The sequence below is a fragment of the Protomyctophum bolini genome, assembly GCF_963924005.1.
Source record: "Protomyctophum bolini genome assembly, chromosome: 14".
In the NCBI taxonomy this organism is placed as follows: Eukaryota; Metazoa; Chordata; class Actinopteri; order Myctophiformes; family Myctophidae; genus Protomyctophum; species Protomyctophum bolini.
Genome location: NC_137875.1, coordinates 13,935,863 through 14,043,057, shown reverse-complemented (window position 1 = coordinate 14,043,057; position 107,195 = coordinate 13,935,863). Strand labels below are relative to the sequence as shown.

Sequence of the window (107,195 nt, the reverse complement as noted above, 5' to 3'; positions counted from 1 at the left end):
ATTGATTCTTTTAGTTCTTAATTACATTTTCAGAAGTAGCCAATCTACTGCAAGCTCCCGATGTGTTGTGATGCAACGCATTGTGAGCTTGTATTATGGCTATTTTCGCGTATAGTACACATCATACTTAGTTATACTACAAAGTATACAGAACTTAAGTGATTAATTTCCAAAAAACGTGTGATTTCATGTTTTAGAACAAAGCGTACGCAGAGCCTTGCTTCAGAGCTTATTTTCGTCATTTATCCCAAGCACAATGCAAAAACAAATATGCTCTATGTATGCACATACACCATTTGGGAAATAACTCTTCCTACTTCTGGGCCTCTTCCAGCTTCCTTCACAGGTGTTACCTATGATACTAATTAAGGCTCTGTTCCATTTACTGTACAGTGGTTCTCAAACCTTTTAATTTCAAGGACCCCCACAACTCTGAGAGTGTACAAATGGAACCAAATTTATTTCCATTTGTACACTAGAGTTAGTAGTTACACACCCGTACGGGACCATTTGGAACCCATTCAAGGACACTTTGAGACCCACTGGTGTAGCAGAGTGTTTCCACTTCCAGTGAGCCAACATGTACAATAGGTACAGAGCCTTCATTAGTATCATCATCGGTAACACCTGTGAAGGAAGTCAGAATAGGCCCGGAAGTATAAGAAGAGTTATTTCCAAAATGGCGTGTGTGCATACAGCCTATTCATTTGTCAATGTGCGGTAGGAGCCCATGGTGTAGATAACGTCTGCGTTGGAAGACGCCATCTCTGACGTGGCATTCTACTTGGGTGGCAATACTGTCAGCGACAACGATAAAACGTGCCTATTGCTAGTATTTCATTGCAGTGATCAGTTGTCGGTACACATACTTAAATAAATGGTTAATGTGGTTTCTGGTACATCAGGACCTGCGTTAGCATTGAGAATATTTACACTCCTTGATTTTGGCAAGCTTCTTCTTTTTTGTTTTCTCCTTCACTTTTCACAAAAGAGCACTTTGCGGCTACGAATCACACGGGATAGTGATTGATCCCAAGTCTATATAGGGCCTACCCTGTAATGTTTCATTCCTGATCCTAATCTTGGGGGATGGGGGGCACCAATCACGGGGTAGGAGGGGAGGGCTGTTGAACTGCTGAAACCCTGCGTTTGTGTTTTTTTTGGGGGGGTTGTGGGGCTTCCTGGTGCTTTCTGCTGAGGATTGGGGAGGGGGCAGGTTGTACCAAGGGGGGGTGCTACTGCGTACTGATTTAGGTTCTGGAACATGAGAGCGAAGGAGAGGAGGAAGAGGAGGTACACTTATAGGACACTGGTTCTCAACGTGGGGTCCTTGATGGGGGGGGCGTTGGTTCCAGGGGGTCCCCGCTGGGTAAAGTTAGGAACCTAAAAGAGACTCTCTTATAGGTCCCTAACTCAGACAGTGCACAGAGGAGTGACAAAGAATGCACCACTCCCTGAATTAATTGAATACTGAGGCATTTTGCAGTGTATAGATGCGCTGCTTGGGGATCCCAGAGGAAAAGAGAAACAGTTTGATACTGGGGGGGGTTCATTGACATACGGTGCGAAGGATGTCCGCAGGCGTGGGGGGGACGGGGACGTTGTGAGAGGCGTTGCGGGGGACAGAAGGGGTTGCTCATGAGCGGAGGGAGCGCAGGGTGATGATGGGGTCATTATTGTACGCGGCGGCAGTAGTAGCCCAGCACTTTGCATTTCTCACACAGGTGTTGGGGATGCTCCTTGCTCTGGTCAGACACGTCCAGACCGTCCGGCTTCTCTAAAGGCCGCTGAGAGAGAGAGAGAGAGAGAGAGAGAGAGAGAGCGAAACAGAAAAAATGTCAAAAATTTCAGAGAAAACATACCCTATATGTGCTTTTTACCCAACACCTGCACACACGCACACGCACACGCACACGCACGCACACACACGCACACGCACACGCACACGCACACACACACACACACACACACACACACACACACACACACACACACACACACACACACACACACACACACACACACACACAGCCTACTTTATTTATTAATAACCAGACTCCACTGAGCTGTATACGCAGCTGCTTCTTTGACCACAATTCTTTACTCTCAAACAGACCAGACCCCACACTTTCTTCTTCTTCTTTCTTTACAATTGCTTGCAGAGATATGGCAAAGTGCCGTCACCATATCAATCATTCCTGTTTAACGGCTTGGTATTAAAGAAACAGCTCCAGCAGACATTTGACAATAAAGGCCTGCGATGATAATACCAGCAAACTACACTTGGAAAGGTTTTTCTTGGACGCAGCGTGAAGGACAGAGTACATTTCTGAGCCAAAAAACCTGGATGTTGTTTTAACAATGCCTCTACAGGATTTTCTTTCCCATCTATTGTTTTTCCTTTTCCCCCCAACATGGCTATTCCTTCCAAGCAGACCAACTGAAGGAAAGCAGGTTACCCTGGGTCATCGCAAGGAATTATTTCTGTCCTCAGTTTGTCTGCCAGCTAGGAACTGTGAGGACTTCACCGATAGAAGTTCCACGCACTTCCAAGTTCCTGTGGAAACTTCGTTAAAGACATCAAATGTATCTGCCGTGGGTGGGTGTTGTTGGCAAGCAAAGGATCACGTGATAAAAATCTAAATGTTATATTATGCTGTATATAATCTGGATTTATGGAAGAGCAAAGGCTATGGTGCTTTTCATTGATTTAATAAAGGTTTGGGGAGCGCCCAGATTATCATTTAGTTTACATCATGTTGACTCTTCATGTGACCAACGGTGCTCTGACTTAAGGTGTGTTACCCGTTCAAATCATATCATATAAATAACGGTAATGGGTCGCACACACCAAGACTGCATTTCAGTCATTTATTCCTGCATTTTGGACAGGAGACAAACGTTTTGGCTATCCAGCCTTCACACTGATGAAGGCTGGATAGCGAAATGTTTGTCTCCTGTCCAAAAATGCAAGAATAAATTACTGAAATGCAGTGGTGTGTGCGACCCATTACCGTTTACATCGCCTTCGTTAAGACCTCCATATTATTATGGTCAATGCCTGTGTGACAAGTGGGAGCGATTGGTGCAGGCGGTGAGGAGATAGGGCGGTGTTTCTGACACACAGACAGACACACATTCAGACAGACATTGACTAGTATGATGATGATGATGATGATGATGATGACCGCTAGAGTCCCTGTTCTGGGAATGTCATTCTCGGCGAATATACTGTACCCTGAAGAAGGCAGCGCGTTATCCCAGTTTTTAACTTCTATTATGAACTGGCCACTTCAATAAATGCCCTTTAACTTTTTTTTCACCAGAAGAGCTGTGCCTTCATGGGGTTCTGCTTCCTTAGCTGAACATTCCAGGTGATTCTTTTTCAAAGTGTCAAGAGTTTGGAAGCGCTCGTTTTTCAATAAGGCAACGTCCTACAGCCTCCTGCATTATGTGTAATTTAGAAACCGGTGGTACACGGGGCCGCTGAGTGATTTATAACGAGTGCTTTCAAACTCCAACGCTTCGCTGCTCAATCTTTTGCCACTCAGTCTAGATGAGGGAGGCAGGTTCCGGTGGAAAAGTATGTGATGCATGTGCATATACTCTATAGTGGACATACAGTACGTTGCACATCTAAGCTTGTGTGTAATGACGCGCTGTGTGTGTGTGTGTGTGTGTGTGTGTGTGTGTGTGTGTGTGCGTGTGCGTGTGCGTGTGTGTGTGTGCGTGTGTGTGTGTGTGTGCGTGCGTGTGTGAAAGAGAGAGATTGGCAGTGGTGTGGCTGCACCTGGACTTCATTGGTAATCAGTGAGTCTAGGAGAAACTCCACTCCAGGTCTTTTAAGTGTTTGCCATCCTGTACTGAATGTTTGCTATGTGTCTGTTAACAGGTTAAATGCCGACAATTTTACGGCCTGTCTTTCAGGCTAGACTGCCTATGTTTAGAGTTACCTTTGAACAGCCAGTGCACCGACCGCTGAGTTGCTTAAAAAATCCATTTTAAAACGGTGTAATCGCTTGTTGTAGTGTAGAAAAGTATTCCATAGTGGCGATCACAACAAAAGGCCGGGCAGCGCACGGCTTCTTCCTCCGGCAGATTCGCCATTGTAAACAATAGGGACTCAATTTCCCATAACCCTTTTGTAACTGTTGCCACTATAAGTAATATAATTTGTTTATTTCTCTAAGACAAAGTTCATAAGAAGGCTAAACTAAGTTCATGATTGTTTAATGTTTATATTTCTAAAAGGTCTAAGTTCATAATTAAGAAGTTTATAGTTAAGTCACATTCATGTTAAAGCAAAGCAAAGCAAAGTTCTTTGTTTACCCAGGGAAGTGGACTAAGCTTGAGATGCTTGTTTACAACCACACCCTGCTCATAGAACATTTCATGGTAGGGGTTCAATGCCTTAAAACATTATTTCATTTATTTTGTGTCAAGTTGTTGTAATGCTTTTATTTTGAAGGGTCAAAGCCACATTCTGTGTCTCGTTTGGTCTGCTCTCATGTCAATTGGTACACAGAAGTTTTGTGTATGCAATCAAGCCACAAGCAGCTAGAAGCAGCAAGGTGCAGCAGCTCCGGTTTACACTGGCCACACAAAGAGACTTTAAAGTTATAAGAAAGGTCACAAGAGACTGTCTAACTGTCATAAGAAAGGTTATAAGGACCTGAAGACTCAAGAGATGCCCTTTGTTTTACACGCAGCCAACAAGGTATTTGTTGGTTTTTTTATGTCTGTATTTACTATTTTACTTGTGTAAAACTGTTTGCATCTACATGCTGTGCATGTCATTTTATGTTAATTGTAACGTGCATTGTATTGTTTATAGTTTTCACAGTGAATTTGGAGGATGCACAAGCCTTCAAAAAGTAGAGGAAACCACTTGTGTCTGTCTGTGCTTGGAGGAAGTTACACCTTTGCACGCCGGAGCGACGGACCTTTTTGCGGTAAGCGTTAAGACGAAGAACCATTTAAGTCCATCATTTATTCTGATCCCTCTCCAAAAGCCCCATCTGTCCTGACCCCTTATCAGACATTTATAAATGATGAAAAATGTTTAAGAAAAACATTCAAAACTAGAAAGATTTTGTGCAAACGCTGCGTTCTTCATTTGCGGCTTGTTGTTGAAAAGGGACCACTCCTGCAAACTTTAGATGTCAATCTTAGCCAATCAGGACCCCCTGCGTGTCATAGAATAGATGACTGACGTCACAGCTGGCCACAGGGAGGCCACATTGCCATTGGTGCCAGGTCCCAAAGATCCACATGATGCCCTTTTTGCCAGGTGCTTGAAAAGCACCTGGACTACATTTGCTTCTCTACTAGCGACCGTAAAGATGACCTTAGTAGACACTTTTTCATGACTGTCTGCCTCTAAGCCAATGGGAGACTAAAACTAAAACTCATGGGCTGAACGGCATAAAAAGCCATACTCTGAACGCCACAACGTGAAGTCCTATTGGCTGGTGTAGTCAAGTGTAAGGGGTTAACATCAGAACAAAAGAATGTCAGAAACAAATGAAAACAACGATCGGGAAGGTTGTGACAGAGAGTTTTTTGGAAAAAATTGTAAAATGGTAAAAAAAAAAGAAAATATGCACAACGGAGACGGCCAAGGAGCAGCGCTTGCTGCACCTGGCAGTTATGACTTGAGACATTCTTATTATTGTCACACAGTTAAGAAGGTTTTCCAGAAACAAGTATTTCATTGCCTGCAATGTTGCCACAGCTGTACTAAGTGCACAGGACACTTGAGCCTATTTTATCAAGTCATAAGATTGATAACGCAACTTGTATTTTTTTAATACCATTTACAATATTACATTAATGCAACTGCAGTGCTTTATAATCCAGCGATGGAGCCAAATGTCTCTCGGTTTGATTTTCTCTTTTAATTTTAACGAGACGAGCTGGATCTCCCCCAAAACCATAAGCAACCACACACACCACTAATGTGACCGCATTCCCCTCACAGGGTCTGGGCTCAACTCAATGTTGGCTGAAGGCTCTTTTTCATAGTTTACCATTTAAACGTTTTAAAGTAAAAGACTTGAGCAACCTCAGGTCTTAGAATGTTACAAACATTTAACATGTGAATATAGGTATGCAACACTTTTTCTGTATGTACGATCTTACTTTCAATGCATTATAATGTATGACTATAGACAGTTAAAAGTACTCGTATATATTAAGTACTGTCATTAATATATATGAGTACGGTCATCATTAATATATATGAGTAATGTCATTACTTTAATTAAAGTAATGACATTCCTGGAGGTGTAGGAGTAAATGTTTTGTGCATGGTGTTCTTGCATATAGAGTTCATATTTAAATTGTCACTTTATTGAAAGCACCCAGTGATACCCAGTGCATTATAACAGTGATTATAAGGCATTATACTGTATAATTACAATATGAGACGATTTGAGAAACACTGTGCATATACATATACACATCGGGATCCAATATACCTGCTTGTGCGGGTACACGTTGATGTGGCACTTGATACATTCTTGTCCCATGTTGGCCCAGGAGTTTCCACTCATCCACTTCCTCTTGCACTTGGGGCACTTGTACTCGCCGAAGCATCTCTTCTTCCCTTGGTACGGAGTCAGCCCTTCTCCTTTGGGCCGGGCCTGTGAACGACAACACACACACACATTGGTACGGAGTCAGCCCTTCTCCTTTGGGCCGGGCCTGTGAACGACAACACACACACATTGGTACGGAGTCAGCCCTTAATTCTCCCTTGGGCCGGGCCTGTGAACGACAACACACATTTAAAACAAAGCCAACGACGGTTTATATTAAAGGATTTATAAAAAATACATTTTTCTTTGCTTTCTGTTCCCAGACAACGCTTTCGGTGAGAACAAACTATATATTCAACTGCCAAAAACTAAATGACGGAACATTGCGGTAACACACTTTTTCCCCCTCCCCCCTAAATGAAAGTACAGTACAGACGCTCTTCTTTCTTTTGAGATATTTGGTGTTTATGTAGTCATACAAGAGAATATTCTGTGGGTCTTGAAAGATTAGCGAAAAGCAAACGCTCCAAAACGCTGGCAGCGGTGTGTTCTAGTGGAAACTGTGGCGGTAAACAAGTTAAGATAGCAGTGATGTATTGCAGAACGTACTGTGTACTGTGCTACCGGTGTTTAAGGTAGCTGTGAGTGATATCATCGCCTTCTTTAGTGCTATTCTCGCCTCATTTTTGAACTCTCCTTCAGGAATTACAGCGCAGTATATTCCTTCAGCGTGGTGAAATAAAAAACACATGATAATAATGGACGGTGCATGCAGGGTTTTCTAACAGGGCGTTGTGTGAGCTGTAGAACCCAACCTTTGTCATGCCAAGCATACACATCCAGTTTCATCATCACAGGGCCACTCCCTACCAGCGCTGGAAAGTGACTAAGTACATTTAGGCCTATACTTAAGTCTACTTCATTACAATTTTGAGATATTTGTACCTTACTTTAATTAACAACATTTGGATCCGAGATGTAGTCGAATAGAATTATTATTATTGTTATGTATTGGACTTTTAATTCTATTCGACTACATCTCGGATCCAAATGTTGTATACTTTTATACTTTTATACATTAACCACTTCGACCCTAGATACACTTCCGCTATTTGAAAATAGCCGATTGTGAGCTTGTAGATCTGCTATTTTTATATTATTTATGGGCTTTTATATTTTTAATACACATCTACAGTTGAAAACGTCTGCATAATGACTACTTTTACTTCATAGGTATATTTTTGTACATATTGAATTCCGGACTTTTACTCGTAACGGAGTATTTCTATATCGCGATATTGATACTTTTAAGTAAAACATTTCAGTACTTTTTCGCACCACTGGCCACTACCTATAGCCATTTAGGACAATATATACTGTAATATACAATATAGGATTGCGTCATTGAACATTTTACTTCCATTACAGCTGTGTGAAATTATTCCTGTTGATTCTCAGGAGAGAGATGATTACAACAAGCCAGTCAGCCATGAAAATAAAGCACTCTGGCTCGCACGTGCGTGCGTGCATGCGCACACACACACACACACACACACACACACACACACACACACAGCCATGAAAAAGCACTCTGGCAAGAGCAGCGTGTTATTGGGAGGGAGGGGTCGCATCACATCACATCTCTAAGTGACGTCAGGCTGGCAGCTGCACGCAGGCGGGCCAATCAGCAACATGTTGCTGTCGGGCCGCCAGGCAGTGGTGGAAAAAGTATACTCACATTCTAAACTTAATGAGTAGGGATGTCCCGATCACGTTTCTTTGCTCCCGATCCGGCCCTGATCAGAGTCCTCTTATATTCGGGCACAATACGGTAATATACGTATGGTTTAAAGGGCTGATGTAGCCTATAGACGAATCCACAGAGGGGTGTCCTGGCTGGGCGCAAGCCATTACTGAGGTGTACCTGATTAGCTCTGGGCTTACAGGGCACTGGATTCATGAACCATTAAGCTAATCAGCTTAATGGTATACACCTCAGTATACACCCCTCTGTGAATTTGTCTATAGTCACTTCTTTTGGGCGTTGTTCTTAAACCTGGCTGCTTATTTCTCTCACAAAATCTGGCAAATACGTGACGAATATTTTTATTATTCGAGCGAGGAGGAAAAAATTAGGTGGGGAGCAGCAGAGAATGATCTATTTCATATACAAAGTATTTATGTTCTGGTGGCAGCTCTCCAATGAGCTGGGAGGAACGTGTGCACGCCGCACGCCGCACGCACGCACCCACACACACACACACACACACACACACACACACACACACACACACACACACGCGCACACCTCTGCCCAAATGAAAGCACATCTGCCCAAATGAAAGCACATCTGCCCCATTCCCCATTTCGCTGCAGGACAGGTGATTGTTTTCCTAATCGCCTTAACATCGGCTATAGATTTTTAGGGTGAATGTAAGGGGCCACAGGTTAGAATAGGAGGGAGGGGGTACAATCTTTTAGAGTCAGAAGACATCGAGTCAAACACGCACACACTATATACACACCCTGGGAGAAAATGGAGAAAATGATTATGGATTCAAAAGATTTGAGGAGTTACATGCTTACAATTAGGAAAAGGAGAGACAGAGAGAGAGAGAGAGAGACCGACTTAAATCAGCAGCATCTGGCGCTCTCCAAACGCACGCCAGCGCTTTGCCTCAGCGACAGTGAACCCACACTAACTAAGTAGGACGGGCTGCGACCCAGCCGCCGCCCAGCGCTACGCAGCCATGACCTCAACCCCCAAAAAGTTTTCAAATGTATATATATTTTGAAAGATGCTATCGCGATGCATTGTGAGCTGAAGTGGTTAATGTATGTTTTGTAATAATAATCAAAAATCTACAAAGTAACTACTAAAATAAATGTAGTGGAGTAAAAGTAGCCTACAATATCCGAGATGTAGTGGAGCAGAAGTAAAAGTATTGGAATTTGGAAATAGTACAGTACTTGTGACTTGTGAGTAAATGTATTACCGGTAGTTACTTTACTTTACCGTCACTATAGCCCCTCCCCAGGGGAAGGAACTGGCTGGAATAACGTGTTCCTTGCACGTGCCATACGTCCAGCCAGGGAAACTCCCCCCTGTCAGGTGAAAAGAAGCAGCTTGGACTCCTCATGCATAAAAGGAAGCATGAGGTCAGTCCACTTTTTAAGCCATATTTTACTTTCGAACATGTTTGGGGTCATTTTATCGTCTACTCAGGCTTTTGTTGTGAGCATCCCAGACATTTGTTTAAGTTGCTTGACCAAAAACATGAACTATGTGAAATATGTACGTATGCTGCTGCAATGTCTGAAGACGCCAAACAAATCTATGTTTTATGTGCCTGTATACAGACAGACACACGATGGAACGGTAAAGAGCCTTGTGTGAGGCCGGTGCAACATGCTGCTGCCCTGAGACGACGAGAGAGAGAGAGAGAGAGAGAGAGACAGAGAGAGAGAGAGAGAGAGGGGGATTGCGGCCCTCGAGGGTGACGACGATGCACAACGTTCACAACGTTGCCGGTAAGTCAGCGCTTTAATATGGGATGTGTCTGCAGGAGGACCACAGCCTCACAGGGCTGTGAGCCAGTGCTGACAGAAGTACTTGATTCTTTTTTTAAGTACAGTGCCATTGTATTTTTGTTATTACCACTGCAGAAACCTCTAATCCATTTAGGTATAACCTTGTCGATCTGCCATTTTCTGTCAAAGATTTCCCCACAATGGGAATTCAAGTGGTTAACCTCTTAAGCCCTATTTTAAGGGGTTCACGCCAAGCACTGCAGCTACAACTGTATCGTTCACCATATTGTGTTTTTTGCGACCGAAGGTCGCAGTTAACTATGGAATCGTGCATCATCAGGGATGGAGATCCCTGATGATCCCTTTTGATTGATACCTGTCCAAATAAACTCTAGACGGGCCTGCCCCAAAGTTATTAGTCCAGCCACGCCCGGCTGCCGGCGAAAACTAGAGTTCTCAACAGGCCCGACAATTAAGCTCTTACCCCCCATGCCAAAGCCCAGCAGTCTGCTGTCACCCAGGCAGATATGTTGATCTGACCCCCCCTTCCAAAGCGCCAGCGCTCGCCCAGCAGTCTTCTGTCACCCAGGCGGATGCGTGCACGTGACCTCGCCCTTTTGGGGGAAGTCGCTTCTCGCCCTTTTGGGCGAAGTCGCTTCTCGCCATCAGGCATGTTACTGGTTGTAGGCTACTTGTGGTGAACGCTGCCATCCACTTGTGTTAGAACCACTTTTAAAACTACGTCTTTGTATGGTCATATCTGCCCTTTATAGTATAAAGGGCAGATATGACCATACAAAGATCTCGCTGCAAAGCGGGGTGCTATGGCTTTGAACTATCCAGATTGGAACTATCAAAACATTGGAACTATCCCATTGAGATAGAATGAGCACTTCCGCATTCCATTGTTACAATGGGAGTCAACACTAGTACACATTTTCGATGACCTTCAACATCGAGTATTGCGTAACAGGCACTCCTAGGCTGTGGAGCGATGCGATCGGTTTTCATATCAATAAACTAGTCTTTTGGATAAAACTTCGTCCTGGGCGCTGTGTGTTAATAAGGGGGTGCTGAGCGACGTAACATTTCCATAGTAAATCTGTGTCATACATATTCTGAAGAAAACTTGACATTCAGTAATGGTGGTCTATGATCAAAATAAGAGCTTTCTAATGGTGTGTAAAGCTGTTTCATTAAGCATAAAACTTTCTCTTGTTAGGACCAGGAAAACTGTCCTCAAAATGCTCTCTAATTCTGCTATAGGCCTACTTGTGGGGGGCTTTTTTATTTGGACCACAGAAATATAGTACACATATATATACACAGACTGCACGCACGCACGCACACACACATGCACTCTCAAAGCGGGTCAGTGCAAACTATCAAAGAACACCCAGTGCACACATGCAGGAGTACAAACACATTGTCACAGTGTACTGTCTGTCTGTCTGTCTCTCTCTCTCTCCGTACCTCTCTCTCTCTCTCTCTCTCTCTCCACAACACACATATGGATAAATGCGCAGATACACTCCCACACACACGCACACACACACGCAGACGCACACACACACACACACACGCACACACACGCCCACAAGTAAATGCATACACATAAATACAGTAAATTCCATAGCCACTGGTTTTTACGCGGCCCCGGAGACCTAGCCGGAAACGTCTCAACGTTTTTCCTGCACAGACCTCTCCCACTTCCACGTCCACATCTAGACAGTAGACACCATACTGTATGTCCACATGTGGACATAAAGAACATGTCTCCATACTGTACCCCTGTGGCTCAGCGGTAGAGTGGCTGGATGGTAACCGCAAGGTTGCCAGTTCGAACCCGGACTCCCCCAGAGTTAGTGTAGAAGTGTCCCTGAGCAAGACACTGAACCTCTAATTGCTCCTGATGTGCTGGTTGGTGCCACCGCCATCGGTGTATGAATGTGTGTGTGTGAATGGGTGAATGTAATGCACAATCTATATGAATGCACCATTTAACATTTAGAGTCTGCTCTATGAATGCTGGGCCCTGCAGTAGTCTCTAGACGGGTGCTACACCAGAATGTTGTTCTATACTTCGTACAGTACAGTACATGTTGCCAACAAGACCCTGTATGGGGGAATACCAAGGGTGAGCCAGAAAATAGCAGCCAGGAGAATCAGACTAGCTGGACACACACACACTGTGTGTGTGTGTGTGTGTGTGTGTGTGTGTGTGTGTGTGTGTGTGTGTGTGTGTGTGTGTCCACACCTGGGGGTCTATTATAACCACACCTGGGGGTCTCTTAGAGTAATGTTAACTGCACAGACACATACAAAACAGAAAAAGTACAAAAATCCACAGCACTCCATCTTAAACCTATAACCTCCGACGATGCCTAATAATCCTAAACCCCAAAACAGAATCTTTTCCCTAACTGTAAACCATAAAACATTTAAACAACCATTTGTCTTGTGAGAACCATGGGGGATGGGGGGGGGGGGGGGGGGGACTGTCCAACCACCACCCAACATCTATTTTACCCAAATTCTACTATATTTGTGAGCCCCCTCACACACACACACACACACACACACACACACACACACACACACACACACACACACACACACACACACACACACACACACACACAAAAGTGGACAAATACCACAGGCCTACAGTCATCAGAGCCAGCTGAGGGAGAGACCCTCCAATCAGACCCTCCCGGGCCAAGGTGGGGGAGTGTGTGTGTGTGTGTGTGTGTGTGTGTGTGTGTGTAAATCCAAAGCAGATGGCCTCCATAGGGGCAGAGCACAAGAGAAACACTGAGGAGAACCGTTTAAAAAAAATCACTGCTCTGCTTTCAATTAAGACAGCCGTGCTGGTAAAGTAACTAAGTATATTTACTCGAGTATATAGTGCTTATACTGTACACTTTTAAGGTACGTATCATATACTTGAGTGTATATGAGCATACTTTCAGTGCTTTATATGTCATCGTTGTCGGGGGCAGAAACCTCTTGTCTCCATATTTTGTTTCGTTTTTTCTCGTAGATTAACAGTCCTACTTGATCATACTACGGCAGATCTACAAGCTGGAAACGCTGCACGAAGTGACGTGTTTCCAGGTTGTAGATCTGATACTTTTTGATGCTTTTGAATCAGAAATCCTGAAAAGCAAGCAGTTTTGCACGGTACAAGGTTTCCACTCCGACAGAGACCACTTTAAACACAAAGTCCGCCAGAACCGAAGAAACCGGTACCCTATAGCCTGCCAGAACCGGAACCTATACGTTTTCCAGGGTTTATATTCTTTAATCCATGTTTTTATCCGATCGAATCGTTAGCTACCGTTCATTAGCATAACAGTCCAAGTGGGCCATTTTGAAGATGCGCGCGCAACCGCGCATCCACTGGGGAAGACAAGGTTTTTCAACGGCCTGTAACAACCGGTCATGACACCATTTCGTAATTGTCACATACCAAAAAGGAACGCTATACATTAGCCACTTAAGCCCCATTTTATACTTTGTGATGCATGGTGTCTGGTGAGCTTATACACCAGACACTTATACATCAGCTGTTTCAACGATTTCTGACACATTGTCAGAAAAACCTTTGAAACAACTCGTATGTGAAATAAATGATGGGACATTCTGCTTTGTGTGTGTGTGTATACAGTATAGTCAATCACTACTTTACATACTCGAGTAAAAGTATCTTAGTACTTTACTTTGAGAGAGAGAGAGTGAGTGAGAGAGTGTGTGGGGGGTTGTAGAGGACTGTAGCTATGGCCACAACAAACGCATTGGACTCATTATCGTGAGAAGGAATGTGGAGACATTTCTCTCCTTGAGTTTTGAGACTTGAGATTTGCAAGAACCCTCGCATCCTAAGATTTCAGCAAAGAGATTTGGTGTAGAGAGGGTGGGGTTTGGGGGGGGGATGACCAAGCAAGATCCCTGTGGTACTCCGGTATAAAGATGTATACCGTGTCAGGTTTTGCTGTGAGGGGTTATTGGTTAAACATACATGCATGTGTTGTGTTGTAAAAGCACAATGAGATTGACTTCCCTGTTATTAGCAGCACGGTGCATGCAGGCCTTTTGACCAGACAGTGGCCTTGTGGTTAGAGTGTCCGCCCTGAAACTGGGAGGTCGGGGGTTAATCCCCGGCCGGGTCATACCAAAGACTGTAAAAATGGGACCCAATGCCTCCCTGCTTCGTTACTCAGCATCAATGGGTTGGATTGGGGGGGGGGGTCAAATCAACTAATCAAATGATTCCCGAGCGCGGCACGGCTGCAGCTCACCGCTCCAAGAGATATAGAGTACCTGGATTGTATCCTATATATAGTATATAGGAGTAAAAGTAGAACAGATCTACAAGCTCATATAGCGCGGCACAGAGTGCTCGTAGGTCTGCTATTTTTTTTTAATCGTGAAAATATTTGTATATATATTATTTCAGAGCAAACGTTTTTAACTCAAATCTTTGCTTCTGGAACAACGTACAGTATTTTTAAATGGGGGTCGGTGGCCAATTAAATATAATGGGGTCCTTGACATAAAATATTGAGGACCACTGATCAAGAAGACATTTGTAGAACCGTCCTCGGGTCTAAATGGGTTAACGACATAGTTTAATGTTGAAAATGAGTGGTTATTCAGTAAATGTACTTAGTTACTTTCCACCACTGATGCAAATAACATCAGCGTGACACATTAGCTCGTGTCATAATAATAACAACAGCACTTCTTCTAATTCCATCTTCTCATCATAAATCCGGATCCAGTGTAAATCATACAGAAGACGCCTATTAGCAGAATTACTGCTTTTGGCGGAGTACTCCGCCATAACGAATGCAATATACCTTCCGCTCCTGGCGGAGTACTCCATCAGATAAGCTTTATTATTGATATCAAACCGGATCGCTGATTACTATTTCTTCATTAATATTTTGGCTCGGCCTTTCCTTCTTTAGCGATCCTAGACCAGATTGCGCAAGCGTGCTGCCGTCCACCTCCCATTATAAAGGCTGACTAAAAGCTGAATAACTCCTAATCTACGGAGCTCTTTGTGGTTTGGATAAAACGCGTGATGTTCGGAGGTCTTTGCCAATTATCCGGTGGTCTAGATGGAAACATTGGCAAGTACCGCACTTAACCCATTTAGGACTGAGACCAGATTCTACAAATGTCATTCTAAATCATGACACTGTTTTGAAAAACCTCATGTTTCTATGTCAGTGGTTCATGTCAAGGACCCCCAGATATCTGTATTTGGCCAGACAGACTATACACTGAACACCCTCAGACTCTCCATTCCTAAACCCTGAACCGTAATATCCCCATCACACAGTCTCCAGGATGAGGTTAAGACAGCCTTGGTCTCAGCATTAGATCTCCCTTCCAATCCAAACCCAAATAAATAAATAAAAAGCATAATTTTAGAGACCGCTGTTTCAAGGTTGGAGGCTAGATAGATATCGTTGCTGTCGGTGGACAGAAACCTCATATCTCCCTTTTATAACTTTTTGAGTGTTTTTTCTCTTGTAAATCAACGCCCTACTTGATCACACTAAAGCGTCACACAAAAAAAAGCATCAAAAGTATTGCAGGTCCGCAAGCTGGAAACGCTGACGGCGCTAAAATGGATGCGCTTCGTCGTGCTCAAGGATCTGGATGCTTTTGACATGTGAGGTTTCCACCGATATGGAATTTCATACATTTCTGGCGGGGCGGGGGGACAATTTGTGTATTATGCGAACCCTCTAGTCTACTGTCCAACAACCATTGATTTGGGGCCTCCAGACCAGACCACAGATGTACTGTACTGTGTATAGGAATACAAAGGAGACATATATCGCTCACACGTTTGCAAAGCTTTGCAACTTATAAGCTCACTGTGGTTTGCCTGATTCGAGGAGAAAACAAGATATTTGGTTTGGTAAAAACAACTGTGAGGCTTTTTTTTTTTTTTTTTACTGGTCGGGTCGGTAGTAATTGCGTGTAACCACTTCTCTGGTCTCAATTTTGGAAGTGGGGTTTTTGCCCAGAAATGATGGGCAACTCAGTCATTCATAAATAAATAACACAGAACAGGCCAGCTAATGTTTGCATTGAACAAAAATGGGAGAGGAATAATGATTTGGGAGGTTTCTTGGGAAAGACAACATCCTGAACCGCAACTAATGGGAAATGAATGTGATATTGTGAGGGGGGGGGGGGGGGGGGGGTGGAGAGCTGCCGGATGGTAACCACAAGGTTTCTAGTTCGAACCCGGGCTCCACCAGTGTTGAAGTGTCCTTGAACAAGACACTGAACCCGTAATTGCTCCGTTTCAAATGGCTCAGGAGGCAGAGCAGCCGGTGGTAGCCATAATGTTCCTGGTTCCATCCCCAGTTGGATCGTCCTTGAGCAAGGCACTGAACCAGGCCCCCCGCATAGCGGCTGTCTGGCTGGCTGGAAGGCGCGCTATCCTACTCGCCAAAACTGGAACTGCAGGATGTTCATGGAGGGGCGTTCATCACGTCATGACGCAAAACGATGACCTCAAAGTTGAGACCCATGCAGTGCGAGACAACCGTAGACAACAGTGCTACTGCCGGCAGACTTCCGGCCGGGTGCTTCAAATGCCACTGAACAACTTACATTGAAATTAATAACTGCCTGGGGGCGGGCCACCACCTCAGCTTAAGTAAAAAAAAACTCAACTATCCCTTTAATGCAGCCCTTTTTTATGCCCAATGCATTTGTATTTAAGTGTAACTAAATAGATTTGATATTAAATAAAAGTGTTACTTTTCAGGATTCCAATTCAAAAATAGAAAAGAATAGCAGATCTACAAGCTCAAAACGCATCGCACTATTTTTGCTACTTTTGTGTGACATTGTTTTAATAAAAAGTGAGTGAGTATTATAATGGCCCTCTCCATCATCAAAGCTGCCCAGGCCTGCCCTAACCGTTTCCAGGTATTTAAATATGTGGCCTGAATACCGCTAGGTTGAACTCTGCTAATAAACAAACCACAATGATTTACGTTCAGACACAGATATGTCATGTGATTGTCTGTCTACAGACTCTAGTCTACACGATTGTCACATATTTCGGCAGGTCGCCAATTTCACCGTAACACCACCATGCTGGAGTGATCTATAGTCTGAACTCTGAACCACCTGTGTGATGTCATGATGGGCAGGAGAACTCCTAATGACTGATGAGTTTCACCTGAGAGACACACATGGGAGGTGATCAGCAGTGCCAAGTGGAACAACAAAGCAGGGCAGTTCAGTGACTTCAAAGTGACAGAAAGCTCATAACATGTTTGTTTTTTTATGACACAAAAGCTCGGCAGATTGAAAGAGGATAATTCAGGCTTGCACTACAGCTGCATATGTTGGTGAGTTTAACGTTGTTTAATACAAGCAGATCTTGATCGCAAAAGAAAATTGGATGAGTGTGAGTGCATGGGGAGTCAATGGAGGGTATTGCAACTCTAGATTCATCCCATTATAAAAAAAAATCTAGAGTTGCAAATTGTGGCTAGATGTTGAAATGCAGAGTCAAAATGAGGTTGTGTTAATATAGGAATGAGCTGTTCATCGCTAGCTGTTTATAGCCAAGGTAGCAATAGCACATGCACTGGGTTGGGTTGGCTCGCTTGTGGCTCACCTATAGTAGACTCCTAGACCAGGGGTTCTCAAAGTGGGGTCTGGGGACCCTGAGGGGTTCCAGGGGGTCCCCAGCAGAATGGGGAACAGTTTAAGCACTATTTAAAAATAACAAAGTAACGACCTCACAACATTTTGAGCTGGTAGATCTGCCATTTTGTTTAATGTTTTGCCTGTAACATACCCCAAATAGGGACACCAGGTTGAAAGTGGTTAATTTCACCAATAAGTTCACCAGCCTGAAGGAAATCAAATGAGAGAATGGATTGTATAAGAATGACAGATCGGTGCCGTGGCATATATTGTACTCATTATTGTGGGCCTTGAAATGAATATGTTTGAGAATACCAACCACTGACCTATAGACAAGAAGTGGGATCGTATTAAATGATATCTGAGTGTTGCCGTTACGTTACGTAAACCCAGGCAGGTAGTGTTTCATTGCACTGGAATTCACTGCTTTCTGAGGCGTGTGACAACAAACCAAGCCTAGTGTAAAGTGTAAACTTAAGTGTAGTAGTGTAAAGTCTACAGTCTGGTGTTATAATGTCTATAAACATTGGCTAACAGGAACCAAAGAAGTTTGAATTGAGCAAATGCTATATCTGATCTGCTTCATTGGACAACTTAATCCCTGGTGCTCCTCAAAGTTGGGTCCGGGGACCCACCATGGGTCTTCAGGGAGCTCCAGAGGTTTCCGTAGTAAAAATGACTTTTTAGCAATCAAAAAGTTTAACCACTTCAATTATACATGTTGGCGATCTACAAGGCAAGCTCTGTGAAATTGTAGATCTGCTATTTTTAAACCCTCTCAAAGAATGGGAAGAATTTGTAATATTTTTGGGGAAATGGCTGTAGATCTGATATTTTAGAAAAATCGTGAAAACGTGTGCAAATCTTTGAATATTATATTCTTTCACAGCAAACATTTTTAACTCATATCGTTCGTTGCTTCATGCATGGAACAACATATTTACATATCATTTTTGGGGTGCTTGACATGACATAGTTGGAGCACCACTGATATAGAAACATGCAGGTCTTAATGGGATGAATGCACGTGGTGGCCTAAAGTTGCATGACATCACAACACCCACAGAATCACAGATCTGTCCTCCTCAACCAGCCACTCAGGACTGGATCGGATCGGGGGCCAAGTCGGGGCATGCAGATGGCCTCTGCTTTAAGTCCCCCCCCCCCCCCCCCCCCCTTCACAAGAATCATCCTGTCAGCCCCTCTCAGCTGGAGTCCCACGTACTGCCCACCAACCAAACAAGCATTTTTTTATTTGCCCCGTTTCCGCTGTTGGACCGAGCGACACGATCCCACGCCAGATCCTCGTGCATGAGCCAGGTGCATTATGGGCCGGGGGGGGGGGGGGTTATCAATCCCCACCATGCAACGCAAGATTTAAATAAGTCCACTGTTTCCTGCAGAGCCCCCCTCTCTTTTTCTTACCCTGTGATCTCCCCCCCTCTCTCACTCTCTGTCTCTCTCTCTCTCTGGACGGCTCTCTCGGTTGCAGCTGTCTCCTTCTAGTGCCTGACTGTGAAGAGAAGTGTCTGCATGGTGCTGAAAAAGTGACGGGGAGCAACAGGTGTGCAGTTAAAGTGATAAATATGCCCTGCTCTCTCCAGCACAATGTACCTCTGTCTGTCTAGAGAAACAGTCCTGTACCTCTGTCTGTCTAGAGAAACAGTCCTGTACCTCTGTCTGTCTAGAGAAACAGTCCTGTACCTATGTCTGTCTAGAGAAACAGTCCTGTACCTCTGTCTATCTAGAGAAACAGTCCTGTACCTCTGTCTGTCTAGAGAAACAGTCCTGTACCTCTGTCTGTCTATAGAAAGTCCTGTACCTCTGTCTGTCTAGAGAAACAGTCCTGTACCTCTGTCTGTCTAGAGAAACAGTCCTGTACCTCTGTCTGTCTAGAGAAACAGTCCTGTACCTCTGTCTGTCTAGAGAAACAGTCCTGTACCTCTGTCTGTCTAGAGAAAGATGCCCAGAACATCGGGATGAACCTGTGTAGTTTATGGCTGCTCCAACAGTAGTGGCAACATAAAAAAAGAGAGAAAAAACGGAATGTCAAAATATTTACCGTGGTGGCTGAGACCAGAGCCATTGAGTAATGGTTGATACAAAGCAGTGAAAGGTTCTGAAAGATACATAACGTCAGTCTTACCCAATACCCAATCTTTCTGTTTTAGGAACACGAGGCTGCTGTACTTTATACTTTGGTTGAAAGATCGAATAAAATAAATCCCAAATAGTAAATAAATCCCAAATAGTAAAAACAGTTGTACAAATGTACAATTTAATCAAATCCATGTGATATAGATAAAATTAATCGAAAAACGCACGCTTTGCGATTTATTTGGTAAATCACGAAAGTATTCAATAGAATAATCGCTAAGAAAATAAATGACAGTTGCAGCCCTAATTCAAAGCAGATCAAATTAGCAAAGCACATTAATTACAATCAGAGGCAATCCATAAACGTCATGGACTTTTCTATAATGTGACACCTCGGTGAACAGTTTTATCGTTTTTGTGTGCAGTCACTGGAGTGGTGTAAAGTAAAGTAACATTTACTTTACTAAGTACATTTACTTCACCCATTCAGGATGGAAACCACCATGGTGTTCGTGAACCGTTTTTTTAACTAAAATCTTTGCTTCTGGGGGTGTCCCTTGGAACTACATATTTTCAGATGGGGGTCGGCAGCCAAATACAGATAATTCTGGGGGTTCTTGACATGAAAAAGGTTGAGCACCACTGACAGACACATAGGTTTTTCACAAAACGAAGTAATGCCAATTTCCAATACTTTTACTTCTACTCCACTACATCTCGGATCCAAATATTGTACTATTACTCCACTACATTTATTTGAAAACTTTATTTACTAGTTACTTTGTGGATCTTGGTATATCATTACAAAATATACATTAACGACTTCAGCCCTGCACATACATTTCGGCCATTTGAAAATAGCTGATCTACAAACTTGTATAGATCTGCTATTAGAACATGCTAGCTGATCACTCATAATCACTGTCTGAAAAACACAGCTCTTTTGGCTCCTGCATCCTCTTCTCAGAGTTATTACAAAGCCCATGTTTTCCATTAAGCATCCCAGATAGATAGCGAAGCAGCTTATCATCCTGATTTGCTGCATGGCACCGGGCCCCGATCAGCTAGCTGGTGGAAGTACATTCACTTCAATTCTGTACTTAAGTACAATTCTGAGGTATTTGTACTATTTTCAATATTTTTCACTTCTACTATACTATACTACATCTCAGTGACAAATGTTGTACTTTTACTCCACTACATTTATTTGAAGGATTGATTTACTATAGTTACTTTGTAGATTTAGATTTCAACACGTACCTTAACCACTTATACATTTATATACATTTTGGCCATTTGAAAATAGCCGATCTACAAGCATGGTGAGCGTGTAGTTCTGCTATTTTCCAAAGATTTGTATACATTTTGAAAACTGGAAATGGGACGTTCTGAATACTTTTTTTAAAGTACATTTTGATACCAATACTTTTGTACTTTTACTTCAAGTACATTTTTGAATTCCGGACTTTCCCTAGTTGTAATGGAGCATTTCTACATTGCAGTATTGATACTTTTATTTATAAAGTAAAGAATGTGAGTATAGTTTGGTCCGCTCCACAGCGTTCCATATGGCTGCATGGACGTAGCATCTGGAAACCATCAGTGTAAACAAAGGAGTAACGGAGGAGCTCAGGCCCCTCTCTGCCTCTCCGCATCCCCCAGGACATCACTCACATAACAGAGCAGCGCAAGAACACCAAACCAGCCCTCTGGGCCCACAGCTCTCTCTCTCTCTCTCTCTCTCTCTCTCTCTGTGTGTGTGTGTGTGTGTGTGTTTGTGTGTGTGTGTGTGTGTGTGTGTGTGTGTGTGTGTGTGTGTGTGTGTGTGCGCGTGCGCCATGTTGTACCCTCATCTCCCTAGATCTGTATTTAGTTTGGCCGTGGTCCAGAAAAGGATAGATTTTCAGACACACACACACACACTGATGTCCCCTCGTGTTTGGTTTGCTCATTAGCTGTGGCACTTCTGATAAGGCGCCCTAATGACTTGAATGCTTTTATTATTATTTCTTTTTTCTCAGCTAGCCAGCGTGCTAGCCTTAGCGGCGTGCATGGTCGCGGCGGGCCGGTGCCGGCGCTATACAAACGAACGAGTCAGGAATCTGGATGTGGTTTGAACCGGAGAAGAATTAACCTCATGGCTCTGCTCAGCCTTAACATCAGACGGTTTGAACCTGAGAAACTGCATGGCTCTGGCTGCTCAGTCAAAACATGAAAAAAGATCAAAGCATCAATCAATGCTTGATCCTCTTCTCAAGTACGGGACGACAGACACAAATATTTCCTGCACTTTTCATAATAGCGCTTTAGTAACCATATATCTATTAATCATGTGGAGACGTCTCTCCTGTTTCAGCGATGAAAGCTGTTAGACGTGGTTTTGAGGGAATGCTTCGTAGCGCGGTATTGACTGTGAATCTCACACTCGTGGGGGGGGGGGGGGAGAAAGGCCCTTAGCATAGCTTAAGCGACAGCTGTAAACGTATTAGTCCTGAGGACAGCCAGCTCTTGTTTATGTCGGTTTTTCCACCTGCAACCTGTTAACTCCGGCACAGAGCGATGTCGAGCTCGATATAACACGAACAAACGGGTTTCAAGATAAACGCACGTTTATTTACTCATTTTCACAGCACCGTGTTTAGCACGTTGTGTTTGGCTAAGTGTGACACTCACTGGGCATGTTCTGTCCAACGTTAGGCTAACAAATCAAGGGTTTGTTGTCAAACAAAGAGAAGGAAAGGAAAAATAACAAGTACAGTAGCCTTAGGAATAAAATATGCTTATGGTGCCTACAGATGCAGCCATTAAAAACACATACAATACAATTACGGTATTAGTTGCAAGACATGCAAGACAAGACAAGGCAATGTGTCGCAACGTGAGTTTGTAGATCGGCTATTTTAAAATGGCTGATTTCCCAGAACTCCGGCGTCAGTGCACTGCACACCTCCTGTCTGAGCAGGGCCTAAAATGTACGTGAAAACGGTCCGTGTTCTCTTTATTCAGACCGCAGCCATCTTGCCAGCAAGGTGCTACCTAGGTGACACTTCCCATAGACAGCCCATTCATCCAAACAGAAAAGTCCTCTCTAATTATATTAAACAACGTCAAAATCACCAACATTGCAGCTGTAGGGAAAGCTTGAATTATCCTCTTTCAATCTGTAAAGTGTTTGTTTCATAAAAATCCACCGTAGACATTTTATGAGCTACTTCCTGTCCAGGAGGTGTACTGTACATCAAGATGATCAGTAGTACTCTTAACCCATTTTGGGAGGGAACCCCTTTTGGTGTTTCAAGCATTCTGTTATACTTTAGCTATTGAAAAATAGCAGATCTACTATCTCATAGCGTGCCACTGAGTGGTGCGCTATGAACTTGTAGGTCTGCTATCTTTGAAAATGTGTTAAAATGTGCCTCAAATCTTTCAGAAAAATGTCATTTAGAAAACTTTTTTAAATTTCGACTGAATGGGAATGGGTTAACATGTGCACTAAATCGTTGAACCTTCTCCTCTCCGCAGGTGTTTACATCATCAACCTGAGGAAGACGTGGGAGAAGTTGCTGTTGGCTGCTAGGGCCATTGTGGCCATTGAGAACCCAGCTGATGTCTGTGTCATCTCCTCTAGGAGCACTGGCCAGGTCAGCCTACTAAGGAGCATAATAAACTCATGCAACCCATGAGTTCCATTCCGCAGTGAGGCATCATCCATTTGGAGGTTTAAAAAAAATCCTTTTTATTTTGTGGCTTTGACTTTTTCTTTACTCATACCTATGCTTTGTTCCCATCATAATGCGGCTGCTGCTATGAATGATACTTTAATTTCTCTCTGGGCAGCAATAGAGATTTATAATCTTATAAAAGCTATGCATTTGCTTAACTGTACTAATCGCTTGTTTCTTGGGGTTGGAGTCATGTTTTTTTAACATAGTGTATGTCTTGAGCTGACACTTTGGATTCTATTTGCACACCATTAAAGCCTTGCACTCACATGTGAGTGTGGAGGTGTCGGAAGTGTGCTAAAGTAAAACGGAAGGGTTTTCGCTGACACCATGAGGGCTGACGCCCGATGACTAGGGTTAGATAGCAACCTAAGCCACAAGCCATCATTTGGTGGCTAATGTCAATTACAAGCTCACCTTGGACAAAAACACACTTGATTGTCATTGCATGTATATGCATTACTTTTTTTTGCATGTGAATCGCAATTATTTTAGATGATTGCAATTATTTTGTCATCGTTTCCATGTTGAGAAATGTTGTTCATACATAAAGAGCTGAAATGGCAGAACTACAAGCTTATGATGTGTTCTAAGCTTGATCCTGTTTTGATTACCAGCCAAATTTAAATGTATTTTTATGTTCATGTCAAAACGTCATTTAATCATGACTGTCCTAATCTCATGTATTCTTGTTCCTTCAGAGGGCTGTGCTGAAGTTTGCCTCAGCTACCGGTGCCACCACCTTTCACGGTCGCTTCACTCCCGGAACCTTCACCAATCAGATCCAGGCGGCCTTCAGGGAGCCCCGCCTACTGATTGTGACCGACCCCCGTCTCGACCACCAGCCCCTGACCGAGGCGTCCTACGTCAACATCCCGACCATCGCTCTGTGCAACACGGACTCCCCACTGAGATACGTGGACGTAGCAATCCCTTGCAACAATAAGGTAAGGATTGACACGCATAAGTTTAGCTTGACATGACTTATTGATTCATGCCCATGTGTCTGAAATTGACTGGAGTAGCTGGAGTTTGGAAGTGCTCGTTGACTATCACTCACCCATGCGTACCAACTGTTTTGAATGTGCACATAATGCAGGTTGCTTTACTGATAACGAGCGCTTCCATTAAACAAAAACTTTACAGATTGAAAGAGGATAAAATAAAGAGGTATAACAGGTATACCTCGTGCCATGCAGGTCTGGTCTGGGAAAGACTGCATGCTTTTAGTATTTGTGCAGCAGGTAACTGGAGTCCCAATTAGCATGACGTACTGAACACCCTTATACCTCCTGGACCATTTAGGTCTCTAAAGGTCCCTGCACACTGAGCACGTTTTTATCATTTTTAGCAGCGTTTCTCCATCGGTTTTCCGAAAAACGTGTCCAGGGTGTCCACCTTAACTGTTTTAACTTAACTCTGTTACTTCAAACCCCTCCTGAGACACGGACCGAGTAGACAAAAATGGTACCATGGTATCATGAACATTAGTGAGGACCTATTACATGAAGATAGGATGAGAATGTGTGAAGTGGTCATTTAACTATAGAATGAATTAATTAATTGAATTAATTAATTGAATTAATTCAATGAATGAACCCTAATGAACGAACAAACGAATGGCTGCGTCTGTACTAGGTCCACTTGTTTGGCCAATGTTTTTAAACCCTAATTGTGCTGCTAGTATTTATGACACACACACACACACACACACACACACACACACACACACACACACACACACCGAGAGAGAGAGACACAGTGGTTGCTGTTATGAGCTCTGTGGTTTACCGTACTGTATGTCCAATCATTGCACTGCTCCACACAGCCACTATACTGCTGAGATAAGCATTCTTATCTGGTACACTTTGTGTCTAAATATAAACTTAACATCACACAATACTGCAAAACAGCCTTAATGCACACTCTCACGCACTTCTCAGGTTTGTGCATATACACACACTGATGCAGCTGCTCCCATCTACACAAAGCCTACAGGCGTAGAAATTAAAACAGTTTTTTTATTTCAAGGACGCCTGGTTTGGCGTGCATTAGCCCACGGAACCTTTGTGGGTCCATTTGGTTCATTTATCCACTGTCAGAGTTACATTTCTATACGAGTCCACCATGGTTTCTAAGTATCAATCTCACTTCGACCCACACCGTTATACACTTGCAAATGCACTATACGTGTGCGTGCGTGCGTGCGTGCAAGGTCGGACAGACAGCCCACGCGGTCATCGAGTAAAAAAAATCAGATTTCCAGAAACTGAACTCCATCTACCCGAAAAGGGTGTAACTTTTGGGTTCATGACTCTTCTCCAAACCCATGCTCACTCTCATAGCGTTTAAAGTAATGATCCTATAAAGCAGAGCATGTCTGAATAACAATGGCTTGTGGTGCCATCGCCACAGACCTCAATATTTCTTTACGCGGTGTGCAGCGGAACCGCGCAGGAGGGGAGATGGCCGCAATTGGAACCAATTGGAACATACTGTGTTGTGTATCGGCCGCACAGTGACAGCGACACTTGGGGAAGGTTATTTAGATGCGACGAGAAAGTCATTAAAATACTTCCTACGTACGAGCAGCCCAGTGCTGCAGGGGCAATAGATTCACGTTGTTATAGTCCAATCAACCAGTGGTGGACAAAGAGTCGATCCCAGTACTTGAGTCATACTAGTCAAATATTGCTGCAACTACAAGTAAAAAGTTGCCCAGTCACATTTGCATATGAGTTAAAGATGCAAAGTACATTTTATTTCATTTCATTTCAACAAAATGCGTCGCAGTGCAAGGCGTTGTGAGCTTGCAGATCTGCTATTTGAGCACCGAAGGGTGCGAGCTGGGCGAGAGGACCCCTTCTCCAAGTATAACCATATGCAGTTTAGTCCTAAAGCAGTAACTGAGGTGCCAGTAAAGTCACTGATGAGCTGGTGATACAGAAGGTATACAGTACTCCATAACGTTTAGATCTACATACAGTATGTGTTGGGAAATGCCAAGCTATTGTGTTTGTGTGCAGCTGGATGCAAGAGTAGGAGTGACGTTATAATATGAATCAGTTATACATGCTATTTCCATCAATACCAGCAGTGGTGTAAACTAAGCTTAAATTAAAGAGCTGTTCTCCCATAACATACGGTCAATTAAAATCTTTGATTGCAGACTTTAAGTGTCTGCAACTGTATTTAAACTAAACACCTACGTGCTATGTCACGCGATGCGGAAATGTTACTGTTCTGTTTTGTTTTTGTTTATTGCTTTGAATTATTGTATTGTGTATCTCGACGACACATGCAAATGAGGATGGCCTTGATGTCTTTCGAGAATAAATAAATAAAGGTTTGAATGAATGAAAAAAGAACATTAACCCATTTTGGGGCGGGAACCCCTTTTGGTGTTTTAAGCATTGTTATACTTTAGCCATTGAAAAACAGCACATCTACGAGAGGTCTGCATGCTATTTTTGAAAAATCGTGAAAATGTGGCACAAATCTTTGAATATATATTCTTTCAGTGCCAAAGTTTTTAACTGAAATCTTTGCTTCTGGGGGGGGTCCCTGGAACAACGATTTAGAAGACATTTGTAGAATCGTTCCCAGGTCAAAATAGGTTAACTTAAAGTACTGTACCCTGCAGGCCAGCTGACCTCATGGGTATACAGTACTGCTTCTGATTGGTCAGTTAGTGAGCCTCATGGCTTCCATCATCACTCAACTGAACCTGGGCCCATCTGGGTCAGAGAAGTGCTATTCTTAAAGAGGTTTCACGTTCTAAAGAAGCTTTTTATTTCGGCTATTGATATTTGCCCCTGCATTTCTTCCCACTATAAAAAGCTGTTAACTCACAATAGCACATATCCCAGTTGCTTTCCACTCTAAATATTGCCAAGAGGTATTTGTGTGCTCATGCGTTGCCATGTCTAGACATGGGTTGTTTTTCTGTAACGTGGCTTGTAAATATTGGTAGTAGCGGTAAAAATAGAAAAAAATCAATTATTGTTAAACCAGTGGTTCTCAAAAATGTAGAACTCCCAAATACATTATTATGTATTTGCCCACGAAGCTTCTTCTGAAAATATTTCGGGCCAGGGACCCCCAAACAAGATTTGTGTAGTTAAAATGTTTTTAAAAAGTGCAGGGTATAGATAATCTATTTTCAAAAATCCGATGCATATAGGTTTATAAAGTGCTCATGTGGCCCATATGTCACTCCTTTTGGGCTTGTGTTCATAGACCTGGTTGCTTGTTTCTCTTGCAGAATCTGGCAAGCACTGTTTGTGCCTGTCACAGGGTCATTTCTGCAGTGCACCATGCACTGTTTGTGCCTGTCACAGGGTCATTTCTGCAGTGCACCATGCAGGCAGAAGCGTTTCCACTGGAGTCGACAGGACGAGACTCAGGCAGGATTAGATATGTGAAAATGTGATATTTAAGAAAGCTTTCGAACCCACAGAGGCTGCCACATTATATAGCACGGCACAATCGCATCCAAAGAGCTATTTAAAAATAACTTCAGCCGTAACAACGAAAAGTCAACAGAAGGCACATAAATCCAAGTGGAGTTGCAACGGTTTAACCACTTAAAACCCCCATATGGTTGAGTGCCGGAGTCTCTCAGGGATCTATACTAGAGTATTTTTTAGTTTTCTGTTAAATAGCTACTATTTTCAGTGAAAGCTTTCCCCACAATACAGATGCTGGGGTTTAAGTGGCTATAGGTCAGTGGTTCCCAAAGTGGGGTCCGGGGACCCCCAGGGGTCCTTGAGGGAGTTCCAGGGGGTCCCTAGCTAAATGATAGTTAGGAACCAAATGGACCCTTATGGGTCAAACTCAGAGCGTACAAATGAGCATACCCTAACGGGTCAATTTGGTTCTATTTGTACACTCTCAGAGTTAAATTAACATTGATTTTACAATATAAATTGAGGTCCCAGAGATAAAATGCCATTAAATGGGGCTCCGTAGACTAATGCATGTCCAACTGGGGGTCCTTAAAATGGTTGAGAATCACTGCTAGAGCCGTAATAAAAATATTCTCTTATGGGGGTTCCTGGCACATCTTTTCAAACGGGGGTCCGCAGGCTAATAAATGTTGATTAAGGGCCAATTCATACTCTTATTTTACCGCTGTACTGCCGAAATGATTTCGGCTCGTCAGAAATGTTCACAGGTAGTTGACGCAATGGTCACTGAGCCACTCTCACATGTCCCAGGAATTGGTGGACCAAAGGAGAAGTTCTATAATACCTAAAATTGTCACAGACATTACCACCAAATGTGTCCAAACTTGACTAAGGGACTGCAATTTGATTGTCATGTCATATTAAAGCAGGGAATCATAGCTTCAAATAGAGATATTGGTTGTTCAGTTTGACCCACCAGTTTTGGAGATATGGCTTATGGAGTAATGTCTTGCAGAAAACAGCGAGTTGAGAAAACATTACACCTATAGCTACTGTACATGTTTAAGCATTTATTTCATATTTACATGTCGATTTCAGCTCTGACACTTATTTCAGACATGCTGTGAAGAGTCTGCCTGTGCTATTAACCCATTACAAAAACAAAAAAAGCTGGAATTTGCGCGATGGCAGGCTCTCAGTCAAATCTGGTCACAAATTGCCATGTATTGTGCAAGGGATAATGCATGACGCGGCGGTAGTTGTTGAGAAATAATGATGTTTAAACAGTGAGACGAGGTGTTTAATCATCCTGAAGGCCATTATTCAGGCCTAGTACACAGCCCTGGGGGACACCGGTCAACAAAGCGTACAGGGTTTACAGTAAGTGGTTAATCTGATGTGAGATTGCATTTGCGTCTTACGGCTGGGTCTATGCGGCCATGCTGCTCAGGGAACGACCGACTTGTGTTCCCCGCTGTGGGTTTGAGGGTTCGACCACTGAGGTCACAAAGTCTCTGCAAATGGCTTTGTTATCTCACTGTGACACAGGGGACGGATTCTCAGAACGGATGAAAACCATCGGTTTGCCGGTCTTTCAAAAGCACAACCACAAGACCCATTTCCACCCTCACAGGACACCAGAATAGTTCATTCTAGGAGACGGTCCTTAGTCGGGTCCCGTGTGTGAGTTGTGTGTGTGTGTGCAGTGGTGTAGAGTATAACTAAAAGTACATGTTTGAGGATTTTTGCCAGGTGCTTTAAAGCGCCTGGACTACATTTGCACGCACCACTACTGACGACCGCAATGGGTGCTTTTTCATGATTGGCTGCCTCTAAGCCAATGGGAGACTTACCCAGAATTTGTGCGGCATAAAAACCCATACTCTGAAATCCGCAACGTTGAGCGAGTGGCAACTAGAAATGCCGAGGTGCAAACTTGCGTCTTGCACACAAGTAGGCCATACATGGCTAATGTCTATTACAACTGCTGTTCTAAATACTTTAGACCCGTTATTGACCTTATACCAACGTTGAATATAGCCGATTTACAAGCTCACAACACCGGCTATCTTCACTAGTTTGGTTCCCGAAGAGACATCAGCTGTCTGTCACTTTTGGTGGCGGAGCTAAAACGTTTGGGAACCAACCTGTTTCAACCTGGAGGGAGGCGTGGCCTTATGTCAGGTGGTCTATATATAGCACCGTTTTTCAAACAGTGGGTCGGGACCCATTTGTGGGCCACGACTTAAGTAAAAATACTACTTTTTTTTCCTACATCATCCATCCATTCATCTTCAACCGCTTATCCGTAGTCTGGTCGTGGGGGGAACAGGTCCACCAGAGAGCTCCAGACTCCCCTAGCCTGTAACTATAAGAGTTACAGGCATGTACGATTGTACGTTCAAAACCACTAAAATCACTTTCTACTGCAGAAGATCATCTTGACCATAATGGCTACAGGCCTAGATGCATAAGAGTTGATTGGCTGATTAGAAAATGTGCGTTTCGTTTAGAGGCGTGCCTAATTTAGAATTGTTCTTTTGTTGCATCAGCGATGATGAAATGAGAAACAACTGTTTTCCAGGCCTGACATGTCTACGTCACACGTATAGGCCCACTAAAAGTGCTGACCCACACAGTAGCACTGCATTCCTTCAAGTCATTGATTTGAGGTATTCAGGAGTGCATTCTTTTACAGGGAGAAACCTATAAACTACTGTGTGAAATGCTTTGTTGGACGGTGCACCTAAAAGGGCTTCCAGAAGCATTGTAGGATGCGGCTGTAGCAGTGGACCACAAAGTGTACTGCTTTAGAGGAGACTTTATCGAGTCAGAGCGTAGGACTGAAGTGCATGTCTTCGACACACTGTCTTTATGCTGGATCAAGTTGCCCCCAGAGGCACCTGGAAGAGGACAACACCCCCTTGAGGTTCGCCCCATGTGCACCAGCCGCACAGCTGTGCTGATCGACACTTCCATCTACATCTGGGGGGGAGTTACAGGGACAAAGAACTACAGCAAGGTGCTTTATTCATTTGACGACGACTACTGAATGCTTACTGAAACAAGGAACTACAGCACAGTGCTTTATGCATTTGATGTCGACGACCCCAGAATGGTTTCTGGGACTGTTCCAAAGGGGAGGTTTGGCCACTCAGCCTGTGTCTCTGGGAAGGTCATGTTTATCTATGGAGGATGGCCCGAACTGACTACAAACTACATGTACAAGACTACTATCTACAAGTTGGACACGACCACAATGGTCTGGTCTTTAATTAACACCAGAGGAACTCCACCGCCTGCCTCAGCATGGCACTTTGCCACCATCATCGGGACGAAGATGTTTGTATTTGGAGGCCTCTGCAGGGATGACTACCATCACAACAACAACAACAACATCAGAGTGTTTGACACAGTGACCAACCGATGGAAGAACCCACCAGATGATGCACATCTTCTTCCAAAAGCACGCTGGCGTCATTCAGCCTTTTCCTACAACGGAGAACTGTACATATTTGGTGGCAAGAAAAATGGACTGGACTTCAATGATCTGTGGAAATTCAGTCCAGCGACCTTCACCTGGAAGAAGGTTGGGTCCAAAGGGAATGTTCCATGTATAAGAAAATGTGTGTCTGACACAATGTGGAGCCACACATTATGCTGCTGCATTGTGGGAGATCGTATCATCCTCTTTGGAGGATGTAGATCATACAACACAGCCAATGATGACCTGCATGTCTTAGACTTGAGTCCTAGTCTGAAGACATTATGCAAGCTGGCAGTTATTCAGTACGATCTGGCTGAGTCTGAACTCCCACACAACATCAGGTGGGAACTGGCAGCCATGACAACCAACAGCCAATAGAAAAATTAAAATCACACCCGTGTGAAGCGAGGGGCCCTCTTATCATCTTACAACATCGAGGAGGGAAAACAAAACGGTGTCAAAACAAATAATAATAAAAATCTGCAAAGTAACTAGTAACTAAAGTTTTCAAATAAATGTCTAGTGGAATATTTTGATCCAAGATGTAGTGGAGTAGAACTAAAAGTATTGGAAATTTGAATCACTCAAGTAAAGTACAAATACCTCAAAATCGTACTTAAGTACAGTACTTAAGTAAATGTACTTAATTACTTTGGACCACTACACCACAGCAGCACAGGACAGAAGAAGCCTTGCTTCGTGCGATGCCCTCAGAACAGCACGGGTGTCTAGAATAAACACCAGCCCAGGATCCTAGAGAGAAACTATGTACATAACAGTCTGAGTTACAGACATGAATTCTGTTTAGTCTGCCCTTTGACGTGCTGAGATATCGCTGCAAAACAGCGCTGGTCCCTTTGCTTTAGTGTAGGGGTTTTTCCAACTGATTCTGAGCCAGGGACCACCATCCTGACTAAGAGCAACCCGGGGACCACCATCCTGACTAAGAGCAACCTGGGGACCACCATCCTGACTAAGAGCAACCTGGGGACCACCATCCTGACTAAGGGCAACCTGGGGACCACCATCCTGACTAAGGGCAACCTGGGGACCACCATCCTGACTAAGAGCAACCTGGGGACCACCATCCTGAGTCCTGACTAAGGGCAACCTGGGGACCACCATCCTGAGTCCTGACTAAGGGCAACCTGGGGACCACCATCCTGAGTCCTGACTAAGGGCAACCTGGGGACCACCATCCTGACTAAGAGCAACCTGGGGACCACCATCCTGACTAAGAGCAACCTGGGGACCACCATCCTGAGTCCTGACTAAGGGCAACCTGGGGACCACCATCCTGAGTCCTGACTAAGGGCAACCTGGGGACCACCATCCTGACTAAGAGCAACCTGGGGACCACCATCCTGACTAAGAGCAACCTGGGGACCACCAGCTATTGTGTCGGGTGGGTCCATCATAGAACCGGTGGGGGTTCATGCACCATTCCATGGGTTAAGATTAGGTTATTTTTCTTCCTTTTCTGCATGTAGAAGTGAAATGCATCAAGTAGGCTACAGTAATCACTATTAGTATTAGCGTAGAACCTGAAATATAACCCCATTAAAGTAAAGATACACAACACACAGCTGCAGGATTCACAATTATTCCAGAACTCATAATGGACAAGGGGGGGAACATGATGTCAATAGGAAACTATTCATTTGTTCTCTTGGCGTCCATCATGGATCTTAGTTATCGTACAGTACAACATATCAGGGTCTTGGCGTGACCTCAGTGGTCCCCGAAAGGTCAGTGGTGTAAAGTAACGAAGTACATTTACTTAGTACTGTACTCAACTACAATTTTGAGGTAGTTATACTTTACTTGAGTATTTCCAATTTCCAATACGTTCACTTCTACTCCACTACATCTCAGAGGCAAATCTTGTACATTTACTCCACTACATCTATTTGGAACAATAAGCTGCGATGCATTGTGAGCTTGTAGTGACTACTTTTCCCACCACTGCATATTAATATTATTATTGCAATATATCGTCTCTTCGGGGGGGAAAACCTCATATCTCCAAAACTGTTACTTTTCACGATTCAAATGCAAAAATGGCAAAAGTAGCAGATGGACACGCTCAAAACGTTTGTGGATCTGCTACTTTTGATGCTTCTGTACGACATTGTACTATGATGAACACACACACACACACACACACACACACACACACACACACACACACACACACACACACACACACACACAGTTAGAATCTGGAGAGAAGTGGTTTCTGCCCGACAGCAACGATATACAAATATACAACAAATGTATGTATTTACTGTCCCAGGCAGACGAATGGCCACTAGAGGTGCTACATCTTCCTCCCGGTGGAGGCTGACACGCACGCACACACACTCGTCCGGTTTGGTTCAAATGGGGTTTGTTGTTGTTGCTTGGATGCAATTGTTCAAGGTTTCAATATTCAAATCAAATATTGAATGATTTTGTTAATTTGATATTTGTTGTTCAAATGTTATTTGGCCTTAGTAAATAACAGTATTCACAGAGTGATAGACAGCAATGTGTGTCCCTGGCAGTGTTGGGCAGTAGCTAGCTACAAGTAGCGAAGCTACATAGCTTACTACATTTATCAGTAGCTTGATGGTAGCTTCACTCCTTTTGAACCAAGTAGCGTTTTTTGTAGTGTAGCTATTTTTAGACCCAAGTAGTGACGTAGCTTTCAACAAAAGCTACAAAGTTACAAATTTACTGTTAAATAAAGTTTTGTGGGGGGAAAAAATCCCTGGAAAGAAATCCATGATTGGTTGGTTTAGATAAGAGTCTGACACAAACAAACAGACCACCCGCATTCTCTAGTCCAGTGGTTCCCAAAGTGGGGTCCGGGGACCCCCAGGGGTACCTGAGGGAGTTCCAGGGGGGACCCATCTATTTTGTTCATGTTCATGAAGTGCTAAAGTGTTTAAAGCAGTGGTTCCCAAACTTTTTCATGTCAAGGACCCCCAAATTGACACTACTTAGCCTGTGGACCCCCATTTGAAAAGATATGCCAGGGACCCCCATAAGAGAAGACGTACACATTTAGACGTCTACATTTAGACGTATACATTTAGACAGTGTCCCCCCGAGTGCCTCCCCAGTGTCCCCCCGAGTGCCTCCCCAGTGTGCCCCCCGAGTGCCTTCCCAGTGCCTCCCCAGTGTGCCCCTGAGTGTCTCCCCAGTGCCTGCCCAGTGTCCCCCCAGTGTCTCCAATAGCAATACAAGAGCAATAATACAATTTAATCTTAATGTATTAATCTTATTAATTAATGAATCAAATTAATTAATTAATCAAAATTGCGGCCTGTGCCCAGCACCATGCCAAAGCTTTTTCCTGCAGGAAACACTGCTTGTGGTTGTAAATATATTGTTATCCGTGTTGCGAGGATGAGGGGGTACCTGGAAAAATATCTATCCCAAATGGGGTACCTGGTCCAAAAAAGTTTGGGAACACCTGCTCTAGTCTATATCCCTGTCTCTCAGCTGGTGCGCAAATGGCTAGGCTGTGGCAATAATAATAATTTAAAAAAAGAACTAAAATCGTTCATTTTTTGGAACCATGAACTTTAGTTCAAAATGTTGAATTATGAACTGAATTAGTTCCTTTAAAAAAAATTAACTGTGAACTGAACTATAGTTAATAAAAAAAAGAACTTTCCCAACACTGAACACATGAATCAGCCACACCGCAAGGTACATTAATACAAGTAAATGTGAAAAAGTTGACACCAAAAGCCAGACAGAGGGCTTGTTTCCAGTTTGTTTTTTAATAAACAACCAAACTCAGCATTTTTGCCTGCCTATTAGGCTATTTGTTCGGTGGAAACTTGATCATGAAGTTGATAAAAAATATTTAAAAAAAAAGTAGTGTCCATGTAGCTAGCTACTTTTGCCATGTAGCTTATAGTGTAGCTTGCTATAATTATCTGGGGATAGCTTTGTTGTAGTTGAGCTATATTTAATAGAGAGTAACTGGTAGTGTAGCTTACTACATTTTCCAAGTAGCTTGCCCATCACTGGTCCCTGGCTGGGTCTGTCCGTCCGAGTATAGCCATATAGACGGGTGTGATTATTTTTTTGTTTGTTTTTTGCACAGGCGTGAGACGTACATGTACCTTCTTGTGATTTTGTGACTTTCATATCGGATGTGCTTTGGGCACAAAAAACACCGACCTATCCTAAAACACTTCTAGACATCAAGGGAAAGGTCCACTCTCTGTTATAGAAAAAATAGGCAAAATATGACTTCAAAGTTTTCCGAGGAACGCTCACATGTGTACAGTATCTGTTGATGTAGGTTTAAACTAATCCCATCTAAGTCCTGTTTAATAAGGTTATTGTTTCCCCAATGAAACTCTGTGACCTGTAATTTCTGGTTGTTTTGATAAGCTGGGAGGCCGGGGTCTCATATTACGTGCTTCATAAGCAGCTGATTTCCTGTTATGATAATTAATACGCTTGTTTGCATATCTTCTCAAACAAAATGGCTCCTTGCGTTTTGCACGAGGAAAGTCTAGGACAACGCGATAATGAACCCACTCCCAACAGATAAAGTGTACTCCGACTCAATTATTATCCCAGTTCTTCAAACTAATCACTTCTGCAGTAGCCAATAAAATGCATGCCGCCATGCATGCGCATATACATTCACATCGGTTTTCGTGCACACGCGTGCACATGTGTGTAGGTGTGTGTGTGTGTGTTTGTGAGACGTTTTCCTCAGTAACAGGCCTGTGCGTCGTTCTTCTCGTCCAAGACAGCTGCAGAGCCCCCAGTCTCTTTGCCAGATCCCAGGTTGCCAAAACCTTCTTCCCAGATTCCTAGATTTCCACTAACCAGCTTCCCTAATCGGCCATGGATCTCCATGTCATGTCGTTGGACGAGTGATTTATGCCCCTGAGAGATGTACGAAGCGGTTCGGGTGTTTTGGATTCACACTCGTCGTAACACTCCCCTCTCGATTTTTTTATGCGCTAATATTTCTGACAGAATCTCTCTCCCTCTTCATTCCTCATTTACTGTTGACTATATTGGAGGCCAGCTGCAGACATTTAGATGTACTTAAGTACAATTTCGAGGTATTTGTACTTTACTGGAGTATTTCCAATTTTCAGTACTTGTTTTACTTCTACTCCACTTCAACTCTAGCCTGGTTCCAGCCCTGAATCGCTAGCCACACCCATTAAAAAATGTTTTGGGAAATTCAGGTCTGGTGACTCTTTGGCAGCCTCGGTTGAAAATCTGATACCGTGGCTATGGCCAATAAGAACGGCCAGTTTCAACTTGATGACGTCAAACAACAAACATGGCTGCCCCCACTGTGGTAATTTGCGTCTGTATCAATCTGACTAGTAAATCGCTCTGTGATAAATAGTTTCTTTACAACATCATCCGACATATTTTACTGTGTTTGTTTACATTATAGTAGCGCTCGTTGACTGGTTTGTTTGGTTAGCAACCGGGTTAGTCACATTGACAACGACGTCATCTGCTTTGCTACTACTATTTTGATTGGTTGGTCTGAACCAATCGCTGAAGACTGCCGCTTTGGCAACGCCCATCCCAGATACTGCTGCTGAGGGAAGGTACTTCAGCATTGTACTTTAGCATTGTTGCGTAGAAGTAATACAAAAGTGTCGTCGTCGTCCCCCCCGTCCCCCCATTCAATTTAGCCTAGAACTGGAGATCTAGAACTTGGGGTCATGTGATCAGCAATCTGAGAATCCCATCGTCAAATATTCGGGAAAACAGCGCCTCCGCTGTTGTTCCTCGAAATTAGACTCTGGGGGCAACGTCTGTTTAGAATTTCGATCAACCGGAAAAGGCCCTTGCTTTTCCGCCGAGTTCCACTACTACCGCTGTGTCGCACAGTTTTCATTCCTACTTTCAACCATTCCTTTGCGGAACAAAACATGGATGTAACGGAGGAGGAAAATTTTGCTAGTGTGCTAAGGAGAGTTGCTGTTCTACACAATGTTGAACATATCAAACCGCTTCAGCACATTTGTTTGAAATATTTAATCGATCGACGAGATGTTTTATTATGTTTACCTACTGGTTTTGGAAAAAGCCTCGTATATCAAGCTTGGCCAACGGTGTGTTCCCTACTTTCCGAAGCCTTTCCAGAGAGATGGCTAAAGGACGCTATCCTTTTAGTTATATGCCCACTCATTTCTATAATGGAAGAGCAAGTGAAAATGTTGACGGAGCGAGGCATTTCTGCAGCATATGCTGGGCAGAATGCATCTACAGACTCTGAAAACATGCCGTTTATTAACATTTAATCATAATAATGCTAGAAAATAAAATTTAACCATGTGTACTACTACTTATGCATGTTGCATCATGGCATGCAGAAAAACAGCCAGCTTTAAACTCACGAGTCACAATGCATCTCAGTGCTATAGTATTGTGACCTTATAGATCACCCATTTTGATCAAGTGCTGAGTATTTAAGGGATTAGTGTCTAAAATAAAATACACTGAATGTACTTTTAGTACTGTCAAACGATCATATGGACCCAACCATCCATTAAATCAGGTTTATTATAAATATGCAACACAATTTGAAATTTAGACAATAAATGTAGCTAAATGTAAGAGGATTTATATTCATTGATTACACTAGATAATGGGTCCTTGTTGACCTGTAAAACGTAATGGACCCCTTCTCAAAGTTTAAAGCAAAAATATAGATAATACCACGTCTGAAAGGCTTTGTATCCTAATGTGATTTGTGAAACAGTGTGAAAAGGAGCCCCCGCGGTTTCCAAATCAATTCACTTTCAGATTGAACACTAAACCAAAGCTTTTATAACTTTAATTTGTACTGCAAAATACATTTGTTTTACGTCCGTTATATTTGTACGTCACGGACTGTTCTGAAGTTGCTTAAATAAAGGGGTCATTTGTTGGGAAACGTAAATATTAGCACACAACACAATTAACGCATTTGATTGAAGTTACACTTAATCATAACCAACGCTTTTATTCATACTTTGTACTGTACACAGTTTACATTACATTTAGTTTGACGGAGTTTACACTTATTTGTTCAACAGTGGATCGTCTGCAACAACAGGTTCTTCGGTTCACAAATCAGGGATTGGAGACTATAGTCTCCAATCCCTGATTTGTGAATAAATTAAATACTTGTCCTTTTACTCCATACTTTAAATAATCTCCACAAACTCTACATACATTCGTAATAGGTTTCTTAATCTTTGGTGTTGTTTGTTGACCAGAGGAAGCCATGTTCAATAATAATGGAAGCGTGTAGGTTTGCTTCCAGTGGGACAAAATTTCCTCGCTGCACACACATGTAAATCCCGCCCACTAAATGTGATTGGGTGATTGCGCGGCTGACTTCCTGAACTACAGCGTCCATACTTGTAGGCCAGTGATACGTTTCTTTCTACTGCTTGCCGACAGACTAGTTGACGCGAGGCAACAGTCTGTCTTGAGAGACTATGTGATCAGTGACATCACGAACAGAGCATTTCTACATTGCGGTATTGATACTTTTACTGAAGTCAAAAACATGTGAGTACTTATTCCACTCCCCCCCCCCCCCATGCAGGCTGTAGCCTTGGTCCCAGTAGCCTCAATGAGCTGTGCAGCTGTGGGCCAGCGTTGGATTACCATGCCATGTGAATGACAACGGCAGGTTGGGGAGGTGGCGCAGTGGTGGCGCGAGAGGGACAGAGGTTGATGGAATGAAACACTACTGTTGGTCTGTATGTGTCTCTGTTTTTGCACAAACAAACACACAGTAGGTACATGATGTTAATTTAATACATTTGGTTTTAAATACACACTAACTGTGTGTGTGTGTGTGTGTGTGTGTGTGTGTGTGTGTGTGTGTGTGTGTGTGTGTGTGTGTGTGTGTGTGTGTGTGTGTGTGTGTGTGTGTGTGTGTGTGTGTGTGTGTGTGTGTGTGTGTGTGTGTGTGTGTGTGTGTGTGTCACGGTACGCTCCTCTGCCCTTGGACTTTGTCTGTGTTTTAGGACTTATTACTTGTATTTGTGTTCTGTACCTTATTTTGTAGTAGTGTTCTGTGATTTCCTGTCTGCCTTGTTTTGTGTCTCCTGCCTTGTCTCGCCGGTCTGCTTTGTAATTGTATTTCACCTGTGTCCTGTTTAGTGTCAGCCAATCATGTGTTGTTTGTAGTTATGTTGCACCTGTGTCTAGTTAGTCTTTGTGTCTATTTAAGCCTCTGTGTATTCAGTGTTCACTTGTCAGTTTATAGTTTATGTTATGGTGTGTAAAGCCCGTCCGTGTATATCCTGTGTTAGTCAATAAATATCATTTGAACTTCATCTGCCTGCCTTCCTATGGTTCGTTCTGCACCTGAGTCCTACATCTCCAGAACCACATCGTGACAGTATAAACTGACCAAAATGGACTCAGCAGAACGAAAGCTCTTTCAGCAGAAGGTACAGGAGTTTGATTATGCTGTGAATTACCTCATTGCTTCACCTCTCAGCCAGCATGCTGAGCTGCTGGGGAGGATTTCAGCCCAGCAGAAATGGTTTGGTGAGAGGCCGTGGGTGAGCCACTTCGTCCCTCACCTTGATGTGGTCAAGAAAAGGCTGAATAGTTTTCAGCTGTCCAGTTCTGGCCCCCCTGCTTCCCAGCCTGCTTGTAACCAGCCCATGCCCCAGTCAATCAGACTCGGGTTTGTGGGCCTCCAGCCTGCATCTACTTCTGCCATCCCCACTCCTGCACCACTGGAAGACCAGCCTATGAGCCTGCTGGCTTACTTTTGTATGACGGTAAAAATACCTGTCTATCCTGAGCCGAATACCATCCAGGACCCTTATGAGGGGTCTCGCCTGGCCCTTTGTGGGGGGAACCGTGGGCCTGCCAGGAGTAGACGTGGTCGCCATGGCTCTCAACATCCTCCCAGTGGTCTCCAAAGCACCCCACTGCCCAGCTCTCCGCCTGCAGCCCCGGCTCCTCGACCTGCAGCCCCGGCTCCTCGACCTGCAGCCCCGTCTGCAGCCCCAGCTCCTCGAACTGCACTCCCGTCTGCAGCCCCAGCTCCTCCGCTTGCACTCCCGTCTGCTGCTCTGTCTCCTCTGCCTGAGGCCCTGCTGCTGCAGCTCGCCTCCGAGGCCCCGCCCCTGCAGCTCGCCTCCGAGGCCCTGCCGCTGCAGCTCGCCTCCGAGGCCCCGCCCCTACAGCTCGCCTCCGAGGCCCCGCCCCTGCAGCTCGCCTCCGAGGTCCCGCCCCTGCAGCTCGTCTCCTCTCAGGTCCTGCCGCTGCAGTCTGCTGCCACTGAGGCTCCACTGCCACAACTCTGCGCCCCAGGGCCTGTGTGGCCCAGTACTCCTAAGTGGGACCACCTGTCTGGTCGTCCTCCAGACTCTCCTCCCAAGCAGCTGGGTCGACTTCACCGTTTTCCTGGGTGGCTCCGCCCATCTGGTCGACCTCCAGACCCTCCTAAGCGGCCGGGCCGACTACACCGTTTTCCTGTGTGGCTCCACCCATCTGGTCGACCTCCGGACCCTACTAAGCGGCCGTGCCGATGTCACAGTTTGCCTGGGTGGCTCCGCCCCTCTGGCCGTCCTCCTGACCCTTTTCCCAAGTGGCCAGGCCAACTTCTTCGTCCTCCTGGGTGGTTCCAACTGCCTGGCCGTCCTCCAGACCAACTCCACCCTTCAGTTCAACCTGGCCATCCCTCTGGGGTTCTTGTCCCCAGACCCCTTTCCCTCTGTTCCCTCCTCCAGACCCCCTCCACCCACCCGGCTCAATGTTCCTTGTCTGAGTTTTGGGACATCTGGAAGCTGTCCGTCGAGGGGGAGGTACTGTCACGGTACGCTCCTCTGCCCTTGGACTTTGTCTGTGTTTTAGGACTTATTACTTGTATTTGTGTTCTGTACCTTATTTTGTAGTAGTGTTCTGTGATTTCCTGTCTGCCTTGTTTTGTGTCTCCTGCCTTGTCTCGCCGGTCTGCTTTGTAATTGTATTTCACCTGTGTCCTGTTTAGTGTCAGCCAATCATGTGTTGTTTGTAGTTATGTTGCACCTGTGTCTAGTTAGTCTTTGTGTCTATTTAAGCCTCTGTGTATTCAGTGTTCACTTGTCAGTTTATAGTTTATGTTATGGTGTGTAAAGCCCGTCCGTGTATATCCTGTGTTAGTCAATAAATATCATTTGAACTTCATCTGCCTGCCTTCCTATGGTTCGTTCTGCACCTGAGTCCTACATCTCCAGAACCACATCGTGACAGTGTGTGTGTGTGTGTGTGTGTGTGTGTGTGTGTGTGTGTGTGTGTGTGTGTGTGTGTGTGTGGGGGGGGGCATCCACTGTACTGCTGTGTGTGTGTGTGTGCAGTGTTAAATTCATGTCCACATTTATGCCTAGAGGCTATATCTGACCTGTGGCCTTACATGGCTTCTCATCACCGTTGGAGTAGAGCCTCATAGTACCTCAGTCTGCAGAACCGCTAAACCAAGCAAAAACACAAAGACCTCGTAACCTATTAATAGCATATGTCTAAACAACATTAGATCTAAACAACATTCTGTACATTTGGGCCTATAGGCAATCAATGATATAGGTAATCAATGAACCTGTAAATAACATGCTGTCAAGTGACCAAGATATATGTCTTCATAGTAAACATATTTTGGTCAATTGCTAGTGTTAAAAAAAGGTGGTGAGAAGGTGTACAGGGGGAAGCGCTACAGAAGCGCTAGGCACTGAGGTTGAGTCTGAAGAGTCTTCAGATTACGTCAGAAAATTGGGAGTGAGTCTGCAGCTCTGACTGCAATGCAACGGGGAGTTTGACGAAGAAATGCTGTCTTTTCTTGTTGTGACTCCAGAAGGCTTGATGATAAGCCTTATCTGTTTACAATACAGTCTCCTCTCCCGCAGAGTCTGTCACTGTCACAACCCCCGCCCCCCCCCCTCCCCAAAGTCTCTGGTTCTGGTAACCCGACTTAGTGTGTGTAAAGGCCAAAACATGCTCCTTCCGAAGTTCTCGGAAAGGGAACAACCACAAATTGACGTCATTCAAGAACTTCTCAGAACCTTTTTTCCTCAGATGTAACTAGTCTGGAAAGCCCGCCCGAACGTCGAAAGCATATATGTATTGACCTTAAGAGCACTGTTTATTTTTCTGTCTTTTTTTTTAAGATTTATTTTGGGGCTTTCATGCCTTTTGTTTATAGTAGCCTACAGTAATTTGACAGGAAAGGGGAGAGAGAGAGATGAGCAGTGACACGCAGCAAAGGCCGTCGGGATCAGGACTCGAATCCGTGGCGCGTTGTCGCGGAATAGTTGCCCAGACCACTACGCCAGCTGTCCGGACTGCCAAGAGCACTGTTTCTTAAGGGTTAAAAAATGTGCGCTTAAACCGGCCGGGTCCTGTCACTCTGAGGGCGCACAAAACGGGTCCACTCGGTTCCTTTTGTGCATACTCCTAGAGGTCACTTAACTGAGGACTCCATCTGAGGCCCCTGTGCATACTCCTAGAGGTCACTTAACGCTGAGGACTCCACCTGAGGCCCCTGTGCATACTCCTAGAGTTCACTTAACTGAGGACTCCATCTGAGGCTCCTGTGCATACTCCTAGAGTTCACTTAACGCTGAGGACTCCATCTGAGGCCCCTGTGCATACTCCTAGAGTTCACTTAACGCTGAGGACTCCATCTGAGGCCCCTGTGCATACTCCTAGAGGTCACTTAACTGAGGACTCCATCTGAGGCCCCTGTGCATACTCCTAGAGGTCACTTAACGCTGAGGACTCCATCTGAGGCCCCTGTGCATACTCCTAGAGGTCACTTAACGCTGAGGACTCCATCTGAGGCCCCTGTGCATACTCCTAGAGGTCACTTAACTGAGGACTCCATCTGAGGCCCCTGTGCATACTCCTAGAGGTCACTTAACGCTGAGGACTCCATCTGAGGCTCCTGTGCATACTCCTAGAGTTCACTTAACGCTGAGGACTCCACCTGAGGCCCCTGTGCATACTCCTAGAGGTCACTTAACTGAGGACTCCATCTGAGGCTCCTGTGCATACTCCTAGAGGTCACTTATAAATAATAATAATAAAACTTTATTTGTATAGCACCTTTCATGACATGAAATGCAGCTCAAAGTGCTTTACAGAGAAATGGAGGATAAAAGAAAAGCAAGGCAACAACATTAAAAACAAGCAGTAATGCAATACAGTGAGGACATGAATAACAAAAATAAAAAAAATAAAAGATCAATTAAAAGCAATGTTGTAGAAGTGGGTCTTGAGCTGAGCTTTAAAAATGTCTACAGAGGCTGCCTGACGAAGGTACAGTGGGAGCTTGTTCCATGCCGACGGCCCGTAGAAGCAAAAAGCTGCTTCCCCGTGTTTTTTAGTTGCCATTTTTTTTGGCAAAGCGAGCAGGCCGGCAGTGGAAGACCTTAGGGGGCGGTTTGGGACATATTTAGGCAAGCATTCATGTAGGTAGGAAGGTGCGAGACCATTGAGAGCTTTATAGACAAGTAAAAGAATTTTAAAATCAATCCTAAAAACAACCGGAAGCCAGTGCAGTGATGCCAAAACTGGAGTAATATGTTCTCTCATCTTAGTTCTAGTTAAAACTCTGGCTGCTGCATTTTGGACAAGTTGTAGTCTGTCAGTTGTTTTCTTAGGCAGTCCTGAAAAAAGTGCATTGCAGTAGTCAAGCCGAGAAAAAACAAAGGCGTGGATTAGCGTTTTTGCATCGTCCAAGGACAAATAGGCTCTGATTCGTGCAATATTTCTAAGGTGAAAAAAGGCAATCTTGGTAACATGATTAATGTGTGAATTGAAATTCAATTCAGAATCAATAATAACCCCCAGGTTCTTTACTTTACTGTTACACTCTACAGTCAGGTTACCAAGTCTGCTTATTATTGATTCTTTCTGCTCACTAGAACCGATTATGAGAACTTCTGTCTTATCCTCGTTTAGCTTGAGAAAGTTCTCACTCACCCAACATTTGATGCTAGACAGACAGGTCAACAGCGGGTCTAAAGCACAGGGATCATCTGGAGCCACAGAAAGATAAAGTTGGGTATCATCAGCATAGAAATGAAAATTGACTCCGTGATTGGTAATGAGTTCGCCCAATGGCAGTATGTACAAGGAGAAAAGCAGAGGGCCAAGAATCGAGCCCTGTGGAATACCAGAGCTGATGTCGTGTTTGTCTGAGTCAAACTCGGCTAGATTGACAAAGTAACTTCTGTTAGGTAGGAGGAAAACCAGGACAGGGCCGTACCAGACAGGCCTATCCAGTGCTCCAGACGCTGTATTAAAATTTTAAAACTTAACGGTGAGGACTCCATCTGAGGCCCCTGTGCATACTCCTAGAGGTCACTTAACTGAGGACTCCACCTGAGGCCCCTGTGCATACTCCTAGAGGTCACTTAACTGAGGACTCCATCTGAGGCCCCTGTGCTCCTAGAGGTCACTTAACTGAGGACTCCATCTGAGGCCCCTGTGCTCCTAGAGGTCACTTAACTGAGGACTCCATCTGAGGCCCCTGTGCATACTCCTAGAGGTCACTTAACTGAGGACTCCACCTGAGGCCCCTGTGCTCCTAGAGGTCACTTAACTGAGGACTCCATCTGAGGCCCCTGTGCATACTCCTAGAGTTCACTTAACTGAGGACTCCATCTGAGGCCCCTGTGCATACTCCTAGAGGTCACTTAACTGAGGACTCCATCTGAGGCCCCTGTGCATACTCCTAGAGTTCACTTAACGCTGAGGACTCCATCTGAGGCCCCTGTGCATACTCCTAGAGGTCACTTAACGCTGAGGACTCCACCTGAGGCCCCTGTGCATACTCCTAGAGGTCACTTAACTGAGGACTCCACCTGAGGCCCCTGTGCATACTCCTAGAGGTCACTTAACTGAGGACTCCATCTGAGGCCCCTGTGCATACTCCTAGAGTTCACTTAACGCTGAGGACTCCATCTGAGGCCCCTGTGCATACTCCTAGAGGTCACTTAACTGAGGACTCCACCTGAGGCCCCTGTGCATACTCCTAGAGGTCACTTAACTGAGGACTCCATCTGAGGCCCCTGTGCATACTCCTAGAGTTCACTTAACGCTGAGGACTCCATCTGAGGCCCCTGTGCATACTCCTAGAGGTCACTTAACTGAGGACTCCACCTGAGGCCCCTGTGCATACTCCTAGAGGTCACTTAACGCTGAGGACTCCATCTGAGGCCCCTGTGCATACTCCTAGAGTTCACTTAACGCTGAGGACTCCATCTGAGGCCCCTGTGCATACTCCTAGAGGTCACTTAACTGAGGACTCCACCTGAGGCCCCTGTGCATACTCCTAGAGGTCACTTAACGCTGAGGACTCCATCTGAGGCCCCTGTGCATACTCCTAGAGTTCACTTAACGCTGAGCACGTTTCCACTGAGAATGAACTGGTTCACAATCCTTAAAGTTGTTTCAAAACTGGATCAAAAAAAACGGTTCCGTGAAAGTTCCAAGAATCTAGAACGGAACCATGTTGTAGAACCAAAGTTATGTTGTCGGGGGTCCTGTATGTATGGGGAGACAAAGCAATCGCACCAAACGGAGGTCCGTACGTCGCCTAATAAAACGCATATTAAACCGGGGGTCCGTGGAATGAAACAGAACCCAGACAGACACTGGGACCCTCGGAGCCTTCACAGTGACTGGAAGGAAGATCAGAGGTCAGCCAGTAAAAACATTCCCATGGTGTTCCTCCACCCGGGCCCCTCCCCTCCCCCACCCTCCTCCAGGGGTGGAAAGTACATTTACTTAGGTATTTGTACTATACTTGAGTATTTCCTACATTTGAAACTTGAGTTAGTTTACTTACTAGTAGATTTAGATTATTATTATTAAACATACATTAACCACTTCAGCACTATATACATTTGACAATAGCTCTAATCTGCAAGCTCACAGTGCTTGCAGGTCTGCTGTTTAAATAGAGATGCTGAGAGAAATAGAGATTTCAAAACTTGAAATGAGACATCGTGCATAATTCGTACTTTTACTTACTTTAAGTGCATTTTGATGCCAATACTTTTGTAATGGAGCATTTCTACTTTGTAGTATCATTGATTCTTTCTCTTAAGTAAACAAAATGTCATTACTTTTTCCTCCCCCACCCTCCGCCCAGCCAGAGACTTCTCTCAACACCACCCAAGACAGAGCACAGACTTTCTGAAATGAAATGCAGGGGGGGGGGGGGGTTTCTTTGTGGGTGGGTGTTGTTGCAATGAGCGAAGTAAGTAAGACGCACCCAAGGAGGAAGGAGCTGGCTGTATGGTTCCTATATGGAAATGTGTTTTCAATTTCCATGCTTGAGTTATGATGCGATGCTGCTGGCCTGCAGGACAGAACCCAGGATGAGGCCCGGAATTATTATGCAATAACGTGCTATTGTCTTCTTGTAAGATGACTTTCTGAGAACACGCACACTCGCGCACAAACGAGAGCAAGAAGCACACATACTGTATGTGCTCACAGCACAGGCAGTCAGGCACATGGGTGCACACGCACATGCATGGGCACACACACACACACACACACACACACACACACACACACACACACAGATAATCACAACCCACAAGTGCATAAGCACACACACACTAGGTCCCCTGTAACTTCACACATCAACCGTGTGTGTTATTATAATGTCGTTTAACGATATGGTTAATGTACTCCCGAGGGGGGGGGGGGGGGGGGGGGGGTAAAGAAGAACTAGAAACACATAGTAGAGAGGGACACGGGTCGGTAACGCTGTCGCCTTAAAGCTAGAAGGTCCCGGGTTCGGTTCCCGCACTGTGCAGGCCACTGGGGGCGTTTTCTCTCCGCCACGTCATCAGTGCCCATACCCTGGGTGGGGTTGGCGAAGGGGCCTTTCTGTGTGCATTGTTCTCCCCGTGTCCCCTAGGGTAGGTATATACCCTCACAAAAACAATCCTGGTCTCTAATACTGCCTCACCCTGGCCAGTCGGGGGCGCCTGATGGAGGGGAAAGGAACTGGTTGGAATAACGTGTTCCTTCCACGCGCTACGTAAATCCTCATGCATTGAAGGAAGCATGAGCTCAGTTCAGGGCTCTCCCCGGGTTGGCAGAGGGAGAGTAGCGCCCAGGATTACAGCTCAGGCAATTGGCACCAGGTGAAAAATGGGTGACAAAATCGTGGGATAAAAAAGAAGGAAAGAAAGAAAGACATAGTAGTGTGCAGACGGCTAAGCCTATACATTAGGACCCTCCAGTAACTATTATCACAAAACGTTTGAATAATATGAAGAAAAGAGGTTTCTGCCCTGACAGTCAGCAACTGTACTTCAGTTACTTTCCTACCAGTGCACGGCACTGCGTCACAGCCAGCCAGCGGAGCTAGCACCCTACTGCTGGGTGGGAACAATGCATGGCTGCCTTTCCTGTGGCCTTTCTGTCTAGCTGCAGAACCTTAACAGACCAAGCACAATGGCCCTCCTTAATTAGCAAGACTCCATTCCCACCAGCAGGGTTATTCCCCCAATGGTGGCCATTCACGGCGGCCGCCGGCCTCTCCCTAAAGGTGTCCATTCAGGGCAGACACAAAGCCGGCCAGTGTCCGTTCCGTGATCTCTTGACACCGGCCACCGGGTTCCTCTGTCTGTCTGTCTGTCTGTCTGACGGGTGGCACGCAGCACCCTGTGCAGACATTGCATGTGCAGAGAGACAATCAAAGTGTCTGTCTGCACAGTGTCCGTCTGTCAGTCCGTCTAGTTCAGTGGTTCTCAAAGTGGGAAACAGGAGTTAACATAGAGAGCATGGTGGAAAAATCACACATAATGTTCTTCTAATGCGTGAGGCCGGGAGCCGCCATCTTTTCTTTTACTGTGTATCTTTTTATGTTACCGTTAATTTAGTTTGAAAGTGAAATAACAGTAAGTCAGTCAGAAAGCCTGTCAGTCAGTCAGGACGGTGTCCGTCAGTCTGTCTAGCATCAGTGAGACATCTCTTCTACCATCCGCGTCGTGGCCCAGATGAATGTTGGTGAGAGCCGTGTCACTACGAGGAGCAGTCAGGTCAGCCGCGTAGCATGCCAGTCAGATGAGCTGTCAGTCACTCACATCACGTGTGGTTAATGCCAGGAGAAAGAAAGGCACGAGAGAGAAAGTGGAACACTGCACCCTTCTTCTTCTTAGTAGGCCTACCTCCATTTTACGACTTTCTATTTAACTGCAATATTTACAGCGGAAGAGTGACAGGTTCATGTCTGTATATAATGTTAGCCTGGAAACCAGACAGATCTGCCACAGGGAAAAAGACTCCCTGCAGGGGAGATGGGGTCTGGCACTCAGTTTGAATTACATTTCTCTCACCCCAGAGTTGTGGGTGACCAATCAGAGCCCACTATTCAAAGTGAGACTTTGTTTTGCTGTGACGTTGGAATCTGTTTGTAACCGTCCCTTGGAAATAAATCTTACACACCGAAGTTCCAGACTAATATCTAGTCAGTTACTACTACTCACGCAGTGCTTCTCAACATGTGGGTTGGGAGTGGGACACCCCAGAGGGTCCACAAATGATTTTCTTTGGGGGGTCCCCAGATGACAGTGAAGTGACAATTTAATTTAATTTAATTTAATTAAAAAAAAAATACCATTACTGCATCAAAACTAATCAACAAACATATACTGTATAGGCTATAAAAAAAATATTCAAACCTTGGCCAAATTGTCAAAATATATCACAAGAAATTGTTTTTGAAAATATCCGATTTTGTTTTCACAATATTTATCTGTGGAACAGAGTCAAACTCAAATCAGTTTCAATACTTATTTATTCTAGTCAATTTTAAATTCCGGACTACTTTTTTCCACCACTGCGACCTCAGTTTACCTGCAGTCTAGTGTCTGTGTTCTAACTGTCGGGGGACATCAGACCCTCTGCCCCAGAGAGAGAGAGAGAGAGAGAGAGACGGGGTCGAAGTGTCATGGTTACCAAAACAGGAAACCTACCCGACTTGACTGTTGTCAGCAGAAAAAAGGAAAAAGAAAATAGACACAGAGGAAGAAGGAGATTCCTGTACGGAACACGAACCAGCTGACAGGAAACCCCGCTTTTATCAATCTCTTCACTTTGATTTCCTTTCTGGGGTGGAAGTGTTTTCAATGTGTTTTCTCTCACATGCATGGCTCTCCTAAAGTACAGTTTCTGTCTGTACCCGTTCCATGCCTCGCCCTAACACCACTGGTTCCCCATGTGTTTAGATATGGATATGAGATTCAAAATATACATTGTATGTCTCCCCCAGGACGCATGCTAGTGAAAATATTAGCCTGGCTAATAAGCCCAGACTCAAATCACACAGGCACGGCTGGTTCGCGTCTGGCTTTAGCCAGGCTTTGAAAATATTGCTGATCTAACTTGATAAGCCATCATCAAAATGTTTCTTCATGCGTCCCACAACGGGTCCCGTACCCATTGTATAGGTAGTTACTAATGCCCTGCACTGCACAATCCTCATTGTTCATTAGTTAGTTTAGTCACTGTCGGGACAGAAACCTCAATATTTTAACTTTTTGTGTGTTTTATTTTTCTTTCATTGTGACGTAACACCCAAGTTGATCATAGCATCACACTACAAGCAGTGGATCTGCCACTTTTGCTATTTTTTAATTTGAATCCTGAAAAAGTAACCGTTTTGGACATATGAGGTTTCCCCCCGACAGAGATGATTTAATTCTGACTGAAATGGACCCACAGGATGTAAGCTATGCCCTCCTCACCCCCCACTCGTCAGAGAGACACTCACACAGCAGGGCTGCTCCACAATGGCAGCTATATATGTAGAAATATATTGGCCGCAGGGCACAGTCAGTCAGAGATCGTGGGATTAAAATGTGTGGCATTCCATGATGGCAAATGATGAAGTGTTGCAGGGGTGTTGAAAGATTGTTTATCAGCCATGGGGAGGGAGGGAGGGAGGGAGGGAGGGAGAGATAGAGAGGTGCACACAGAGATAGAGAGAGGGAGATTTAGTTTATATGCATTCCAAGAGCAAAAGCAAAACATTTCATCGTTTGTTTCGTGTTAACTTTTATGCTAATTTTTGTTTTATGTAGGTTTTGTGCCGAATATATTTGATGTTACACAAATCATCTCTTTCTAGTAGGGCTATATGTTTCCCCTGCAAAAGAAGCCTGTTAGAGAGAGAGAGAGAGAGAGAGCCTGGATGAGAGAAAGTGAGCGAGAGCTATAGAGAGACAGAGAGCGAGAGCTAGAGAGAGTGAGAGAGTGACAGAGGGAGGGAGGGAGCTAGAGAGAGAGCGAGCGAGAGAGAGAGCTAGAGAGAGAGCTAGAGGGAGGGAGAGAGTGAGAGAGAGAGAGTAGAGGGACGGAGAGAGCTAGAGAGTGTGCGAGAGAGAGAGAGACACTCGGGAAGAAAGGGTGAAACACAAAACAGCTGCTATTAGGTACAGGGGAATGTAAACAGTTGATTGTGGCTGCATTATATTTAGATAGCGTCAGTGAATGAATGCACAGCTAGCGGGAAGTTAAAATGAGATGAGTCCGGCTGCAGCTGGAGCTGTAATCATAGCTGCACAGCACCAGCAGACGGTGGAAAATACTGAAGTAAAAGTATCAATACTCCATTACATACAAAGTAAAAAGTACAGGAATTCAAAACTGTAAAAGTACGGTACAAAAGTATAGGCATCAAAATGTACTTAAAGTACCAAAAGTACAAAGTGGTCATTGTGTGGAATGTCCCATTTCAAATGTGTACAAATCTTTTAAAAAGATCAGCTACTTTCAAATGGCCTAAATTTGTTAAGTGTTTAATGTATGTTTTGTAATAATAATAAAAATGTACAAAATAACTACTAACTAAGTAGAAGTAAAAGTACTGAAATTTGGACATACTCAAGTAAAGTACAAATGTCTGTCTGTCTGTAATCCACGTAACTGGAGAACCGTTCGCCCCACGGATTTCAAATTCGACACGCGCGAGCCACACTACCGCAGGGGGTGCAGTGCTCGGTGTCAGTCGGACCTGAATCTGTCCAGAATCGCCCCAAAAAGGCCTCTGCCCGGGATTCTGGACAAGTCCCCTGCCCAGGGTCCAAATATGGAGCTGGCCTGTTCTGACATCATTCTGACGTCTGCATAGACTCCATATTTGGGCATGCCTGACAAACGACTCCGTATATGGGCATATAAGGGACACAGACATAATATCTGGGTGGGGCATCCATTTTCAACTTGCATCGTTCCAAGTAGGCCAGTGCCCAACGGGCACCGCTGTAGAGGCCCCTCGGGCACCGCTCTAGTTACTTAAATAAACGTACTGCATACTACGTTACTTTCCACCACTGCACAGCACAGACGTACACTGTGAGTTCCAGGAACATTAGTCTCCGGGGACGGCTATAACATCTCCCGCTACGTTAAATCCACATAATGCTCACATGTTGTCTAACCAGAAGAAACCTGCCTTGGACGACTTAACGTGGTGTGTTTTCTTTTCCCCCAAAACAAGAGTTTAGAAACATTTTGGGTCATGTTGAAAGCGGTTCTCACTCTGACTGAGCATGCGGTCAGGTTTGGAATGCAGCGACATTACATTACAATAGGGCCCTGAGATATTCATAACAGAAAGAAAGATGTTTCTTTGAGAAGATTTATTAATATATATATATAGATATAAAAATCACACCCGTGTGGTGTGAGGGGCGCTCTTATCATCGGACATCATCATGACGTAAAATAGACACTGTCTGACGTCAAATTCTCCATTCATTGTCAATGGGAATTTGTGTAGGACAAAGTTTGTGTACAGACACCAAAAGCTGGATAAAAACAAAAACAAATTGCTACTGGTTATATTTCTGCTGCTTTCTTCTTACATTCCTGAAATGTAAGTGAAAACGATAGAGACTCTATAAGTAATCAGTTTGAACGTGGGCCAGTTTTTTTGGGGGGGGGGGGGGGGTAATCTGAATGTGTGGAAGAATGCTCAGTCCTTACTCAACTGTAACCCCCCCGGTGTGGCACGCTGCCTTGAGGATAGACAGTGAACCACACTGTTAAGCAACACTCCACGTTGCGAAGATGTTTGAAATGTTAGAAGTTAGGAAAAACACATCGTCTCTGCCGGGGTGGAAACCTCATATCTCCAAAACTGGTACTTTTCAGCATTCAAATTCAAAAAGCGCCAAAAGTAGCAGATCAACAAGCTCAAAACGCGCCGCTTCGCGCCGCGTTTTGAGCTTGTGGATCTGCTACTTTTGTGTGAAGCTGTGCGGCTGTAGTATGATCAACTATGAAACAAAACTTAAAATAAAAACAAAAGGCTAAACTATAGAGATAAGAGGTTTCTGCCCAACAGCGACGATATGAAAGAATGAAAAGCAGGGCCTAAACTATTCTAGGTCATATAGCTGAGGTGACCTGAACGACCACAATCTTTTGGGAGGGGGGTTATTATTGGAGCTGCATGCTTGCACACTCCAGGAAGTATAGGGTGCGCCGGCCCACACTGGACCCGCCGCCTAATTGTTTTCCAACTGTGAAGTGCACAGTCAGCAGAGATGTGCCATAACAGTCCAATATCGTTGAAACCTTGTATCTCCATTTTCATTATTTATTATTTTTTTCCATAAATGAACGCCCTATGTGTTAGCCTACTTAACTCGTGATAATAGGCGACATGTTAACTTGTAAGATTGGCTTCTTTTTCTTTGCAATATTTTGTTCTTAAAATCGTTAAGATTTTCTGTTTATGGGTTTTATAAATATTGAACAAATAACAATAGTAGATAGATAGCATTTTATGTAGACATAGCACTCTATAGTATAGTATAGTATAGTTTCATTATATAGATATTTCCACTGTTTGCCACAGCGTCTGCCAAATGCCTGAATTGTAAATACATAAAGAGATTGTGACTCATTGGATCCATTGGAACGCAGGTTCATACAAGGACATACAAGGTTTTCCGCCCGACACAGCCACGGTATATAAACCTGATATGCCAGCCTCCATATCCACCAATACAACAATAAACTGAGCAATTAAAACAAAGTGGTTGCACCAGTGGTTATCCCAGCGTGACCCACCGCCAACCAACCTATCCTGGCACTGGGATCCTTATTGCATTGTCAAATGCACACATTGAAAACTGGTAAAAAATAATAATAATAATGTTAAATTGACACTTTCTTCCGAGGCTATACACACACACAACGGTCGCTTATGTTTCGCTATACTAAAGCAGGGGGGGGGGTGCAGCAGTAAATGACGGCATTAAGTCGTTAAGTTTATCACCACAAACAAAGAAAAGGCAAACATTGTGTTAAGTAAGTCATTATGCTGAGCTCAAAGCTCAAGAGTGTTGACACTGTTATGGGACATTATGGCCTCCCTTTTGTCACAATGGATGGAGATATGGCTGCTGACTTTACCACCTTTTTAACCGTGCACCCCGGCCCGCAGACGAGAACCTGTAATACCAGAGACCTTTTTAACCATGCACCCCGGCCCGCAGACGAGAACCTGTAATACCAGAGACCTTTTTAACCGTGCACCCCGGCCCGCACACCGCTGACCAAAAGCCTAATATCTCCCGTGCCCAATTAAGGGGGGGGGGGGGTTCCCCTCTAGGCTACTTGATAAAATGACTCACGTAAGACTCACACAGGACATTTAATCAATGGTGCACACACACACACACACACACACACACACACACACACACACACACACACACTGCTACAGATACAGATATACTGAATGCAGTGTAAACAAGAGCTATCAGCCACCGTTCCCTTACAACAGGGCAGTATCACAGCACTATGGAAAGATCTACAGGAGAACTGAATGGGGGGGAGATAAAATGGAATCAGAGGCTATATATATACACACACACTGTGTCTCTCTCACACACACACACACACACACACACACAAACACACACACACACACACACACACACACACACACACACACACACGCACACGCGCACACACGTGCATTCCACTGCCATGATAAGTATTTGAACAAAAGGCGTATTATCCTAGAGGGATAGAGAAGACTCTGTGTGCTGATCAATGGGCTTCATGTGTTACTGATCAACAGTCAGTGTGATGCACGTCTTGGCCTGCAGGGTTCCTCCCTCTCTCTCTCTCTCTCTCTCTTGACACCTACTCCTCTCTCTACTGTCCATCTGCTGCAGTGCATACGTCTCGCTGAGACAGGTACAGTTACATTTCATGCGCTGCGCTGCCAGATTTAGTGAGAGAGATTTAAGCAATATAGTATAGTTCTTCCTCCTCCTTTTTTTTCTTCTATTCCACGATTTTTGTATCCCATTTTTGTCACCCAGTGTCAATTGTCTAATGCAGTGGTTCTCAACCAGTGATCTGTGGACCACCAGTGGTCCTTGAGGCGGTCCCAGGTGGTCCCCAGCTAAATGATGGAGAATTGGACCCTTATTAGATCTTTAACCCATGTATATCTTTAACTGTCTTGAGAGTCTATTAAATACACTTAAAAATGAATGTAATGTTACGCTCTCAGAGTTAAATTGTTAAACATCAGCATTACTTAAAGTTTTCAAATGTATAAATAATCTTTCGAAAATAGAATAGATCTACAAGCTCACAATGCGTCGCATCACAACGCATTGTGAGCTTGTAGATCGGCTATTGTCAAATGGCCAAAATGTATATGGCTGAAGTGGTTAATGTATGTTTTGAAATAATTGATAATCTACAAAGTAACTAGTAACTAAAGTTTTCAAATCATTCTAATGGAGTAAAAGTACAATATTTGAGATGTAGTGGAGTAGAAGTAAAAGCAGTGGAAATTGGAAATACTCAAAGTAAAAAATACCTAGTCAAAACTGTACTTAAGTACAGTACATAAGTACATGTACTTGGTTACTTTCCACCACTGCTTACTGTACGACTTGCATCATCATGTTTCATCATCAACCTCCACAGAGGGCGAAGGGCTGCGGTCGGTCCGTACGGATTTGTACACCAACGTTGAGGGTGTGATCGGAATCGATATATGTATACAGTACAGTTCACCCAGATATTTATTTATAGCGACACATGCTTTATGCACCCGCCGGGTGTATTTACAGCACACCCTGCATGGTGTGCACATGCTGTAGCAATGTGTAGCCTAAGCCATTTAACCCCGACTAACCTCAGTGTAACCCAGGGGTCTGCAGTGTTTCTTTCAGACCCCAGGGGGCCCTTATAGCTGAGAGTCAGTGAGATGAAGCATGCAGGGACACCCCCCCCCCCCCCCCCCCAGCCCCCACAATCGTATACAACTGTGTTGCAGATTAAACCCTTTCATATATTTCATAAATGGCTTCGTATAGACGTGTTTGACGGCACCATCATCAGTGTATGTTGAATTAATGTTAATGTGTATATATATTGAAACATTTTACCACTTAAACCCTTAATACTTAGTAAACCTGACCTCTGTACTTGATCTGCTCCTTTTACCTCTACTATAGACTCTACAGTAGAGTCTACACCAAGCTATGTGTTGTCTAAAGTGCTCCTCGGAATAGGGATGTTGGTGTTCCTATCACGCAAAGATTTGGCGCCCAGCCCTGTAGTAACTCTGAGGGTCCCGCGGACCCCCTGTTGAAGACACTTGCCTTAACCTATAGCCCACAGCGATGTGTGGAGTCAACGCCAATGATGCAATGCACCAATCTGCTCTACGGGAGCAGTTGAAGGCCTGCCTATTCATACTCCATTTTTCGGTGATGAGGTGACCACCGAAAAGGTGGTCACCTTTTTATTTATAATTTATTTGAAGCATATCGTTCACTGGATTGGACCCTAGATATCATGCTCTGCCTTCTTTATTGCGGTTCAGACATTGTTGGGATCAACAGAGAAGATGTATTTTAACGATTGCTCCTTTAAAAATGTCAAATTTCTGTGAAGCAAATGTTGCTTGTGGAAATGGAACTGAGGCTGAAGGACTCACTGAGAGTTGCTGCCAAGTTGTGGTTCACTTCTTCCTGTGGTGACAAGTTTAGAGAATGTAATGTAACCACCAACGGGTCAGGGTGAGAGTGTAGCTTACACACACGCATGCACGCGCGCAGTCACGCATGCATGCACGCACGCATGCGGCACGCACGCACATGCACACACACAGGATATCCCTAAATCAGTGGTTCTCAATAATTTTCATGTCAAGAACCCCCAAATTCATCATGTATTTAACCATATAGATTATAGACCCTTGTCTGAAGAACATGTTGTGCCCACCCACCATCCCGATAGGCAAAGATTAGTGTTGAAAATCCTCAAGATTTTTCAAAAAGTGTTCTAAAATAGAGCTTGTGGATCTGCTATTTAAAGTCAAGTCGAAGCCAAAGTACAAAATAGGCTTAAAGTGGATACCATTATCCTTATCCTATATAACTAATTTAGCCGGGGACCCCTGGAAGCCTCTCAGGGACCCCTCGGACCACAGCCCTAAATCACCACAGACCTGCATTCGGGATTCTGCATATAATATAGCAAGGACATGTCAATCAATGCATGTCAATCAGTGCATGACGTTGATTAGTGAATATCTCAGCGGCAGAGCTGGCTGTTGATGACAGATGGATCAAAGCAGGGACAGCGGGAGGTTGAGCGGCCGCTTGGGATCAGGTTCGATACCCAGGCTCCCCCTGGGTTAGTGTCAAAGTGTCCTCGAGCAAGACTACTGAACCCCTAACCCCTCCCGATGATGAGCAGGTCGCTGCCAGGCATTGTTTCCTCTGCTGTGAATTGGTGAATGCAATGCATGCACGCGGCAAAGTGCTATAGGAGAAAGGCGCTATATAAATGCATTGCACCGATTGCCATTATTTTTTGTGCCAGTCCGGAACCAACTCGTGATGGCGAGTGGAAGACATCTTGGCAGGGGGCCAAAGGGTGACAGCGCGTGGGGGTATAACTGGTGGAGCGACCTCATTTTCCGAATAAAAGGCGGTTTACATAACACCTCTGTCTCCCTCCGACACTGAGATTTGGGCAGCTGCTACTGCTGGGCCTGTGTGGCCTTCACATACTGTATCATCGCAGTCGGGGCCATAAACCTTGTATCTCCATATTCCATGCATTTTGTTTTTACGTGTATTCTTGGCCCGTTTCATACTTAGTTGTATGTTGTGTAAAACGACTGCAAATATAGCAGAACTAGGAGTTTGCAATGTGTCACCTTGTGGCTGTTTTAGCTGTTCTTGAACCACGCTGAACTACTACTGAAGATTAGTACAGGTTGCCAGGTTACGTCGGTCTGTGGACTTTATACATATTTATGCAATGAAAAGCGCTGACAAGAGCGGTGTGACTAAATCATAATTTCAGTGGATCCACTGGAACACATTTCCTGGAAAGTTACACATTTCCTGGAAAGTTACACAGTTTTCGAACATACGAGGTTTCCGCCGCGACCAACGACAACAAGACTAACGAGAAAGAGAGAGAGATCCCTCCGAGGAATTCACCTCTCCAACGTCGCCAGGCAGCGACCGACCAACCAACCTCTCATCTTGTGTCTCACATCAAGGATGAAGGGTGCGGGGGGCACTTTTCCATGGGAGCTTCCAAAATAAAAGACAGGCGAGGAAAAGTCCTCACGAAGCCAAATCTAATAAATGTACAAACACTGAGATCAGCGTAACAGTGTAATTGTTATTAACTCGCCAAAAGAAAGAGAGAAAACAAAGCAATTACCATCGAGAGAATACAGACACGGCTCTGAAATGTTCCCTTCCAGCCCCTTCACCTTCAAACAGAATGTATGACAGTGGCGGAAAGTAAATACATTTACTACACAAATACGGCTGGGATTCTTTTACTTCTACTTTCCTCTGCATCTGCGGAAAATATTGTACACTTTATAGTGCTACAAGTGCTTTGTAGATATTTATGATCATCACAAAACAGATATTAAAAACTTCAGTCACATTTTATTATAGTTTGGCTATTCACAAATAGCCGATCTACCAAGCTGATATGAGGCTGAGCTTGTATTTTTCAAAGACTTTGACACATTTTGAGAACTTCTGAAAAAACTTTTCTGCATAAAGAGGTCTTTTACCTTAGGTTGATATGTATTGTGTACTGCCTGTACTGTACATGGACAGCTTATAACATAACAGGTACTTTAAGCACTAAAAGCACATATTGAATCTGATACCTTTGTACTTAAACTTGCAAATGTAAATTTTTGAATACAGGCCTTTCACTTATACGTATACACAGAGTAGCCTACTTCTACATTATACTTTTAAGTAAAACAAATACTAATTCCACCTACGATTTATGATAAACTCTGAGAAGAACGAAGCCAACGCATTTTTCTTTCTTTTTGTTTTGAAATGAAGCGAGGTGAGAGAGCATGAATATTGTAAATGTCATGCCAATGTGACACTCCGTGCTGGACTGGGATCACAAAAATCCACAGCTCTGTGTAGTCAGAGAGTGCTCTGGTGTTTTCATTGGCAGCGTTCGCCCGCCCAGACCTCCTGACGGGACAGACCCGCATAGCGGGAACCAGCTTATCCCCAAATGTATTTCCTTTCCAGGGACTGCAGAAAGCCGAGACTCACCATGGCATGTAAATGGATTCCTCCCTGTTATGGATTAGTGTGTCTCCCAATGATAATGTTTTGGGAAACATCGCTCAGGAGAGGGAGAGTGAGACACGCTCTCTCTCTCTCACACATACAATGGAGACGACTCTGTAAAAAGAATACATCTTTTTTTGATTTGATTGATTACAAAAGCAACACGTTGGGTTCATTTGGACCTTGAAAGGGTCAGTATACAGTATGTCTACATATAGGCTTGTTTAGGAATTATGGACGACCGACTGCAGGGGACAATAATGTATGTCACTGACTCCTGGGATCCCCAGGGGTCCTTGAAGGGGTTCCACGGGGTCCCCAGCTAAATTAGTCTATCAAAAATCAGCTGTAACCACTTTGGGGAAAATAACCATTCTACAAGTTCACAATGCATCGTATTCGCGACACGTTGTGAGCTTGTAGATCTGCTATTTCTGAATTTGTTCATGAAAAGTCAAGATTTTGAATAATTCTGACACATTTAAAAATGTCCAAGGGCTGCTCCTTGACTCTAAACGGTTTGACACGGCGTTGGAACTGTGTAGGCGCAGGAGGAGGAGGAGGAGGAGGCGGTTTTGAGGAGCGCTGCTCTCTGCGTTGTTTCCGCTTGGCACTTTTAACGAACAGCTGAAATATAAACCAGGAGAGAGGCCTGAGTGAGTGTGATTTGAGTTACGCCCCTGCATGCTCGCACAGCTCTGCTGCAGGGAGATTGATTTCATGCCTCGCATTGTCCAGTGGGGGTTTCGTCTTAATAAAAACAAAAAAAGGCTCGCAGTTGCACCCACTCTGCCGTAAAATGTCGCCCCCCCCGGAGATGATGGCGAGTTCAGAAGTTCAGGAATACGACCGATAAACTAAACGGGACGCAGTGGGTGTAGAACTCAAAGATAAACATTTACAAACAAATGTTTGTTGCTGGAATAAAGTAGTTAAATTGAACATATTAAAGCAAGGTCAGGTCAAAATCCACATAAACACTTAAGATGTATAATAAAAACACACAAGAGTTACATGTCACACATAATATTACCACCCCAAAAACTCCCCTTTGAGTTATCAAATAGTAAATAGATGATCTAATTCCCACACGTTGAGCTTTGGGAGCACAGGGAGGAGATATTTCATCAGTGGACCGGCCTTTTTTAGAGACCTCCCGAGACCAGGCATCATCTGTCATAAAGAAGGGAGGCAAAGCATTTTAATCTCACATCTGCTCCTCGTTACCATTCCATGCAATAGAGTGAGAGGAGAGGAGAGGACAAAAGGAGAGAGGAGGAGAGGGAGAGCGAAGGGAGAGCATATCCATTAGGGGCCAGCTAGCATAAACAAAAACAACTCGCTGCTAGAATCCAAGAATTGAAGTGACACACTGTGTTCCTCTTGTGAAATCAGATAATTATCAAGACCTCCGTCCTGACCACGATGTCCGCCTTCACCAGTATGCATTAAAACGACGTCTTGCACATCGTCAATCACAGAGCGAGAGAGCCACTGCAGTCGTTTTGTGGCGCTGCTCCCTCCTCAAACATCTCCCGCACACCAAACCTAAATGTTATTTCTCTCCTGCTGCCTCCATTACTACAAACATTAACACAGTGTTCCTGTCATTATCTCATGGCACACACCTTTACAGAAATGTTTGTGGCTGTTTTATAACTACATCCAGACTCGGAATTGTATTATTAGAGAGGAATTTGCACAACTTTTAGTTGACTCAACTAACTCGTGGTTGGAATATTATTTACATACTTTCTTCAAGTGTGCACACTATTCTTATCGTGCGGCGCAAGATTGTGACAACGCTCACAACGAGCCGCGAAAGATGCGCCACGTGGCTAGCTTGTATATACCGGTATACACTATTCATGCAATTGGAAATCGGGTGGAAACCGCGAGGTTCCCAGGCCTCCGCCAGTGTTAGTGTTGAAGTGTCCTTGAGCAAGACTCTGTCTGAACCCCAAATTGCTCGCGATGTGCAGGTTGGTGCCTTGCATGGTTTTCTCCGCCATCGGTGTGTGAATGTGTGTGTGAATGGGCGAATGTATTGCACAATCTATGCACCATTTACCATTTGGATTCAAGCACGACCACTGTCAACCAACCTGGACCTAGATCCTCTAAGCATGCAGTTAGATCACGTCTGTGAAGATTCGATGAAGATACCCATGTACATATCTAAAATACTTCCTTAATGTTAACCCAGATTCTGCACAAACAAGGGACTGAATTATTTTCGCTCCTATGCCACCAAAATGTGGAATGCCCTACCAACAGTCATTAAGACATGCAAATCTCTTGACTCCTTCAAAACCACTCTCAAAGGGCACCTACCGACGGCTACAATTCGAAACTGGCCCCTGTAAAATCTGAACCTCCCTTTTTACCTCCTTTATGATGAATTCCTGTTTTTGCTATACAGAAGTGTCTATTTGTATGTCTAAATGTTTTGATGATTTGAACAAGGTGGACCCTCTTGTAAACAAGTGTAATGCTTTATTGGGTCGTCCACTCACAGTTAACAGTCTTTGTATTGAGTTGTGCTTGAAAAGTACTGTAATTCTGCAAACTGTATTTCAATCAATCAATCAATGTTCCCAATGTACTGTATGTCAGTAGCACTGGAAGCTTTTTAGAGAGCAGACCGCTGGTACATGACTTGTACACATTCCTTGATTTGACAACAACTTTGGACCATCAGTCCTTCATCATCGGGGACGCACGTGATCCACAGCTGGAGCTCGCAGCTGGAGCGCCGCGGTAAGCGCGGTTAAAGGAGAACTTAGGTCATTTTCAACCTTATCTTCATCTGATGTTGGTCATCACTAATGCTCATCATAAGATGGCATCACTTCCATTTACTCTCATTGGTGAGCTATCAACATCATCAATGGGAGATTCCAGTTAGTTGTTTTTGTTTCTTTCATCTTTTCCGCCAAAAGAACTTTCGTTCTAGAACTGGTTCCGTTCTTTATTTTTTATGATGGTTTTCATATCACATCTGTATCTTCCAACCTGAATTGTGACACGCTCACTTTGATTCCCTCTTCAGGGCAAGAAGAAGTCCTTTTTTGCTTCCAGCTCCGAACCAACTTTTGGAGATCTGAACCAATTAATGTGGTTCAAAATTAGACTAACGGAACCGGTTCAACCCCAGTGGAAAAGGGGCCAGACTGAATTGACTGAGAACGGAGTGGCATTCCGACGAACCGCCACTCCGATGTGGCTTCCGAGTACGGTTTGGGTTAGAGACAGGGTTAGTATTCGGAATATCTGTGTGTAACCAATTAACAGAAATGGTGACATCTTTATAATGAGCATTACTGAGGAGCAATGTTATGAAGATAACGGTTGAAAAGGGGTGACAGACAGTTATATAATCTCTTACTCTTGAAGTCAATGAAATTAGAGTACGTACAGCTACAACAGGTACAACATTCTCCAATGTGATGCTTATTTAAGTGAACATCCGGGATGCAGGAGCCTAATTAATACACACACACACACACACACACACACACACACACACACACACACACACACACACACACACTGTGTGTACAGTATATACTGTACATGAACATATGCATCCTTGTATACACATTACACACACACACACACACACACACACACACACACACACACACACACACACACTGCACGACTACAGAAGACAGAGGCCTGCCTGTTTAACAAGTAGGTCAGACCAGAGAGAGAGAGAGAGAGAGAGAGAGGGAATGAGTAGCTAGCATCATAGTCTCTTGTATGACACAAAGCAGATATGATGACACTGAATAATTATGTAATTTCCATTCCATGGTACTAATAACACCAATGTGTTTGGTTATGTGACTGTACACACATGAAGTGTTCATTTGACTCTGAGAGCGTACAGTAAGTACTCTCAACTCAATGCTTAAATTAACACCCAGCATGTGTTCTATAAGTACACACAGACTATACAGTATAGTATAGTATACAGTATATAATGTCAGTGGTTCTCCAGGTCTCAAAGACCCACAAGGGTTCTTGAGGGGGTTCCAGGGGGTCCCCAGCATCTTTTTCAGTTGGTTTTCATTTGGAATTTGTTGTCCTTTTGACCACCCGCTTCGAATGTTTTCAAATGATAATCACTATATGTTCTTATCAAGAGCATGCAATGGAACTAGTATATGGACATTTCCTACATATAGCCTACTGCCTACCGCGAGTATAGGAGACTAGGAATTACTGACGCAGATGCGACACTACAGCGCAAAACTGTGCTATACAACAACTTTGCTTTACTGTATGTTTACTTACGTGGGCGGTTAAGGCTGTTAGGGTTAGGATTAGTCTGTCTGTGTGGAGTTTGCATGTTCTCCTCGTGTCCCCTAGCGTAGGTAAAAACATGCAGTAAGTAATCCTGGTCTCTGAGGAGCTTGGACTCCTCATGCATAGAAGGGAGCATGAGGTCAGTCCGCTGCCCTCCTCAGGTTGGCAGAGGAAGTGTAGCGCCCAGGATTACATTAGATAATTGACACTGGGTGAAAAAGTTTGTTGCGAAATCGTGGGATAAGAATTATAAAAATAAGTAATAGGGTTATAGTAGTCGGACAACGCGCCAGAACATACAGATAATGGTCTCGATAAGAACATACATACAGATAATCGGCTGATAACATTCGAAGCGGCTATTTTGACATGAAAAATGCTTGAGAAACCACTGCATTATAATACGGTGACTTAATTGGGGACGGTGGTCTCACTCACCTGGGGGCAGTCTTTGATGTAGTGGCCCTTGTTGAAGCACAGGTGGCACAGGTAGTTGGGCGGGGGTCTCTTGCTGGGCTTCCGCGGCTCCGAGGAGAGGGAGAGGTCCGAGAAGTGGTCCGTCAGGGAGTTGAGGCCGTCCACGATGTTGTTGAGCGAGCCGTACGGCGACACATTCTTGTACACATTGTTGTTTAACGCCTGCATGGGAAGAAGACACGACAAAAATCCATTTAAAATCGGCCTCAGGTCTTAATGTATTGTAATGTATGTTAATATAATGTGTTTTGTATGACACTGACTCTTGAACAACAAAGTTTTTTACGCGAAGAAGAAGAAGAAAAAAAGAAAGAGGTTGATATATTATGGAGATGCAATGTTTCTGTCTGTTCAGTAGATTTGAGTCTTATACAAACAGCACACTGGCAACTATCACTCTGAGCTTAATTCAGGATGAAAAAATGTAATCATTTTGTTGACCGTTGACAGTAGGCCTGTCACAATTATTTCATTATCATCCAATCGCAATTATATTTGCATAATCGTCATGACCGTGTCCACATTGAATCTACAAGCCGATCTAGACGCTCAAAATGCTTTTTGCTTGTAGATTGGCTGTTTGTGTCCTCCATTCATATCATAAAGTATAAAGTTATGTGTCATATCTGCCCTGTTGTGCCTTTTGTTTATGGAGCCTAAAAGCCAAACGGAATGGAATTAATTGTCATGTTCCCATGTTCAACGCCAAAAACACAATTAAATTGCAGTTATTTGCATGACAATTAATTGTCAAGTAAAATGTGCAATGGTGACAGCCCTATAGTAGACAGCCCCACTGAGCTTCACGATAACGTCACACCCGGTTACACAACATCATCGTTGTATTTCTGGTCCAGTGTTTGAGACATCATTGGGTATAGTTTAACCCATTTAGACCTGGGGACAATTCTACAAAATGTCTTCTAAACTAAATGTTTCGAAAATCAGTGGTTCTCAATATTTCATGTCAAGCACTGCAAAAATGATATGTAATTGGCCGCCGACCTGAAAATATGTTGTTCCAGGGACCTCCCAGAAGCAAAAGATTCGAGTTAAAAAACGTACGTTTGAAAGAATTATGTTCAAAGATTTGCGCCACATTTTCACGATAAAAAAAGCAGGTCTGCAAGCTTGTAGCGTGGCACTCGGTGCCGTGCTATGAGTGTGTAGATCTGCTATTTGTCAATAGCTAAAGTATAACATAATGCTTGAAACACCAAAAGGGGTTCTTCCCGCCCAGAATGGGTTAAAAACCACCCTTTTCGCCGTGTGTGCTCTCTGTCCTATTTTCTCTCTCGTAGAAAAAAGGAAGAAGAGAAGAAAGAAACAGAAACAAAAAAAAAGAAGATCATTCCTCTCATTAAATGCAGAACATCTGGCGCGAGGCCCAGATGTGCTTATGAGCTGGAAAAGTACTGAGCATGTCCACAGAGAGACACAGGACTTTACAGAAGGATGAGTCACCACTCACCACACACGCGCACACGCGCACGCAAGAAGAGAGGCATGGCTTCTTCTTCACCAGCCTGTTGAGTATCAGCACTCCCCCCCCCCCCCCCCCCACCACCACCACCATCACACAGGAGGTCCTGCTATAGCCACGGGTGTTTGTACACTATAGTCCACTGGTTTACCAAACACTGGGTCGGGACCCATTTGTGGGACGCGGACACATTTTTGTGGGTGCCTTTATTTATTTTTGTTTCCCACATTTTGTGTTTAATTATTACTATTTCAAAAATTATTTTTCATGAATTCAAAACAAATTAAATAATGTTTTTCTCCAGTAATTTCATGAAGAAATAAAAGAAAAATCTAAGAAATCCATGAATTAGAAAAACCAATAAGCGCGAAGCGACACGTTGTGAGCTTGTAGATCTGCTATTTTCACAAGTTTGGGTCCCGGGGCAAACGTCTAATTTTTCTTTTGGGTCTTGAGCTGAAAAGTTTGGGAACCACTGATATTGTCCCTTGTTATAATTTCAAGGAATCACTCAAAGTGAGGTCAGGGCACCCCCAGGGGCCCTTGATGGGGATTCAGGCGGTCCCCAGCTATAAAATCAGTTCAACCTCTTTAACCCTATTTCATATGTCAGCTGTTCAAAATTTATGTTTTTGAAAAATGTGGAGTAATCTCAACAATTTTGGAATAATCTTGAAAATGTCAGCAACACATACGGCGGTCCCTGTCAAAGGTCCTTGGCATGAAAATGTTTGAAGGCCTCTTCAATAGGCCACGGCCCATTGGTCCATTTGGTTTCCGAATATCCGAACTATAACTATTTAGTGCCGGATCCCCTGGAATCCCCACAAAGGACCCTCGGGGGGGCCCCCGGACGGACCACACTTTGAGAACCACTGCTGTGTAGTCTGCCCTGAGTTGCACTAAAGCAGTGTTGCGTGCCATCGGCCCAAACGGATTCATACAAGATGCCCTCAGAAGGGATATGAAAAACAGAATGGCAAGAATGTGGCTTCTTTTTTACCTCGTCATTCATATTCATATAAACCTACTGTATAAAGGACTTGAGTGACTAATGTGACACGTGAATTAATCTATAAATCTTTACACGACCCACTACTTAATTAAACATGTTACAATTTACAATTTAGGCATGTTATGACGGATCGTGGAATATACTTTAGAAAACTGAACAATATAGCCATCACACACACCACATTAAATCTTTGCCAGTAGTGTCAAATAAAAATGTTGTCAAATAAAAATGCTGTTAAATAAAAATGTACGTCGCTAAAGAAAAGACACAATTTACAGCTGATGTCTGTCTATGGGTGACAGTAACGGCTCTCCCTAGGTGATAGTCGTGATTCGGGAAGCAATGTTATTGCTATTTCTACTGTTGCATAGCACAGAAAGTTTGCTCTTTGGCAACCTGGCCGCACACTGAAGTCCAAGCCTTTATCTAACCAGGCTGCGAGGTTTCTTTTCCTAACGAGTTCCAGCTCCAAGACTCATGTTCATTTATTGGATCTGCCTAGGCTAAATCAAATATTACTGCTCTTTTGTTTGTGATGCTTTCCATATGCCATTAATTCCACGTCTTGGCTCGTGCAGTGCAGTGATATTGTGCTATGCTTCGCCACCCCTCTGTGGAGATGTGTTTAGTGTTGTTTTTTCTTCTCCTCTAAAATACGCATACAAATCTGAAGAAGAAATTAAACATTGTTCATTTACTGTATAAGCCTTGTTATGTCATTATGTACATTGTGAGACCGAGACCACCTATAGCGTCCACCCAAAGGAAACAGATTTCACATGTACACACATCTGCAAATAGTATGTGAGCATGTTTATTTATTTTGTGTGTGTGTGTGTGTGTGTGTGTGTGTGTGTGTGTGTGTGTGTGTGTGTGTGTGTGTGTGTGTGTGTGTGTGTGTGTGTGTGTGTGTTACTATACTTGTTGGGTGTCCCTGCAAGTATAGTAGAAGGTCCTCACAAGAAAACCATTTGATTTATGGTTAAAACAAATATTTTTAGAGATATGTTTACAATTACAATATCAGCTTGTGGTTAGAGGTTAGACATTTTAGAGGTTGGGTTTAGGGTTGGAATTATGCCTATACTTAGTTGTGCGCCATGTCGTGCACCAAATAATATCCGATCTACAAGCTGATTGCCAGCCTGTTGATCTGCAAAAGTAAAAATGGCATTCATAAAATCGCCGCCCTAATATGTTGAAGTCCTCCGGGAATCTGGCCGTCGTGGCAACCAGCTGTCTATAAAAACGGAAAAGAAGCTGGACGACAGAGAAAACGTCCGCGGCTGTCGGCTCAGGTGTGGAAACCCTGTATCCAGGCCATCTCATGATGAGAGAGTGCGACACGTACCTCTCATCTCTGGAGCTCAGAGAGATGAGATTCTCATCTGTCTGAGTTCCAGAGATGAGAGGTGTCGCACACACTCGTTGTTGTCTTAAATGATGGGTGCGTGTCACCTTGAAGGTGTCACTGCTTGGCTGTTCAGAGCATTGTCATCCCAAATTTATATCTATTCGGGCCGCGGACCCCCATCCGAAAAGATATTGTTCCAGGGCCCGGATTGGTGTTCATTTATTCCCCACACAATTTTACCAAATGTTTAGAGAAATACATACAAGCTCACAACACGTTCGATTTGATATTTTTAATTATATAAATTACGTTTAAACTAGGGTTCAAGTGGTTAAATTGATTTTGACGCTATATCTACTCATTTTGCTGAGGCCCCCCTGGCTGGAACCCCCTCAAAGACCCCTGGGGGTCCCTGGGCCCCATATTGAGAACCACTAAAGTATATAAAAAATATACAGTATAATACTGTAAATTGTGAAACACATTGCCTCATCACACAAACTACAAACCGCGATTATTCTTTGAAAATCTGTGAAGCACAACCACACACACTTGTAGTGAAAGCATTGTTCTGGGACAGAGTGAAGAAAGAGTTAAATCATAAAAGGCAAACTGCTGGCGCTGCTGGTGGTGGTGGTGAATGCCATCTTTTTGCAATTCTGTCTAAATAATGGAAATGCATAACGTTTGAGGGAACTGTACAAATCATATTCTTGACTCGTCTTCTCGGAGAGGTTCACATGAAACACTTTCATTCATATATTCTTTTTCTTTGAACAGATTTGCTGCATGATCTTCAATAGCAAGTACAACAGCACATTACTCATCTCCCATGATCAAATCACCACAAGTGGTTTATTTTACTTGCCCTTGATCTTAGGTTGCAGAAGAAAAAGAAAGAAAAGGAAAAAAAGAATCCCCAACTGTTTCCAGAATGTTGAATGTGTGTTCTTTTGGTCTGAATCACTTTAGACTGCAGAGGATCGTATGGCATTACACACAATGACCCTTAATGTACGTATAACCAACTTCTAACACGAGACTCTTTCATGTTAGAAAACACTTTGAAAGGCCTCTATAATTACCTCGCGTAATGAAAGTACACTAGACAGAAATGTTGAATAATGTCACTGCTCCTAAACCACTGGTTGTCAACGCCGGGTCCGCGGACCACCAAATGGGTCCTCTTTTACGGTTCTGTAACTTGAGTATATGTATGGGTCCATTATTTGGCTCCATCTGTACACTCTCAGAGTTAAACGAACACTGAGGATTTTACAGTTTAGGTTGAGATTTAAAAACAGTTGTTAAAACAGTTTAAACACAGGCACACATAAAATCAAGTTAGACAATTAGCAGTTTAATCAAGAAGCTGCTATTTCACACACTATATTTCTCTGATTCCCTTGCATGCTGGGGAGGATAACCATGTGTGCACAGCACTGCACACACAGTGTATAGAGGCCTGGTCCTGTGAGTGTCAGGTTTGTTCCCCTACTTCCCTCGCATACATTATTGGCATATTTGTCTCTAAAATTAAACGTAGCAAATGAAAATAGAACGTATGCAAACAAGCGCTGGTTGTGTTTGCTCAAGCGAAGCTCTATTTGAAGAAGAATCTCTGAAAGTGTATATGTCAGCAACACTGTTTCATATACTGGGGAGAGGTATATACGTAGGCAGCAGCCAAACTCACTCACTGTCTCAAAATACTGTCTCTCTTTCATTATACAAAGCATATTGCAGACAGACAGACAGACAGACAGACAGACAGACAGACGCGTCACACTTCTACAGTACGTGTGGCACGCTCAAGTCTGGACCCAGAGATTACTGTCTATGCGGTAAGTAACAGTTTGTCATCAGTTTAGAAACACAAAGCCTGGCCTGGGCTGGCTTAGCGGTCCAGCTGTGTGTGTTGCGGGTTCGAGTCCCCACGAACTTATAGCTGTGTGTCTTCCACCCATATCTCTCTCCCTGCTTCCTGTCTACCTACTGTCTGTACATAAAGGCAAAAGGCCTAAAAAGAAACACCAAGCCAAGTACAGTAACAGAATGGAAACAGCTCTATCAAAACAGAGACATGTATTACAAACTGTCTTTATGAGGCTGTTTAAAAATAAATTAATTATGGAAATTAGCCTTTAATGTATGGCTATAATGTTTGAGAATGAGAACTGTCCAAACACAAAATGTTCTAAACTATAATCTCCAGACAGAATTAATACTTATTGCAGGTGGACCAGTATAGGCTACATTGGCTACATTCTGGACATGATGGATACTTCCTTTTCCACATAAATATCATGGCGATTATGTGTGGCTTTACCTGAATAGCCTAATTGTTGTAGTACACAGCTAGTGTAAAACATCTCTCTCAGTCTCAGAACAAGCACTCGATTCGACACACGGTGCACATCATGCAACACACACTGTAGGCTACAACAAGCAAAGATCCGAATCTAAAACTCCCCCCCTCCCCATAAACTAACATACACAGCCATGCACTATAGCTGTCTGACTCTGCAAGACTGCAAGTCCTTTTCACACTATACTTCACCTCGTTCCGCTGAAGCTGGAAGAAGTTGTTGAGATAGTTTGAGTTCAGAGAGGAGCTCAGGTCAGCTGCGGGAGTCTTGCTGAAGTTGAGCTCCGGGTGCTGCTGCTGCTGCTGGGTCTGGGAAGAGTTAGGCTCGGGTCTGAAGGCGTCAAACGCGCTCGTCTGGTGGGTGTCTTGCAGGGACAGATAGACCCAGTTGAGGAGCTGATGTGCGGGCTGGTACACCGAGGCACTCGTGTCTATGGCAGACAACAAGCTCATCTTTCCAGCGGGCTAAGAGAAGTGGCCTGATCCGCCACAGATTCCTGGAAGTCCGCCGATTTTGTGCCGTTCTTTTCCCCCCCTCTTCCCGTTGGTTTACCCCCCGGCCGTTGGAAATCACTGCTTTTGTGTTCCCGTAAAGACCCTATCGTTCCTCGGAGAGCTGGGAACCTAGTAGTCCCCAGTTAAAATACCGTTACGCAAAAGTCATTGCTCTAACATGTCAGTATATACAGTATATAAAAAAAACGTTTCACCCTCACCCATGGTCCGTTATCTGCCTTTATTGCAGCGGAGCAGCGAGAGACTCACTCATTGCATATGCAATTGGGACGGTGGCGTGCGTCACGGGGGGACGCACGCGAATGAGCGCTGGCTTTCAAAGTTTTAGCCTATGACTGGTCCAAAACGACTGGCCTCTCTGGCTCCTCTCATAATCTTATTTAGTAGCCTCTACATTTAGTTTCCTGGGTAATCCATACACAAGCAAGCAACACAATAAAGTTATGAATTTCAATTTACCGGTAGCCTAGTAAGCCTACACTGTCTGTATTCAACTTTACGCCAAATATCCATATCCCATGTGTGTCTGTGGCTCTGTGCTCGTATGCAGGGAGGGCCGGCTGGATAGGGAGGGGGTTTGTTTATTTAGGCATGTAGAGGTGATTTATATAATCAATATATTAACATCATAGGCTACTTATTCATTTGAGTTTTCATAGCCATAGGCTATTTACTTATTAGGGAGTGTGAGTTAGAAATAATAATAATAATAATTGTGATTATTATTATTACCAGTAAGACGCCCTGAGGGCGAGAGGCGAGGTTATGTGCACGCATCCGCCTGGCCTGGGTGACAGGCTGCTGGGCGAGCGCTGGCACTTTGGCATGAGGGGTCAGATCAACATCCCCCCTTTATCGTACTATAGCCATAGTCCGTTTTCTAATATAGATACAAAGGTAGGCCTACTATACTTTGGGACAAATATTCTACTGTGTCTTGTGTGTACAGGGTTTGATGAGGTCAACAATATTTGGAATGTCAGAACAGGTCATGCTATGGAGATCAAAGGGTGGCAGTGGGGCAGTGTACAGGGTTTGATGAGGGCCCAAGAGGGCCGGGCCTTAATTTCCGGGCTCCATATTCTCCGGCTGTCGGGCACGGCTGCACTAATAACTTTGGGGCAGGCCCGTCTAGAGTTTGAATGGATAGGTATCAGTCAAAAGGGAGACATCGAAGAGGAACGACGGATGAGGAAGGATCAACATAATAATGTCAGAACAGGTCAGCTCCAAAGGTTTCAGGTCAGATCCTTGGGTCAGATGTAGAGTTGCTGGCCGGCTCCATATAAGATCTAATGATGATCCAATGTGTAAATCACCTGAAAATGTATTTTCAGGTGACCCCTATTACTGAGGACAGAGACAGACCCCTATTACTAATGGTCCAACCTCAAAGCATCTGACAGGCATGATGGAAGCTCTGAATGCTGTCAATGGGGCTCCCTCTTGTGGTGTACAGGCAGCATTGTCACTCTTCATAGTCTGTTGGCATGATTCATGATTCATAGGCTATTTGATTAAGTTTTAGTATTAAAGCCTCAATTCAATACTTATATATTTTTTCTATATTCAATTCAATTCAATTCAATTCAAAGGCATGAGAAAACATATGTTTACATTTCCAAAGCAAAATGTGGAACAATGCGATCAAAACAAAATGTATGTACAATTAAAGTCAGAATCTCCAGTAAATAAAATGTTTCTATATGTACCGAGATCTCTCGATGCAAATAGTGCAGGAATACACACAATGATGATTAGTATAGTCTTCAGCAGTGGTTCCCAAACTTAATGTCAAGGACCCCCAAATTGACACTAATAAGCCCACAGACCCCCATTTGAAGAGATGTCAGGAACCCCCATAAGAGAAGATGTTTACGGCTCTAGCAGTGATTCTAAACCATTTTCAATTCAAGGACCCCCCAGTTTGACATGCATTAGGCTACGGTCCCCCCATTTAATGGCATTTCTATCTCTGGGACTCTGATCCAAATTTATAAAATAGTTAAATATAATTTAACTCTGAGAGTGTAACAAACGGGTCCATTTGTTTCCATTTCTACATTCTCAGAGTTACAGACACATAAGGGTCCATTTGGTTCCAAACTATCATTTAGCTGGGGACCCCCTGGAACTCCCTCAAGGACCCCTGGGGGTCTCCGGAACCCAACCACTGAAGTTGTGTATTGAGTTGTACTTTTCATGTAAAATGTATACCCATTCTGCAAACTATTAATGAATAGGCTACTTCAATCAATCAATCAATTCCAGTTGATATCCTTCCATCACAACAGCTCACGAATCTTGCTGCTCTGTTTGCACATTATTGTACTTCGCCCAGCAGATATGGAAGGTTTTCAAACTCTCCTTGGGTGATTGTCATCTGTGGAAAGTATACACATAAGTATGCGTCATGGGGGTTTTCTTATCACATTTTCCATATTTAATCATGTCATTGTCATCTTTCTACTGTCTGTTACTTATACCCTGTCACATGATGATAAATAGTGCGGCTGGAATTTTACAGTGATTAATATACCTGACCTGATTGGAGCTCTAGTGCCCATTATTCGTTCATTTCGTTGTATTGACTATTGATTGACTGAAGTATTTATGAATAACAGATTGGAGCATTGAGCCTACATTTCAAGCACAACTCACTGTTAACTGTGGACCCATCACCACCGATCACCATAGCATTACACTTGTTTACAATAGGGTCCACCTTGTTCAATTCATCATAACATTTGGAGACGTAGACGTACAAATATACACTTCTTGTAATGTATTAACTTTACATTATGTGTATATATAATAGTGTTTTTATTTTTTTAATAATATTAGTGGAATCAATTGACTCAGGATTTCTCTTATGCAATGCAACATGCGTACTGTCCATAGAGCTGTAGCCTACCTGTTTGTCATGGGAGTTGTCTTGTCACATTTTCCATACATGACCCATGCCATTGTGACACTATACAACTTAAGTTTGATGCGTCACCACCATTCACCACACAAGGTAAATACTACTGGCTGCTATTTGCTTCAGCAGGGCATGACGATGGACGCTTGGGCGGACACCAAGAAAAATAAATAGCCGATCTACAAGCTCACAGTGCGTCGCGGAAGCGACGCACTGTGAGCTTGTAGATCGGCTATTTCTTTCTGCGCGAGACACCGCCTCGCGACGACGCATAAATGTCACGGCCGTGTCCCCCCGCCCACCTCCACTTTGAACACACATCACGGATTGACGTTGACTCTTCTCTCTTCTGAGAGTTCCTCTGGGTGTGGATTGAAGACAGACGAAAAGTAAGTGACGAAAACATTGGTTTTTTATTAGAATTTAGTGTCAGAAAGATGATGTTCCGTCTTGTGTGCTGTACAGCTGTAGCAGCAAGCCCCCGTACGTTTGCTGCTAACTTCCACCACGGCTGCTCCTGCTTACTACTACTGCTAATAAACGTTTACAAGAAAACCTCCCTCTTGTCTTCCCTTTCCTCGTTATTCGCTGCTCGCTTGTTTGCATTTATATATTATACCTAACGGATCGGTCGGTTTATCATCGCGAACGGTGCAGCTATCGTTGTTTTGGTTGTTCTAAATCCAAAAGTGGACATTTGATTCGGTGGAGCTATAGCCACAAAGGTCTATTTTTAACTTGCTTTATTTACTTACTGGCTGTTGTGGAGATTACAGTAATGTTAGACACGGCCCGGGCCCGTCTGTCTGTGGGGGGATTATAAGGAAGTTGGCACTTTTAAGGGTGCGCACATAGGCCTCCTCCTTAGAACGAGCCCAAGAATGTCTGTGATCTATCTTGCATACATTTCATATACTGGAATACATGAAATGTATGTAAAATCACAGACGTCTAATGGGCTACCTTAGAACCAGGACGGATGGATGAATTGAAATGACACTTGCGTGTTTACTGGCCTGCTGCTCTCTCAGAATGAAACTACGGTATGCTTTATTGTGCCACTCTAAATGATCATTGTAAATTTCTGCTGTGGCTGTTAATTTAAAGCCCCAGCCAGCCCCCGTAGTGTTCAGGTTGTGGGAGGCCAGATAAGATTTCCCAACTGGCCTATAAACCTAGCTCTGATCCATAGCTCTAATGCGCATTAGATCTATGGATCAGAGCTACTATAAACCTAACGTTACAGTTGCCACACACTACCATTGGTTTGTATTTTTGAAGTAACCTAACAAATGTGAAGCAAGCCTAATTATAGCCTTAACTGTCGCATTTTATTTCTGGGGTCAAAGACTTGGGCTCAGTGGGGTCACATATTTGGGGGTGGGGTGCTTCACTCTTCTCCAGCCTGTCTGAAACTGTCACCCTTTTTAGTCTGTTAAGACGTTTTTATTCTTGTCAAATGTACAGTTATCTGTTTATTTGATATAAACTCCTGTGGGGTTGGTCACCGTTGGTCTTAGCTGTGCTTGGGCTAGATTACAAACGTCATCTGTTGCTTGCTATAATTATTGTCACAGTTTGTCAGACATTCTCTCTTTGAATGGCCTCTGTGTCATCTGAAAGTGAACTTTTGTTTTAGATTACGGAACTTCTTTTTCTAGCACAGTCACAGTGTTGACCAATTCAAATTCGGAGGCGTTGGTAATTTTTTCCATTGTCCATAAAATGCAAAGCAGAAAAACGGGAGGAGTGTGTTCCATGTAAAACCGCTGTCGGGCTGGCCATGGAACAAGTGGGCCTGTTGCAATACGCAGAGTTTCCTCAGCATCCTGTGCTGCCTGCTGTCACCCGTTTAAAAAAATGTTGTCTTATGAAAGCATGAGTTTAGCCTTTCATGCAAGACCATGCCACTACAGTTGCTGTAGGTAAAACCCAGGCATGTGATCATTGTGATGCATGGGTGGATATTATCAAAGATCAGGTTAGACCTGATCTTTGGTTCTGGATCAGGGGAGCACTTGAAACTCTCAAAAGCTCTTGTGGACCACCCATCCGATCCGACCAGTTGACATTTTTGCTGCTGTATTAGATGGGGGTGGGGTGGTACTTATTTGGGGAAGAACATTGAGAGAATGAATGCTCTCTTTTTCAAGGACACCCTGAGTGCAACATGGTCACAAAGTACAAATAACACCATTTTGCATAAAGTGAAATATAGTGGACATTATGATGCTTGCTAATACACTGGGGTTTACAGAAAACGGGTACAGTCATTAATTATGTGTTGCATCAACAAATAGTGCCTTAAATGACTATAGAGATCAGTTTGTCCAGTTTCAGAGATTCTTCCTAACGATCAAATCAATCAATGGAACTAAACCCTACTTAAATTCCTACTAACGAGTATCGATATCACAATGAAAACTTGTGGCATTTTTCATTTCTTTTTTTTTTGTTATGTTATCAATTAAATCGTGGTGTTTTGCCAATTGTTTGGGGTCTCACTTGCAATATCCTCACAGCCCCACGGGTCGAGAATTGCTGGTCAAGTGGAAAAATAACAATACACTGCCTATAGTATGTCATGCTGTACACGTGACACTACAATACAGTTCAATTCATTATGTTCCTAAAATAGACAAACCATAGTGATGAAATGGTTGGTGTCACAGCCTAGTAACTAGGCTGTGACACCAACCATTTCATCACTATGGTTTGTCAGGTGCTATTGTGAAACTAGGCCCTAGTTTCACAATAGCACCTGAATGTCTCTGTACTTGATCTGAACTGCATGTTGTCAGAGGGACGTTTCAGGAAGGTTAAGCACAACGGCTGAATGGACCACATCCTCTTTTGCTTTCTTTATTATTGACATGGAAACGGAAAGTTCTGCACGCCAACTAGAGTCCGTTCAAACAATTTTAATTGGCAAAAGTGGTAATGTTTCGAGCCAAGCAGACTCTACCTCAGATAGAAGGCTGCTTGGCTCAGAGTCAAATTAAAAACTCTTCTGAGTGCATACAGTATGTTGGTTTCTATTTCTATGTCACTGGCAATTTTTTGGATCCAGTACCCTCCTACCCACTACCCATCCGATCTGGTGGGCATGTCTTGTTTTATTTGATATGTTTGGGTCTTCTCTGGATTTTGGAGAGTACTTCCTCAGCTAGATTCCCGTGGGGGAATGAGAATCCTAAGCAAGGAACTGGGAGGAGGCGTTTGTGTGTGACTTGGTGTGTGTACTGTTTTCAACTCTCTCATTGCTATGGCAACATGTTCAACTTGCGTTAGGTGCCATCGCCCACATATCATCAGTAAGCTCTAAGCTGAACAAACGACTGTTTTCTCTGTGAATCTGTTTGTTGCACCAACAACGACAACAAAAAAAAGAATAAAATACCAATGGTAGTACAGTCATACATACAGTGTATATATATACATACATACTGTACGTACATACAGGTTTACTTCCTCACCCTGAGGCTGCTTATTTTATGCTGGATCAAGTATGCTGCTCAAGTATTACACTGCCCTCAGGCCTGAGTAGTGGTAAAATAAATCCGATGCCAGTCATAATAATGGGTAATTATAATGGCTGTCTTTTTGGCAATACTTTTCCAGGTTTAAAGCCATGAGTTACCCTGGATACCCTCAGCAAGGAGGATACCCTCCCCAGCAAGGAGGATACCCTCCCCAGCAAGGAGGATACCCTCCGCAGCAAGGAGGATACCCTCCGCAACAAGGAGGCTATCCACCCCAGCCCGGAGCATACCCTCCCCAGGCTGGAGGCTACCCACCGCAGGCAGGGGGCTACCCCCCACAAGCAGGGGGCTACCCCCCACAAGCAGGGGGCTACCCGCCTCAGGCCGGAGTATACCCACCCGTGCCACAAGCAGGTAAAGCTGTGTTCACTAGGCCTCCTGCCTCCTATTTTTGCATAATCGTCAATCGTTTCCATCTTGAGATGTCCATACATTTGCAAAAAGAAAGAAAAATAATCAGATCTACAAGCTTACACTGCGTAATTTCATGATGTGTTGTAAGCTTGTAGATCAACTATTTCCGAAGAAAACAATATTAAATAATGCAGCGATTTGTTTATTTAAGTTATTTGTCATATCTGCCTGTGATTACGAAGCCTAAAAGGCCAACAGAAATATGAATTGTAACGTTCCAGTGTACAATGCAAAAAAACAAACATACAATTGAATCGTTAATCATAATTATTTTTGTGACTATCGTCAAGTTAAATTTGTAATCGTGTCAGCCATACTGTTCAGTGCACCTGTGCCTACGTAGAAAAATAAAAGGTGGTGCATGGGTGTGTTACAGAGGTCAGATGGACAGTGAGTGACAGTCATGTACTCTCTGTGTACGTAACGGGCATCACAGGGTTTAGATTTTAAGTGAGAGAATGCTTGTGTTTTCTGCTGTTGCTAAGAGAAGCAGCTCTCACACACTGACTGCTCATTCAGTGTGTCTGCTGTTTGGAGCCTCTTATTCAACCTGCTAGCTGGTAGAGGACTGAGACACTGGACAGTGAGCATGAGCAATTAAGGCTCATTCCTGTCTCAATCCAATATGGAAAAGATTCCACTCCTTTCTGGCAGCAGTTGTTTTTGGCAGCACATTTTTATTTTAGTTTTAGTCATAGTCTCTTGAATAGTTTTCATTTAGTTTTAGTCACATTTTAGTCACCCGGAATGTTTTAGTGTTAGTCTAGTTTCAGTCGACTAAATATCATAAGATTTTAGTCGTAATTACTGTTTTTACACCTGAAAATAGCCGATCTACAACCTCACAACGCGTTTCAGTGCAACACGTTGTGAGATTGTAGATCAGCATGCAACAGATTGTAAAATGACTTTAAATTATACTGCATCTCTTGTCCACTAGTGACTAGTCCCTTAACGTTGTTTCAACGTCTAATCTGATTTCGGTATGTCTGTTATCTGCTGCAGGCAGCTGGGGTGGCGGGCCGGCGGGCGGCTATCCCTCCATAAGTCTCAACAACTTGCCCAACCCAGGATTCAGTGCGGCCAGTCTCCCTGCCATGGTAAGCGTTGCATGGAAAACACCTTCACCCTCACTCACCACAGAAAATACCCTCAAATGTCTGCATTTCAACATAATCACATGATTGCGTTGAATGTTCCAGTTAGCATGAATTATACATCCAAAACATCCAATTTATGTGATACGGTAAGGGTTTTTCAAAGTCCCATCTTATAACCCTCTGTGTTGTACTGTAGCTTTCTTCATCAGTTTTCCTTTCCACTTCTCTCGCATGAGTAATATAATCATGTACCGCATTATCCACTCGAGCCAGTGCTTTTAAAGAAGGCTGCAGCAACGATTAATCGATTAATCCTAATTAAATATTACATTTAATATTAAAGTCGTTTTTTGCAGTTGTGGGCGTTTTTCTACTCAACCATAGTTTTTCCAGTGTAACTGGTGTAACAGTGTAAATGTAACTGATACAGAGGAGTGAGCCATCTCTCTTTCCTTACAATCTGCTGATAGTTGCACATGCACAGTAGCAACTGCAAAGCAAAATATGACTCATAACAATGGTGGCGCCCTATGCAGAATCACATGTTATTGTTATGCAAGATGATCTAAAGTCTGAGGCCATTTTACCCTCAACATCTTGAAGAAAAGGATTACCTGCAGTGTTGTACCTGTGTGCAGGATTATAGGATCAAGAACCAAAAATATGGCTTGAATATTTATTGTTACCTTTTAGAGTAGACTGACAGATGTGTAGGTATTCTTTAATCAAATGTATGCATTCCGAACAAGAGTAAAGGTAACATGGGTGGTTATTTCTAATTTATTTGTCTTTTATTTGAATAGCAGCCTAATATGCAGCTGAGCAAAATGTATTTTTGAATCAATTATTCATCTTTAATGTCTTTAAAAAAAAAAAATCTTTTAAATAATCGTGGCGATTAATCGATTATGAAAATAATCGTTAGTTGCAGCTGTACTTTTAAAACCTGACAATCTGCCGCAACCTTTCTCCCTTTACCTTTGTTTCAATTCTGTATCTGTGTAATTTATGTCGCATTCAAATGTCTAACAAATATCTGATAATTCAGAAGCTGATGGCACATTTTATCATTTGGCATGGTCACCCTTTGTTTTGGATGTTGGCTTGTATAGCAGGTACAAAATCAAGATGTGGGATAAAAGTATTACGAGTACGACATTAGTCAAATATTTACATGGGTAGTGGGATATCTTACCATCCATAAAATAAAGTGTGACCTCTGCTTGCATATAATTCAGGGAAAATCAGGGTTCTGTGCATCTTTTATGGCATGCTAATCTTTTCCCAATCACAGGGCCAACAGATCTCTGCTGCCATGGGGGGATTTACTCCAAACCCGTCCATGTTCCCCCAAGCCCCTGGGGGGTACCCACAAGCCCCCCAGCCTATGGGGTTTGGTAATCCCCCCGCTAACCAACAGCAATATGGCATGTACCCTCAGCCAGGAGGGACCATGCCCCAAGGGCCAGGAATGGGCTACCCTGGACAGCCAGGCCAGGCCCCGGGTGGATACCCTCGCGCGCCATCGCCCAACCCTCCCATGGCCGGTTATGGAGGAGCCCCGTCGCCAGGGGCAGGGTACCCGAAGGCCCCCTCACCAAACCCGTCGTCCATGCCAGCCTATGGTGGAACCTATGGTGGAGCCATGCCGGTAGCGCCTGCCATTAATGTAAGACACGTTCAAAAGGGCATAAGGTCTTGTATGCAGTAGAACTACTGGCCAAAGTTTTGAAATGTCAGTCTGCGGTTTGATGCAAAAATAATATTTTGTAGTTGTTCATATACTGACTGATTTGCAATGGGGAAGTCACTCTTGTTCTTAGGCCTGTCACAAATAATACACAATCGCCCAATTATTAACTATTTGAGGAAATGGCAATTATTTTGCATAACTGTCAACATCGTTTCCATGTTTCCTTTCGGCTTTTCCCTTCAGGGGTCGCCACAGCGAATCACCTGCCTCCATCTCACCCTGTCCTCTGCCTCCTCTTCTCTCACACCAACTAACGTCATGTCCTCTTTCTTTCTACATCCATACATCTTCTCTTTGGTCTTGTTCTTAAGCCTTCTGCCTGGCACTTCCAACCTCAACATCCTTCTACCGATATACTCAGTACTGTCCCTCCTCTGTACGTGTCAAAACCATCTCAGTCTGGCCTCTCTGGCTTTATCTCCAAAACATCTGACATGTGCTGTCCCTCTGATGTACTCGTTCCTGATCCTATCCATCCTTGTTACTCCCAGAGAGAACCTCAACATTTTAGTCTCTGCTACCTCCAGCTCTGCTTCCTACAGTACATACATTTTCATACATTTTCCAAAATGAGCAGAAGTGGCCGATCTACAAGCTTACAACACATCACAAATTAGCAGATGAGCTATTTCCGCTATTCTTAAATATTTGTGAAAGTATAAAATTAACGTGTCTTTGCACATTTACGTTATTTGTCATATCTGCCCTGTGCAGTTTGATTATGAAGTCTAAAATTCCAAGCAGAAATTTTATTTGTATTCATTATGTTCGATGCCAAAAACACAATTCAATTGTTAATCGTGATTATGTGTTAAGTAATCATCAACGTAATGCATTTGTGATGGTGACAGCCCTAGTTGTTCTTTCAGAGAGGATACCGGGGTACAATTAAGGACTTTCCTGGAGCCGACCCCCTGAGGGATGTGGAGGTTCTGAGGAAGGCCATGAAGGGCTTCGGTGAGTTCCTTACCAGAATCAACTTTACACAGTTCATCAAAGTACAAAGTTGTGTGCAATTTGTTTCTGTGCATAGTTCCCATGCACAGAATTTTGCAACAAACACAGGAGGGTACAAGTAAAGCCACGACTTCTCTGAGCAAAAACGCAGGTCTCATTGAAAATGAACTATAGGCGCGTTTTTTCGCTCCCCGTTTGCAATGCCCTTAAGGGATTTCAGATAATTTAGAAGCTTGGGCAGCCCTTATTGGATCGCTCCTGAAATGTACATGAGCTATTTTGCCATGTATGAGGTAATTTAATGCACATAATATGCGTGTGCTTTCAAATAGGCGGGTAAAAATATGGTTTGACCCTAAAGAAATTGTAACAAAAGGTTTCTCAACTGATGTTTGTAGTATTAGGTGTCCTAAATAACATACCAAAGTTTGACCACCCGAAAGGTGTTTTAAAAAAAAATACCATTACTCCTCCATTATTCATCCTAGAAAAGTAATTTTGGTGTCTAACCCTATGTTTTGGTTATCTAGGAATCAATTAGCATATATAAATTTGAGTCAAGCAATTACAAGTACAATGATATATTAAAGCAATTGGTTATAAGGTTATAACAGTGTAATAGGACATTTCCCTTTTCTATAATGCCTTACTTCACATTCTGTTGAAGCTTTCAGGAGATTTATTTTGATACCATAACAATAAGGAATACATTCATTATTACTGGGCGGTACTGTCATATGATGTGACATTTGTAAAAGCATGGCTGCCAAGTGATAGACTCATTAGACTTGGAATATTACACAAATCATGGAAGAAATGTACAGAGAAATGTCTGCACTATTTTGTTTGTAAAGGTGTCTGGCAATAATAATAATAAAAATAAGTCCCCTATAGGGTAGTGGTTCCCAAACTGTGGGCCGGGACAAACATTGTGAAAATAGGCGATCTATAAAAGCTCACAATGCTGAGTGTCTTTGCACCAAACACACTCGGTAGGACCAAATGGCCACTTGTCTGGTCTATGGGGAAGATGGACTCCTCAGTGGGGATAAATGGGCCTAGAGACTAGAGAGTGTGTGTCAGTACAGAGCTATCACACTGTGTATCTTGGTATATAGGCAGGTGGTGGAGTGTGGCATGGATAGGGTTCAGTTATGCTTGTCACAGACATCTTCTTATTCCCGAGACTGTAGTGTGTAAAATTAATTTCACATTTACTTTGCGTTTGGTACTGCTGGCAATAACCTTGAGCCCTGGGCTCCAGTCTCGGTCTCCCCATAGAATCCCAATCTAACCTCCCTCCACGCTGTAGCCCTGCTGCTATCCAACAAACAAGCATCGCTGCCTTCCAATGCATGGCTTTTTAAGTCATGTGGCAGCCAAGACTATGGACTTTAATGTTTGTTTAGGGCACATGACAACGTAGGATGCCATGTGACCAATATAAATACATTTCGTGTTTTTTGCACTTTTTGCATTTTCATACTACAGTAGCTGTTCTAGAGGAGAGGGGAGAGGATATTCTGCGCCATAATGATCAGTCACTGGGGGCCCCAGTAATATTAATGGTCAGACACCGACTCTCCTGTGAGCCAGTCCGACATAGGGACACCCCTGTCTGCCTGACAAACAAGCATGCACCACGTGGAGGTCTTATAACCACCACTATGTGGGTCTGACCCTTCTGTATACCTATGCCCACTCTAAGCGCCTAAGCTCAGACCTAGGAGCCAGCAGGAGGTCCATTTGGGACCAGCATACATACATTTAAGGACACGACTGCCTTACAGTTTTGCAACATGTGGAGGTCTTTTAGCCACCATCAGTGGAGACTGTCCTCACTACCTATGCTAACTCAAGAGGTCCTATCTCGGGAGTAAGAGCCAGCATGGTCCACATGGGACCAGTGGGACTAGTGAGACAGGCGACATATATAGGAACACTCCTCTCAGCCTAAGCTAAACCCCAATTCCTTAGTTTCTACCTCCTCCACACTCCGTTCCCCAGCATGCCGTGACTTAGAAATTGTTTGCATTTGAGGAGTTGAGAACGAGGAGAGTGCAGACGCCACTTGGAGTGAGATCTGGCAAAGATCTTTCATGTATCGTTTGCAGAACTGTCTTTGTTGAAATGTGTGGCGTATCAATTCTCCTCCTCTACATGACAATCCTCGGAGCTCCAGAATGGTCCAACAATCCAACTGTGTCACACGTCATAATTGCCGCCACTTCAAAATTATGCAGGTCTATTCCTCCCTCCTCGCTCGACGCCAAGGCTAAGGCGGGAGTGGAGGACATGAAGAATGTATAATATTGGAACGTGGCTATTACAATGCACAACATGGAGGTCTAGAACTACCACCACAGGGACAGACAAGCCCCAATCTCTTTAACTGCCCAATGAGCACTCGTCCTGGGCTCTTCTGAGGGTCTTCTTAACTTTGCTCTTCTGTGCTCCAAGTCCCCAGGGAGAAATCCAGTGACCCCCACTCCCCATACTCCCCTGTACCCACCTGAGGGGAACTCTAGGCCCACTAAACTCTAGTCCGGACTAAGGGTTTGGGATTCAGAACCGGGTCCATTTCAGACCCAGTTCCAACATGGGTATCCGGAGCCGGTTCCATAGTTTTTTTATTAACTGTTCCCCAAACGGTTCTCATCAGTGGTCATTTAGCTCCGTTGTGTCTGTGCATGTGTCTGTGTCTGTGTCTGTGCATGAATGCATGCATGCAGAGCCACATTACTGGGGTGACGTCACCCCACCTACATGAGTGAGTAGATTAATCTTGTGACTCATGTAGGCGTATAGATTATGAGATGTTTCCTCAATGTGGACGTGCAACTGGTGCAAGTTGCAACATCCTTTGCAGGAAACTATGTCATTGCATTTATTGCACTTTGCGTGCTCAGCCTCAAGAGTCATTTCCCTCTCTGTTAACCACACTCGCAAAGTGCAATAAATGTGATGCCATAGTTTCCTGCAAAGGTTGTTGCAACTTGCACCAGTTGCACCACGTCCACATTGAGGAAACATCTCAAAATCAATACGCCTACACGAATAACGTTAGAAAATAAAAACTACTAACTTCTACAGAGCTTTTTATTATGACTCGACGTCTTTCTGTCTGAATCACGTTAACTATAGAGCCGAGAATTAAATAAAAATCAATTTGTCTGCACTTATTTTTTACAACTTATAAGAAACTCAATTGCTTTTTATTTGGCTCTAAATTAATCGCGCCACGGCTGAGAGCCCAGCCTTTAGGTGCATATACATATACCTCCATAGATTGATTACTTTATAAACAGTTTGCAGAAAAAAGCACAGGATCATAGCCTACAGTACAATAAAAAAATATTATATTCCAAAAATATATATAAATATTTAGATATTTATTAAATATTTAGTTTAGTTAACTTGAAATTGGTGACTATTTCAGAGGGTTTTAACAGTCACAAACACAATATTGGATTTCACAATTATCTAATTGTATCTCTGCAATTTGTTCAATGGACTCCTAGACCCCAAAAACATAGGGTTAGACACAAAAAGTACTTGTCTAGGATGAATAATGAAGGAGTTGGGCTATTTTAATGGTTTTTAGGCCATCTTGGACGCCATCTTGAAGATAACACCTTTCGGGTGGTCAAACTTTGGTAAACTTTTAGTATGTTATTAAGGACACCTAATACTACATAAATCAGTTGAGAAACCTTTTGTTACAATTTTTTTAGGGTAAGGTGCTTTTTTAACACTTCATGCCAGTGAATGAACAACAATGTATAGTCTATGTGAACTACTAGAAATGTAATTGGCTGTACTGTTGTTGTTGTTGTTTGACGTTGTGGGCTTGTCCGTGCAGGAACTGATGAAAATGCCATTATCGAGTTGCTGGGAAGTCGCTCCAACAGGCAACGTGTGCCTATGTGCAAGTCCTTCAAAACTGCCTATGGAAAGGTACCTTTCATGATGATGTTGAACTTCTTTAGTTATGAATTGCTTTTCGAAACGGGGTTATAAAGTCCTTTTACCATAAGAGAAAAACAATAGTAGAGCTTGTGTCTAATGTTATGTGATGAGGCCGTAATATCAGAGTTGTCTGGTTATCTGAAAATACTACACGGCCCTCTGGTAGCGTCATGCATTCTCTTTAGCTATGCTATAAATGTGTAGCCTGATTATCAGACTGTAGCTTTCTTGGGCGGGGTCTTTGGGCTGGATCCAGGCTAATAAATGTGTGTATAATATATTACATAGGTATTGATCATTATTGGCCCTCCAAATGGCCCTATTCTCATATAGAAGATTATATATATATATACAACTAACATGATACTTTATTTGGGACTCTCGGCAGACAACCAGTTGCAAATGAAACATAAATGCGTGACTTGGAATTCATTACTAAGAGTGTGATCATGACATCCAGACAACAGGTGCTGATGCTGCCAGTGAAATGGGACAGGGGGTCGCATGTCCTCACAGCTCATTATAGCTGGGCCACAGAGCATTTCCCCCCAAGCAGATTCTTCATAACGGTATTAGACCTAGACATAAAAACGTAGTTGGCTCTGGGGGCCGTGTCAAAATTGAAGGCACAATTTTCCTGAGATTCCTTGCGAAGCGTGAGCGGAAGCTTGTCAAGCTTCCGCGTGCGTAACATAAGTCCTGGAAAAGACGCGCTGTGATTGGCCAGTAGTCACTTGAGTGACAGCGAGAGACATGGAGGAGTCGCATGTGTGACGTCACGTCACTTTGGGCAGCAACGCGGCGTGCCTTCGCTATGGCACCTCCGCTTGACTTCCTGCCTTCTTTGGAGACATGTCGCTCCAATGAACTGCAGCGGCCAGTGAGGCATCTATTTGTTTTTTGTCTATAGTATTAGAGCAGGCTATTGAATCGTTCTAACCATGTCCATGTGTCTCTTTCCTCTTATCAGGATCTCATTAAGGACCTGAAATCAGAACTGTCTGGAAACTTTGAGAAGCTCGTTTTGGCCATGCTGAAGACCCCTGCCGAGTTCGATGCCTATGAGCTCTACAGTGCCATCAAGGTTTGTGCTACAAAAAAAAGGAAAGTCTGACAATGTCATGGTCTCCAGTTCATATTACCATGATGTGTATCCGTAATCTGCAAATGCAACAATCGAATCATGTGGATCTCAGAATCCACATGTAAACATGGCATGGCTCCTATGTGAATCTGTGATTCTATGTTGCCAGCCTGTTGCATATATCTATGATGTATTAACTTCAAATATGGGCACGTTTTTAGCTTTACCAGAGCCCCATATCAAAGGTCTCCTCGCTGCTAACGTGCCTATTGGACAAGGACTTGTTGGGGAGGGACTTGGCGAAGGGCTAATTGTGTGCGAGATTAGCTCGCCTCCTGCAAAGCCATATTAAATGTATTTGCAGTACTACTTCTGATTCTGTCAGGGAACAAAACAAACAAGTAGACTACTTGTTTTAGCGACAAAAAGAAAATCAACTAGATGCAAACAAATATAATGTAAAGTAGGCTGGTGCTTCAATGATCAGTGGGACTGGAATACAAAAAAGGCAGCGGTCCGAGAACTCAAAAGGTTAAAGAAATTAGTAGAGGGTAGATTTTAACTTATCCACCCTCTCCTCATTTGTTTAACCTTTTGAGTGCTCGGATGACTGCCTTTACTTTAGTAGACTAAAAATAGTTTGTTTTTACAGAAACATAACCTTTTTAGTTTTTATAGAAACATGACAAACTGACAAGTGTTTGATCCTCAACAGGGAGCGGGAACTGATGAAGCCTGCTTGATAGAGATCCTGTCCTCTCGCAACAACGCTGAGATCAAGGAGATTAACGTGGTTTTCAAAAGAGGTAAGAAAACCTGCTTCTCTCACTGCCATCTTACCAACGACTGCACACGTTGGGGCCCCATTCACTATCGCATTCATGGATTAACGTTCTCAGTCACTACAACTGATTTCAGTCACGTTTGCAAGTGTATAGAGTGTATGCGCATGCATAAAGTGAGTGGCAAAGTGAGTGAGTGCTAAAGTGAGTTTAACGTTGCTTAACATCGTGTAATGTAATCAGATAAGGCTCTTTCTGTGTGGCTGCAAGGCAAGTACATTGTTTTTTTTCAGTAGGCGTTCCCACATAACTTCCGGGTATGATGATGATATCACGCTCAGACCCTCTATTACAATAGCTCAGACCAGCAATAGAATACATGTTCAAAAGCATCTTCCATAAAACCCTAATGGTCTCTGATATTTCATAAAAGCCTCAATTTGCAATTTTCTTCCCCCAACTGGTTGACTTTATGTAACTATGTAGAACATAGTAGGAGCAGTTCACTCAAAAAATTACAAAAATGTACTGTACACACCCCATGAAGCTTTGAATTCATGGACTTTTGTCTCATTCCTAAAACGATAATTTGATGACCGGAGTCTCCTGAGTCTCATATTGACTGATAACTCGTCAAATTATTGTCTCAGGAATGTGACAACAAATATAAAATCCCCATGAATTCAAGGCTTCATGGGGTGTGTAATTGATAGAAAATATGTCTCAGAAATAATCCATCACCCAGGGGTCAAGGTTCAAGGTTAGTTTTATTGTCCCTTGCGGTAAATTAGTTTGCAGCCAGATAATGGTAAAAAAAGAAATGCACACAACAAACATTCAAAACAAGACTAAGATCTAAGAACAGGACACTAGAGACAGAAAAAGTCAGCAAAAGTGCATTAGGGCAATATGTGCAAAGAGGCAAGAATAAAGTGCTATCTGCTGTTCAGCAGCTGAATAGCAGCCGGGACAAAGGTCTCTAGTGCATTGAAAAACTCTATAGACCGACACCCTTGTGTCGGTCTATCGACTTGTCCGACCTACAGTACTTCACTTACTTAGCCTTCCTTTGTTAACAGCGCCAGAGTTAATTGGTGGCAGTCAAAGAGTTAACTCTTTGACTGCCACCAATTAACTCTGGCGCTGTCCCATAACTGTCCGCAATTCTGCCCAAATTAACCGGAAGTAACGATCGGCCATTACTAATCTGCCGATACGATGTGTTAAGAGGCAACTGTAATTGGGAGTTCTTTCATGATAAGTTATGTTTTTGTACAGAGTACAAGAAGTCACTGGAGGAGTTCATCGAAGGGGATACCTCGGGTCACTTCCGCAGGCTCCTGGTCTCGCTGGCCCAGGTACAGATTCAACGCACATTACTCCCTAATATAAAACCCTCATCGGCCCATATACTGTACAGCATGTATGTGCATTAGCAATTCCGTTTGTGATCGTCTTGTGATTACTTTTAGGGTAACCGTGATGAACGTGAAACTGTGGACATTTCTATGGCCAAACAAGATGCTCAGGTAAAATAAATGTCAACATTTATATCTGTATATCGGTCATCTTTTCCACTGTGTTGCTAATTAATACAAAGCTGTTTTACTTTGCGTGTGTGTGTCAACATTTCTTCTTATAGTCCCTCTACGCTGCTGGAGAGAACAAAGTGGGCACGGATGAGTCTAAATTCAATGCCATTCTGTGTGCCAGGAGCAAACCCCATCTTAGAGCAGGTATGGCATGTAGTACACCAGCACAGCACACTGTTTTCAAAGTCAATTATAAATCGTGAGTCATTTCTTTACTAGAGATGTCACAAAGTTATTTCTTCGTACAAACATAATACTCGAAGAACTGAGAATATCAACTGAAATTCTGATGTGTGTGTGTGTGTGTGTGTGTGTGTGTGTGTGTGTGTGTAGTGTTCCAAGAGTACCAAAAGATGTGTGGCAGGGATCTTGAGAAGAGCATTGACAGAGAAATGTCAGGAGACCTTGAGAGTGGCATGGTGGCAGTGGGTAAGTCTGGCAAAGCTTTGGATAGAAGCTCTATATTAAATGCACCATTTACCATTATTTGCTCCACTCCTTTGTACGGTGCTAGTTCACTATGAACGGTGCTGTTCCTGCGATAATCCTCTTGTAATTACTAGTAGGTTAGAATTATATTCATCAATTTATTGCGTAGCGGTAGCACACATTTATTCAGCAAAACTATTTCATGTCAAGGATCCCAACAATTATATGTAATTGGCCGCTGACCGCCATCTGAAAATATGTTCCAGGGACCCCCCCAGAAGCAAAGATTTGAGTTAAAAACGTTCGCTCTGAAAGAATATATAGTAAAAGATTTGTGCAAAATTTTCAAGATTTTTCAAAAATAGCAGATCTACAAGCTCGTAGCGCAGCACTCTGTGGTTTACTTTAGAAACACCAGCAATACTTGCATAATCTAAAGATTAGATTATGGAAGTATTGCTGGTGTGACCTTGAAGGTCAACTGTGTAATCATTTGCTGTTGAATTTCCCCCTACTTTGCTACTTTGAGTAGTGCGGCACTCGTTTATTTTGATTGATTATTTTATTAGATGATAGATAACAAATGCAAAACAGTACATGGTACAGTTAAAGCACATTGATCCAAAAGGATAGCACCGAAAAAAGACCTTGCGGTCTTGTTTCCATTCGGGTCCCATGCATTAATTCACAACACAATGATGACAATAATCGAGATATCTCAAAAACATGATAACTGTACAGGTGGAAGTACAAAAAAAAAATCAAAATACAAATAAATCACTCGAAGGGTTGGTATAGGGAGTTTGGGCAGTCATCTTCTCTCCTTTTGACCCGCTGACATTGATAGGTGATTTTTCAAACTGGTGTTAAAGGAAGCCAGTGATTTGGCAGTGCTGTGGAAAGTGAATTTACCCATATTTGTTCTATATGTGGGTGGCACCAGATCATTATTTATACTCCGTCTAGTGTTGTGGCTGTGAGAGTTGCTCACCTTTGTGAGGTAATCAGTTAAGTAAATGGGGACTGAGGGCACAGAGGGCAGGGCTGAATTTACAATTGAATGTCAGCCCCATTTTCAACTGCTTGACTCTGTCTTCTACCCGGAGCCATCAAAATGCGTTGCATAAAGGTGGGTCATTGGCCCTAGGCCTAGAAGGAGTCAGATTAGTTTGTTCTGGGAGGTTTGAAGTTTCATTTTTTGGGACATTGAGATGTTCGAGAACCAGGAGGTACAGGCGTAGTCAAATATGGGCTGAATAAGAGCTCCAGCTAATGTCCTGAGAGCCCTCTTGTTAACAAAGGAGGAGATTCTCCCCAAGAATCTTGTCCTTTGATTTACTTTTTTGATCGCCCTTGTTGCCATGCCTTCACCTGTCAGCTTGATGTCCAGGATACAGCCCAGATATGTTATCTCTACTTTGCTAGCAATTACAATGTCGTCAATTCTGACACTGAAATAATTTACCCTACTAAGGGAACTAACCTAACCCTTAACTTTAGGGGAAATAAGGACATTCCTCTGATTGATTGTGCACATCCATTAAGCCTAGTTAATGATTGTTAATGGTTAATGATAGTGCCATCATGCAACAAAGGTGAAAATGTGCTGTCGCATTTCAGTTGAATAAGTTATGTTGTCTACAGTTTAGAAGTGAATAGAAATGCATAATTGCAATGCATGCTTATTGTATGTGACAAATTACATAATACAATATTGGTTTACTTTAGATTATGCAAGTATTGCTGGTGTGACCTTGAAGGTCAACTGTGTAATCATTTGCTGTTGTATTTTCCCCTACTTTGCTGTCATTGCTCAGGGTTATGGTACAGTAACCTGATTTTTTTTCTTTTATTTATGAATTTGCCTCTTCATTTTACACACAAGTATAAATATATTTAAGGTTCTTACACACAAGTATAAATATATTTAAGGTTCTGTGTGAATAGTGCACCGTGCAGTGTGGAATGTTTGTTGTGGTGCTGAAGCTTTTCGTTTTTGTTTTTCATCATTTCTCATGTTTCATTAACTTTTTCCAAAATGTGCTTTTAAGTTTTTAGTTTACTCCATCTGCTCCTTCTTGCCCATACAGTACATTTACACCCCCTTAATTTCTTTACAGTGTGCAGTGCATTGTTTTATTTTATTAAATCTTTGTAAAAGGTAGCTGTGTGAAATTATTAAGGGTCGTACACACCGACCACTATAACTATATCTTTACAATGTAGGCATTTACCAGACTCTCTTCTTTATTCAGTGTGACTTTAAGTAGGCAAGGTAAACGCATACTTCTTTATTCAGTGTGACTTTAAGTAGGCAAGGTAAACGCATACATCAAATGGAGAGAGAAAGTGTAGTGCATCAGTAGTCTAGGATCATAGGCAAACCAAGAACCTAAACAATATAATATCAAAAAATGTCTAGTTGGCCTGGAAACCAGACGAATCTGCCATCAGTGCAAAACAATAACAATAAAAAGGGCCTCTGCATATTTGGTCTGGCCCGCTCGGTTATGATTGGATTTCCCTGCCGCCAGCCGCAAGCGTCACCAATCAGGGCCCAGTATGCAAATGTGGGGCAGGTTTATGACTATTTTATTTTAATTGGAAATGGCGGTTACACCCAGAGATTCCAGACTAAATGTCTTATCTACGCAGTGACTTTAGTCTGGCCATGCCAACACTTTTCTTTTTAGTTCATAGTTCTAGTGCTTGGTGTGGACGGTCCATTACTGTCTTATCATCTTCATTTTTATTACTTTACTTTTGTCACTTTATACCTACTATACACTGGTAGTATATTATAGAGTAGAGTACCGTGGACTGTATTGAGTAATTGCATGTCTTCGGTAACAAATGATTGTTTTGTGTGTTTCAGTGAAGTGTATTAAAAACACACCTGTCTACTTTGCTGAGAGGCTCTACAAGGCCATGAAGGTGAGACACACCAGATCATCTTCCATAGAGAGAGACAGTCTGTCATATACCGCATATAATGTCTGGATTTAACTGTATGAACTGTATGTGACATACAACTGTATGTCGGTATTCTTGTATTACTAGCAACTGCAAAGGCCAAATATATCCCTACATGTATAGTAGAATTTGAGAAATTAACATTGTGCGGACACACACACACCCTTTTAATGTAGCACTTCTCTTTTATTTTTCTTCTTAATAAAGTTTGTTCCTTTCTTTTTGTTTTATGCAATGCGACTTTGGGTATTAGATTTTTTGGTGTGCAATACCTGAACGCAACTAAATACAGCTCATGCTTTTGGGTTAAAGGGCATTTATAAAAATGATTTCCTCAAAAGTACAGTAATACGAACGTGTGTGTGTGTGTGTGTGTGTGTTTTGTCAGGGTGCCGGGACCAAGGATAGAACTCTGATCAGAATCATGGTCACCCGCTCTGAGGTCGACATGTTGGACATCCGCCAGGACTACGTGAAGAAATATGGAAAGTCACTGTACACACACATCTCTGTAAGTATCACAATACTACCATGTCTGTAGTTTACACACACACATACATCACTGTAATTATCACAATACTACCATGACTGTACACTAGGGCATTAAGCGACTAGTCTACTAGTAAATCCACTAGTGGACCTTGTTGGTACTAGTTTACTAGTTGATAAGATTTTTTTTTATTTCCCCCCCGATTTTGTAGGCCTCAAGATCAGGTAGATTATAGCTATAGTCACCAATGTACACAGTTGTGTACAAAATTTACAAATATTTATTTCCAAAAAGAACTACTACTTTTTACATAATGGGTAGTTAAACAACTAGTCGACTAGTAAACTAGGCAACTAGTCGACAAGTAAAAATGACTAGAAGTGAATGCCCTAGTAGCCTACTGTACACACACATCTCTGTAAGTATCACAATACTACCATGACTGCACACATAGATCTCTGTACGTATCTAATCACAGCCATAGTCACGCATTTAAACACACAAACCCTAGCGTCCTTATTCTGAGGAATAGACGATCTACACATTGTTCACAGCTTGTAGAGTACAGCTTGGTCAGTACAGTATATAGGGTTTAACCCTTTTTGGGGAAGGGAAGTTGGGAGGAGCCTTCACTTCCGCTTTATATTTTACTCATGATCAGAGCTTCCGTGCTCCAGAGTGTATGACGGAAGCATAATTTGAAAATTGCGATATAGGTTGCTGCTTAACAGAAATGTATATATATATTTTTTTAAGATATTTTAAAATATTTTCTTGAATGGACATTAACTTACTTACTCAGATTCCGGGAGGCGTAGAGTAGACTATATTACATTCAGAGATTGTGGAATAATACACAGCTACACAGTCCTACCAGACCCATAGCATTTCTCAGAAGTGCAGGGAGACCAAATACCATCACATTTGTTAGTGTTATTGTAATTATATTCATCTTTTTTTTTTCCACCAAAAAAAGTCACATATTGTAGCTTTAAGGCAACCTGAATGATTTGCTGTAGACAGCCCAGATTACAACTGAAGCTATGTTAAATAAATGTATTCAAAGGATCTGTTTGCTAATTTATCGTGTGTGTGTGTCTTTTCCGGCAGGGAGACACATCAGGAGACTATAAGAAACTGCTACTGAAGCTCTGTGGAGGGAGTGACTGAGAAGGAGGTCTTATAAAATAAGACTATGTTTACTGGCTGGACGTACAGTATATCGCTTGCACGATAATCTGCAATAATGCATGCCATGCAGCCAATCACTGTTCTCTATGCAATGCTATCTTGCAAAAACGAATGTCGTATATATCAGAACCGTCTTTTTTTTCTACATTATATGCCAGAAGGTTTTATATTTTTTCTTTTCACTTGTATATTTGCGCTGGATATTTCAGGTTTAATGGAAATGGCCAAATACGTTTAGAGTTGTAAAGATATTTGATTAGAATTTAAATGTTTACATTTAAATGTTTTGTTATTAGGAGCATATCTTTTTTTCTTGCCAATATTATATATCTTTAATATTACAGAGAAAGATTTATTATCAAACTGTTTAATATCAGTATCAAAACTAATTGTATTGTATAATATCAGCAAAGCTGAATTTTGTTAGACACAATACTTAGCAGCTAAGTACCAAAGTGCTCCGTCTCATGTTCGTCGTCATTTAAGGCCTTTTGTATTTTATGCTTACGTTCGTTAGCATTTATTTTTTATTATAATTGCGGTACCTGGATTTTATTCACAGACCACTTCTGTTCCGTAGTCCTATGTTTGTGTCTGTGAGCGTAATCCCATGTTCAAACCTCAGAGCATCCTATTTGGAGTTCCAGATGCTTTGATGAATATCTCAAACAATAAACAGCCAATTATTCACTTTGGAAATGTCCCCGTTTCATCAATGTCGCATTTCAAGGAAGATATTGCATCGTATTACTGGGCTCGCCCTGTTCAGAGTTTCAGACCCATGGACATATTTTTGTCCACATTTATTAAGGACCTTTTATTTTATCCAAAGTGCTTTTACATGTGCATAACGCCACCCATTCTCATACATGCCGGACAGCAGTGGTAGCAAGTAGCCATGCAAGACATGCGTTGAGAGCAGGGTTCACTGAGGACGATTGAACTGGGAGCCGTATGATTTTCAGACATTCCAGACAACCTCTGTACTGTAGCCCCTGAGCCAACCCTGTAATGAACACGGATGGCAACTTCCCTCGGTAGATATCATTTATTGGATAGAGCTGAGTAAGCTGAACACAAATGCATTTTAAATGTCTTGTAGGATATCATAGGACCACCACTTTGAAAATTAAGGTTAATGCGGTAGATTCATATTGCCACTAGATGGCAGTAAAGCATGAATGCTGCTTAGCAGTGGTGACATGCACTGGTTAGTGTTTGTTGACTGCTTCCAATATATTTCATGTAGGCTACATTGTTTACTAATTCATACTCTTCTTTCTTAATATATTCCACTCTGATTAATTGTCCAATTCTGGGAAAAGGTTGTTGATAATTGAGCTCAACAGCCAATATAGGCTTACACCTCTATGATGGCTGGACCAGTTTATAACTTGGTTTGGGCAGCTACTTAGTTTACCATCCATCCATCTTCAACCGCCTATCCGTAGTCTGGTCGCGCCTCGCAGGGACAACGGCTCCACCAGAGAGCTCCAGAGCGTTTCAAGGCCAGTGAGTCGATGTAATCGCTCCATCTGCGCCTTGGTCTGCCCCGAGGTCTCCTCTCAGTGGGATGTGCATCGAGGACCTCCCTAGGGAGACGCTCGAGAGGCATCCTAACCAGATGCCCGAACCACCTAAGCTGGCTCCTTTCCAGGCGAAGAAGCAGCAGGGCCCTTTTCATTCTTTATAATCACCTTGTTGTCTTCTGAATGTCCAATCTTGGTGTGACATCCACACAGGCCCTGCAGTCTACATGGTCAAAAATGTGTCCATCCTATACAGTATCAGTGTCAATTGGCTGGCTCATTTTATCAAATTGTATTCCCAGTGGGGCACACGATATCAATCGACGTATTTTTGAAAGATTGTATTTTGGTTGATTTTGTAGTGAAAATGTAACTAATGTATTTGCTTTTAACAGTGGTTGTTGGTTCAAATTCATTTGTTGAAACATTTTCATGTATGTTTATTTGAGATACTGTACGTACTACGTAGGCTACTGTAGGCAGCGCTATGAGAACATGGGTTATTCTAACACTACTTTTTCAAACAGTGCCAGGCAGGACTCGAGGAAGGTTCTCTTAATGGTAGCTGTAGAGTTCTTGTTGTGTTATCAATTACTGTATTTGTTTAAATTGGGACGTGTCTGTGATTTTCATGTTGCAATTTAACCGTTTTATAAAATTAAGCAATAAGCCATGTGAGGTCCCAGTTTACCTTTTATAATGATCTAATAGTGCATAGTTCAATCACAATGTCACATGTAATTATACAGTCTAGTATACTCTACCATTTATTCAATGGAAGCCAGCATAATGAAGCTACAAAACATACAAAGATATAAAGCTACAAATTGGAGTTGAGCTGGGACTTCCAGACTCCAGATGCAAAGATACAAAGATATAAAGCAGAAGCTACAAATTAAAGTTGAGGATTTGGGACTGATAGACTCCATTACAGATGCAAAGATACAAAACTACAGCTGAGAGCGGCTCCAATGAGCGCGAACCAATCAAATTGTCCCGCCCGCCCGCCCGCCCTTTTCACCCTGTTCTGGTTTGTAAACAAACATGGAGACTGCATAACATGGAGGTCACGAATTTTCGCCGTTAGCCAGCCAGTTTAAAGTATTATGGAGGAATAAACACTTGTATCTATGCCTATTACAAACATGTACTGTAACATTTATAAGAAAGACAGGCCAAGCCAGCCCGGGCGTGCTACGCTGTGAAATAGACAGCGGGAGGCGGTAGCTAGCGGGGCAATGCTAGCTGGGTATGCGTGGAAGAAAGTCGAACGGGAAAATACCAGGTGGCAGGTAAGGAAAGCCTTTCATTAATTTTTACATTTTTAAATATGCAATTATATGCATTATGTAGGAAAATATGCAAAATAATAGAAAATGTGAAAAAGCTACTGCCTACTATACTGTGGAAGGGTTATCATGTATTAATTTACTTGTATTGATCCTATAAACAAATAAAACAATTTAACATAGGTCTAGTTTTTCCCACCAATTTTGGAGCTCTGGCTCAAATAATTGAACCCGGTTCCCCAACCGGTGGAAAGGGGGTCTTTGAGACCCACTGGTTTTATTTCCACGAGTGAGCCTGAGCCACCATAATGCAATATCAGCACCCTGACTCTGTTCGACCAGAATGGAACAGAGCCTTCATTACTAGTATCAGACTATCAGTGGTGGACGAATATTGTGTTCTGCAATCTGCTAACACCTGTGAAGGAAGCTGTGCATAATACTCTTAAGTGACCACAAGAGGACTCCCTCTATCTATATACCGGTATGCATCAGTCTGGCTGTGTTGACGTTCCCATGTTCAGTTCATTCCTCAGTGACGCTATAGGTTAGGACTGTTGTACTATACAGCAGTGGTTCCCAAAGTGGGCTCCGGCACCCCCAGGGGTCCTTGAGGGAGTTCCAGGGGGTCCTCAGCTAAATGATAGTTTGGAACCAAATTAACCCTAATGGGTCTGTAACTCTGAGAGTGTACAAACGGAACCAAATGGACCCAAAATTAACATTGATTTTACAATATAAATTGGGGTCTCCAGAGATAGAAATGCCATTCAATGGGGGTCTGTAGACTAATATGCATGTCAACTTGTGGGTCCTTGAAACCTCGCTGGCAAAGACCATCCTACAGGGGACAGTGGAGGGGAAGCGGAGAAGAGGCAGGCAGAGAAAGTCGTGGATGGACAACATCAAGGAGTGGACTGGCTGCAGTTTACAGACCCTGCTACGCACAGCTGAAGACCGAGAGCGCTGGAGATCCCTGACTGCCTGACTGCATCCACCATGACACCCATACGGCCCCCTAGGCCATGGGATGAGTAAGGAGTAAGGTAAGGAAATGAAAATGTAACTAATTCAGTAGCAGTAACAATAGCGTTTTCTCTCAGTCAGTTGATTCTTCATATCCATATGAGTGCAGCGGCCTGGATGTTTTATTTATTTTTCAAACACAGTTCTTATAGGTGATACCAGGTGGCAGGTAAGGAGGGGGATTATAGGGATTACAATGCAAATAAAAAGTGCAAGAACCTGTGGATTTGCGCACTCTACCGATATTGACATCAGACTTCGATGCTCTATGGACAGCTTTAAATGTATTACCTGCCCCCAAGACCAATGCTTTAATGAGATCTTTTATTTATAGATCATTGTCTCATTGGACTGGCTGCAGTTTACAGACCCTGCTACGCACAGCTGAAGACCGAGAGCGCTGGAGATCCCTGACTGCCTGACTGCATCCACCATGACACCCATACGGCCCCCTAGGCCATGGGATGAGTAAGGAGTAAGGTAAGGAAATGAAACGGGTTGAGAATCATTGCATCATCAATCATTGCATAATTATTATCTTTTCAAATGGGGGTCTTGTAGATCTGCTGTTTTCAAATGATTTGTATACATTTGAAAACATGAATTGGGACAATCTTGCACATTTGCACTTTTGGTACATCAAGTAGGCCTACATTTGAATTACGGAATTTTAGGGCGCGTTCGGAAATACAGCACCGGAGCGCAATCGCCATTAGTTTGCATTGCACAGTGCGCTCAGTGCGCTAGTATTTCCGAACGTGCCCTTAGTTGTATGTGAGTACTTTTTATTATTTTACAAAAAAGAAAAAAAAACATTGCATGGATGCACCTGGGACGTATCCTCAGTGATGTATCCCAAGGTCGGGTTTCGCAACATCATACCCCTCACTCGGGTGAAGGCCTATTCATAGTCTGGATTTTCAGTGGTGAGGTGACCACCGCTCTGGTGGTGAGGTAACCACCGGAGCTGAAATAACATTTCAGCAGGGTGGTGGTGGTGGTGGTTTGCTCTTCACCGCGGCTTGTGACGTCATGTTGTAGTTCGGTGGTCACCTCACCACCGAAAATCCAGACTTTGTATGAGCCTTGACCCAGCCGGGGTGATCAAGTCCCGATTTACGTCCCAGTAGCTAGTAGCTACCCACGATCAGTCCCATTAGGAAAAGACAAGGGCCACAGAATCCGCCGCTCCCAAACTACTCTGCCGGTAGGTCCAACATTTGGAGGTCTGGCACGTGGAAGGACTAGGCTCTGTGGGTTGACTCCCGTCCGGGCCCCTACTACATCTCACCAGGTCCACTCCTGCTCTCACCAGGCCCAGGACCTGTGCATTGCACCAGACTCCCAGCACCAGCCACTTAATTCAGGAGCAGATTCTTGAGTCTCACTGGTTCCGCGGGCTCCATTGCGGGGGGGGGGGGTTTCTGCCTTTATTTGATAGTGTCAACTCAAGTAAGCTGACAGGAAATGGGAGAGAGAGACGGGGTCCACATCTCTCCGACCTTTGCAGAGTGTCACGTACTCCCTATCATATGGGGAGTACACGTTGTGACACTCTGCAATGGTCGTCTGGATCGGGACTCGAATTATGGAGGATTAGCAGCCTAGGTGCCTTCTAGGCCGGCCCGGTCCCTGAAATCATTTTCACTTCATGTACACACTTTTGTAAGATGCCTTAGTGCTGTTGTTTTTTCTCTACCGAGGACGTACCCTGCTGCTGGCGACATGATGGGGAATGTAAAATCTAAAATTTTAATTATATTGAAGACAAGGCTGCGATCCGAGCACTCAAAAAGTAAAAAAGGAGGAGAGGGTGGATAAAAATAGAAGTACATTATTTATAAAAGTTAAAAGAATCCAACATGTTTCGACTCTTAACAGTCTTCATCAGGGCTAGTAGGTACTAGGTACTAGCTCAAATTAAGACTAAATGTATTGACAATTTCGTCAATAAATAAAAACTAGACTAAAATGTTAGTTAGGGACTATACTAGTGGATAAGAGATCCTGTATAAGTCATTTTACAATTGGTTGCATGCTGAAAATAGCAGATATACAAGATCACAACGCGTCGCAACGCATTGTCATGAGCTTGTAGATCGGCTACTTTCAGCAAGTGTAAAATTAGCCACTACGATGGCATCAAGGCCCGCCAATATACATTTTAGTCGACAAACATCTTATGATATTTAGTCAACTAACACTAAAGCATTCCAGGTGACTAAAATGTGACAAAAACTAAATTAAAACTATTCAAGAGACTATGACTAAAACAAAAATCAAAATTTGCTGCCAAAAACAACACTGGAGACTGAGAGCAGGTTTCTTTTAATTCACTTGTACTGTTCAAGTCAATCATGAGCAGTAAAACTCTTGTTTTTATAGACAAATGATCAATACACTACTAGAGGTTCCTATTAGAGAGCCGAAGTCCTGACGTCACTCGCTCGTCCCCTCGATTCCCCTGGTTCACGAAAGTAATTTCTCTATGGAGAATAACATGGGGTCATCTTAAAATCGTTTCATATGTTGTGGTCCAAAAATAAACAAGCTGTCTCGGTGTTATTGTCAGGGAGGTGTCTCTGTATCGTTTACGACCGGCAGTCACTCATACAGTATATGATACAGTCTGTTTCTAGCGAAAATGTAACTAATTCAGTAGCAGTAACAATAGCGTTTTCTCTCAGTCAGTTGATTCTTCATATCCATATGAGTGCAGCGGCCTGGATGTTTTATTTATTTTTCAAACACAGTTCTTATAGGTGATACCAGGTGGCAGGTAAGGAGGGGGATTATAGGGATTACAATGCAAATAAAAAGTGCAAGAACCTGTGGATTTGCGCACTCTACCGATATTGACATCAGACTTCGATGCTCTATGGACAGCTTTAAATGTATTACCTGCCCCCAAGACCAATGCTTTAATGAGATCTTTTATTTATAGATCATTTTCTCATTGGAATAACTTGCCTCGAAACCTCTGCTGCATTTACAGTAAATTAACTTTTAAAAATAATCTAAAATTGCATTTGACACTGAATGTGTTTTACTTTGCTTTTTAACTTCCTGTAATTTCCTGTAACTTCAGTTATTTTTATTTGTTAATTCAGGTTTTGTATTTTGTATTGTTTGTTTGAGTACTGACATTTAATAATTTTGTATTTATAATTGTATTTGTATGTTTTGTATGCTAGGAAGACTAGCTGGTTGCCTATCGGGATCCTTAATAAAAATCAAAATCAAAATGCTCCAGTCCAAAAATAATAATAGATGAGTCTGTAATGTGTATCTAGAGTCGTTTAACTTTTATGCTACCTTGTAAAGACCATTTAGAACCAAATGAATCTCACGCTTTGTGGTGACCGAGAGAGAGAGAGAGAGAGAGAGTCCTCAGGGTAAAAGTTAAAATATAGGTAAAGTATCACACGATGGAAAAGTATAACTAGTAAAGATGCCAAATAATTGAAGTGGAGTAACGAGTATATTTGCCTCTGAGATGTAGTGAAGTAGAAGTAAGCAAGTAGGCTAAAGTTAAAGTAGCCTCTATATTAGGAGCAGTGGCTGCCATTAACAAATACTTTTTGTTATTTGTTATATTTTTCAGGAATATCTAGCCACAGTCAGCGTTCAGTGAGGATTCGGAACAAAGCCGCCCACACACAACCAACCGGCATCGTTGACCTTCACTCATCACACAGGTAACACACACACACACACACACACACACACACACATTCACGCCCCCAAGAGCGACACCTTGCACCGGCCGCTCGCAGGCTTTGACAAGACCTGCATCTCGGGGACTTAACACTCCAGCACAGTGTTATATTTTTGGTCTTGAACCCTGGGATTTGACACATTTCCGCGCCTATACAAACTCTGAATGTAGGCCACACACACACACACACACACACACACGCAACTCTACTGTACACGGAACGAGAGAGGCCTAGCGTGCCGTGCGTGCCCCACTAAGACATAAAGATGGAGGAGAAATAGTGGCTTGGAGGCAGTTTCATTGACATATTTTACAGTGGTGCAAAGTAACTAAGTACAGTAGAAGTACTCAAGTACTGTACAAGTTTGAGTCATACTTTTGGTACTTTATTCTGATACCGATACTTTTGTACTTTTTCTCAAGTATATCTACATTGCAGTATTGATACTTATGTAAAACATGCGAGTACTTCTTCCATCGCTGATATTTTACGAGGTCGTGGTTCCCCTGTTCCCAGTGTCACTGTCACCCCACAGCACCCCCTTTTGGGCCGACCGACAACACTCAACAAGACGGCAAATCAAAGATGTTTCACACACAACACGGCAAATTGTACTAAATGATGCGTTCACGGGCAAATACAAAAGATTCAAAGCTACACAGTGTATCTTTTGCAACAGCTACAAGCGTCGGATTTGCTTCGTAGCTTTATCACGTCGCTGGCTCACCATTGACAGTGCATGGTCGACTGCGTCTTTGCGTCTGCCCCATAGAGTATTTCAAGGATAGAGGCCGAACTGGAGTGACCCCCCCCCCGCGCTATTGCACCCGGAAGAACCGTCTACTTCCACATTTCTTTCGATTTGGACATTTTGGTGTCCAGAATGCGGAAGTGCAAACGAGTGCTCAATGTTAAAGCCCATGATGCACGGGGTTTCCTCGCCATGAATCCACGGGTACGCCTGCAGTCCCACCTCTGACCAGTAGGGCCGAGTGCTTCAACATCGGAAAGCCTCCCTGGGGGCTTGGGGGTCTGCCCGTGTGAACGCAACATTATCGTACATTGTAAACAACACTTTACAGTGGAAGAAACAACACTTTGATTCCCTATGTGTGCAACATTGTGTATTTGTTCACCAAACAAATAAATAAATAAATACCTGAGGCTTTCATGACCCAGAAAATAGCAGGCAGATTAATTTATGTCGGCTTTACAGGTATGGCTTAGAGGGCCACGGTACATCAGAGCGTGGGTGGGAGTCTGAATCACTTTGCTTAGGGTGCCTGGGCGGCTGGGTGCCAATGCACTGAAAGAATGAGTATAGACTTCAGCAGAGCAGTGGCCGTGGCTTTTTGGACCCCTTGAAAAATCGGAATTCTGGACTATTAATTGTTACAGTATTTCTACATTGCAGTATTGATACTTACTTACTTAACCCATTTAAACCTGGGCAGATTCTTAAAAAAAAAGCCTTATAAATCCTATCCCGATAGTTTTCTGAAAAACCTATGTTTCTATGTCAGTGGTGCTCAACCTTTTTCATGTCATGGACACCAAAAACTATATGTAATTGGCAGCCGACCCCCATCTGATAATATGTTGTTCCAGGGACCTCCCAGAAGCAAAGATTTGACTTAAAAACGTTCGCTCTGAAAGAATATATATTCAAAGATCTGCACCACATTTTCACAATTAAAAAAAAAAAAAATAGCAGCTCGTAGCTCGGCACCGAGTGAGCTTGTAGATCTGCTATTTTTCAATAGCCAAAGTATAACATAATGCTTAAAACACCAAGGCGTTCCCGTCCAAAATGGGTTAAGTAAAACACGTGAGTAGTACTTTTTCCACCGATGTGAACGAATGCATATTGGCGACACAGACAGGCAAACTCGGTAGGGGTCTCTTCCCAGCCGCTGCTGCAGTGCAGTATGGTGGTGGGAGGTTTGACATAAGTGGAGCTTTCAACCCGGGGACTGGTAACAGATGGCGTTGGGAAATTAAGCTCCTCCACGCAGCAACCCCGTCGTCGTCGGTCTGTCCCAGGAGTGCCCCTCTACTTGCCTCCTCTCTTTTCTCCTTTTTTCTTTCCTTCTCCCCGCGGCCTGCCTGCCTCTTCCATTCCCGTTGTCTTTCATTTCCCCCTGCTCCCCTCGGTCTGTTCTCTCGCCCCCGCCCGGCGCCCCGTGCTTCAATATCATTATACCTCTTGCTTTTAGTTAGCCGCGCGTGACCGAAATAATTCATCTGGTGCCCTAAAGGACACTTTGTTTGTTTGTTGACGTATGACAAGGAAGGGATCATTACGGAACGTTTTGGTTGTGAAAGTGGAAATACACCGCAAAACCGAAAGTCAGCGGCGGGTGGAGGAGATGGCTGTCGGGGGGGTGTAGTTCGTGACTGTAACACAGATAGGGCCAGGGTGGAGACATTGGCAGCGTGTCTGGAAGGACGCGAGAGAGATTTGTTGGATTTCAGGCACCACCAGAGCAGATGACAGAAAACAGGACCATACAAGAGGCTCTGAGTCTGTGTCTGGAAGCAGTAACCCCCCCCCCCCCCCCCCCTCTCTCAGCATCAGATGATGGGTGGGGGTTGTGCCAGGGGTCTCCAGGGCCTCCATACGTAACAAATAAAAATAGGCTAGAAGGACTATATTTAACATGTTTTCCCCGCTGAGGTACGGAAGGGTCCTTTGTAGCTTAATTAAACGAGCATAATTCCTCTTGACTGTTGCTTTGTACAGCAAAAAGCTCTGTTGTGATCAAAGTTTACGATTGACTTGTACGTGCTGAAAGTGTAGGCTATGTTTATTATTCCTCCACAGCGGGTATAGTTTTAGTTCTCCGTCTCATCAACATTCTGCAAGTTGAGTTACAGAGTTAACCGTTTTTTCAACGCAACAACCGTTTAGCCGTTCACATTCACACCGTGATAGTCAAATTGGCCAGTGGTATCGGAGCCAACTATCTACGTACAGTATAGCGGCTGCACTCGGCGGCCATGTGATTTTTCTTTTTGCTTATTGCAGAGGGCAACTTAATCCATTCTGGGCGGGAACCCCTTTTGGTGTTAGCACTATGTAAGAAAATAGCAGATCTACAAGCTCATAGTGCACCACCGAGTGGCGTGCAACGAGCTTGTAGGTCTGCTATTTTTGAAAAATCGTGAAAATGTGCCTCAAATTTGGAACATATTTTTCCAGAACAAACGTTTTTAACTCAAATCTTTGCTTCTGGGGAGGTCCCTGGAACAACATATTTTCAGATGGGGGGTCGGAGGCCAATTACAGGTCATTTTTGGGGTCCTTGACATGAAATATTGAGTGATATAGGCCTATAGAAACATAGGTATTTCAGAAAACTGTCAGGATTTTTTAGAAGACTTTTTTTTCAGGCCTAAATGGGTTAATAGTGCTGTAAAGTGTGGTGGGTTTGCGCATTTTGAGGATGCCATGCATCTCAATGAGGTCTGTCTGTCTCCCTGGCCGGCCTCCCTCCCTCCACACGAGGCAGGAGAACCATGGAGCAGGCTAATTGTGCAGTCCTGCAGTGTCCTCCTATCAGCAGTAAGTTCACTCCATCTGTCAGGTTGTTGCTAGGCTGCCTCCTGATATGTAAAATGATCTGTGTGTGTGCTGCTCTGCGCCACCCGGCAGGCCCCTTAGCACCGGAGAGGTGATTTCCTCCCCCCCCCTTTTTTTTTCAGGCGAAACTGGGTTTCACAAATCCTAATGATCCTCTTTTGCAACAGCGGCCTGACACGGCTTTGCTTGGTCGTTTACACGTGCTCTTGTCTTTGGTCCCCCGCTGAACGTGTGCACAGACACACGGACGCCTGCGGTCGGCAGTGGTGTAAATTAACTAAGTACATTTACTTAAACCCATTTTGGGGCGGGAACCCCTTTTGGTGTTATAAACATTATGTTATAATTTAGCTATTGAAAAATAGCAGATCTACAAGCTACGAGCTTGTAGGTCTGCTATTTTAGAAAAATCGTGAAAATATTTATTTCAGAAAACTGCTGGAGGATTTAGAAGATTCTTTTTACATTTTGAGGTCAGGCCTAAATGGTACTGTACTGTACTTAAGTACAATTTTGAGGTATTTGTACTTACTTGAGTAATTCTAATTTCCAATACTTTTGCTTCTACTACACTACATCTCAGAGGCAAATATTGTAGGCTACTTTTACTCCACTAGCCTACATGTATCTGAAAACTCAAAACATATTTCGGCCATTTGAAAATAGCTCACAATGTGTTGCGATGCGACGCATTGTGAGCTTGTACATCTGCTATTTTCAAAATCTTTTTTATACATTTGAAAACTTGACATTTTCAAATCAAAAATCAAATTTGAATTACTTCCTTTGAAGGAAAACGTGCTGCGTGATGACGTGTCGAGTCCTGCATGAATATAAATTAAACTTGATTTCATTCACCTGGTTTATTCCCATCACTGCGCGTCCCCCAAACACAGCTGCTTCTGATTACAGAACCACTCCGTATGTAATCTCATTCAAGATGACATCCAGACAGTGCATTACTCGTTTTAAACTTAATCACCACGCTAAAATATGTATCAGAAAGCATTATAGGTTAGAAATAAGATATCCACTGTCTAATACTGGCACCAGCGCCATGCACGTAGGATGGATCATGGATGCACATACACGCCCCGACACACACACACACACACACACACACACACACACACACACACACCTGTCTAAAATGAACGTTATTGACTTGTGTTGGCAGAGAGAGAGAGAGAGAGAGAACAGCAGATGTGCTGAGTGACAGTATGATGGAATGCTGCGTGTGATGGCCGTTGCTGGAGCCATACTCCCCTGATAGGGGTGTGTGTTGTTGCCATAAGGTGTGTGTGTGTGTGTGTGTGTGTGTGTGTGTGTGTGTGTGTGTGTCCACCTGTATTTAGGTTTGCATACTATAGACTACTAGAGCGTAGCAGTCCCCCCCCCGACGAGCGGCCCCGGAGGAGAATTTCCCATTCACTTTTCTCCCATAGACTAAAAAATCCTATTAGTTATTGTCATGATTTGTCACCATCCGAGCTGGCTTTGTCTTTAGTTTAAATGCCGGTGAATACTTTTTGAAATGGGAAAAACGAATTGGGAAATTCTCTTCCGGGCCCCTCGTCGTCATGAAAGGGGGCGGGACTTCAGCGCTCTCTACGAGCATAAACGAAAACCTCACCGGATAATCCACCGGAGTGCAGTGGTTCTCCAACCATTTCATTCCAAGCACCCTCCATTTGATTCCATTTGTACACTCAGAGTTAAAGACCTGTAAGGGGTCCATTTGGTTCCATTTGTACACCTAGGGCTGTATTTTGCGTGTCTTAAGTACCAGGTCTTATTCCCTAACTTGAGTAAACTAAAGACCTGGAGGCGTGATCAATGCCATTTGGCTATTCTGAGTGGCCAAAGAGCATTGATCACGCCTCCAGGTCTTTAGTTTACTCAAGTTAGGGAATAAGACCTGGTACTTAAGACACGCAAAATACAGCCCTTAGAGTTACAGACCTGTAAGGGGTCCATGTTAGTCTTTGTCCCATTCCTGAGCCAATAATAATTTGATGACCGGAGGCTCTGCTATAGAAAGAATCTCTTACTGAATCTCCTATCGATGAACCGCTCATTAATTTATTTACTAAGAAAATCGCCATGAATCCAAGGCTTCATGGCACGTGTAATTCATATAAAATAAGTAATTGTTTGGGTTGAACTACTCCTTTTTTTTAAGGGGGATACCACATAAGGTAGGCCAGT

General features: G+C 43.3%; 2 protein-coding genes across 3 annotated transcripts; one reads left to right on the top strand and one right to left on the bottom strand.

The window, feature by feature from the left end:
- Window positions 1-1,343: 1,343 nt before the first annotated feature.
- zcchc24 (zinc finger, CCHC domain containing 24) lies at window positions 1,344-70,939 on the bottom strand. Its single transcript, XM_080782422.1, has 4 exons — window positions 70,319-70,939; window positions 63,868-64,068; window positions 6,480-6,644; window positions 1,344-1,787 (listed from the first exon to the last, which is right to left on the bottom strand). Exons 1-4 carry the CDS (start codon window positions 70,577-70,579, stop codon window positions 1,674-1,676), a joined length of 741 nt encoding a protein of 246 aa, XP_080638548.1. The 5' UTR covers window positions 70,580-70,939; the 3' UTR covers window positions 1,344-1,673.
- A 2,903-nt stretch (window positions 70,940-73,842) lies between these two features.
- anxa11a (annexin A11a) lies at window positions 73,843-94,540 on the top strand. 2 transcript variants are annotated; one of them, XM_080781498.1, is made up of 15 exons: window positions 73,843-73,954; window positions 77,187-77,461; window positions 78,527-78,621; window positions 80,063-80,290; window positions 81,244-81,331; window positions 85,194-85,288; window positions 86,271-86,384; window positions 87,100-87,190; window positions 88,445-88,524; window positions 88,639-88,695; window positions 88,809-88,902; window positions 89,092-89,187; window positions 92,063-92,121; window positions 92,549-92,671; window positions 93,761-94,540. In XM_080781498.1, exons 2-15 carry the CDS (start codon window positions 77,197-77,199, stop codon window positions 93,818-93,820), a joined length of 1,545 nt encoding a protein of 514 aa, XP_080637624.1. In that variant the 5' UTR covers window positions 73,843-73,954; window positions 77,187-77,196; the 3' UTR covers window positions 93,821-94,540. The 2 variants fall into 2 exon arrangements, with proteins under 2 accessions (XP_080637624.1, XP_080637623.1); XM_080781497.1 differs by having other exon boundaries at window positions 79,916-80,290.
- The last annotated feature ends 12,655 nt before the right edge of the window (window positions 94,541-107,195 follow it).

Bases quoted from the DNA above. Each gene is read 5' to 3' on its own strand.
- anxa11a (XM_080781497.1), top strand. From the start codon at position 77,197: ATGAGTTACCCTGGATACCCTCAGCAAGGAGGATACCCTCCCCAGCAA. The intron at 77,462-78,526 runs GTAAAGCTGTGT...TATCTGCTGCAG, and splicing joins CCCACCCGTGCCACAAGCAG to GCAGCTGGGGTGGCGGGCCG. The intron at 81,332-85,193 runs GTGAGTTCCTTA...TTGTCCGTGCAG, and splicing joins GAAGGCCATGAAGGGCTTCG to GAACTGATGAAAATGCCATT.
- zcchc24 (XM_080782422.1), bottom strand. From the start codon at position 70,579: ATGAGCTTGTTGTCTGCCATAGACACGAGTGCCTCGGTGTACCAGCCC. The intron at 6,645-63,867 runs GTGAGTGAGACC...TGTCGTTCACAG, and splicing joins ACATCAAAGACTGCCCCCAG to GCCCGGCCCAAAGGAGAAGG. The intron at 1,788-6,479 runs GTATATTGGATC...TCTCTCTCTCAG, and splicing joins ACGTGTACCCGCACAAGCAG to CGGCCTTTAGAGAAGCCGGA.